This window comes from Ailuropoda melanoleuca, chromosome 2 (genome assembly GCF_002007445.2).
Source record: "Ailuropoda melanoleuca isolate Jingjing chromosome 2, ASM200744v2, whole genome shotgun sequence".
Lineage (NCBI taxonomy): Eukaryota > Metazoa > Chordata > Mammalia > Carnivora > Ursidae > Ailuropoda > Ailuropoda melanoleuca.
In genome coordinates, this window is record NC_048219.1 from 19,745,007 (window position 1) to 19,857,299 (window position 112,293).

Below are 112,293 nucleotides of genomic sequence, written 5' to 3' on the forward strand. Positions count from 1 at the left end.
ACCTCTGCCCCTCCCCCACTTGTGTGTCCCTGCTTTCTGCTTTCTCTCTGTCTCTCTCAAATAAATAAATCTTACGAAAAAAACAAAACAAAACACTGAATTCCTGACTTCCCCTTCCTCCCGTTCCCTGTTTCTCAGTAAATGATACCACAATCCACCAGGTGCTTAATGTGTACGTGTAGAGTCTTCCTGATTCTTCCCTTCCCCTAACTGCTATATGCAAATGCTCGCCAGCGCTTATCTGATGGACTTCCCAGAGACATCTCCAACCCAGCCATCCTTCCCCTCTGCTGCCTCGCCTGGGCCCAAGCAAGCCTGTCGTCTCTCATCTGGACTTAACTCCAGCCTCCAGTCTGGTCACAGAGAGGCCACAGCAAACCCCTAGTGGTGTCCCCTCCCACCTAGAATAAACTCCACGCTCCTTCCTGGGGCCCTGCATGATCCAGGTGCTACCCCTCTCCAGCCTCGTCTCCAGGCTCCTTCCCCAGCACCAGCCCAGAGGCTCTCTGATAGTTCTGCTCCCCAGCCATTGTCGCTGATTGTGCTGAGCAGGGATACAACATGTCAGAGAATACCCCTGGCCTCAGTAGAACTGGATACCTAGGAACTGTGGTGGAGAAAAGTAAAGCCTTTTCTGTAGGAGACCCAGGAAAGGAGTCAGGTGCTGGGATCAGTCCAGGGCTAGAGTGTCCAGAGAGGGTATGTCCTTGTGGCAGTGACTTTCTCCCTGGCCTCTGGGAAAAGGTAGGATGTCCCCAGCTGACCACAGAACTGTGTCATCTGGGCCTCCTGCCATTCTTGAGTGACTTCAGGGTCCCAAAATGGCCATCCAAAAAACGAGCAGAGGCCCCACTTGCCTGGAAAGTGAATGTACGGCAGCCCCGGGAAATCACCATCCCGTTTCCTCTCCTCGTTTGTCCGGGAGATTTGCAGCTGGGTCAGTCACTTTCCACCCCAGCACACCTGAAGGGTGATTCACTTTCCAGTCAGCAACTGGGCCACCCACGGCATGGATTCTCAGCAGGGGGCACGATCCAGCAAGGCCCCTCCTGCCCCAACCCCGTGCCAGTGGCCGCCAGGGCTGATGTCTGGGCCCCATTCCTTCCCCAGGGGCCTCTGACTCTGGGCTTCCCTCTCAGGGTCAGAGACCCATTTGGCCCACCCACTGCAGGTCTCCAGGGTCTCCAGGGAAGTTCCTTTTCCTACAAGAAGGAAGCTGTAAGCAGCTCTGGCTTGTTTGTGGAGCTCAGGAGCCTCTGCGAATGAAAATCTAATACTTCCTTGACTCAGGTACCTCCCCGCACATTTTCCAGCTTCTCTTTGATGAGGCAGGACTCCTTCCTAGGGAGAGTGTCCAGAACCTTGTGGTTCCACTTCACACGCTTGTTTCCTCCGAAACCTCGGCATTTTTACGTTTCAGGGCAGATAACCCTTTGTTCCGGGAGCTGCCCCACACGTTGTAGCTGTAGCGTAGTCAGCGACGTCCCTGGTGTCGCCCCGCTAGATGCCAGTGGCCACCCTCCCCTCCCCCCAGTGTGACAACCAAAAATGTCTCCAGATGTCGCCAGACGTCCCCTAGGGGGTAAAATGCCTCTTTCCTGCCCCTTCCCCCCACCGAGAGTCACTGAATGTTAGGAGTCACACATGGAAAAGTAGATGGGATTTCCTCCCCAGCCAAAGGATGCTTGCTCCACACGCTGGCTGGTATCCTCACTGTCCAGCCAGCTGTTCAAATTCAGTGTACTTCACAACCTTTCTATGAAATAGGTTACTTTTGTTCTCAGCACGTTTTGAAACTTTGCCTGTATTACTTCCTTTCTGACCTAATCTGTCGTTGCTGGCTTCAAGACCACAGAGGAAGGGGCACAGCCAGCTGTAGGCCCTCAGACATGACCCTGGAGAAGCCCCTTTGTCTCTTCCAGCCACCATTTCCTTGGTCTGGGCACCCTTGTGTCGCCTCCTGACCGGTCCGCCTGGCTCTCGTCTTGCTTTCTTCAGTAGGACCTCTGCATCAGGCCGTGTGACCCAGCTCAGCCGACCTCTCTGGGCCCCATCCTCCTTCCTCACCTGCACCTGTCCTGCAGCACCCTCACCCCCCACCCCCAACACCTGCAGCCTGCAGAGATACACGAGGCAGCCCACGCCTCTGGTCCTCTTTCTCTGCCTGGGGTTCTCCTTCTCCACTCTGACCTCCCGTAGCTATTTGTCTCACAAAACCTGACTGAGCGTCCCTTTTCTGGGTGCCACCCTCTCGCTTCCTCCGTACGTGCAGAGGGCACTTTCTACCTGGACCTTCCCTCCTGGCCCTCTAGACCTGCAGCCTCTCGAGGACAGAAGCTCCTTCTTCATCAGTTCTGTCTCCCCGGCCTGGGATGGCTGGCCAGCACTCTCCAGCGGACACGTTCTTTCTTGAGCTGCGCACTTCCCCACAACTGCTGTGCCCTCCGCCAGCACAGCACGTTTATCTTTTCCCTCCTCTTCCAGAAGGCAGGTTGCTTCAAGCACCCCTGTCCTCCCTCACGGTGGCTCCCTTTGCCTTTGCATTTGCAGTGCACTCACTCATTCAGACGAACATCTACCGAGCGGGCCTTCCCGCCAGGCACTGGGTCGAAGGGCTCTTCTGTCTACACAGAACGCTCCCAGGAACGATGACAATGTTCTACAAGCTGCCCCTTCCTGTCCAGAACGTGCATGTGGCCACTCGCGCTTCCTGAAACCTCAGAAGGTGGTCAGGAGCTTGGGAATCTGACCAGAGGGCCCGGGAAAGACTAAAGGGTCTAGTCCGTCCAGCCGTGGAAAACCCAGTGAACTAGCCTGCTCCCCAAAATAGCGAACCTCTCTATTAACAGGAATACTCGTGTCCACCAGACTAGCTGCATCAATCCAACATCACCCCTTTGCTTTTGGCAGAAATTAGATCAACTGAGAGCTCACTTACACCTGGTCTCATCCTAATCAGAAGCTCCAATTGTCATTCTCATGTCTCTGGTTAACACAAACGCAATATTGAATTTTAAAAAAAAAATCTTTCAGAAGCTCGTTGGTGTTTTCTTCCTTTTCTTTTGAAGACAAGATATTCTCCTCAGTTGTACTTTTTCAGACTTTTCAGCAGAATGATTGAGGTGGAGATTCCTCAGACTGGGGATGCCTAGCTGCTTGCTGGTCCCTTACAACTTTCTGCTTTGGGATCGACTCTGATGGCTTTTGGCCCCAAAGGTCAAGATCCACTCACAGATTTCACAAAGTAGGCAAGGAAAGTGCTTCTCTGCAGAACCCTGCCTCAGGTTCCAGGTTCCAGGCCTTGAGAGTCACCAAGTAATAAAGAATTCAAGAAAACGAGGTAATCAGCATGGCTGAAGGAACAGGGATACTAAGAGAGAACAATTCAGAGCCTGGTTATAGAAACACATGATCTGGCTTAATATATTCACCAAGGAGTCGGGGCTTTGGGGATGGCAAAGAGTTAAGAAGAAAGGTTTCAGGGTGTCCGACTCTTGATTTCAACTCAGGTCTTGATCTCAGGGTCTCGAGATCCAGCCCCGTGTCAGGCTCTGCACCGGCGTTGAGCCTGTTTGAGATTCTCTCTCTGTCTCTCCCTCTGCCCCTCCCTGCCCCGCTCTCCTGTGTGCCCACTCTCTCTCTCAACCTCAAAAAAAAAAAAAAAAAAAAAGGAAGAAGAAGGATTTCATTGCAGAGGACATAGGTGGGAGCTAGAAAAGAAACGCCCTGGTAGCTGGGGAAACATTCCCACTGAAAGGCTTCAGTTCTCAAATATAATTTGTATTCCCTTCTTTTCCTATTCTTGACTTTTCCCCCCTGTTCTCTGTAGATGGAGGCAGAACTGGAGCGTTTCCATAAGCAGAATGTGCAGCTGGAGCTGAACATCACGGAATTGTGGCAGAAACTAAGAGCCACCAGTCAGGAGATGCACAGAGAGAGACAGAAGGTGTGAGGATTTCGGAGTCTGGCAGATCTTGGCTTCAGGATCTGGCACCTGTCTGCAGCGGGCAGCTGGCTTCCAAGAGAAAGTGCCAGCCCATTGCTAAGATACGTTCCCATTTTAACTCACTCTCCACTTGCTCACAGCCCTGCCTGGTTTCATGCCCATGAAAATGTACGTGACCGCATCCATCCGAGACTGTGAGGACGTTGGGTAAAGTGCTCAAGGGGATGGGAAGCCAGTTTCCTAAGGATGCTCACGGCATGGGCTTGTCTGGCCTGGGAAGGAATGTGCTCAGGCCATTTGTAGGCAGCGCCAAAAGGTTTTGACTCGCACAACCTAAACAAAACAAAAACATGCTGAAGCTAAGAAAGCCTCAGAAATTGTTTAGGCCAGAGAAATTGGGTTAAGAATCGTCTCCCAGCTCCCATAGCCAAGTCGTACGCTCAGAGCCGGCACTGGGGACTAGGACTTCTGGTCCTGGGCCAGGACTTGGCTGCACCCCCACCCCCTAGCACAGGGCCCCCCATGTTTGTTGAATCGGATTGATTTTTCCATCCCCCACATAAAGCATTGACTCTGTACTAGGTCAGAGCAGAGCGCTCAGAGCCGCCAATGTGAACGACGCAGATCGTGCCCGGAACAGGTGGCTAGGTGACCTGTGGTGCATGCGTAGCAGTCGTAGGCAAGATGAAAGGTTATGATACGTGAACAAAGGGCTATGGGAGCAAAGAGAAAGGAGAGACCCTCCAGGTCAGGGGTATGGGAGGTTGGGTGTCAGAGAAAGCAGGATGGAAGAGCGAGCCTCGGGCCCAAGTATGCAGATGAAACCGATCTGCCCGATTTGGTCAAGTTTTTGCTACCCACTCACAGCGGCCATCCTGCCTGTCAGGAAAGACACCCTGGGTGAGCTCAGAAGGGGGACAGGGAAGTGCTGGCCCAGGGACCTGCAAGAGAGAAGTGACAGTATCCATCTTGGCTCAGAAAGGAATGGGGGGACCACTCACACTTCCTTTCATCTTTTAAGGCCTGTGGTCCTGAAAGGAATCTAGAGCCAATGAAGGAATCTTCTAGGTGGCCTTTTAAAGATGAAGCTATTTGGGCAGGTGCACACGGGTGTTAGTCCCTCTCTCTGCCTGTCGGCTGTGTGCCCAGCTAGGTCTCTGTGTCCACCGTGGGCCCCGGCAGCCAACCACGAGCCCCAGAGGAGGTGTCCCTCACCCTCCTGCTGCCATCTGCCTCCCCTGGAGAGCCCCTGGGGTGACAGAAGTACATGCCCACGGTTGCAGGACCGGAACTTGGAGGCGTTGGTCAAACGGTTTAAGACAGACCTTCACAACTGCGTGGCGTACATCCAGGAACCCCGGCTCCTGAAGGAGAAGGTCCGAGCTCTCTTTGAGAAGTACGTGCAGCGGGCAGACCTGGTGAGCCCTGCGCCCCTTTTCCCTGCACTCACCTGCTCTCCCGGGTCCCCGCCTCCCTCCCTGAGAAGCCCTTCTGCCCCATCAGGTAGAGATCGCGGGGCTGAACTCAGACCTGCAGCAGGAGGATGCCCGGCAGCGGGAGCACCTGGAGAGAAACCTGGCCGCTCTCAAGAAGAAGGTGGTCAGGGAGAGGGGGCTTCACCGCACTGACCACGTCCGCATCATGCAGGTACGGCCGGCTCCTCAAACGTCCAGGGGACCACAGCTTTCTCTACAGCCTTCTCTTTCACTCCTCTCCTCTGCCTTCCCTGAGCTTGACCTGGCCGAGGCCATGGCCCAGGGCCCCTCCAAGCTCTTCTAGGCGCTCCCTTGCTCACCCCTGCCCCGCCAGTGTCCATTCGTTTCTACCCCCACCCCTACTCCACAGGCACCCTTTCTTTATCCAAGGCGGTCCTGTGTCCGGCCTCCCGTCTCCTCGCCCCCTCTGACCCTCCATCCACATGATTTTGGTTAGTACTCCCGAGTCACTCTCTCTTTTCTGTGGTTTCCCACTCTTACTTCACCTTACTTTGTTTTGCTACTCTTCACGCTGCCACTTGAATCACGTGATCCCGCGGTGGCCAGCTCCCTCGGAACACACCCGTCTCCACCTGCCTCATCTGCCTTTCCTGGTGCCTCAGGTCCCTTCCCTTATCTCTCAGGTCCAGAGCCAACCCCACCCACAACCGTGTTGGCCCTACTCTGATTTACGGAGCTGCCCACGCCCACCTCCCAGGATCCTTCAGAGGCCTGTGCAGAAAGCGCTGACCCCATTACTGCCGCCTCCACTCGCACACGTTATCAGCACTGCCAGTCAGGACTCTGCTGCCAGATTTCTGTTCGAGTATCAGTATCGTCTGAGGCAATTAATGCGATTTAATATCAAAAGAGAACATCAGAATCACATTTCTAAGGCACATACCTTTTTATGTTTATATTTCTTTAATGCTATAATTATAATACCGGAATGGGGATGGGCTGCAGTTGGACTGAAACAAACCTGTTCCCAACTCAGCCAGTCCCTACCTTGGTAAGCAGAGCACACGGCGATTCAGGCCAGACCCAGGCGTGCCGGGGCTCGTGCGATCCTACAGCCAGCCCCTGCCTCAAAGCCGCCCGCCCTGTCAAACCACTGCCCTTCTCCTGGGCCACGAAAGCAGTCAGAAGCCCAGAGGGAGGAATGCAAACCACTGGTGGGACCCTTTAGGCACCTGCGGCTGAGACACATAGCCACGGCTAAGGGTCTCAGGGACCCCAGGCATGGAGAGCCTGCCAGCATTCTGGAATGCAGTGTGCTGGGCAGTGGGACCGGGGCGACTTCGGAAGCAGTTGGCAGCTGGTGACATTGCTAAGCTTTCGTCTGCACCCTGCCACCAGAGCACAGGCCTAAAGGGTCCTCTGGGGGTGGGGTCCCTCTCTCCACACCCAGCAGATTAGAGTAAAGCAAACGTCAGTCCTGGAAGAAGAAGGAAAAGGAAAGACCACAGGCTAGCCCGATAGCAGGAGGCCACTCAGGACAGGCATAGGTCTTCTTTTGCTCCCGGGGACCCCAAAGGGCACGTGCCCACTTCTGCTGGGCAGGGTGAGAGGGTGGAGGGAGCAAGGAGACACAAGCAGGGCTCTTGCCCAGCCCTGCCCCTCCCTGATGGCTGGCAGAGGGAGCTGTCAGCCAGGGGAAATCCCTGGAACAGTGCTTTCTCCAGCAGCTTTGTAAACCTGTGTGCTGTGGAACCCTGTGGATCTGTAGACGGTTCCCCCAAACAACTGCAGGGAGCCAGAGGGGGGCCAGGAGGCAGAGTTCTGGGACCCCACCCCTTAACCAGGGAGACTCCTTGCTTTACAGTAGGCTCTAGGCTCCGTGTCAGATTTTGTTTGGAAGAAAGGAAAGGAGGAGGGGAGGGAGAGGGAAGGAAAAGGAAGAAAAGAAAGGAAGCAAGAGAAAAAGGAAGAAAGGAAGAAACTTTTTCAAAGCCACTGTTTTCATTCGTAAAAATGGCTTCCTTCTTTGATCTTCAGCTGAAGGAGAGGGGCCAGGCCAGGACCAGGCGAGGTGTCAGGGCAGCAGAAACGAGAGTGGGCACCGTCGGTCTAAACTGGGTTATCCTGCCCCAGCCACTCTTACTAGGAGACCTGGCGGAAATCCCTTAGCTTCTCCAGGGGCCTCCTTCCCTATCCGTAAGATGGGGGGGAAGTACCCACCTCAGCAAGTTACGGCAGGGATTGAGTGAGATGACTAACAAAGCACGAGGCACTGGCTGGTAGGGAACAGGTGCTCCCAGATGCCCTCTCCCTTCCGGTCCTCCCACCTGAAGACCTCGAGAACCAAGGCAGGAGTCAGTGGGACAGCCTGGAAGGCATCCCAGCAAGGACCAGGGCTGCCTGGGGACTGGGGACATGGGAGGGGGGATGGCCCAGACTCCCCAGCAGGTGGCCAGGATCCCCCCACCCCCACTCCCGTGCCTTGCTCCGTGTGGGTAAGAACCTGCCTGTGCCAGGGCCAAGGCCCTGGCACTTCAGTCCAAAAAGGCAAGGGAGGCCAGGGCAGAACCCCAGAAAATGAGGTCACTGTCTCATTTATATGTTCAGACAGGAGCGCAGGGCCTCCGCACTCGCTCTCCAGCATGCTTGCAGATAGGAAGGTAAGAGTCGCTTTGAATACAAACAACTAGGACACACGTTTTATTCATTCAGGACACAATTTTGAGGGCTTCTTACAAGCCAGGCTCCATGCTGGGCCATGGAAGATTCCAAGATGAATGTGATAATATGCCTACCCTCAACAGTTCCTGCTAGGAAACGTAAACCAGATACAGACAATCCCTGCTCAGTACAGTCTCTCCAGTGCCGTGGGCCTGTCGGAGAGGCAGGCTTCCATGCAGGCAAGAGACACTCAAGCTGGGCCTTAAAGGGGAATAGAGGCGGTCAGGGAGCAAGTGGGGGGAAGAGCCATCCAGGCAGAGAGAGAGAACCCCTGAGAAGGGAAGAGTGAGGCCTCTGGGGTGTTTGGAGACCCAGGAGTCCACAGAACTTCCTTTATCACAGAACTCGGGGGGCAAGGAGAAAAAAGCCCACTGGAAAGTAAGTAGCTTAGAGTCACTTGTGAGAGCTTTCCGGGCCACACCAGGAAGCATAACGTTTCTCTTAGACGCAGGTGCCACCCAAGGTTGAAGCAGGTGTTCTCGGTTTTGAAACAATCACCTCGGTTGGCAGGTGGAGAGGCTGGTGGGGAAAGGCATGTGGCGGGAAACCCCTTGAGAAGATGGCTTGCCCATTAAGGGGACCAGAGAAGGCCTTGGAAGGGGCTAAGTTGTGACATTAAAAGACAATTCAGAGTAGAAATGATGAAACATCAGGTCAGATATGAGAGGAAGGTTGAAAGGAGCAGAGAGATGCCTCATTTGTGCAGTTAGGCAGATGGCGATCCCACCAACGGTGGTTCCAGAAAGACGCCACTCATGCAGGGCTTCCAAGGTCACGGAACAAGCACGGCCGTCTGCATTTTCCACGCTGCCAGGCACGGCCGTATTCTTAAAGGTGTCATCATAGGGAAGGCCAGTAGGCGGTGCTATAGGCATTCCCTTTCTTCTCCCTTCTGGGCGGAAGGCTCTGTCAGGGTCAGTTCCCACCTGTCCACCAAAGGCAGTCCTGGACTCAGCAAACCCGCTGCGTCCACATTTAAAGCTCACACAGCTACCCAAAGCCTATATGGTTGACCTCGGTGTGACCTCTGGACTCCTCAGAACACAGACCACGCCAGAAAGCACTCTTTAAGGAGCCAAACTTGTGCTTTTGGGGGACTTCCATGGCCGTGTTGGAATGGGGTGATGTCAAAGAGAGGTGGAAAGTGGAGCCTGGGAGGCACCCGTCCTAGACGTAGACACAACCAGATTCAAATCCCAGCTCTACCGCTATGAGCTGCCTTGGCCTCAGTTTGCTCATATGGAAATGAGTCTAATAATACCCTCTTATGTCATAAGGTTTCATGGGGCTTAAATGAGTAATTGTATGCAAAATGTTTGATGTGGTGCAGGGGCCCAATCAACGCTTGAACTTATGATTACTCTCATCGTAGTCATCGTCGTCAAGCATCAGTGCCTCAAATCCTGCTTGCTCCCCCTTGATTCCAGGTCTGAAACACTCTTTCCTGTCCCCCACCTCCCTAGGGAGCCTCTCTCACACTGGGCGAGCACCCCTCTTCAGACTCTCACGGCGTCTCTAGCACTGATCCAAGCTGGACCTCCCGTGTCCGCCACAATGACCAGTGCACAGTAGGCTTTCAGGAACTGGTTCTTAGGTGATTTTTATGCATGAGTGAGTGAATGAACGAATGAACAAATGAATGAACAGAACCAGGAACTGGCCCACATTAAGTCATGGATCTCAGTCACACTCTAACAGGGACTGGGTCACATCCTGGAGGCCCATTTAGGTGGCAGGCATCATGGAGGTGTCCAAAGCAGGCAGTGGGGTTAGAAACAGGCATTCATGCCGAAAAGTACCAGGACCCTGAAGCGCCAGTCATGGTAGCAGGGCTGTCGAGGGTGGAGGGGTGGGGAGACAATAGGGCAAGGGCTCCACCTGGGGCCCTTACGGTAGCAGAGGGGAGAGATGCTGAGAGCTGGTTACAAATCACAGCAGGAAGGGTGAACATGAGATCCAGTGCAGACACAAAATTGACAGGACTTAGTGACAAAATGGACGGAAATGACCAAGAAGGACGTCAAGCTAGAGCCGGAGAGGACTGGCCAGAGCGTACCTTCAATGGTCTCTGATCTTCATTCTGATTATTATCCTTTATCGAGTGAGGCAAGCAAAGGGAAGCTAAGTGACACCCATGAAGAGGGGGTGTGGAGAGAGCCCCTGTTCCTGCCGCCCTGCTGAGTCTCCTTTCTGTCTGGTCTCCCCTGCCCGACTTTTACCCCCTGGTTTGTAATTTCCTTGTTAGTAAGAATCTCATCTTCTTTATCCGCTGCATTAGTTACTCATTTGCTATCCATTCCACAAATATTTATTGAGCGCTTTTTACATGCAAGGCAGAGTCCAAGGTCTTAGAACCAAATACGTATTTAATCAAGCACGTATGATAGAAAAGTCAGCGTGGAGAGGTTCCGGGGGAGGAAACTGGCAGCAAGTTTTGCTGGAGAGCATCTGGAAAGGAAATGTGGGAGTTTCATCCCGAAGGCCTGGGTTGCTTAAAAGAGTAAAAGATCAGATGGAGAAATCTGCTGACTTTATAGAAAAAAAAGCACAAAGCCCAGCCTGAAAACAAGGGATCAGCAATAATTGGGCATTTTATCCAAGAGAAATTTTTTTAAATGAGGAATACTGAAATTAAGTCATGTACTGAAAATCTGAAAGTTTTTCTGATATGCTCAGATAGAGAGGCTCCGGAGGGAAAGAATCTGTTAGGGTGTCTCCAGTTCAGGCACCGCTCCCACTTGGGCTCTGCAGCATAACCCCCTAACAGAGAAGTGGTTGTCATGGCTCATGGACAATAGTGCGTGGGATCACCCTGTTCTCCGGGCTGACTCCATGCTTCCCACTATGGAGAGTGTCCCAAGTGGCGGTGGTCCCTGGCCCAGGTCTGTTTCATGTAGATTTGGCCTGCATTTGCTTTTTTTGGTACTCTGACCCTGAAGGGCTTTGCTGCCCACAGATGGTCTGGCCCTCAGGCTGGCGGCGGCATCTCTTAGGAGCTAGTTCAAAATGTAGACTCTTAGGACGAGCCCCAGGCCAGCTGAGTCAGAAGCCACATTTAACAGGATCTGAAGGTCCGAAGGTCTGAAGGACCTTTGCTCTGTCCCATGAGAAGCAGTGCCATGGACAAGCCAAGCACAGAATATGCTGAGAGCAAAGTAGCCAGTCCCTCTCTGGACCCATGGTGACAGGTGCACCTCCAAGGAGCCACTCTCAGTGCCCTCAGGCTGAGTGTGAAAAGGAAAGCAGACATTTGAGGTGTGGGAAGGGAAGAGAGAAGCGACTGCTTGGATCCAGGTGCAGCGCCCCCGCCACAGGGCCCCCAGCAGGCTCTTCATCCTCGCTCCTCTGTATGTGCCTCTCACTTTGTGTCCGGGGATATAGAACTGCTGTAAGTCCCCCCACACCAGCCATGTCCTATTTCTGTGTCTTTCCCTTGCTGTTCCAGTTGTGTGTGACCCCCTTTACCCTCTCCTTGGTAACTCCATGCAGCCTCAGCCCAGGGATCAGTTCCTAGGAATCCACCCTGGTCATTCAGGCAGGGTTAAGTGCCTTTCCTCTGTGCCCCGCCCCTCCATGACAGCAAGGTGGCCACCATGCTCAGCCACACCCAGATCCCCCACTAAACCCGAGGACTCTTCAAGAGCAGAGGCCAGATCTTACTTTCTATATACCTCAGGATCAGCACTGTGCCTGGTCCATAGTAAGTATTCAAAGAAATATTGGATGGGTGGGTGGGTGGATGGATGGATGAATATTTGTCAAACACAAACAAGGGAAGTGGATTGTCAATGGATATAGCAAATGTTCATTATTCGTATGTTTTGTATGCTCCTCTCTAAACAGTATGCTGCTGAGGGCAAAAACCATTTCTTATTTCTGTCTGTATCCCAGGGCCATAGCAGATACCACATAAATGTAGGTCCCACAAATGAATGCGGAAAAATGAATAAAGTATATAGCACAGTACTTAAGAGCTCAGAGCTCTGGAGCCAGACTGTCAGAGTCAGAATCCCGACTCTGCCACTTGCCATGTATGTAATTTGGGCAAGTTACATAACCTCTCTATGCCTCAGTTTCCTCTTCCATTAAATCGTGATTATAATAGAACTTCCCCCTAGGGTTATTATGATACTTCATTCAATCCATATAAAGTGCTTAGAAAAGCTTTGTTGTTGATGCTGGAAAGGGTCTGGATGGTTGGGAATGGCACACTCTGTCTGTATCTTATGTTGCCAGAGTCCACCCCGAGAGGTTGATCCGTGAGCTAGGATGAGGACTTGTATCCCAGTAGAGGAATCTGAGTCCAGGCCCAGCCCCGTCTGTTCCACACACCCTCAGCCCCAGGCCAGGGCAGGCCCTGTGCCCACTGATCACTCATCCACCCATACTCACTCTCTCTTCCTTCTTTTCTACAGGAAAATGTCTCCCTGATCAAGGAGATTAATGAGCTCCGCAGGGAGCTGAAGTTCACCCGCTCCCAAGTCTATGACCTTGAAGCAGCTCTGAAACTGACCAAGAAATTCCGACCACAAGATGTTCCAGAGACAGGTAATGTCACAGTGGCCAAGGGGGATGAGCACTGGGATCAAGGGACCAATGGTGGCCACAAGGAGGTCTCCCTTTGGCTTCCAAGGCTACCTTTCCCCAGAGTCCTTCTGCATCGGATCACATCTACCCCATGGCCTTACATCTGGTATCCAAAGGATCTGTGAGGCACTTGCCACATTCAAACATGTGCGGGACCAAAATCCTTGGGGTTAGCTATAGTTGTAGAATTCAGAATTTCCAACTTTAGAAAGAGCGTACTATATACTGCATATTACATAACATCCCTAGAGGAGTCCGAGGCAGGGCCCTGAAATCAAACACATTCGTATTTCTGTAGTGAAACATGAATATTCACGCTGAACTTCATAAATTTTAAAATGCTTTACATTTTTAGAGCTTTTGGCACTTTAGGATTGAGGATAAGGGATTGTGGACCTGTGCAATTAAAATAGGGACAAAAAGAAAGATTAGAAATATTCAAATGGAAAGGGGAAAGAATGACATTAGAAATATGAAATGAGTTAGTTGCTGCAGTTACAACCCCAAGTTGCTCTGATTTCTGACAGCCAAGGCAAAAGGAGAAACAGAGAAATATGACAGTTTACGTAGTCTCCATTTATGGCAAAAGGAAGGTTTGGAGGTTTTTTCCTGGAGAAACTAAACCTTTCCCTCGCACTAAATTTTGTAAGAAACTTAACACATGAATCCTTATGAAAGGGATGTTGAATAACACAGTGGACAGCGTTTAATTGTATGTCTTCAGACAACTAAAAAACATTCTTCGGGTATCCGTTTCTTATCTGGACAGTCGATAAAGACAAAGAGTATAAGGCATTTCCATGGAAAATTAAGTCAGTGTGGTTCGAATGTGCTGTTTTCTGGTGGTTTATGTTCAGGAATAGAGCTTAGAAACCTTGATGAATGAAAACCTGCCATGGCTGTGGACTGAGTCCTTCCAGTATCGGTCGTCTCGTGTACTATGGTCATGTAAGAGGTTATCACTGGGAGAAGGTGACTGAAGTATACGCAGGAACTCTCTGTACTATTTTTGTAATTTCTTGGGACTCTTAATCTACTACAAAATTATACATATAACTGTGTTGTCTCATCTACCCTTTTCGTTAGAGTCGAGAAGTTGAGACAAGAGTAAACTCTCTGATTAGTACCTGAAGTGACAATATTTGGTCTAAAGAATTGACATAACAGCACAGTATGTGTTACAAAGAGTGAGATACTTAACTTCTTGGAGATGAAGGGAAAGCGTAGATGTGCCTGTGAACAACTGCAAAGACTCTCTTTAGAAAATACTTCAAATATGCCCAGTGTCCCAGCAAATAATCAACTGAGACCTCCTCAGGATACTATATGATACAGCCAAGTTCTTCTTATTACTATTGTTGAAATTTTCAGACGTATACAAAAAATGAGAGAAAAGCCTAATGAATTCCCATGAATCCATTCCCCAGCTTCAACAAGTATCAGTTCCTATCACTCTTGCTTCATTGGTATCCACAGTCCCTAATTATCTCCTCTCCCCATCACCATGGATTATTTTGAAACAAACCCAACATCAGATCAGTTGTGTGATACAGACTTCATTTGTAACAGTTGAAGACAGGTATTACCAACTGTCTGCTTTGATCATGAGGAAGCGAAGTCTGACTTCTAATTTTGAACATGGGGCCGCCAAGACAAGTTAGCTCAAAATGCATTTCTTCAAGTTGTGTAAGATTGACCAGTTCAGTTGGTTTTTAGGAAGTCTTTATATGGGGGCGCCTGGGTGGTTCAGTCAGTTAAGTGTCTGACTCTTGATTTCAGCTCAGGTCATGATCTCACAGTCATGAGATAGAGCCCTGTGTTGGGCTCCATGCTCAGCAGGGAGTCTGCTTGAGATTTTCTCCCTCTGCCACTCCTCCCCCATAAAATAAATAAATAAATCTTTTTTAAAAAGAGAGTTCTTTATCTGAATGGGACAGGTTGCCATCCCCAAACCACTATTTTCGTTTGAGCAGCATTTATATTAAGTTTTCATTCACAGAACAATTAACTAACAGGTCTAATAGACACACCTGCATGTTTTTCAATTATTACACCATATAATTAGAACTTCTAAATAAAGATGGCTAATTAGAAACCTACTAAAATGGCATAAATAAACCATATGATCAAAGAAAACACAAAAGGAAGAGATACAAAATTTTGAAAGTGGAAAATGGATAGATATGTGGTAACTGACTTCATAGACTCGTAGGCCAAAAGTGGGGGACCTAGAAGAGACCTACTGTACATCACAGAACCTCCCCAGGGCTCAGGACTCAGCAGAAGCAGATACCTCGGGGAGTAGGGGTGAACGTGGGGCTAAAAACAAGGGAAAGTCTTTAAGAAGCTGTGAGATCTACCCAGTATCCAATACAATGGCTAAAAATAGAGGGATCAGGTCCATCATCATGAAAGTCCCAAAAACCAGAGAACAAAGGAAAAATTCTTCAAACTTCTAAAGAGGATAGGGGGAGGTTTCATGCAAAACATCCAAAATTCCAATTGCAGGACACAAAATCAACAGACAAAAATCAGTTGCATTTTTATACACTAATAATGAACAATCCAAAAACGAAATTAAGAAAACGATTGCATTTCTAATAACATCAAAAAGGACAGATACTCAGGAATAAACTTAACCAAGCTGGCAAAAGACTTGTACGTTGAAAACTACCAAACATTGCTGAAAAAAATTAAGGCCCCAATAAATGGAAAAACATCTTATGTTTGGAAGACTTAATATTGTTAAGATGTCAATACTACCCGAAGCAATCTACTAATAGTACAATCCCTGTCAGAATCTCCATTATTTTTTTTGCAGAAATAGAAAATCCATTCCAAAATTCGTGTGGAATCTCAAGGTGTCCCAAACAGCCACAACAATCTTGGAAAAGAAGAACAAAATTGGAGGTCTCACACTTCCTGATTTCGAAACTTACTGCAAAGCTACGGTAATCAAAACAGTGTGGCGCTGGCGTAAAGGCGGACATACAGACCAGTGGAACAGAGTAGAGAGCCCAGAAATAAACCTTCACATATATGGCCAAATGATTTGCAACGCAGGTGCCAAGACCACTCAGTGGGGGAAAGGACAATATTTTCAGCAAATGGTGCTGGGAAAACAGGATACCCACATGCAAAAGAATGAAGTTGGACCCTTACCTTACATCATATACAAAAATTAACTCAAAATAGACCAAGGACCTAAATCTCAGAGGTAAAACTATAAAACTCATAGAAAATCTTTATGACATTGGGATATGGCAATGATTTCTTAGATATGACATCAAAAGCGCAGGCAACAAAAGGAAAAAAAATAAACTGGACTACATCAAAATTTAAGACTTTCGTGTATCAAAGAACACTTTCAGCAAGAGTGAAAAAACAATCCATACAATGGGAGGAAAATATTTGCAAGCCGTATATCTGATAAACAACTGAGATCCAGAATCAATAAAAAAAAAAACTCCTACAACTCCACAACAACCAAAAAAAAATTTTTTTTGGTGAGCAAAAGACTTGCATAGACATTTATGCAAGGAAAACACACAAATGTCTAATAAGCACATGAAAAGATGCTCAATAGAAATCACCAGAAATATGCAGCTTTTGTTTTGGAAAGAGAGAAAATGTGCACACGTGTGCACAGACATGGAGGAGGAGGAGCAGAGGGACAGAGAGAATCTTAAGCGGGTTCCATGCCCAGCATGGAGTCCAACACAGGTCTTGATCTCATGACCCTGAGATTATGACCTGGAGCTAAAATCAAGTCAGATGCTTGACTGACTGAGCCACCCAGGCCCCCCAGAAATATGCAAATTGAGACCACAGTGAGATACTGCCTCATGCCCATGATGATCACTGTTCTCAAAAAACAAAAAAACACACACAAAAAATCAAAAAACCTGCAACTGTTGGTGAGGATACAGACAGGAGAAGGAAGAGAGGGAAGGAAGGAACAAGGAAGAAATGGAGTCAGATCACTATAGAATGAACTGGGATACTCTAAGCTACCGAGTGGGGGAAACCTACCTTACAGAGCGAGAGGTGAGATAAGTATCTGTCAGTCTTGGCTCTGGATGAAGGGAAGAAAAAACAAGAGAAAAGATCTCTCCTTGAGAACTCCTAACCAAAAGTCCACACTCAGGCAGGTTTAAGTCCAGAATTTACACTTAATTTGTGGCTCAACACAACCTTGGCTGAAGATTTAGTTTAACTGGTAGTGTCTCCAGGTTCCAAGCAGAAGCAAATGCAAATTTTCTATGGAAGACTACATTTTAAACCCAATTGTCAGAGAATTTCTATAGATAATGTTCTAAGGAACATGAACTCACAATCGAAAATCACTAAATACAGGAGGAAATAAATCACCATGAGTGAAAAACAACAAAAGTATCAAACTACAGAATAAAATCAACAAAGACCATGGATAGAATCATTAAAATAAGAATATTTCATATGTTTAAAGAAATAAAAGAGAAATTTGAAAATAAGACAAAAATAAGAGTTTCCCAAAATTGGCTAGGTAGAGCTGAAAAAAGAACCAAAAATACTCCTAGAAATGAAAACTATAGGTTGCAATTAGCCTCATTGGACAGACTGAAAATGGGTTAGAGGTATCTGGAAGGAGACTTCGTGAACTAAAAGAATGAAGAAACTACCCAGGCTGTAGCCTGGAGGGACAAAGGCGTAATAAAAGACAAAGAAGATGGGATGGGATAACCTAATCTTCGTCTAACTGAAGTCTGAGAAAGAGAGAATGAGGAGAGGAGACATTATGATAAAGAATAGTTGAAAGTGTTTCAGAATTGATGAAAGATGGCGATCGTCAGGTCCAGGAAGGCCGACAGATCTCAAGCTGGACAAATAAAAAGAGATCTATATCTAAACTGCAGAAAACCAAAGACAGAGATGTTAAAAGCAGCCAGAGAACAAATAGATTGCATATAAAGGAATAACAATTCAACGGATACCTGATTTCCCGAGAGCAACCGTATAGACCACATAGAAATTGCGAAATGGTGTCTTCAAAGTGCTAGGAGGTAATAACCGTCCCCTGGAGTTACGTAACTGGTGAAACACAAGAAAAAAAATTTTTTTACGAACAAACACTGAGAGAATTTGTCACCAACAAAACCTCATTAAAGGAACTTTTAAAGAATATATGTCAGGAAGAAAAATTACTCCAGAGGCAAGTCTGACAACTGTATAAAACAACACTAACAATGTCTAAATTGCGGATTAAAATACCAAGACAGAACTAAAACTGAGCATTTAACCAGGGGATCAAAGCTAAAGCATTCTAAGTCTTGCATTGTTTTGCAAGAAGGTAAATATACTGATTTACTTTAGACTCTAAGTTAAATATGCTTGTTAAACTTTTTAGGATAACTATTTAAAAAGAAAAGAGTGTATATACCTCCCAAACCAGTAAAGGGGAAAACCCCCTAAATTTTGAAAAGGCCAAAAAGAAAAGGAAAAAGTGACATCAACATAAAATGCAAATAAAACAGTAGAAATAAATGCAAATGTATTAGTAGTCACCTTCTTATTTCCCATCATTTAAAATCAGAACTCTGTCTCCCAAAGGAAGCTTGCAGGCAGGATGCAGAGAGGAGACTGCCTAGCTCTGGTAGACGGCAAGATCAGAGCAGTACACGAACCAAGAGGACACGGGGATATGAGGAACGAGGTGGGGACAGGGGCCGTGAGGAGAGCTCTGATGTGGCCCAGCCATGGAGGCAAAGGACAGGAGGGTTTACACACCACAGCACATGGAAGACGGTCCATCAAACAGGGGCTCTGTAAGACTGAACCAAACTCTGAGGTCATTATCAAAGGGATGAGAGAGAACTGGGGCAGTGAAGAGAAGAAAGAAGAAAAGCCCAGCCCATGCGCCCAAGATGTTCACAGACCAAGGAAGGAGACAGAGGAGGAAACAAGGGCCAAAGCCCCACATTGGGTGCACCAGACCATCTTCCATGTGAACGGGTCTCGGGAGGCAGAGCTGCAGCCCTGGGAACATTCATGGACAGCGTCACCCAGGCCAGGGATGTTTCAGGAGACAACTGCTTCTGGAGGCCAGCCACCAGCCAGCGGCTGTGTCAATCCTGAGCTGACTTACAGATCTGGAGAGTCTGATTCCCCATCCCTTGCTGTTAGGATACTCCTCACCCAGTACCTCCCAGTGCCCAATCTCTGAGGTCCATTGACCTCACCCGGTGATTGCAGAGCCTAGAGGACCTTAAAGCTACGATCTGCATCAAATCCTTCTAGCACCTGGTGAAGCACTGGGACAAAGAGAGGATGGTATGGTCAGTGACAGGACAGAATAAGGAAAATTCCATGTGCTGGAATATTTCCAGGCTCAGTCTAGTACATACCTCCAGGACTGTGGCCTCACAAACACAGGTTGGATCTCTCCAGGCAACAAGACAATAATTGAGTAAGTGTAAAGGCCAGGGCGGCAGGCACAAAGTTCAGTCCAAAGGCTATGCTGGTCACCAGGAAAGAGGAAGTAGCTAAGGGAGCAGGTGGAGAGGCGTACGAAAGTAGGCAGAGGCAAGTGACACAGGTGGATGGGCTTGTAGCCTTGGATGTACTGTACCTTGCCAAGGGTGCTGCTCTCCCCAGGGACAGGCCACAGCTTGACCGAAAGGACGGTTATCAGGGGCAACCAGTAGCAGCAGCAGGATGAAGTGTCAAGAGTCAAAAAAGAAGAAATACTAAAAGATCAAGAGCCTGGACATCGCCAAAAAGAAGAAGAGTTGAGGAGCAAAGACAAGAAGAGAAGGGTCTAGACTTCTCTTAGGAAGAGCGGGATGAGTCAAGCAGTCTGCATGCTGGCCCCATCTTCAGACCAATTAGAAGCCTAAGGCAAGGCTGGCCAGTGGGCGTAGCTGACAACTTGCTCCTTGCAGTACTCTCTCCCTTGGCTTCCAACATGGGTTCTTTTCTAGGGTTAACTTTTTTTTTTTTTAAGATTTATTTATTTATTTATTTGACAGAGAGAGACAGCCAGCAAGAGAGGGAACACAAGCAGGTGGAGTGTGAGAGGAAGAAGCAGGCTCCTAGAGGAGGAGCCTGATGTGGGGCCCGGTCCCACAACGCCGGGATCACGCCCTGAGCCGAAGGCAGACGCTTAACCGCTGTGCCACCCAGGCGCCGCTAGGGTTAACTTCTGATGTACAGGGAAGAGGTTGGCAGTGGGTAGGAGAGACACCGCTCTTCTGCTGAGAAAGCCTGACGGGGAGTTGGAGACCCAGACTGTGAGCGAAGTCGGTGTCAATGTCATTTGTGAAGAGCGGAGGAGAGGATGGATTTGGCAATAATTTCTTGGATGTGACATCAAAAACACGGGCCACAAAAGAAAAAATAGACTACATAAAAATGGAAAACTCACATGCATCAAAGGACGCAATCAACAGAGTAAAAGGGCAGCCTGTGGGATGGGAGAAGATATTTGCGAATCATATATGTGATAAGGAGTTAGCGTCCGGAATAGGAGACGAACTCCTGCAGCTCAGCAGTAACAACAAAACAACCAGACTGAAACATGGGCGAAGGACCTGAACAGACATTTCTCCAGAGAAGATACACAAATGGCCCACAAGCCCATGAGAAGATACTCAACATCACTCAGCATCAGGGAAATGAAATCAAAACCACGGTGAGGTACCGCCCCACATGCATTAGGACGGCCGCCCTCAAAGCGACGCGGCAGAGAAGTGCCGGCAAGGACCTGGAGAGTGGGATCTTAGCGCCCTGGTGGTGGGCACGTGAAACGGGGCGGCCACACGGCAGGGCAGTTTCTCAAACGTTGCAGGTAGAGTTATCATATGATCTAGAAACCACTTCTGGGTATATACCCAAAAGAACCGGAAGCAGGGTCTCAAAGAGATATTTGTACCCCCATGTTGATAGCAACATCATTCACAGTAGCCAAAGGCAGAGGCAACCCAACTACTATCACTGGATGAAGGAATAAATGAAACACGGTTTGTACATGCAATCGAATATTCTTCAGCCTTAAAGAGAAAGGATTTTGACACATGTCGCAACACAGATGAAACCTGAGGACATCATGCCAAGTGAAATAAGCCAGACGCACAAAAGGACAGGTACTGTGAGATTTTACTTATCTGACGTTCCCAGAGCAGCACGTTCTTAGAGACAGAAAGCCGAATGGTGGCGCGAGTGTTCTTGCAAGAGTTCTGGAGAATGATTGCATAGCAATGTAAATGCACTGAATGCGACTGAACTCTATACTGAAAAGTGGTAAGACGATGAATTTTATGTTATTTTTGACCATAATTTTCTTTAAAGAGTTGGGGTGAGGACAGGCCAATGCTCAGAAGCACAGCGGAGGCGGGGAATGAGAGTTCACTGACTACGGGCAGGAAGTTCGTCTAGGGCTAGAAACAGAGAATTTGAATCCCGTGTGTAGCACACAACAGGCCAGGTGTGAACGGAGACACTGGGTGGTTGGATAATCTCAGATTCAGGCTGTGGGGGCACACAGGGCAGGAGGACAAGGCATCTAGAATATCGAAGATGCTGTCAAGAAAATGGCAGAGGAAACCCACGTTGGGTCTAACTGGACAGAAAACGGAGTGAATCTAAAAGGAACCCATTTGGTAGGTAAAAAATGGAATTGTCCAGGAAGAAGAGATCTACAGTCAGTCAAAGAGCAGAAATCTTGAGCAGAAGGCAGTGAGAGAAGTGATACTGGAAGGGTGGGCCACCACAGTAGAGATTTAAAGGTGCGGGGTCCTCGGTCGGCTGAGGGAGGGAAGCCACAGAACGGGTGCCCACGTGGCATGGAGGCCAAGGACGTGAATGCTGAGAGTTCAGCCTGTGGGGCCAGGGAATGGGATGAGCCACGGACCCTCTCACATGGACACCGGCATTGCGTGGGATGATGGCAGCACCCGAGGCAGGAGGATAGAGTCAGGGGAAAGTCCTCAAGGGGCATGAGTGAATGGCCAGCCCAGGAGGCGTAGAGAGGGGTCTGCCTCCTGGAGCAGGGGTCTTACGTGAGGAGGAGGACTGGGGGGTCTGGAAGCCAACCTAGGTCAGCAGGAGACTGCCACCCTGCTTGGGGAGTGGGGGCAGGGGAATGAGCAGAGTCTGCTGGAGGGGCCTGGAGCAGGCAGACTGGGGGGCTCAGGAGACAGGCTTTCTCACTCCGGAGGGCCTCCTCATTCCTCCGTCTCTGCCAGACGGTGAAAGGGCCTGTGCTATCCCCAGCATCTGGGATTGAGTGTCTGTCCCTTAGCAGGTGCTCAATAAATCAGAGGACAGAAGGGAAGAAGAGGGATAAGCTGGTTTCAGAAAAGCTTTGCAGCAGTCCAGTAACGAGCCCACAGTAGTGCTGCTCTGTGCCTTCCAGTGTCTGGAGAGGACATGCCTGGCGTCACACCCACCATGAGACTGAATGAGCAAGAAGAAACCGGGAGAATCATCGAAATGCAACGCCTAGAAATCCAGCGCCTCAGAGACCAGATCCAAGAGCAAGAGCAAGTGCCGGGCTTCCACCCCCTCGCTGGAATTCGGCTTCCTTCCCTGGTCCAGTCCGAAGTGGACTTTGAGGTGCAGACCAACTGATCCCCTCTGGTGAGCCATCGGCAGGTGCCCCTGTGCCTCTGTCCCCAGCCGACCCCATGCTGTCCCTCCAGTCCCTGTGGCACTGGCCACTCCAACCTCTCTCTCCTGCCCTGGGGAACTTGGGACATGGGCAGAATAAAGATGTTTGCCCACAACCATGTCCAACTCTCTGTTTAGCCAGGGAGCCAGGGAGGGGGTAGGGAAAGAGGGGACTGTGAGGACTGGGGGGGCCCCAGCTTGTCCAAAGTCATCGCTGCTTGTCGCTGTCCAGGCACAGGGCTGCCTGTCACTGTGGAGACCACACAGTGGACTTGGTCCTGGCTTCCTGCTGCCCCTCTACTCTCTCTGGGCCTCTGGGGTACGGCTGCCTACACCCCATCACAGTGGCCAGCTCATCCCCCCTCAGACCAGTGTGTACCCAGCATGTCCGCTGCCTTCTAGGTGACCGGGTCCAGGGAGGAGGAAAAAATTCAGGTACCCTCTGTTTGATTCAACCACAGAGACAACCCATGACATCCTCATGCCCGGCGGGGGGGACAGGAACAGACTTCTTTCCGAACTAGCATGTTAGCTTTATCTTTGCAGAAGAAACTGTCTTGAAATAGGGTCAGGGAGGTCAGCAGAGCCAGATGCTGCAAGGTCTTGAAGGCACATTGCAGAGATGACACTGTCCAGAGGCCAGCACAAAGCCACCAAGAGTCCTCCCAGTGTGCCTCCCTGGGAGGCTCTTGCCACACTGGCTTCCTTTCAGTTCCTATAAAAGGTCAAGTTCTTCCCTGCCTCCGGGTCATTCCACATACTATTCTCTCTGCCTGAAACGCTCTTGTCCCACACCTCTCTCAGTGAACTTCATCCTTCTGATGGTAGTTGAAATGCCACTTCCTCAAACAGTCCCTGATCCCTCCCTCCATCATCTAGCTTCCACGCGCCGCATTGCTTTCCTTCATAGCCCTCACCATAACGTGTCCATTCGAAGGTGTGATGCTACCTCTCCCACTAGGCTCTTGGTTCCGTGGGTGCAAGGGCTGGGTCTGTTTTTAAAGTTCCCTGCGTGTCCAGGTGGAGCATTGATGGAGGGACCCCACATGAGGCTGGGGGCTGGCGGGGATGCTATGGCCAACATGAGTAAGAGGACAGCTTCCGGGCCCCAGATGGTGGCAGTGGAGGTGCAGAGCCGTGAATTCTTCTGCCTTTGGGACCGAGGGTTAGCCCAGCACAGGGAGAGGGAGAAAGACTCGCGAAGAAGGCATGCCCAGAGCAAACTGGGCTCTTCTGCGGGCCAGAAGGACCGTCACTGTGGCTAGGATGCAGCAACATTCCAAGGACAGAGTTTTCCACCTAAAAATGCCCTAGAATCAAGACCTCACATCTCACCTCCAAGACGGGCCACAGGTTACAGGTGAGGAAATCAAAACCAAGAAGGGTGAAATCGTTGTTGGCACAGGCTTGTCCTGGCAGGGTCAGGATTGTGTCAGAGCTGCCAGCGGCCTCCACATTCCAGCCCCTTTAAGCCTGCCCTGGAGAAGCCCCGAACTGAATCTGGGCCAGGTGGTGGAGGTGACAGGCGTGGGACGCCAGCAGAGTCTAGACCAGAAGGAGAGGGAGCTGACACCTCCCACACTAAGCTCCCCTACGCTGCTGGCTGGCTGGCTGGAGTCCAGAGGCTGGGAGAGAAGTGCAGGCAGAAGCTCACAGCCTGGCACTGGGGCCTGCAGGGGACAGGGTGTTTGCTCAGCTGCCCGACAGGGGGCGGCGGGGGGGCTGTTCTGGAGCCGAAAGTCCAGGCTTGCTGTTTTGTGCAGGTCTCCATCTCGCAATAACCAATGTTGTGGCCAGACTGGCCCTTGTGGTTCTTACCACGATTCCAAGGCGCCCTGCAGCAACCACTATCAGGGAACTTGGAAAGAAAGGTTTATCGCCTAGGGGAGCTGGAAATGACACCAGGGCCACACAGCAAGGTCAGGGGGAGGGAGGGAAGGAGAGAGGGAGGGAGAGAAAGCAATCTCACAGGCCAGGCCGGGGGTTCTGCCCTATTGGGGCTGAGTGTGGGGCTCTACGGTTTCCTGTTAAAATATAAGAGTGGGGGGGCGCCTGGGTGGCACAGCGGTTAAGCGTCTGCCTTCGGCTCAGGGCGTGATCCCGGCGTTATGGGATCGAGCCCCACGTCAGGCTCCTCTGCTGTGAGCCTGCTTCTTCCTCTCCCACTCCCCCTGCTTGTGTTCCCTCTCTCGCTGGCTGTCTCTATCTCTGTCGAATAAATAAATAAATAAAAATCTTTAAAAAAAATATGTAAGAGTGGGAATTTAAAGGGTAGGAAGTGGGGAGAGTGGCTCAACTGGTCAGTTACTGAAATCAGCCAAGATCTCTGAGACAGAAAAGCCTGGTGGCTGGCAATGTGTTCTTCGAGAGAGTTCTCTTTGAAGTCAGCAGACCGCTGAGGTCAGTCACTTGCATAACAAAAAGAAAAGTTACTGTCAGAGCTTAGCCACACCAGTTTACCTCTCCGTTTTCCCCTGGTGCTCCTACATCCAGCTGTGGGGTGGCATTGACTGAGTGGCTCCTGCATAGACCTCACTCTGCTTTGTCTATCCTGACTCCATGGGGAGCTTCTCACCCCACTGGTGAAGCTCCCCCTTCACAGGGCCCCTGCAGCCCGTTGACCCCCCCCCCCATTGACAGAGTGGGCCTGGCAGTCACCTCCTCAGCAGGACCCGCTGGTCACCCAAGTGGCTAGGCATTTGGCATGCATACTCTACTCTCCTTCTGGTTGCAGTCCATTGTTAAGCTCCGGGGACTCATTCATTCATGGCGTGACAGCAGTGCTCTGGGAGACCGCCCTCTCTCCGGGCCTCCGACAGCCCAGCCGTTGGCTCCCCTGCCCTTTAGAGTCTTGGCATCAGCTGTGCCCAGACAATGTGAGCTGCCCAGCGGAGCCTCTCCTGCCTTCCTGTTCTCCCGCACGGAAGACCCCGCCCCATGGGAAGCGTCTACCTTTCCGCTGCTTTTTCCACAAAGCATGACCAGCCGTTACCAAACAGCTGCTCCCAGGAAGTGCTTGAGGGGCCCTGGTGGGGCTGGGAATAGCTGTGTGTCCAGGTAGGACTCCCTTGCGATCATTGCTCTGGATTGGAGTGAGAGGTTGGAGAGAAGGATGTCAGGCCCAGGAGTGGGGCTCATTCTTCCTAAGCTCTGTGGGGGTAAGCTCCCCTAGACTGTTGCAAGTTCAAGGGCCTGCTTACGCTTTGAACGGAGCTGGCCAGGTGAGCAGAGACAAGGGACTAACCTGCTGCGCCAGGCAGCGGGAAGAACAAATATCCCCGATCGCCTACGATGACCAGTCATGGGCAAGGATTGGTATTCACGCTCATCAAGCGTGTGTCACGTGGTGGGACTCGGCAGGGTGGCAGGTGTAGACCAGGACTCACCAGGGGCCTCCTCTGTGTCCTGATGGAGTAAATGTATTACAACCAGGACTGTGAGAGTCTAGTTCTGAGCAGGAGAACTATGGAAGCCCTCCTTGAGCTCCAGGCAACAAAACCCAACTCCAGCCAGTTTCAGCTGAAAGGGAAAGCTTATCATGGGGCTGGGCAAGCTGGTGAGGGTGGGGGTGGTCTCAAGGCAGAGATACGACCAGCGCCTGGCTGAAGCCACCCCTCCCTCTCTCATCCTTGCCCCTCTCCGCAGACCGGTTCCCATGCCCAGTTCAGCTGGCAGAAGGTGCCTCGGTGTCTCATTATACCCATTCCAAAGCTGAAATGGAACATGCAGTCGGATTTTAAATTGCCAAAAGTATCTTTGGTCTTGCTTGAGGCTGGGGCTCGCCTCTAGCCGTATCCGGGGGGATGGGTCACAACACGTGACCCTGGTTGCTGGGGTTCATCCTGGGGTGAAGGCGGTCATTGTGAGCAGGGCAAACACTCCAAAAGATGTCTCTCTGAGGGAATTGTCACTCATGGAGCATGGGGGTTGGGGGGGACAGCTAGAGCTGCAAACTGCTTTACGCCTCTTGCCCTCCAGGAGGCAGGGACGGTACCTCTTTTGCTCATCACTGTGTCTCCAGCACCGGGCACAGCACCTGGTGGGAACAGAGAAAGGAAGCAGTAAATGTTTGCTGGAATTAATCAAGAATATAATTATATTATTTAATCACAAACACACACACTACTATTTAGGCTAAGTAATTAATCAAGAATATAATTATATTATTTAATCACACACACACACAACTATTTAGGCTAAGTACTGTTGTCCCCATTTTGCAAATGGAGAGCCTGAAACACACAGAGTGTAAGCAGTTTTTCTCTGGTTATACAGCTGGAGCTGGGGCTTGACACTTCAAGGTCAGTCTAGCCCCCAAACCAGCAGGCTTCCCACCGTTCATTCACCGCGCAGTCGCCGCGCGGTCGCCGCGCGGTCACCAAGCAGTCACAGTGCAGTCACCGTGCGGTTACCGCACAGTCACCGCGCGGTCACCAAGCGGCTATTACACACCAAGCCTACTGTAGGAGCTGGGGAGACACCAGGAATCAGATTCAAATCCCTTCCGTCATGAAGCGTACATTTTAGGGGAGTAGAGAGACAATATTCCAGACAGATGAGAAGACTATACAGCATGCTGACCAGTGATAATCGCTGCAGAGAAACATAAGAGAATAAAGGAAATAAAATAGGGCAGAGGGATAGGAAGTGTGGGGAAGGTTGTGATTTTAGAGTGGCAGGGAAGGCCTTCTCACTGAGAAGGTGGTGTTTGAGCACATACCTGATGGAAGGTGCAGGAGGTAGTCATATGGGAGAAAAGCACTCCAGGCAGAGGGAACAGCCCATGCAAAGGCTCTGAGCAAGAGCAAACTGGGATGAAATCGGAGAGGGCCTTAGAGATCCGGGAGGACTCTGGCTGTTTGCAGAAGGTGGGCCACTGGAGGCATGCGCACAGTAGTGATGTGACTTAGGACAGGGTCAGTCCAGCTACCAGGGTGACAGTAGCCTGTGGTGGGAATGTGGCAGGAGCAGGGAGACTGGGCCACGGGGCCTCTCTTTTGAGAGGTTGGCCTCTCAGAACTCCCACCATCCAAAGGCCATCTAATGGACCAGTTAGAATCCACATTTTGCACTCTGTGCCCACTGCCACATCCTACCCCTGGATTGCACTACTGCCCATCTGAGCTGCCCCCCCACCTTCGGCTTTGGGGACACTGTTCAAAAGCCCTGCAGGGCGCCTGCCTGTCCACTTGGACTCCAAAGTTATTTGATAAGACCCAGACAGAGAACAAAGACTCATGCAATCGGTGTTTCAGCTGAGGAACCTTCTAGGTTTTGTTACCACCACCCAAAACATTCTTTTCAAACTGCTCAGGGGAAAGGGAGAGAAAAATCTCATGAGTTCCCCTGCCCCAGCTCCATCCAGGACAGCTGGACCAGGGTCTGGCTGGGCTGACTTCTTGGAACCAGGAAGATAAAGAATTGCTAGAAACCAGCAAGTCAGCTGGAGGAGTACACAGCCTGGAGCCCCGGCCCGCCCCCTCGCCCCGCCTGCCCCAGGACAGGGGGTACCTTTATGAAGTTTCACAGACCGGCACACCCACATGATCCTCCCTGAGATCCAGCCCGCCCCACAGCAGTTGGCTTGCCCTCACTTTTCCTTGAGGGGAAGAATCATCTAGATCTGCACTGATCACTCCAAGCCATGGGCCACATGTGGCAATTGAACATTTGCAGCATAGCTAGACTGAGCTGACATGCACAGTATAAAAGACTGAAGCCACTTATTACTCATTTGTAATCATTCACTACATGGAAATCATAATCATAAATGATAATCATTCACTAACATGAAAATATTTGGGGGTTAAATAAAAATCGCCATATATTATTTTCACCTTTTTTAACCTTTTTAACGTGGCCACAGAAGATTTTATTTTATTTTTTTAAAGATTTTGTTTATTTATTTGAGATCGAGAGAGCGCGCACATGCAGGGGGAGTGGCAGAGGGAGAGGAAGAAGCAGGCTCCTCGCTGAGCAGAGAGGCTGACCCTCTGGGCTCGATCCCAGGACCCTGGGATCATGACCTGAGCCAAAGGCAGACACTTAACCGACTGAGCCACCCAGGCGCCCCTACGAGAAGATTTTAAATTACATCCGTGGCTCGCGTTATAATTCTACCTGATATCCTGCTCTCAAGTTACGACTGGCTCCCCCATCATCTCCACAGGATAAAGCTAAGAGAGGCACAGACAGGTCAAGCATGATTATTTTGTGAGCTGATAATGGGAAGAAAACTTTGACTCTGTTTTCCTTGTCTATTTCATGCCTATCAGAAGGAGAGAGAGCAAGGGGCATTGCAAGGGGCCCAGTGCAGGAAATGGGTGACAGCCTGCAACCACCTCCAAGCGGACCCCCTTCACGCACCCAAAGTGCAAGTGGTGGGTGCTGCCAGATTCCCCTATTCGAAGCTGAGCCCTGGCCACGTCCCTGGTACACTTCAGAATCCTCCAGGGGCACCTCAGAGAAGTCCAGATGCCTTGCCATGGCATGTGAGTCCCTGTGCGACCTGCCAAACTCGTCCTTCCAGCCTTATCTCACACGCTGCCTGCACCTATCACTTCACACATTCATTCATTTGACAAATATTCATTGTTACTTCCCACATGCCAGGCAAAAGTGCTGGCTGCTAAGGTCAGGTGGTTAGCAAAACAGACACTAAGACCCCCACGTCCTGGGGGATGATAAGTAAGTAAACAGAGGCGATTACAGCACATGCTTAAGAGCAGCTGTGGGGTAAGCACGGGGGCCATGAGTGCACTAGAGGCAACTAAACCAACCTGGAAGTTCGAGAGGGCTTCCTGGAGGAGGGGACATCCCAGTTGAAGAATTTGAGTTGGCCAGACTGAGGCTGGATGGTGGTAAATATGCCATGCAGGGGAACTCTGAGTTCAGAAACCAACCGGAGGGCAAAAGAGTGGACAGAGCATGCCAGCTGAACGGCTCGCCATCTGGCTGGAGGGCAGGGGCCAGTGGCGAATGACTGGCCTGGTGTAGACAGCAGGGGCTGTAGGAGCCCGGCAAAGGAGTATGGCATATACCCTGAAGTGTTTATTCTGCAAGAGTTTTAAGCAAGGGAGCTCCTGTTTCACACTGAAAAGCCTTTCCCCTCCTCCCGGTGAACTCAAGTCCCACCTCCCCCAGCAACAGCCACATCCAGGAGGCCAGCGGACTTGCTCAGGCACTTGGGCCTTTAAAGGAGACAGAGCACGGGGCTTGAAGGGGCTCTGATCCAGGGATGAGGAACTGGGCCTGGGTTTGGGGATCAGCAGGTGTTGGGATTTGCGACTGAGGCAGGATTTGAGTTTGGAGCTGGAATTTGGAGGCTGAATTCAGGAACAAGAGTCAAGGTTGTGGTCTAGGGTCTAATTCCAGAATCTGGAGCCTGGGGTTGGGGTGAGGAGTTGCAGCTGAGGGTTCAAGCCAGATTTGGGGTTGGGATTTGAAGCTGGGGCTGGAATTGGATTTGGAAGTGGGGCTGGGGGTTGGGGCTGAGATGTGGGGTAGAGGTTGCAGTCGGAGCTAGGAAATCTAGTTAGGGTTGGAAAGTGCAGCTGGGGCTGGGGTTAGGTTTGGGCTGAACTAAAGCTAAGCTGAGGGGCGCCTGGGTGGCTCAGTTGTTAAGCGTCTGCCTTCGGCTCAGGGCGTGATCCCGGCGTGATGAGACCGAGCCCCGCATCAGAGAGATGGAGCCCCGCATCAGGCTCCTCCGCTGGGAGCCTGCTTCTTGCTTCCTCCTCTCCCACTCCCCCTGCTGTGTTCCCTCTCTCTCTGGCTGTCTCTCTCTGTGTCAAATAAATATATAAAATGTTTTTAAAAAAATAAAAAATAAATCTAAGCTGGGCTCGGAGCCCAGGGATGCGTTAGGGTCCAGGGTCTGGGGCAGACAGACAACATTCCTCCTGCTGCCAGGTCTGAGAATTGTGTTCGAGCCCTAACAGCAGCGGGTAGAAGCCCCTCCCTTCCCAAGAATGCCTCAGCCCGGCAGAAGGAGCTGTGCCACGTCAGCCAATCCGCTCAAGGCCTGCCTTGGAAACACCTGTTGATCCCCCTCCCCCACGCCCACCCCCAGGGCTTACCTGGACGCAGGTTAGGCAGGTGAAGCGCCTCCCCGGAAACGGAGCTGGAGTGCCCCACCTGCCTGGCCTTGCCTGCTCTGATCGGATCCAGCACTTCCAAGCTTCTTGTGAGTGCCCCATGGTCCCCCGACCCCCACCGCCCCCACTTTCTCCCACTGGCTATGCCGGAGAACCTCCACCCCACCCCCAGCCTGGCCCCACTGTCCCAGCACACCTGTGCAAGCACTTTCGGACCAGTGAAGTCACAGCCCTGAGGAATGCTGGGATTGACTCCAGGTCCCCTCCTAAGGCCCCTCCCCCACCTCCCTTGGGGGCATCTGCACCTGCTCCGGCCTGTGTGCCAGGCTGCCCCCCAGTGTGCCAGGCTGCCCCGGCAGAGGGGTTGTGAAGGACAGGTGCATCAGGGGTATACCTGTGGAGGGCCACGGTCATCATATTCCTGGAACGACCCACCACCTGCATCCTATGTATAAAGCAGGAGTCCTATCCTGCATTGGAGGGGAGAACATTGTATTCTTTTATTCAAAATAGGGTTGCGTTCTTTGGGCATTCATGCAGGCTTAGAATTCCCATTGGAATTTTAAAGCGGAGACGTCAAATGACTCGCCCCCATCCTTCAAGATAAATGTTATTGTCCTCACTTTTCCAATAGGAAGACTGAGGCTCTAAGAGATGAACTCCTCTGGGGCTTCTCTGACCCTCGCCTAGGCCCCTCTTCCGACTCACCCACACTGGGCATTTATCACATATGTGCGCCTGCTGTCAGCCGGGGCTGCTTTATTTTGCCCAGTTTGAGTCATGTTGGCTGGCCCCTAGAGGAAGGTTAAATGTTAAACGAGTAACCACTGTCAGGTCCTTCGCCAGAGTCCCGTGGCTGGTAAGGACGGCAGCAGGGGCTCAAGGACAGAGCCCTCCTCCCTTTGCTCCACTTTAGAGAAATCGTGGAGGAGGAGGGCATGGGGGGCGTTGGTGAGAGGGAGAATGGAGAAAGGTAGGAGGAAGGAAGAGGGGCATGGGGGCGGCGATGAGGCAGGAGACGTGGGGATGGAAGCAGGGACTGTGTGGAGAGAGGTTTACAGGTGGCCTCCCTGGGACGTGCACTTCACAAGGAAGTAAGGAACAGGAGAGGAGGAGGAGGTCTGGGCTAAGATGACGAGCTTGGGTCGGGACGTGTTGCATCAGAGATGACTAGGGAACATGAAGGTGACAATTGGCCTGTGGGTCTGGAGCTTAGGAGGGAGACCCAGGTTTGGGGGAGAGAGGGATTGGGGCACCAGCAGCTGTGGATAGGAAGTCAGATGAGATGTTGGTGAAGGAGAGAGTTAGGGATTAGATCCTGACCCCCAGAGAAGGAGCCGCAGTCCCAAGGGAGAAGGTTCAGGGTCAGGCTACTGGTTCCAGAAGGGTTAAGTCATAAGCCCCCTCCCTCCCCACAACCCTCCCCCCAGGAGCCAGCGGTGACAGCTGAGGCCATGTGAGTCGGATCCTGAATGAGGCTTTATCTCTGCTCTTGGTCCCATCATCCACTGTGGCACCAACTCCTTCGGCGGCAGCCGGGATGGGACAGGCAACTGAGAGAGCCAGAGAGGTCAGGGGCTGGGCCAGGGGCTTCCCTGGAGGGGTAGGGGATGCGTTATGTGGGGGAACTCTCCTGGGGTCCTTGGAGAGGCATTCCCAAGTGACAGTGCTGGGGAGGGGGCCGTTGGGGGACACTGGGGAAGATTCCCAGGGATCCTCCCCAAGGCTCCCAGGAGAGACCATAAAGGGCGAGTGGGGCTGGGGAGGTAACAAGTGTGATCCCCCTGCAGGTGATGGTGACCACACCCTGGACTGGGAGAGGAACAGGACTCTGGGCCTCTAGCTGCCAAGCAGGTGGTGGGGGCTCTAGGCCATGACCCGCACCCTCTAGCCCCCGACACCGCCCTCTGCCCTGCCCCCCGCCATGTCTGAAGGAGAGGCTCCAGCCCCGCTGGGCCGGGGGCTGCCCCCAGACATGCTGGCAGAGCAGGTAGAGCTGTGGTGGTCCCAGCAGCCGCGGCGCTCGGCGCTCTGCTTCGCCGTGGCCGTGGTCCTCGTGGCAGGCTGTGGGGCGGGTGGCGTGGCACTGCTGTCCTCCACCAGCAGCCGCTCGGGCGAGTGGCGGCTGGCGACGGGCACCGTGCTCTGCCTGCTGGCGCTGCTGGTCCTGGTCAAGCAGCTGATGAGCTCGGCCGTGCAGGACATGAACTGCGTCCGCCAGCCCCACCACGTGGCCCTGCTGCGGAGCGGGGGAGGGGCCGACGCGCTCGTGGTGCTGCTCAGCGGCCTGGTGGTGCTGGTCACCGGCCTGACTCTGGCCGGGCTGGCTGCCGCCCCTGCCCCTGCCCGGCCACTGGCTGCCATGCTGTCCGTGGGCATCGGCCTGGCCGCCTCGGGCTCACTTTTGCTGCTGGGCTTGCTGCTATATCAGGTGGGCGTGAGTGGACACTGCCCCCCTCTCCATGCGGCCGCCCCCTCCACCCACAGTGGCCACGGCAGCATCTTCAGCGTCTCGGGACAGCTGTCGGCCGGCCAGCGTCACGAGACCACATCGAGCATCGCCAGCCTCATCTGACCAAGCCCGAGGTCCCCTTTCCGCCACCTGCCTCAGCAGCCACAGAGCTGTGCCAGGGTGGGAGCGTGTGTGAGTGGGAGTGTGCTTGCACGGACACGTGCAGGGGCAGTGTGTGTGAGTGTGTATGTCTCCCCGGGACCGTCCAACCCTCCGTGGGGTCGTGTGACCTGCGCTGAAGAGCCCACGTGTCCTCAGAACCAGGGCTTTGTGACTATGGAACTGTCCAAGTCTGCCTGTCTCTCTGTGGGGTCCCTGAAGATTCTTGGCCCCTATTCCCAACACCCCTCGAATCCGACCTGCCTCGTAACACCTGTCAGGGATTTCCCAGGAGTGACTGTGACCTGCCTAGGCCGGAGACCATCCCAGTGACTCTTCACTGAGGAGAGTAGCTGGTGACAAAGTGGGAAGAGCACGGGCTCCACGATGTGCCAGGACTGGACTGGAATCCCCAGTGTACCACTCACCAGCTGGGGGCCTGGGGCAAGTGACTTAATCTCTCTGAGCCTCAGTTTCCGGGGAGTCACAGTCCTGGTCATGGATATCGATCGTGAGGACCACATGCCATCATGTATGGAAGGAGCGGGCACGTGGCAGGTGTGCAATAAAAGTGATGGCCACTATCATCGTGATTGTCCCTCGCCATCTCACCTAGAGACCTTCCTTCCCCCTCCCCTCACCCTCCCCAACAACTGCTCCTTCTACAGGGAACTCTCAAGCTGACAAAAGGTGCCTGGTCCCCGGGGAGGCCTGTGGTTTCTCCTCATAGGTACCGTGGAGGCAAGAGGGGGTGCAGGGACGCTTCCCTTCGGGAAGGTGGTGGGTTTCTGGTCCAGGGCGGGCAGGGAGGAGTGTGGCCCGAGCCCTTCACATTTGCTCAAGGTAAAGCCTGGAGCACTGGGGTTTCACCAGCTGGTTTCCCTGGAGGCGACAGCTCCCTACCCCACCTCTAGCACCAGAACACCTTGGACCGTGTAGTTGCTGCAGTGGCTGGCCTGCCTCTGCACCCCACCGCCGCCCACCCCCCAGGCACGGGAGAGTTGTTGGAAACCCCCCTGGGCTGTAAGAGGCACTCCCTGCTTGGGGTCAGCCCTGGAAGGGACACCCTTCTATGGAGCAGAACTTCCTGGGTGGAAAGGATCCCCACCCCCACCCCCCACCCGCAGGAGAGCGCCAGGAGCGACATCAGTTTCATCACTCCTGCTTCTCCTGGTCAGATGCCCCACAGCCCCGCCAGGGCACCAAGAGACGCAGGGACACCAGACAGGCCTCCAGGGGGCGCTACGCGTAGAGCTACGAGGGCTCTGACGGGAGAAACCTGCTTTCAGGGGCCAAGATCTAGGGGCCCTCCTGAAGAAAACGCTGAGCTGATGGATGAGGGAAGGGTGCTGCCAGCCGAGGAGGGAGCCGGGTGAGCGGAAACCAGAGGCCATGCCCGGGAGCACCGGGACAGCAGAACCTCTGTCCGGGAACTACGGCATCTCAGACCCCACATATTCAACATCCGATCCCCTTCATCCTCAACCTGAGCCAAGTCCTCATCTCACCTGCAGGCTGTAGCCTTCACCAGCACCCAGGTTAGAAAGCTCGGCGTGGCCCCAGACAGCACCCTCACTCCCTATCCAGTGTCCAGTGACCACATCACCACCTGTGGACTCCCGCCCACGTGGGCGGGGGTGCTCAGCCCTCCAGGCTCGCTCCCGGCACCCTCCCCATCTCTGCCTGATTTGTGTGGCCTCCCCTCAGAGCTCCCTACTTTTGCTCTTTTCTCCTTCAGTTCATCTCCCTCCCAACCCCAACACACACACTTGAGCCACAGTGACTTTTAGGGGAGGTGATGGGGTTGGGGGAACATGATGGCCGGTTGACCCATGAGCTGGACCCAGGTGATGGGAGGCTCCTCACCCCTTCTCCCCCTTCTCCTGTCCTTGAAATGTGTGTCGCATTGCCTTTCCGGCTCCTAGAAACTGCCCCAAGGATACAGCCTTGAGACGGTGCCGTGGCGAGACCAGCTAGACGGCACATGACACTGAACCCAGTGAAGGCCTTGTAAGGCCTGACTGGCAGGTGCTGAGCTCTCTTGTCTTGTGGCCACCCCAAAAACAAAGCCTCATAAGTAGTTTCCCTTGCCCGTTACACCCGCCAGCCACCAATCCAGAGTGGCCCGTCTCCGTCTCTGGTCTCTTCCTGCCCTCCACGAACGAGGGCCAGTTTCAGAGCATACCCGGGAAGCTCCAGGTGGCAACCCAGTGCTGTCCTAAAACAGACTTACGTTCAAGTCCTTCCCCGATCCCTCACGGCACACAGACTAACGTGCAGCCTCCCTGATATGATTTGGCCTCCCTCGCAGTCAAAGCAGCCCATGAGCCAGCCACGCGGAGCTGTTGTGACCTCCCCACATTCTCTCACTTCTCCCAGGCTTTGTGTCGCTCTCCTCCTTGCCTTCATACCCTTCGAGACCTGCCCATTTTCTGTGCCTGGCCCCACCACCGCATCTGCAGTTCCTTCCCTGTGAGCCTATCTCCTCCGTCAGGATCGGGGTATTGCTCATCGGCATACCCCTCGTTCCCAAGGTGGGCCTGACACATAGTAGGGGCTTTACTGGATGGATGAAGGACTCAGCTTGGTCGGATGGCAATGTGTCTGCAAGGATCGGGGAGAGACCTCCCCAGAATAGGGACGGGTCAGGCACTTCGGCCACTGTCCACTATGGGCCCGGAATCTTTCTGCCTCCGAATTCTTACTCTTCCGGGGCTCCCGTTCTCAACGACCCCAGGACCGTCAGAGGACCACAGACTGCCTCTCCATCCTGTAATATGGGGAGAAGTCCTGTTTCTTTTCAGCTGAGACAGGGTTAGACTCTCTCATGATATTTCTTTTTAAAAAAACTAAAGGAAGGGTGCCTGGCTGGCTCAGTTAGTGGACCCTACGACTCTTGATCTTGGGGTTGTGAGTTTGAGCCCCATGTTGAGCCTAGAGATTACTTCAAAAAACCCAAACAAGGGACAGAAGATTTATTTGAGAAAAACAAACAAATAAAATGCTTCNGTTAGTGGACCCTACGACTCTTGATCTTGGGGTTGTGAGTTTGAGCCCCATGTTGAGCCTAGAGATTACTTCGAAAAACCCAAACAAGGGACAGAAGATTTATTTGAGAAAAACAAACAAATAAAATGCTTCAAAAAAACCAAAAACACCCAAAAAACAAAACACTAAAGGAAAACAGAAACTCAGGCCTAGAGAAAGGGGAGGGGATGGGTTCCACGGCACAAATGTCCAAATAAGCAGCCACTGCAGACAAGGCCTTTGTTGAGCTCTCCCGGGAAGGATGCCAGATGAAGAATATGGCCCTTGCCCCCGAGGGCCGTTCCAAAGGGCAGTGGGAGCAGCGCCTCCACACCCAGCTCTCACGTGGGTCAGGGCAGGCGCTGGGCGAGCTGCAGGCAGGGCCGAAACGCTTCCACCTCTGCGATGGCTGAAGCCGACATCCCGCAACCTCCCAGCTCCGGCTTGTTTGCTCAGAGCATCTCACTAAATCCCATCCCGGTCCACACTGCAAACAGCCATCCACGGGCCCCTCCTGTCTCCGTCTCCCTTCTGGGTAAGATTCCATGATCCACTCGTTGACACTCCTTGACAGAGGCCACACCTGCTCAGCCCCCTGCCCTTCGGTCCCACTGTCCCAGCAAATCCCCCTCCTTGGATGAATCGACCCGTCTGCCTCACGGTGAGCGGTTACCAGAGGAAATCCGCACGACCAGGCAGCCTGGTGTCACCGTGAATTCCTCATCGCCCATCTCAGCTGGTCTGCAGTTCCACTCATCGGTTACACTGTGCTTCCCTGGTCAGCTCCTGTTTCCACAGTGGCCCCCAAGTTCCCTCCACAACCTTCACACCCCAGCAACATCCCCCAGCAGCACCCCCAGGCTTGGCCTCCCTGTCACGAGAAAACGAGAGTCATGTCCACCTTTACTCCCCTCTGCAGAACGGCCTTGTCACCCCAGCTGAAGAATTTGGACTTTGTCCTCAGGACAATGAGGGAAGTACTCTGGCCAGAGTTGGATTTTGGACCGGCTGGCTGTGGGGTAGAGCCAGGAATTGGCTTTAGGAGAAAAAGAATCAGTCCCAGAAGTGCCATTTCCACGGGCCCCTGAGGGATGAGAAGCAGCTGGCCAAGCTAGAGAGATGGGGAAGAAGGACTATCCCAGAAAGAAGGAAGAGCAGAAGCAGGGTCCAGAGACCAGGGAACTTGGCTCCTTCAAGGAAACACAGAGGGTTTGTGTGGTGGCACCTGGAGATTCACTGGCAAGAGGCGGGGGGCGCAGCCGGGGAGGAGCCCGGGACCAGTCCTGGGCTTTGGAGGCTCCCTTGCAGGTGGCACCATTTCTTAAGGTGAAGAGGAAGCCAGTGAAGGATTTTCCGCAGAGGAACGGGCTGGTCAGAACTGTGCTTTAGGCCAATCATCGTGCCTGCAGCACAGAGAATTCACTGGGAGGGACAAAAATAGGGACAGGGGAACCCTTTGGTGGATGAATGCCATCTCCAGATGCGAGATGAGGGTGGCCCAGACAAAAGGGTGGCTGTGGGACAGAGTGAAACACAGCAGACCAGATGGACATTCGGAGGGCGGGACCAACCTGTCTTTGTGACCGAGGAGCTTTTTAAGGTGGGGGAGATGTGATGGGAGATAGAATGTTGACAGAACGAGAGGTTTAAGACAAAGGCAGAGAAGAGGCTGTTCTTAAAGGCCTTGAGTGGAGAGGCAGGGAGAGTGGCTCCAGGGCACACGACGAATGCAGACCAGGTAAGTTTGGCGCGGGAAGTGCAGGGAGGCTCCGGCCAACAGCTCTGCTCTCTGTGATGCGGAGGCCCCTCTAAGGGCGGCTGTGGAGGAGAGGGGAGTCGAGCCGAGGAAACAGCAAGATGGCCAGAAGCCTGGGGAGCCCGCAGGAGGCTGGAGACCAGGCACTAACAGAGGCAGGGACTGGGTCGACGCTGGGCTCTTCTCAACATCGCACAGAGGCCGAGATGCAGGCCTCGGGCGGAGCCCCACCTGGAATGTGTAATAGTGAGACGATGGGGCAGGGAAGGTGGACGGTAGCAAAAGGTTGACCCAATGGACCCTGAAATCCAAGCCGGTATTGGGTAAGAAGCAAAGCTAAGAAGGGACTGACGGAGGGACAGTGGCAGTAGGGGAGCTGGAGAGAGGCACTTGCCACAGGCTCCTCCTGGGCTCAATAGTCACATTCCAGGTTCTCAGCCGCGTCACCTGGGCACCCAGATACTGCAAGAACATGTTCCAGAAACCTATGATCTGTTCCAATCTGGGTGATCGGAGTGGTCATATCCGGTTACAGCCCACATGAGACCTCGGGCTTCTGGGGACACTCAGGTGTCTGGAGAAGCTTCCTCCAGGCCTCAAGGGACCAACACACGCCCCTCACGCTCAGCTTCGCGCACGCGGATGGGGGCGCCTTCTCAACTGTTCCCCGGGACCTGTGAGGCTCCTCTGGGCGTGGTCATGGAAGTCACCCCCGGGGCGTGGATCGGGGCAGACCACGTCTACCCTCACGCCTGCCCTCGCAAACCTGGAGCTGGTGCCCTGAAACTTCTCGGCTCCCATTCACTCAGGGGAGGGGGCCGCCAGCCCGGGCTGGGCGGGAGCAAGTCCAAGTGCCACGACATCCCCTCTCTAGATCTGTTTCGTCGGTGCTCTGGGGTGCGGTCGCGGCGCTGCCGCGGGGTGAAGCAGGCCAGTTGCTCTAGTAACTGGATTGTGCCTCAACTTCTCAGTCTATGAAATGGGGGTGCCGCCTGGCAGGGCAGTGGTTCTTCCTGTTATCATGCCCTACAGTATCACAGGTTCGAATTCAAGCCCTTTGCTGTCCTCCCCGGACTTTCTTTTCTTTTTTTTTTTCCCTTAAGATTTTATTTATGCGGCACCTGGGGGGGCTCAGTCAGTTAAGCGTCTGCCTTTGGTTCAGGTCATGATCCCAGGGTCCTGGGATCGAGCCCCGCATCGGGCTCCTTGCTCAACGGGAGGCCTTCTTCTCCTTCTCCCTCTGCCTGCCCCTCCCCCTGCTTGTGCTCTCTCTCTCTCTCAAATAAATAAAATCTTTTAAAAAAAAGATTTTTTTAATTAACTTATTTATTAGAGAGAAAGTGTGTATGTGTGTGTGCGCACACACGTGAACGGGGGGATAGGGGTAGGGGGAGCAGGAGGGGGAAGAATGTTCAGCACACTCAGCACTGAGCACGGAGCCTGGGTGGGGCTCAGTCTCACAACCCTGAGATCATGACCTGAGCCAAAATCAAAGAGTGGATGCCCAACCAACCGAGCTACCCAGGCACCCCAGATCTTCTGACCCGAGTCCTGGAAAACAGACACATGCAAATCTCCAGCCCAGAGTGACTGAGGAAGAAGGAGGCTTGGCAAAGTTCCCATTTGGGATGAAGATTGCCCACCTGCTGTGGGGAGCTAGCCCTGAGGGTGCTGATAGGGGTAGGGCTAACACTTGCTGTATTCTACAGGACAGGGTACAGAGGGCTGGGGGCAGAGGCAGGCTGGGGCCAGGGCCTGAAGCCAGAGGAGGGAGGACAGAGAGAGGTCTGACTGAGTCCCAGGCCCCCACGGTTCTAGCACCCCTGGGCCTTTGAACCCACGGACCCAAATCCTGCTCCCTCTTTGTGCACGGGGCCAAGCGTGCTGAGCACAGTGGACCCCACTGCTCTGAGGAATCCAGGAAAGCCTCTCAGGACAGGGTCCAAGGTTCCTACAACCCGAGGGGCCTGCTCAGCCAGGCGTAACACCCACAGCAGATCCCAGGAGGAAGCTGGCCCTGCTGGCCCTTGCTGGGTGCTGGGCTCAGGAAAAACAAGACTTTACCTTCCCTGGGTCCCTCCGAGGTTCTGACTCAGGTCCCGAAGAATATGTGACAACGGGGACAGCTGAGGTGCTCTCCGGCCCAGAGCGCCGCAGGACAGCCCGTCCAGGTAGCCACTGAGGGAGCATAAGGGCAGGGAACAGGCCCAGCTGTGTTTCCAGCAGCTCTTCCCTTGTTCAGGATGCACCCTCAGCCCCTGAATTCTGCTACCCAAGGTCCTTCTCAAGGTCTTGGACTGGGACAGCCTATGCTGCTATCTTAGACACAGGGACTTTCCAGGCCTGCAAGGGGTCAGACTGTCTCTGGATGCAGGAACAACAGCTGAGGTTGGGGACACGTGCCCTGGGCTCCCGGCCATGTCCTCCTCTACTGACAAGTCCTTAGATGTCAGTGTCCGCCTAATAGGTCCCCTGTACCTCCCCAACTCCACCCGGGCCCCTGACCTCATTCACTCCTGGGTCTCAATGACCCCATTGCAGACTAGTCCCAAACCCACACCTGCAGGCCAGACTTCTCCCAGGTGAATCCAGCTGTCCCCGGGCAGCCCCCCTGGAAATTGCACATCAAACATTGAATCCTTGTTCCCTGAAAGTCAGCCCCTCCCCAGGGGGCCCAGCCACCCAACCAGAAACCAAGGTGACGTCGTTGCCTCCTTCCTACTCCCCACATCCGTCAGCAGCAAGCCCGCCAACTCCGCCTCCCTTGTGTCTCTGGAACCTCTCTGTTCCCGGCCACACCTTCGGCAGGTTCTTATCACCTCCCCCTGCGTCTCCCTTCTGATGCATTGGCACAGCATCCGAATGACTTTTCCATCATGATGACATCACTCCCTGACCAAAGAAGTCCACAGATGAGCCCCAGCTGCTCTCATCCTGAAATGCAAGCTATCTTGGCACCAAAGCCCTAGCTGATCTGGTCCACCCTTCAGTTCATCACTGCCCAGGGGACCCCTTGACCCTACACGCAGCCCTCCTTGCCCTGCCTTTTTCTCAAGCTCCTCCATGTGTCTGATCTGCCCTCACCTTCCTTCTGTGCCGACCCTTCCCTCAAAGGCTAGCCCGGCATCCAAGGGCATATGCAGGGCGGCCACCTGGTTCATGATGACTTCCCCTTGTCTGGGAATGACCTGGAACAAATAGGCAGGCACGCAAAATCACATTTGCACCAGAGGAGCCTGCCGCCACTCATAGCTGGTTGGACTAGCATGGATCCTTGACCCAAACTGCGCTGATAAAATTCTGTCACCTGAGTACTTGGAACTTGAAATCAGGAACTCGGGGTCCCAGGCATGGAGTCTCATTAATGCCCACAAGTGACAGGGGAGTCTGTTCTTGTCCTTAGGCTGCTGGAGCCACCTGCTTCCTGCTCTCCTGAGTCAGCTGTCCCTTTAATTCTCTTCCCATTGCTTGCAACCAAAAGCAGCTTAACTTTCTCCCTTCTTAAAACTGCCTCCTGGGGCACCTAGATGGCTCAGTGGTCTTCTGCTCAGGTCGTGATCCCAGCGTCCTGGGATCAAGCCCCGCATCAGACTCCCTGCTCGGCAGGGAGCCTGCTTCTCCCTCTCCCCCTGCTGGTGTTCCCTCTCTCGAGGTCTCTGTCAAATAAATGAATATAATCATTAAAAAAAAAAAAAAACTGCCTCCCTTGCTTGGATTCTTTGGTTTTTTGGTGTTGAGTCATATAAGTTCCTTATACATTTTGGATATGTTGGATACAAACCCTGTATCGGCTGTCATTTGCAAATCTCTTCTCCCACTCAGCAGGTTGTCTTTTGGTTTCACAGAAGACACAAACAGACATTTCTCCAAAGCAGACACACAGATGGCAACAGACACATGAAAAGATGCCCCACATCACTCACCATCAGGGAAATGCAAATCCAAGCCCCAGTGCCTTATCACCTCCCACCTGTCAGAATGGCTCAAATCAACAATACAAAAGGATACGGAGGATGGGAAAAAGGGGAAGCCCTGTGCACTGTTGCTGGGAGTGCAAACTGGTGCAGCCACTCTGGGAAACAGTATGGAGGTTCCCGANACATCACTCACCATCAGGGAAATGCAAATCCAAGCCCCAGTGCCTTATCACCTCCCACCTGTCAGAATGGCTCAAATCAACAATACAAAAGGATACGGAGGATGGGAAAAGGGGGAAGCCCTGTGCACTGTTGCTGGGAGTGCAAACTGGTGCAGCCACTCTGGGAAACAGTATGGAGGTTCCCGAAAAAATTTAACTAGCCTATGACCCAGCATTCACACCACCGGGTATTTACCCAAAGAATTCAAAAGGATACATACACCCTGTGTTCGCTGCGGCATTAGCGACAGTGGCCAAATTACAGAAGCAGCCCAAGTGTCCACCAACAGAAGAGTGCGTAGAGAAGCGCGCACACACACACACACACACACACACACACACACACTGGAATATTATTCAGCCTACTATTCAGCGGTACAAAAGAACGAAATCTTGCCTTTGCAACGACAAGGATAGAGCTAGAGAGCATAGCGCTCAGCAAAATCCGTCGTCAGAGAAAGACACGTAGCACATGATTTCACTCATACATGGTATTTAAGAAACAAATGAACAAAGGGGGGAAAAAGAGAAACCAAAAAACAACCCTTAACTACAGAGAACAAACTAACGGTTACCAGAGGGGACGGGGTGGGGGGCAGGGGGATGGGTGAAAGAGGGGACACACACACACACACATCCCACCCAAAACTGCCTCCCTTGCCCCAATCTCCCCACCAGCAAAGATGAGCCAGCCCTCCCCCTCTTCATCAGTTCTTGATAAAGTCTCCCACATTCAACTCCCTCCCTCACCTTTCACCTCCACACTCCTCAGCCTGCAGGAGTGAAACAACTTGACAAATATTTATTTAGCACCTGCTGTGCACAAGAATGAGGACACAGGATGAGGCAAGGCCTGTGGCTTCAGAGTTCACAGTCTCGCCATGGGGACAGGCATGGTATGCGGGACAAACACAGATGACAACCCACCGTGGCCAGAGAAGGGCAGAGGGACTCAGAGCGGCGCACAGTGAGAGCGAGGACTCGTGGGAGGCGGCCTGGAGGACGGGATGCTCGAGCAGCATCTCCCAGCTCGGAGGGACAAGGAACACTTCCACGCGCACATCCCAGTTCAGGAAAATAAAAATCAGTGACTCCTTTTTAATTTCATTTAAAATGAAAATCGATTTATTACTACCCGTGAAAAATGTCAGATAACCATTCAGATTATTCACTTCATTGAAAAAATTTCAGTAAAAAACTTGGCACACCGGTTTCCACCAGCTAAAGTGTTACCATCCCGCCACACCAGAAATGCTGGCAGGTAGGCGGGCCAGAGGGGCTCTACTGGCCAGGGATTTTCATCACTGCCATAGAGGATTTTTTTTTTAAGATGTATTTATTTGTTTGAGAGACAGAGAAAGACAGAGAGAGTGTGTGTGCAAGCTGGGGGAGGGGCAGACGGAGAGAGCGAATCCTCAGCGGGGAGCCTGATGCAAGGCTCCATCCCAGGACCCTGAGATCATGACCTGAGCCAAAATCAAGAGTCAGCCACTCAACCAAGTGAGCCCCCCGGGGTGCCCTCTGTCCTAGAGGATTCGAGAGAACAGAAGGCCAGTGTACCCGGGAGAGAGTGTGCGCAAAGATGGCATGGAGAAACACCATGTGGGAGAAGAGGAATAACAAATAATCCATTTGGTAGGAAGTGAAGTTGGGAAAGGCAAGAAAAGGAACCAAGGGGCTGAAAGAGGCCTTATTTCCTTAGGCTAGCCCTTGGGAGTTGTCCTGAGAACAGCAGGGAGCCATTGAGGGTTACTGAGCAAGAGAAGATCTGTCACTTTAGTAGCTCCATGTCAGGGAAGGGAGGGTTGCTCTACCCCTGGTTAGCCCTGAAGCCCCAGATGCCTCTCTCTCTGAGGCTCCTGGCCCCCATGTAGGGTCCACTATCTTTAAGTTGTCAGGTATGCGGGGNAAAAAAAAAAAAACTGCCTCCCTTGCTTGGATTCTTTGGTTTTTTGGTGTTGAGTCATATAAGTTCCTTATACATTTTGGATATGTTGGATACAAACCCTGTATCGGCTGTCATTTGCAAATCTCTTCTCCCACTCAGCAGGTTGTCTTTTGGTTTCACAGAAGACACAAACAGACATTTCTCCAAAGCAGACACACAGATGGCAACAGACACATGAAAAGATGCCCCACATCACTCACCATCAGGGAAATGCAAATCCAAGCCCCAGTGCCTTATCACCTCCCACCTGTCAGAATGGCTCAAATCAACAATACAAAAGGATACGGAGGATGGGAAAAAGGGGAAGCCCTGTGCACTGTTGCTGGGAGTGCAAACTGGTGCAGCCACTCTGGGAAACAGTATGGAGGTTCCCGAAAAAATTTAACTAGCCTATGACCCAGCATTCANGAGAGAGGGAACACAAGCAGGGGGAGTGGGAGAGGAAGAAGCAGGCTCATAGCAGAGGAGCCTGACGTGGGGCTCGATCCCGTAACGCCGGGATCACGCCCTGAGCCGAAGGCAGACGCTTAACCGCTGTACCACCCAGGCGCCCCGACATCTCAGTTTTAAAAACCTCGACTCACATAATTTTATGTGACTTACTAACGTGCAAGCCACGTGACACAGGTGCCAACACCACCTCCGCCCCAGCACTGGTGGGCCCGCTGTCCCAGGCAGAGGGAAGAGAGGCACAGAGGCGGCCCCCATCCCCCAGGGACACCGGGCTGGAGAACACGGCCCCTTCCACAAAGCAGAACCAGTGTCATCATTCAATCAGGGGCCACTCTGGAGTTTCATAAATAACATTTATTGGCCGCATTCGCCAGTCTCACCCACATCCACGGCAGCTGCACGGCAAAGGAGCACTGCCTGATGAGAGAACTTGGACCCAACCCCGGATGTGAGTTATAGGACCCGAGAAAATGGTGGCTATCACAGACTCCTTCTGACTTGACGGCTTTCAGTAAAGACCTTGATTATGACTGACATTTTCATTGATGTTCTCGGCAGTGGCTGAAGATTCGAACTTCAAACCCAAAACAAGTGGCTGGAAAGCAAAGAGAAAGGCAGTTACTCAGAACTGTGCCCCATGCTGAGCCCACGCCGCCCTGGCAGGACCTGGCAGGGAGCCTCCATGGGGTGGAAGATGGGGGACCCCCACAGCGGAGGGGGACGCCATCTGAGTCCCTGAGGAGCCCAGGCAGGAAAGCGTACAAGGATGCGATGCCAGGGTGTGTCGTAGCTGACTCACTTCCAGCCATGGGTCCTTGGATGAGGCACTCGGCCCCCAGAGCCCATGCTCCCCCTCGGAGCGGGAAGGACGGTCCCCGCCTTGCGCAGCTGTGAAAGGGATCCGATGTGAGGAAGCTGTGGCACGCCCCATTGAGAAGGCCAGTGTGACGGTCACAGCTCCTCAAGGGTCCCGGCTGGGAAGGTCCCGAGCTCACCTCCCCTCCCGAGGCCTTCACAGTTCTAGCAAACCTCTGCCAGGCCAGCCCGCGGCAGCCAGCAGGTTCTCCTGAGACGAGCTGGTTGTGGAGTCTGGGGGATCTCACAGGGCATCCCGTGGACACCGCAGCCCGACAAGACAGCTCTCCTGAACATCTAGCGGCCACCTGGGCCTCAGCCCGAAGAGCCTGGCTCTGAGGCAAACGCCTCCTACGCGATCATTAGCACTTCCTTTTGGCCTCCCTGACCAGCTACCTCACGCACCATCTGCACCCGAGCTTCTTTCTTTACTCTTCCCAGAGTGGGCCCGGGGGGGGGGGAGGGGGGGGGGGGGGGGGGGGGGGGGGGGGGGGGTCCAAAGATAGGGGCTCAGAAGGAAAAGTTGTCCCTGCTCCCCTCGGCCCCCAGCCCGCCACCCCCGGGCTGAATGTAATTGTCCTCAATGAAGCCATCGTCATCCTCTTCGCCCACCTCCGGGAAGACCCCCTTCCCCGTCCTGGACAGCGGGTGGTGCTGGTAGCTGGCTCGGTATTTGCGGCAAAGGTGGCATTTGGCAGCCAGCGCGATGAGGAGAGAGACGACCACCGCCCCCAGCACAACCCCTACCAGCACGGGCCATGCCCGAGCCCCAGTGCCCGGTCCAGGGGACATGGCTGATGCCGTTGGGAGCTCTGAGGGACTCACGATGGCTGCAGAGAAAGCAACAGCATTATGGATGGGGGCCCCAGGTGGGTTCCCTGGGGAAACTGAAAGGGTCCTTCCCCAACCCTCCTCCCTCCTCGGCGTCCTTCCCACTCACTCACTCTGGTTTGCCTCAGTCATGGAGGGGCCTGAAGACACCGCTGAGCTGCGGCTTCTGCCGAAAGAGCTTGAACTCCAAGGAAACCCCCAGATGCCAGGCAGCCCTGGAGGCCAGAGCCCTAGAACATATACACACGGGTGGGTGTCCGGGGAGCACGGGTGCACATTCCCGGGCAGACTCGCAGCCACGTTAGGGCACCGCACAAACTCTGGACACTGGACAATTGACCATCATCAGTTGTGCAAAACAGAGAAATGAGCTGAGTACCTGGGAAGTGGCTATTTGTAAGGGCACACTGTGGGGTCCAGCTCTGCAAGCCCCTGAACAAATCAGTGTAGGAACTTACTCAACACTATGTCTGACTCACGTACCAGGCAATGTGCTCACAGAACCCCACAATGTGGGTGTAAACATTATCCCCTCTCTGAGCCCCAGAAGGGTGAACTAACTCAGCCGCAGTACCAGTACTTGAACCCAGGTCTCTGAAACCAGGGCCCAGAGCCCAGTCTGCTACACTGCTTGGCTGACTGAGCGTGGGAAGGGGCAGAGGCGGTTCTGGCCCCCAGGGGCTGGACAACAGCAATTGCTTAGAGCTAATGAACCAAAGCAGAGACCACACGTGGGGGAGAGTGCCAGGCCCTACCCAGGCAGGGGCCACTCCTTGTCAGTCAGGAGCTCCCGCTACCCCACCTCGACCCTCAGCTCTTCAGGCATATCCCTTGTCCACTGATCTCCGTCTGCCCCCAAAGGGAGGCAGTATTCAGGGAGTAGCCAAACACAGATCTCCTGGATCAGGAAATTATCTGGATAAGAACCACTAGGGCTAAGGAGGAGCAAGAGGGGGAGCAGCTGAATTAAGGGAGTATCTGGAGGATACGCTTGGGAATGCCAGTAGGAGAAGCACCTGATGAGAGGACTGTCTGGGGAGCAACACCTGGATCTGACGAGTAGCCAGAGGAAGAGCACCTAGGTTCGGGAAGTACCTGTCCGAGGAACAGCTGGGGCTGCAGATTATCTGCAGGTGGAGCCCCTGAATCCGAGGAGTACCAGGCGAGGAAAGCACCTAGGAGAGAAGCATCTAGTTTAGGGGAGTACCTCCCATATTCTTTAATACTGATATCTTCATGAACCCCTCCCTCCTCTCCTCCAACCTGTCACCAAGCCCCATCCGTTCTTCCTGGAACTAAATACCTCCGGAATGGCTCTGCCCCTCCCCTGCACCCCACTGCCACTGCCCCGGTCCAAGCCACCCTCATCTTATTCCTCGACTCCTACATGACCTCCTAATCCATCTTTCTGCACCTCCAGTCCATTCCCCAGGGTGATGGGCCTAAAGCCCATCTGACCCCATTACTCCCTCACCCTTAAAAATTCTTCCAGGGCTCCCCAGGCCCTCAGGGCCTCACGTAGATTCCTCCACGTGTTCTTCCAGGCCCCACAACCCAGCACATGGGCCTCGGGCCAAACTAGTCCTCTTGTCCACAGTTCCCTCCCCCATGCTACACACACACACACCTCTCAGCTCACCCTCCCTCTTGTTTCCCAGCCACCCCCTCCTCAGTATTTTGAGTTCCCCATCCGTCCAGGCCAAATCAGACCACACCTGCCTACGAGGCTGTCCCAGGACCCCCTTGGATGACCCCTTCCCTGGCCTACACCGTCAACTACCCAGCAGAAGTGGCCTTTACTAGATGGCAGCGCCTGGGGCCAAGGACTGGGCTAGCTACGCGTGCCCTGGTGTGGGCAGACAGCTCGGCGCTCAGCTGCTCAGGGCGGGTGGGGGAGCTGGAGAGTGAAGGGGGGCGTCAGAAAGGAGAGCTCGCTCACTCATTCACTCGCTGGGGCTCTACTCTGGGCCCCACACTAGGCACTGGGTCCTCAGAAAACAAGATTGTCAATGGAAATGAACTGTATTCAAATTGACCTAAGATTTTACTCCTCCTCCTTTCCTGCCCGCTCCGTGCCTGGGAATTCTTCTCAAGGACACACACCCCACAGGCTGTCACCCTACCCCCACGGGTCACATCTCTTCCATCGACAAACACACATCCTCTGATCTCACACACACACACCCCACCCTGATTTGGGGCTCCTCTGAAAGCTCCCGGGAGCCCTCAGGGATCTGTGGGATCCCCCTCCCAGGCCCCCCAATGTCTTCCCCTCTGCTCCCCACCTGTAGGAACTGTGCACAGTCCAAGGAAGCTTCCGGCCGGGGCGGGCCGGACCCGGGCAGGTGGGTGGGCCGGAGCCGCCCCTTGACTCACCTGCGACGCAGCGGGCAGGCGGGGCCTCGTCCGCAGGTGAGGGCGGGGCCCGGGCCGCAGGCAACGCCTCCAATCGGGAGGACTAATTACACTTGTCGCCCAGCTTCGGCCGCGAACCTCTGGCGCAGGCCCCACCCCCACCCCCAGCGCCGTGGGGGAAGTCGGGGGAGGGGGTGCGCGGCTGGGATCCGGAGAGGGGTCCCGCAGGCCCTAGAAGGGGCAGGCAGACACCTCGGCAGACAACCGCTCAGGCTGACGGCCCTGATAAGCCAGTGAATCTGCCATGACAGGTCCGAAGTCGAGAGTCGAAGCAGGAGTGGGGAGGCGGCGGGCCGGAACTGATGGGGGGGGGGGTTCTTCCCGGGCAAAGCCACAGGGACCAAGGACACTCAAAATTGCCTGCAAACATGTGTGCGAGCCGACGCGGGAGGGGGGGCGGTCAATGGGGAGTGTGTCTGTGCCCTTGGGGGGTTATTGTGTGCCTAGGTGTCTACCAGGATAGAAGCTTCTAGCCTTCATCTGGATCTCAAGGATCCTGGGAGCCCACAGAGCTGAGCTCTGAACTTTTCCCTATTACCTTACTCCTCATCCCCAGGCCTAGTGCCTCCTCGTCCTTTAACACCCAGAGTCACCTTCCCAGAGCATTTGGTACCCCCTGACCAGCCCCGCCTTCCCCCGGCAAGCCCCACCTTCTCGCCCAGAGCACCCTTTGTGCGGCCTCCCACCTTCCCGCCTGAGCTTTCACAGTGGGGCCATGTTCTGACAGCGGGGTTCCCGGCCCCTGACACAGGCCAGGTTCTCAGTAAATATTGAAAGGAGGAAATGTTATGAACCAAGCCATGCAGGCACAAGAATTCACAGAGAGCCACAGGGCACAGCCAGAGCACAGGCTGCCCCCAGGGCTTGTCAGTGGGGCCCAGGTAGAACCAAGCAGAGGTGGGTTCATGCAGGACCTTGAATATCTTAGCATGGAGTTGTACTCCTACCGCCAATGGTCCCTTCCGAACTCTCCTGTCTTGTCCATCACCTGCGTGGCACACAGCAACAGAAACACCAGACTGTTCTCCATTCCTAGGACCGACCATGCTTTCCCCTCCCAGGCTTCCTGTGTGCTCTTTCCTGGGACCCCAACCCTTCCCTCCAGCCCCTCCCCCAACGTGTCCATCTCCCACCTGGCTGATTATTCCTCCCAGGCCAATTCATCACTCAGGCCCCAGCTCCAGTGCCTCTTTATCTAGACCAGCCCTCCCTGACATGCCCTTGTCTGGGTCCCTCCTCCCCTCCTCTGTGCCCCCGCAGACCCTGGCCCTTCTCCCGGCTAGCCCTGACCACACAGTAGTGTGATTTTCTCTTCATTTGGCACAGTCCCCTATGAGCCAGTAAACTCTGGGGGAAGGGTCTGTGTCTGTCTTGGCCCTCTCCACATCTAGTATCTAACACGGCAGTGATAAATGCTTCCGGAATGAATGACAGGAAAGTGAATAGTAGCCCCGATGGGGCAGTGGGGAGCCAAGGAAGGTTTGGGGTCTTGCTTTGATTTTGAATCAAGGACATCATCATAGGATTCAAAAGCTATTCATTGAACACCTCCCACTCCCCACCTGGGACCTACCAGTCCCAGGAGCTGTGCCGGTTCTTTTTTTAATTGAGGTATTCATATAACATAACCTGATTCACATAAAAAATTCACTATTTTAGCCATTTTCAGGGCACAGTTCAGTGGCATTTAGTACATTCGGAACATTGTGCAAACATCCCTCTATCTAGCCTAAAACACTCCCCTCACACCAGAAGGGTACCCCAATCCGTTAAGTATTCACTCCCCATTTCCTCATCCCTCCAGCCTCCAGCATCCACTAATCTGCTTTCTGTCTCTGTGGATTTGCCTCTTGTGGGCATTTCATAGAGATCGCATCATATTTGTGCCAGATTTTTAATGAACGACTTCATTTCAACCTCATAACTATGCTGAGATAGATGTTAATTATCTCTTTAACAAGATGATGAAAATAAGGCCCTGAGAAGGTAATTTGAGTGAAGTCCCACAGAAGAAAACGAGTAGAAGTCTGCACATCCATCAGTCAGTCATGTATTCAGTGAATATTTATTGAACACCCATTCCAGGGCCATAACCAGCCCATAGAGCACGCCTTGCAAAACAGCAGAAGGCAACCTGCTGGATGCCCCCAGTGCCTGGAGAGCAGAGAACAGGCTGGATGTCAGCACCTGCCCCTCAGCCAGGAGCTCTGATGCAGTGAACATCCCTTACAACCTTCCATGGCAGCCCTGGCAACCATGGGGTAAGCTCAGCGCTAGCACTGGGGACAGAGTTCCCACCACCACACAGCCTTCATTCTGGCTGGGAAGGCAGACCACACACAAGTAAAGATATAGATAAGATTAGTTCAGATAATAGCGCTATGAAACGTAAAACAGCGTCCTGTGATAGGGAGTTGTAGAGGGGCTGTTACTCTAGTCAGATAGTCAAAAAAAGAGGGGACTCGTGGAGAGGGAAAGTTTGAGCTGAGATCTGACTAGAAGTAGGATAGCAATCATGCCAATGTCTGGGGGAAGAGTCTTCCAGAAAGAGGGAATGGCCAGAACAAAGACCAGGAGAGGGGAGCGCGGCTGGCTTATCCGAGCAACAGAAAGGAGGCCAGCTGGAGGGAGCACAGTCAGTGGGGGAAGGGGGAAGGGAAGGGGCTGTGTGAGGGGCCTGGGAGGCCATCTCACATGGGGCCCTATCCTTCCCTCCCTTGGTAAGAGGAAAGAACCAGGGAGCCCAGTTGGGAGGCCGTGGCTCTCATCCACGAGAGAGGCAATATGGCCTCAGAGTAGTCAGGTGGGAATGGGGAGAAATGCTCAGACTCTGATGTATTCTGACAGTAAAGCCAACATGATTTTCTGACTAGACGTGGGGCTTGAGAAAACAAAAAAAAGGAACCAAGAATCAGTCCAGAGTTTTGAGTGAGCAGCCAGTAGGATGCAGTTGTCATTTACTGAAATGAGAAGACTCTAAAAGGGGCAGATTTGGGAGGGCAGTCAGGACCTCGCTGTGGACATGTTAGCTGTGGGACCCCCACGGGACATCCAGGTAGCATCCTAAGTGCGCAGTTCCATAAACTAGCCTGAATGCAGCGGGAAGGGAAGAGCTAGGCATGTAAGTTTGAGAACCAGCAAAATGTGGACGAGTTTTAAAGCCAGTCATCGCGATGAGATTCACTGAAGGAAATGTGGAAAGAGAAGAGGGCTGAGCCTTGGCGCTTCCTGGGAGCAGAGGTCGGGGAGGGGAGGAGAAGCAGGAAAGGGGTCTAGGAGTGGCCAGCGCGGTAGGAGGCAGACACACCAGAGAGGGGGGTCCGGGAGGCCAGAGAAGCAAGAGTGTCAAGGGCGAGGGCCTGGTGAGTGAAGGCAGATGCTGCTGATAGGTCAGCTAAGCTACGGACTGAGACTGGCCTTTGAAACCAGCCACGTGGAGGTCACTGGCGGCCTTGACAAGAGCAGTTTCACAGTGTGGTGGGGACGAATGCCCGATGACGGGGCATGACGTGTGATGCATGGACAATGCACGAGCGTGGGAGCAGAGGCAGTGAAGGCAACTCCATCAGGGAATTTTGCTGTAAAAGGAGCAGAAAAGTGGGGCAGGCTCTGGAGAAAGGTGTGGGATCCAGGGAGGATTTTTCTAAGGCTAGGAGCTTCTAGACCATCTGTGTCTGCTGATAGGAATAATCCAGGAGAGAGAGGAAATTGATGACACAGAAAGAGAGAATGGACAATGGGAGTGTGAGTCCTTAAGGCGTCAAGGGGCGTGGGGTCCAGTGCACAAGTGGAGGGCTGGCATTGGACAGGGGCAGGGAGACTCCCTCTGACGAAAGTGGAGCGTACGGGTGAAATGTTGGGAGCCTTAGGGAGTTTTCTTCTGATGGCTTCTGTTTTTCCAGAGAAACAGGAAGCAGTGTCATCAGCTCATGGTGAAGAGTGGGGGAGGGGGTGTTGGTACTCCCTCCTCCACTAGATTCTAGAAGATGTGGCTTCTTCATCCTGGGGTTTGGGAGAGAGAATGGTCTGGCCAGGATTGGGGATTTGCCTGGCAAATCTGATAAAGCCAGAGAGGGGCAAGGGAGCCGAGCTGTGGCCAAGGGAATGGTTGCCATGCTGGCCCATGCAATCTGGGTGGGGTAGAGAGGAAGTGAGGACCAGGTGCAGGACATGTGAGGGGCCCTGAAAGAGTGGTTAGGATGGACGGATTTTAGGAGCCATTGCTGGTTGTACCAGAGAGTAGGTTGAAAAACTAGGAGGTGGTCAGCAGATGGTGGCATATGGAAATAGAGGTTACCCAGGGGACACAGTTCTCCATACAGACACGCCCTAGGATATGAACCATGATGTGGTCCTGAGACGGGCGTCTACAGATGGATGATGGTCTTACTATGCCCTAAAGCATGTTAACTCCACCCGCTAATCAGAGGACTAAAGAAAATAGGCTCATTGTTCTATTAGTAAATGGAAGAGACAGGATTCGAACCCAGATTTTCTGACTCTAAGTCCAGCACCTTTCCAGGTATATCCCAACTAGATCCCTCTTCCGTGAGTAAAACTTACCATCAAGGGGTTCGATTCCTCACAATCATTTGCAGGGACAGACCGCAGTCACTTCAAAGATTTGATTGCATCTCCCAAAGGAAGCCGAGGGTGCTGCCACAGGAAGAACAGGAAATGGATGCTGAGCAAGGACAGAACAAGGTGTCCTGCTCCCCACCTTGCACCCGCCCCTTCTCCATCTGACCCAGCCCCTCCCGGGGGCAGTCCCGGGGGTCTTAGCCTTGGGGCGGTAGCCTTTTGAGAAGCTGGAATGCTTGTGAACACAGCCACAGATGCTCGCAGGTCTGCGTGGAGTAGCTGCCCAATAAAAACATATCAGATGGGTGCATCCTGGGGCTCCAGGGGGTTCGCCTGCTCTTTCCAGGGGAAGAGCTGGAGCTAACCCTTCGCACTCTGTATCAGGAAGCCCCGTGCTGATGGCCCCTTGAACTAGGTAGAGGACCCCGGCTTCTTGCAGGCCGCAGGACGCTGGCTGCCTGCTTCCAGCCCTCCGTCACGGGCGGCCTCCCAGAGGTGGAGTCAGCACTTCCTTCGGACCACCGGACATTCTTCCTCCTCCATTCAACCCCCACGGTCCCTGGAGGCTGGCCTGCCCACTCCTGGTCTGTCAGCGCTGACCTCCTGGACGTGCCCCAGCGTTCGGAGCACCCCGAAGCAGCCCCTGTGGGGAGTGGGCTTGAAGCTCAGTGAAACAAGGCCTCTGACCGGGTCATCACCAAGAAACTGCACTCTACTGACGTAGTTCGAAGGATATAACCCTGTGGAGCCTCCCAGACCCAGACCTGAGACTAGGGAAACACTGGAGATGGAAGCTTCCAGGGTTTCCTCCCTTCCTCCAGGAGGACAAACCTGTCCAGCACCACAGGATGCCACGGAGCTCTGAAGGAAGGGCTTACCAAGCTTCTTCCAGCCCCAGCCACACCACCCTGAAACTCCAGTGTAATTGCCTCAAATGGTTGCCACATCAGTCCGACATCCGGGGTCATGGGACAACTTCTTCCCAAGCTGCCAGCTCCATCTTGCCACGTTGGATATATAATTAGAGATCACGTGTGCCCAGTGTAATGAGGTAACGGTCTGTAGCCCCCCATGATCAGTTATCTGGGGAGTAAGTGGATCCAGGAGGACAGAGCTCAGCAGACCTGGCAGGGGAGGACTCCACCCTCTCCTGAGGGATGGCATGCCCAGGCACGTGGCCAAGGGGGCAGACCAGCTGGACAGAGCGGCCCCATCATGGCGCCCCCACCCAGGCCTGCCTCCCCAGTTCCCATGCACTGGACGCGATCATCTCTCCCACATTCTCGCTTTCTCATGGGGCTCTGGTGGGAAAGGGGAAAGGAGGAAAGTTGGTGCCCACCTGTGAGTCCCTGGGAGTGTTGGGGCTGTTCCCGTGTGGAAATCCTCTGGTGGCAGGTGCCACTTATGGCTGAAAGGAGCCCTCGCCCTGGTATTGTTTTACTAGCATCCCGTCCTCAGGGTGGCACCGAGGAAGGAGCTGGCAAAGCACCAGTGTGCCTCCAGGGAAAAAGTGTCTCAAGGAAAGAGTAGGAGTTGGGGCCCTGCCTTCGGACACTTCCGTGTCATCGCTATGTCACCAGCAGTGGATCATGGGAGCTCATGGACTGGTACTGTCGTTACCTCTTCTCCTCAGACAATATTTGAAGTGAGATGGAACACGTGGGAAGCACCCCCTTCATTCGCCCAGGCTGTGGATTCTGCCAGACGTGTGGCCGTGGCCTCTGGTGGCAGCTTTTGCTCATCAAATGTGCTTTGTATTCTAAGGAGGCCTGCTATTGTTTGAGGCAGAAGGACAATGAGTCATTTGTGTTGTGTGCTGTTGGTTCTAGGATTTCAGAGTGCCGGGAGTGAGGCAAGGTCCTGGGGGACCTTTAAGGCCGACACCCTGAAAAGTCCTGCCTGCCCATCTCCGTTGGGCCCCCACGCGATCGTAACCCAGCACAGCACAGAACTCATTTTTCCAGAGGAAAACCTCTAATACTTTCAGAGTTCATGCAGGTCGGCTTCCTTAAATCGTGTGTAAGAGTTTGGGGGATGACATGTGCCAACGGTAGCAGCCTCCCAGAGACAGCGGGCAGAGACTGGAAGCTGCTTGCAATCCAGTAGGACGGTCTAGCCCGCCTGGTTCACAGTGAAGCTCTCTGGCTGTGGAGCAGATCGTCTGGGGTCAGAGCTGAGCTCCAGCACTCGGCTGACTGTAAGAAGCATGCGTGTCCTCACCTGTAAAACGTGGAAAATAATAATGAAACGTACCTCAAAGGCAGAGAGCCTTCAAGAAGCCATCAGCACCCCTTCCCCACACCTGTAAATGTTCAGTAACTGTTAGTCGTGATGATGGAGGTTTGTTCAAGTAAGGCTCCTGCTTGTGCCACTGGGTCATTTTCATTCCGACCAAGGTCAATAAACACCTGTTATGTTTGAAGTAAGTCCTGAGCTTTGAACTCTCAGAACCCTCTGTGGGGTGTTCATTCCGGCTTCTGGCCTCATAGGGTTTCTTGGGGGCCAAATGGCCTTTGTCAAGCAGTTTGCATGAAAGGGACTTCATTCAAAGCCTTGTGAGATTAACTGGGGCTTCCTTTAAATAAGGGCTTGTTTTCAGAAGCTTTTCTTTCTCCAAGAAGGGGAAAAAATACAATGGATTCCAAGTAATCTGCAGTCCTCATCACAGCTTGTCACAAACACCTGGCACATCTTCTCAGCCCAGGGTGAAAACACACACACTCACTGGCTCACACCAGGCCCACAGCCTCAGCCTGATGTTCTAGACACATCTGCTGACAGACTTCCTCTCAAATATAGTTATTTCCTGGAAGAATAGCAAAAACTGGTTTTGAATCGACAGGCTGGCTTTAGTTGCTGCCTAATTCCAGTGAAGGGACTCTTGTTACCAACAGCTGACCCAAAAAATCTTAAAAGAATTACTTTCTTTTTTTTTTTCTTCTTTGCTTATCAACATGAAGAATGATTTATTGGTAAAGTCGATTTGAGGCAAAGAGGGGACTTAGGAATTGGGTGAACGTGTCCCTTATTTCAACCAAAAGAAAACTATATCAATTGCGTAGGCAACATTTTACTTGGTTTTGCAAAAAGCAATTGTGTCCAAGAGGAGAGAGAGAGAAAGAAAGCACTTGTGGGATATATAAAGACACCAGCATTTGGGCTTTGCGCATAACAAAGAAATATCTTAAATACTTTTCAAAATATTCTAGGAGCCAATACACAAGGGCATGCTTTAGGAAAAGACAGGAATGTAATGGGGAGGGGCGTATTGGGACCACCCATCTCCTTACGTCAGTGAGGAAAACAAAGCAGCATTCAACTTCACATACTGACTTCACACAGTTTGTATATAACAGCTTGACTGAAATCCACGAAGCAAAGCAAAGATGGAACTCTCACTCGGTTTATTTTGAAAAATAATTGCATGGGCACCCAGGTAATCCACCCTTGTCTGGCAGGTTTCCTTGGGAGGAGTCTCTGTGACTTAGCAGAGGAATGATCTGACACGTTCCTATGGCCTTGATGTCAGTTTTGAGGGGCGACTTGGAGAGACTTGTGTCCCTCACCCTCTGTCGACCCAGCCCTAAATTTTGCCAGTAGTTTTTTGTGCATAATTTGTTTAACGGTTTCACCCAGATGGGTCTCAATTCCACCACCATTTCCGTAAGAAGACTGGGGACTTGTTTACATAAAAAACGAAGTCGAATTCATGGGCATTGTCAAAGGAAACTGTAGCATGTTTCCACACGTAGGTACGTGCAATCTAAAACCCTCAGGGCAGTTTACGAAGGCACGTGGAACACCACGGAAGACCACGGAAGGGGCGTAAATCAGGGTGTGGTCTGAGTGACCTGTTAGGGGAGGGGAGGCTGGTGAGCCTTGGAGAGTTGGCTATTCTGTCCCCCTTGAATATGAGGGTCACCTGGACAACAGGGGGCCCAACCCATAGGAGTGACCATGGGAAATGGGCCCTTACTTTCCTAAACTAAGAGTCAAGAAAATAATGCCTTGATTGGTTAGCGGCTGAGCACTTCCTCCAGAGTGACTTCAGACCACAGCCAGACCTCACACACCTGAGTTGGCTCATGTATGGTGGAATGCTTTTTGGCTTTTCCCAAATCAAGGAAATAAAGAATTGGGACTCCCTTTACGTACATGCATTTTATTTTATTCTCAAATGTGGGTCAGAGATCAGAAAATAGAAAAGGTAGACAGTGACAGTTCTCAATCCCAGCCCTCTGCTCCCAACGGCCTTTTTCCTCTCACCCCTAGGACTTCCTTTAATGAATTTCTGGTGTGTCTTTCCAGGTCCTCTATGCAAATACGAGCACTATGAATATATGTACATACTTTCTCCTTTCGTACCCAAAAGCCAACATACTGCACTCGCTGTTCTGCATCTTATTTTTTTCACTAATTAGTGTGTCTTGGAGAGCCTTATATAGACTTGGAGACTTTCTTCAACCATTTTTACAGCCGCAGAATATTTCATCATATGGCTACCTCCACATTTATTTGACCAGTTCCGTGTTGAACAGCACTTGGGTTTTTCCCAATCTTCTGCCATTGCATATAGTGCTGCAAGGGTAAGTTCCCAAGAATGTGAGTCGGAGAGTCAATGTAGCCGTGGTTTTGACAGATATTCCCAAATGGCCCTCTGTGGGAGCTATACCAACATGTATTATATGCAAGCATACCTATTTCCCCACAGTCTCATCAAGACTGTGTTTCTGCCAAGTTGATGGATGAAATGGTACTCAGGAAGAGTTTTACTTTGAATTATTCTTCTATAAGTAAGAACAAGCACATTTTCATATTTTAAAGGATCATTTGTATTTACTTTCCCATAAACTGTTCATAATCATGGAATTGTGTTTAACATATTATCTTTTTATAGTCCTTGCCCATTTATCTGTTGGATTTCATGTATTTTTATTGATTTCTAATCTCTAATATGAGTTACAAATTTTTTTAAGATTATTTCAGAGAGAGAGAGAGCATGCGCCATGAGTGGGGGGGAGGGGTAGAGAGAAAGGGAGACAAGCAGACTCCCTGTTGAATGGGGAGCCCAAACTGGGGCTCAAACCCACAACCCTGAGATCATGATCCGAGCTGAAACCAAGAGTCAGACACTTGACCAGCTAAGCCACCAGACACCCTGAGTTACAAATATTTTTGGCATTTGTCTCTTATTTTGGCCTTTCAGGTTTTTCTCACATACACTAAATTTGATTAACCTTTTCTTTTAAAGTTTGTGGATTTTGAGGCCTAGTTAGAAAGGCTACCCAATCCAAAGTTAGAAGGGAATTCACCCACATTTTCTTCTAGTTCTTTTGTGGGCTTGATTTTTAATGTTTAAATCTTAGGCTCATTTGGAGTTTATCTTTCTTTCTTTTTTTTTTTTTAAGATTTTATTTATTTATTTGCAAGAGAGAGAGCACCAGTGGTGGGGAGGAGCAGAGAGAAAGGGAGAGGGAGAAGCAGGCTTCCCACTGAGCAGGGAGACTGACACAGAGCTCAATCCCAGAACCCTGGGATCATGACCTGAGGTGAAGGCAGACACTTAACCAACTGAGCCACCCAGACACCCCTGGCATTCATCTCGATATATTATATATAGATCCAACTTCATTTTTTACAGACAGCTGCCATTTGTTGTGACACCATTTATTAAAAAGACCAACTTTTCCTACTGATTTGAAATACCACTTTTCATCTATGCTAAGTTCCTGTATGCATTTGGGTCTGTTTCTGGATTTTTTCTTCCATTGGTCTATGTGTGGGCCAGTTCCATGTTGTTTTAATTATGGAGACTTTATATGTAATATGTTCTCTGTTCTGGTAAATATTGCCGTGAAGTAAACCATCCCCAAACTTAGTCATTTCAAATAAAATTCTGTATCTCCTTGTCTCGGAAAGTCAGGAATTCAAGAAAGTCTTGGCTGGGTGGTTTTGGCTCATTGGGTTTTCAGGCAGTAACTACGACTGGAAAAATGTTGGAGGGATAGAGCTGGAGCAGCTGGGGGCTGGCCCGCCATCTCTTCGTCATCACGTAGCTTCAAGGTTTCTTTATATGGTCTCTCTACATGAGCTAGTTTGGGCTTCCTCACAGCATGGCTGCTTCAGAGAGGTGGGACTGTTACATGGCCCCTCAGAGTGATGGTGTAGGTGCTTCCAGGAACCAGAAGCTGTCTAGCCTTTCTCACCCACGCAGCATCACATCCTCTGCATTTGTTTGCAAATGACCCAATGCCCTCCAAAGCCAAGGAGAGGAAACATGACCCCGCCTCCGAGTGGGGCAAATGTCAAGGTTGCATTGCAAGAAAGACGTGGAATGGGAAATACTGTTGTGGCGAATTTGGGAGATACCATCTGATAGGGCTGGAACACCCTTCATCGATCTTCTATTTCAGAGTTTTCCTGACTATTCTTACCAGGAGAAGTCTGTCAAGTAACCTTTTCAGAAATCTGATACTTGAGGTGAACTCAGAATCATGTGTTAACCTTTTATCATTTTCATAAAGTACATTTAGCTCTAATGATGGTCAAGCTCTCACTATCAGATGTGATCCGTTTCTGAAAAAGGTGCTTTAAAACAAAATCAAAGAATTGGGGTGAAGGTTGGGTTTGGCAAGGGAGACTGTGGTTCTAAGATAAAAAGCACTGCCCTTGACCCATGAAGTAATGGATTAAAATTGGAGACATCCTACAAACTGATGTTTAGCTTAATATAAATACAAATAGTTAAATATAGAAATACGTATGCACCCGTTGGCATAAACACATGTATTTCCTTGCTCTGTCTGCTGGGAGGGCCTAGGAGCAATACCCCAGCAGCAATGAACATACCTGGCACCAGCTTCTGGTTTCTAGTGCCGTTCTCAAATTAAAGAAGGCACAGTTCCTCAGAAATGGCTGATTCTAGGATGAGACCAGGGAATATACAAGATGAACCTGGATCATCTTGTTTGTGCCCAGAAGTAAGGAAGTGCTGAAGCAGAAACAAACAGCAGCAGCAACAACACCCTACGTTGGTGGGGATGTGACTAAGGAAGAGAGGAGCCAGCTGAAAGATCTCCCAACGACCGAAGATAGAACAACTCAAGCATTAAAATACAGTAGTATCGGATTGTAACCCAAAGCATGAAAGAAATACCCACGAGTCCAGAGTGATATAAATAAATGCTTAACTAGATAAATAAGTGGAGGAGAAGAGAGACCTATCTCCCTTTCAGAAGAATTCTGAGTAATTTCTGTGACGTTTCAAGGAGGGGGAGCATAAGTCCCCCCTCCTTCAGTGTGGGCTATGCATAGGGACTTCAGAGGGGACAGTGCAGAAAGGCAGGAAAAGAATAGTGACGTTACAGTGGAAAAACCCGAAAAATACCACCGCAGCTAGGGTGATCAGGATATCAACAGCGATTAAACACCTAGATGGTATGTAGCTGTGATATGATGGATGAGAATAGCACTTTACCTCTATGGTCTTGTTCCCCAAAACCTGTAACCCCAGCCTAATCATGAGAAAAACATCTATAGACAAATTCCTACAAAGGAACGTGCTACAAAATACTTGATCAGTACACCTCAAAACTGTCAAGGTCATCAAAAACAGGAAGTTGGAGAAACTGTCATGCCAGAAAAATTGACAGGCCAAGAAGAGGCTAAGGAAACATGGAGACTAAGTGTAATGTGATGTGATATCGTGGATGGGATCCTGTATAGAGGTGGTCAGTGGGGGGAGGGGAGGTCAATCATGTCTCTCCAGTCAAAATGGAAAAGACAGCTTCTGTTGTCATTTTTCTCAGACTGAGTCATTACTAGCACATGCAGGAAAGAAAGTCCCACAATCAGGGTTGTGCATTGATATGGCCAAATCAGATCCTATGGTTCTGCAGCTGTCATTCTGGAACCTAGACCCCCGCCGCAAAAGAAACATCATTCCAAAGGAACCTCAATATGGGTCAGACATCACTACATGTGTCACTAAGTCATACACTGAGCCTCTAACAGGAGCGCCAGTAAAACATGGGCTTGCCCAAAAGCTTGAGTTGGTTCCCATTGTTTGAACAAATGCCCTGAAGCTTCACGTCTTCGGATTTCTGCCTTGAAAGGATCTCTGCTGCCTTGTAGGCTCAACATCTGAAGCATGAGCTCTGTCCTTCTTGTGGTCGCATCCTCGGCACGTGGCACAGGGTCTGACACACAGGAGGGGCTCGGAAAACATCTGCACGCGGGCACGGGTTCCTGGGAAGCTGTAGGCCTGTCCCCATCTTGGTTTCATTAAACTGTTCCTAGAGAAGGACTATGCTGTCTATGATCTGAATGTTTTTGTCCCCCAGAATTCATGTGGAAATCCTCATGCCCAATGTGATGTTAGGAGGCAGGGCTTTGGAGGTGATTGGGTCATGGGGGCAGAGCCCTCATGAATGAGATTAATACCTTTATTTTAAAAAGGTCTGAGGGGCGCCTGGGTGGCTCAGTCAGTTAAACGTCTGCCTTCAGCTCGGGTCATGATCCCTGGGGCCCTGGAATCGAGCTTAGTGGGAAGACTGTTTCTCCTTCTCCTTCTGCCCTGCCCCCTGCTCGTGCTCTCTCTCTCTCTCTCTCTCTGTCTCTTGCTCTCGCTCTCACGCTCTCTTTCAAATAAATAAATAAATTTTAAAAAAGGTCCGAGACAGCTCTCTTTCTGCTTCTGCCCGGTAAGGGCCTGTGACCTGGAAGAGAGCCCTCACCTTGACAGTGCTGGCACCTGCCCTCCCAACTTCCAGCCTCCTGAATGGTGAGAAATAAATGTTTATAAGTCACCCGGTCAGTGGTATTTTGTTACGGCAGCCCGAAAAGACCAAGACAGACCACTGTCCAAAAGAGGCAGCCCCAAACCTAGATCAGCTATGAAAAATACACGATGATTTTCAGTGTCACTTGAGATGACCCCATTACACGAACCCAGTGGGTCTTGATAGTTCCAAAAACACAGGTCCTTTTTTCAGTCGCTACAGGCAATGGTATAGTTCATTTCGTTACCCACTCCTTTTTGGTCCAACTATGACTTCTTACCAGTAACACTCCAATTATAGGTCCCTAAAATGTGGCATTTGGAAATGAAAAGTGGCATGTAGACTAGATTAAAATCTCAGTCTCAGTGGCATTAGAATCTCTACTTCAGCATTCCACTAGGAAGCCTGACTGCCCGGAGACCCTGGTAGCCCCGGTCGCACAGTGCCATACACGCCCCCAGGCCGACAGCTGGAATTCCCACTATTTCGCAGGAAGGCGGCTTTCTTCGCAGTGAATTATCGGCCTTGTGTGGAGTTGGTCATGCTGCTATTCCTGTTCTTGAAAAACGTTATCTTTGGTTGAGCTCTGTTGTTATGAACTTCGTTTGGGGGTTCCAGGATTGCCTTACAATGTGTAGAGCTGCGTATTTGCACGAACATTCTTTTGAGCCTCTGACTTTCCAGTGACTGAGACTCTCAGATACGCGTTACGGTTTTAAGTATTCCTATTGCCAACAGCAGATCCGTGCACAGCCCACTCAGAATGTGTTTGTGGGATTTCACTGGTGGCGCGCTGTTTGTAAACCCATGCTGTGTCTATGACTTGCCACAGTGCTCCCTTGAGCAGCACATACACTGAATTACTTGCCACAAAATCTCCAGGCACATAAAAATACACTTTTATACTTACAGGCCATTGTTGTGTCATCCAAGTCTCCGTGCACCAACTCTGTGGGATTCCCACCGTATTTATCGACAGATCATTACTGCTGGGTGTGTTTCCCAGCGGAAAGAGCAGGGAGGGCAGATGGGCCTCGAGTCTTGGCACGTGCCACAGTGTCATAGGCTCAGACTTCTCCATTCAGAGCAAACGTTTGTGCTAGTATCTGTGTCGTTTTCCAGAAGAGCAGATGTTGCCCAAGTGTTCTCCACACGTTTGCAAAATGACATCAGGCCCACCAGGCTTTCCCAGAACCGAGGGAGGCGTTCTACAAAAGTCAACGGTGCCTGACAACCCTGCCAGACAAACCGCCCCGGCATTCCCCAGTGCCTCTCTCATGCCAGATTCAAAGACCCTGGCACCACGACGGGCTGAAGACTAAGGCGTCAACCACCTCACTCCCACAGGACACTTGTCCAGAGAAAGCTCTTCCCAGCCTCACACCTAGGAACGGGGTGTCTGTGGGTCTATGGGGGGGGGGGGAATCTTCCCTGACCCTTTGCCCTGCCACACCAGCAGTCCAAGTCTCTCCTGAGACTTTTCAGGGATTTTTCAGAAGAGCCCCAGGCCGGAAACAGCAAAATCAGGCTACAGGGGTCCTGCCTCCCCAGGACAGTGAATTGGAGCCTGGTGGAAAGTCAAGCCTTCACCCAGGAATAGACTCTGGGAAGATGTCCCAGCCCCAGAGGGAGGGTTTGGACTCCCAAACAAAGTCGCCTAAGCTGGCACCAGGTCTCACCCCCACCCCAACGACTCCATTCCGTGCCAGAGGGGCCACAGATCTCGCCAGAAGCCCCAGCCATCTGATGGCGCCAAGACCTCTCCCTCTGCTCCCTGGAAGGACAGACTCCTTTGGGTGTTCCAAATCTGCAGGTCATGTTCTGTTCTGAGAACTGCCAAAGGTGGCACCAGACGGAGCAGCGGTGCCAGGGCAGTGACAGATGAGAGGGCACAGCAGGGGCAAGAGCCACGGGGCTTTGGAGGCTTTTCCAAGGGGCTGGGGCTGCCCCCATGTTGTTGTCAGCCCTCGAGAGCAAGTACAGCCAGGGACAGGCACGGGTTTGCAGCAAAAGTAATGACATCGGGGCGCCTGGGTGGCTCAGTCAGTTAAGCGTCCGACTCTTAGGGCCAGCTCAGGTCATGGCGTCAGGGTCGTGAGATGGAGCACCCCCCAGCACTGCTCAGTGGGGAGTCTGCCTGACATTCTCTCTCTCCCTCTGCCCCTCCCCCCACTCACACGCTCTCCCTCTCTCTCTCTCTCTCTCTAAAATAAATAAATAAATCGTAAAAAAAATCGACATCAGGCAGACAGTGAGCTGCTGCCTCTGGTAGCAGGTTAAGCTAAGGACGGTAAATGCAGGAGGCTCACTCCTCGCACATTCCTTGGTCTGCTGAACGGGTGCCCTTGAAGAGCCACTAAGTCAGAAGTTCGAGTCCCAGCCTTGCCACAACCCCAAAGTGCCCTCAAACACTACAGGCCTCACTTTTTCCAGCTGGAAAATGAGAAAGCTATACGAAGGGAAGCAAAATATACCACCTTGAAATAGATCTCCCTGGCATATTGATTATTTTAAGCTGGTTATTTTTAAGAAACAGTAGACACAGGGGAAGTCCTGAAAACTCCGTGGAAGTGACCCTTTTGCACTGATAAGGAAAATCTCCATTTATAAGGGTGTCTCTCCCCCTTGTTGTACCAGGAAGAAGCGAACGACTCAATTTCTAGAAACTCTTATTGACTAGGGCAAAAACTTAAATCTGCACAACAATCTTACCCGCGTTGAGTGTGCTTTTCCTGGTAGCCTCCCAGAACCGACTCCCCAGCCCCCGCATCCACTTTTGTCTGAAGCTGAAGACCGTATTTAAAGTGATGGCTTTGGCCATTTCGGGGAGTCACTCAGTTTTCCTGGGTCTCTCTTACAGGGATGGACAAATTTTCCCTTCTTCCCTTTAAGGTTCTTTAGCTGGTCTGATAATTAAATTGACATAAGCCAGATTAACAGGGGAAAGACAAATTTAATTACATATGTATGGGAGCCCTATAAAATATGAGACCCAAAGAACAGCCAGGTGGCTGAAGCTTATAACATCCTGAGCGAAGGCAAGGGAGGGCTGTGAAGGGGAGGTGGGTCATTGGCAGGAAGGCAGAAGAGATGTTTTTTATTTATTTTAAAGATTTTATTTATTTGACAGAGAGAGAGGCAGCAAGAGAGGGAACACAAGCAGAGGGAGTGGGAGAGGAAGAAGCAGGCTCCCAGTGGAGGAGCCTGATGTGGGGCTCAATCCCAGAATGCTGGGATCACGCCATGAGCTAAAGGCAGACACTTAACGACTGCACCACCCAGGCGCCACAGAAGAGATGTTTCAAAAACAAAGATTGTCCCATTATGTGCGTGCACAGCGAAGGAAACCATCAACAAAATGAAAAGGCAAAGTACAGAATGGGAAAAGATGTTTGCAAATAATATATCCGATACTATATCCAAAATACGTAAAGAACTTAAACAACTCAACACACACACATACACACACACACACACAAATCTAATTAAAAAATGGGAAGAGGACCTGGATAGACATTTTCCCAAAGAAGACATACAGATTGCCAACAGACACCTGAAAAGATGTTCCCCATCGCTCATCACCAGGGAAATGCAAATCAAACCCACAATGAGATAACACCTCACACCTGTCAGAAGGGCTAAAAGAGAAAGAAAGGAAGGAAAGAAAAAAAAAACACAAGTGTTGGCGAGGATATAGAGAAAAAGGAACCCTTGTTAACTGTCGGTAGGGAGCAAACTGGGGCAGCTGCTGTGGAAAACAGGACAGAGGACGCATGGGATTCAGCAGTTCTCCTCCTGGGTATTTCCCACCCCACCAAAGAAACGAAAACACTAACTTGAAAAGATATATACACCCCTGTTTTTACTGCAGCGTTATTTACAACAGCCAAGACATGGAAACAACCTCAGTGTTCACTGATACATGAATGGATAAGGAAAATGCGGATAAAACGGCATTTTACTCAGCCATAAAACACAAATATGAGATCTTGCCATTTGCAACAGCATGGATGGACCCAGAGGGCATTATGCTAAGTGAATCAAGTCAGACAAAAACAAACCCCAAATGGTTTCACTTACAAGTGGAATCTAAAAAACGAAACAACAAACAAAAATCAGACTCAAATGCAGAGAAAGAACTGGTGGTTGCCCGATAGATAGATAGATAGACAGACAGACAGATAAATAGATAAAGGGGATTAGGAGGTACAAACTTCCGGTTATAAAATGAAAAAGTCACAGAGATGAAAAGTCCAGCCTAAGGCATAGAGCAATAATATTATAACAATAATCGGTGACAGTCTGCACATCTCGCGGGGAGCACTGAGTATAGAATTGTTGGGTCATTATGCTGTACATCTGAAACTAACATAACACTGTTACTAATTATAACTCAATTAAAAAAAAAGGTTGGCCTGTTATGCAGTTAAGTTCTTAAGTAAGAAGGAGTCTGCTAATAGCTCTCTTCCTGGTACAGGCACCCTTTCCAATATAAATTTAGACAGTTGAAAGGGAGGTAAAGAGCTTTTCCTGAATCTGCTGGGTTTTGAATATTTTTAGCTCAAAATAATCTTCATGCCAAAGAGGCATATTGAGGAAGACTTGCTCCGAACCCCTTCACTCCTATGTCTACGGGAGATACACATGCTATTAAACTTTCGTTTTTCTCCTGTTAATCTGTCTCTTATCAATTATTAGGCCAGCCAAAGAACCTGGAAGGGAAAACTCGTCCACGCCTACATACGCAAGATAGAATCAAAGTTCTTCTGTGCCCTGAGTGTGAGTTCTTGTGTTCCTTTGTCCACTTGTTACGCACATGAACTGCTCTCTAGGACGCATGTAACTGTGTCCTGGGACACATACATAAGGAATTACATGGGCCATATTGTGTGTATGTGCTGGGGGGAGGGGAGACCCCAGAACAATACCCTCCCCCATCCCTCCTCAATAGGCGGAAGCCACTGGCTTCCTCCCTTTCCTGCCTCCTGCCTCCTGCCTGCTGGCAAGACTGAGGACCAAAGGGAGAAGAGGAGATGGGAAAACTGGTCACATAGTCCCTAGGTCTGTCCTTACATCTCTCCCCCACCTCAAGTGACCCCATTCCAGGGCCTTCCAGGCCACAACCATCCCCAGCCTTGTGGGAGCTGGACTGGGGGGGGGGCGGTGAGCAGAAGCAGGGTAAGTCCTCCCCACCCCTTCACTGCTACCCCTCCCACCCACGCCACCTCATTTCCTCTTCCTCCCCAGCACCAACACGCACTAATCAGTACAGGCCCAGCAGCCAGACCCAGACTAACTGACCGGAGGCCTAGCTTGTCCTGGCTGACCTGGTCAGCCTCCAGAGTATGGTCTGGCTGGGGCCCCCTTTGCTGCTCCCCATCCTCTTTCTGGCTTCTCATGTTGGTAAGTCTCCCCCCAAGCCACTCCCACCTCCAGCCCCCAAAGCCTTGATTCTCCCCTAAGAAGACTTACTATCACTGCCGTCGCCTTTATGTATGCCCCCATCTGCTAGAAAGTGGGATCAAGGCCTCCAAAACCCAGGCAGGCACTAGAAACCACTGCAGCCTGGCACTGGGAGTAGAGCTGCATGGACTGTGTTGGGTTTTAGGATCAGTAAAGCACAGCAGGGCCTATGGGGGCCCTGAAGTTTTCAGTGGGTGCTCGTACGGTCAGTGTGTTGGATTCATTTAATTAATCATTTGACAAATATTTGTCTAGCCCCGACAATATTCTAGGAGCTGTACTATGGGTCACTGGTTGAAAGGCAGACAGCCTCCAGATCTATGTAACAGATTCTATGATGCTGACCTCCTATGGCTGTTACGGGGTTTAAAGGAGGTAACTTACGCAGAGTGCCCGGTGCCCAGTTGTTGTGTAAGCGGGAGCTGATTCCTTCAGTGATGGCCGGAGAGGATTAGAATGCAAAGGCTACTTTTGAGTGGTAGTTGGGGACACAGGACACAGGGAGAAGGATAAAAGGCACAAGTAGCTTCAGAGGAGCGCGGAGAAGGAGTCGGCTACTCTGCCTGAGGATAGTAGATGACAGGGAGTCCGGAAAGACCTCGCGTAGAGCGGTGGTCTTCATTCCAGGCAGCCAGAACAGTAGAGGCAAGTCTCCGAGGTGAGGACGTGCATGGGAGAGAAGGTTCCTGCAGGGAATTCAGCAAGAGAGGCAAAGTGTGGGCAGCGAGGGGCCCAAGAGCATGCTCTGTGTCCTGAGGGCAATGGGGAGCCATGGGGGGTTGCAGACCAGAGAGTCACAAGGTCTCAGATGGTCACTCGGGAGGATGAGTTGGGACAGGAGGGGTGTAGCGGTTGGAATGGTCCAGGTGAGTAAAGGTGAGGTCTAAACAAGAGTGGGCCTGGAGATGGGCGTGCAGGCTAGAGGCTCTGAGGAAGTCGAAACCGTGGAATCTTGTGGCTGATGGCGGCAGCCAGCAACATCCTTAGAGGTATGGAGCTTGGAGTCAGACAACCTGGCTCTGCCAGTTACTAATTGTATCTCTGAGGTTTCATTCGCTGGCTGTAAAACCAGAGTAATAACGCCCACCACCCAGGATAGCTGGGATGATAAATGAGAGAACATGCATAACGGGCCTGGCATGTAACTGACCTCCAATAAACACTAATTATCATGACAGTCGGAGCACGAGAGGACTCCGAAGTTTGTGTCTCAGGTGGTCAGTGCCGTGGGTTGAGTCAGGGAGCATCAGAGAGAAGCAGGATTGGGGAAAGCTGATAGAAATGCAGGCCCAAGCTGAGAGACTGTCCTGGGGTTGTCGACTCAGAGATGAGAGTTAAAGCCAGGGGAGTAGGTGAGCTTGCTCCAGGAAGCCTGTAGAATAATTATTATTGCCCTCCTCTGTAAATGGAAAGACATCAACTTCACTGAGGGGTGGGAAGATCCACTGGAAAACAGGTGCTCGGGCATATGGTGGGCGGTCAGCAAATGCTAACTTCAATTTGCTCATGGTAGGCTTTCAAAGAATATTCGTTGATGAGGTAAGTGACATTTAAGTTCATGAATTACGTGCCAGTTAACCGGCAGGGAGAGAAAGTAGGGGTTCCCCTCCTTTCTGCTCGGTAACCACCTGGCTGCAGAAGCCAGCCTCTCCCTAAAACCCCTGGACGGCAAGCCTGTCTAGATTTCTGGAGTGGCAGGGAGGGCTTTCTCGAAGAGGATTTTGTTCTCCAAGGCTCCCCTGGAGAGCGGCTCCCCTTTGCAAAGCGGTCTGAGACAGGTGGGGACTCAAGGGGACTGGCAAGGTATTAAACAGGGAGGAAACGGAGACAGGGACCATACATCATTCTTTCCGAGGCTATAAAGGGAAGCCATCTGGCGGGAGAAGGGGGGCGCCAGGAGGCCAGAGAGGGGGCTTTGTTTTTGTTTTTAGGACGAAGAGACTTGGGGGGAGATGGCCAGCGCGCGGCCGGGATAAGAGACAGGAAGGGAGGGGAGGGAAACGCCTGGCAGAGAGCGCGGGGCGGGCTGGGGAACCGTGGAACCGAGGACTGGCGTCCGGCTCCAGGCGCCGCGGTGGACCTGACGCTGCTGGCCGACCTGCGGCTCGCCGAGCCTCAGCGCTTCTTCCTGACCTGCGTGTCCGGGGAGGCCGGGCCGGGCCCGGGCGCCGAGGCCTGGGGGCCCCCGCTGCTGCTGGAGAAGGACGACCGCATCGTGCGCACGCCGCGGCCCGGGCAGCCCCCCCACCTGCTGCGCAACGGCTCGCACCGCGTCACGCTGCGCGGCTTCTCGCAGCCCTCCGACCTCGTGGGCGTCTTCTCGTGCGTGGGCGGCGCGGGCGCGGGGCGCACGCGAGTCCTCTACGTGCACAACAGCCCGGGAGGTGAGTCCGGGTCGCCGGGCAGAGACGGGAGGGGAGCCGCTGTCCTTGACCTCTGACCCCACCCTCCATTCCTCCCCCCCCAACCCCCACCCCCGTAGCTCACCTGCTCCCGGACAAGGTCACACACACGGTGAACAGAGGCGACACAGCCGTGCTGGTGGCACGTGTGCGCAAGGAGAAGCAGACCGATGTGATCTGGAAGAGCAACGGTGAGAGGGGCGTCCGAACGGGTTGGGCAGGTCGACACACAGGTCGCATAGGTCCGCCACCTCAACAAACAGCTCCCTGGCCTCGGCCTCCCCTGCTCTGGCCGCCCACACAGCCTTCACTCTGATACACCTGTTACCCTGCCCGCTGCAGCCGGCTCTGTCTTGAATAAGGTCCATGGGAAGCACCTGCTTCCATCCCTTCTCGGAATCTGCGCTGTCCTCCTACGGCACCCGGAAGACCAGCAGCCGTGCGGTCCTTCCCTGTTACCCCTAAGTCAGCTCTGTGTTAAACCCTCACCTTTGGCTCTCCCCTGGGAGTTATCAGGTGCTGTCATATAGGCCCCTGGCAGGGAGCAGCAGCCCCCATGGGGAAGAAGAGAACTGTTACCTCGGCCCAGGCTCTATCAGACCCTCTGGCCACTCCATGGGAGGGAGCCTTTATTCTGTGTGGCCCCAGAAAGCCCTGCCTCAGCCTTCAGACCCACAGCCCTTTGGCTGCTTTTGCATCCCTGGGCTTTTGAGGGAGGAGGACCCTTCCCTCTCCTGAGCACCAGGCCCTCTGAAGTGATGAGAGGTGTGGAGAGTCACATAGACCTGGGCTCCCCACAGTCCAATCCTGGGCAAAGAGGCAAAAAGGGGTTGTACAGTGATAGGGACCCTACTATTTGGGTCTGCAGGTCCTGGCGGAAGAGGCTTCTGGGAGAAGTCCCCACGTACATAACCCCTGAACCGTGCCCAGAAGGAGGCCTGGGAATTAGCCACACAAAGGAGGAGGAAAGGACATTCCAAGGATGAGGATTGGCTAAGAGCAAAGACAGGAAGTGCTGAAATACCATGGTGTTTCTAGAAGAGAAACCAGCATTTCCAGAGCTCAGGAATGTTAGGAATCAGGCAGGGTGTGTAGGGGCATGGGACCAGAGGGCCAAGCAGGGGCCAGACTGCAGAACGATGTGCTAAGGCGTGGGAGACTGGAGGGGTCCAAGCAGGGGAGCTGCAGAGGCCTCTGTTGGGGAAAATCCCACCGGCTGCTGAGTGGAGGATGGACGGGGAAAAGGGGGGACAGAGGCAGAGGAGACCGCCTGAAAAGCTATAGGAGGCCAGGGCCGTGGTGGTGGCCGTGAGCATCGTGGAAGGAGCTGGCCTGCTCTAGGAGATGAGGGGGACCTGGAGACTTACTGAGTGTTGGTGGGGCATGGAGCAGAGGGTGCCTCCCAGCTTTCCGCCTTGGGGCAGACCTGGCTGGTGCCCTGCCCCAGTTCTGGCCACTGTATAGGGCGCGCACTGATGTGACCTGGGCACCAGCTCTCACCTGGTGCTGAGGCCCCGACCCGTTTCTGCCCCCAGGGTCGTACTTCTCTACGCTGGACCGGCATGAGGCCCAGGACGGGCGCTTCCTGATGCAGCTCCCAAACGTGCAGCCGCCAGCCAGCGGCGTCTACAGTGCCACCTACCTGGAAACCAGCCCCCTAGGCAGTGCCTTCTTCCGGCTCATCGTGCGGGGTTAGGAGCAGAGGGCGGAGCTGGCGGGTGGGATGGGGGGCTGGGAGCCCTGCGGGCACTTCCTGTGGGTCCCCAGGGCTGCCCTAGCGCTCAGCAGCAGTGGTCGGTGGGTGAGGGTCAGCTGCTGAAAGCACATTCCTCCAGGCTGCGGGGCAGGGCGCTGGGGACCAGACTGCACCAAGGAATGCCCAGGGTGCCTGCATGGAGGTGTCTGCCATGACCAGGACGGCGAGTGTGTGTGTCCCCCTGGATTCACGGGCACCCGCTGCGAGCAAGGTAAGGAGGACAGGGAGCTAGGAGCTAGGCAGGAGAGGCTGCCTGGCTGGGGGAAGACTCTTGGACCAAGAGGATGGAGCTTGGTGAGTAGTGAGAATGCCAGGTGGGTCCCGGACCCTGAGGCCCACACACTGTGTTTCTAGCCTGCAGAGAGGGCCGTTTTGGACAGCGCTGCCAGGAGCAGTGCCTGGGCACATCGGGCTGCCGAGGTCTCACCTTCTGCCTCCCGGACCCCTACGGCTGTTCTTGTGGATCTGGCTGGAGAGGAAGCCAGTGCCAGGAAGGTATGGACTGACCTGCCCTCCGCAGTCCCTGACCCAGACAGCCGGCCACAAGATGGACCCTCCGCTTGGGCCCTGATGTACACGCCGGGCCCTCCACAGTCCCTGCTCACCCAGCCTGTCATTACCCGGGCCCCAGCTGTGCCCTCGCTGCCCCTGACCTGTGTCCCTCTAACCACAACCCCTCTGTTCCCAGCCTGTGCCCCTGGCCACTTTGGGGCGGACTGCCGTCTCCAGTGCCAGTGTCGGAACGGTGGTACTTGTGACCGCTTCAGCGGCTGCGTCTGTCCCTCCGGCTGGCATGGAATGCACTGTGAGAAGTCAGGTACAAGGGTCTTTGAGATCCCTCAAAATAAGTCAGCCTTCACCAGGCACATCTCTCCTTGGCTCCAAGTCCTGTGCTCGGGGAGCTCCGGGTTCAGGGGGTGTTCTCACCGCCCAGCCCACATCACCCATGCAGGGCTGGGCAGCAGCCCAGAGTGGGTAGGAGCCCAGAGGAGACCCCTGGCCAGTCTGAGAGGTTCAGGCAGGGCTTCGGGGAAAGTGGCAAGATCTGAGGTGGGGTATAAAGGATGAGCACGAGATGGCTGGGGAAAGAGCATGGGCAAAGGCCCAGGGGTTGAGGACTCAGCATCGGGTATCAGGAGAGTGGAGTAAGGGGAGGCTGGGGGAGTGGTCAGAAGAGTCAAACCTCAGGGACTTGGAACAGCAGGCCAGCAGGTGTGCTGGGGGCAGGAGGGAATTGTTGAAGATGCAGAAGGCAGTCAGATTTGTGTTTGAAAGAGGGTGCATGCAGCTGGACGGAGAGTTGGAGGCAGGAGACCCAGAGGGTCTGTAACAGCCCAGAAACGAGCGAGGCCTGAACCAGTGTTGGTCTGTAAAGCCAGGGAGGGGTCTGCTTTGGCCAAGAGAGGACATCGCGTTGGGGGCACAGGAGGTAGACCCCAGAGGTGGGGTATGGGAGCCCTGTGGGACTCTGCTGCGTTCAGGCTCGAGCGACTGCACAGATGGAGGCACCTCCACTGAGATGCACGACACGGGACGAGGGGCGCCTTGTGGTCAGCGTCTGCCCCGTGGGGCTCCAGGATGCGTCCTCTCTCTCCCTAGACCGGATCCCGCAGATCCTGGATGTGGCCTCAGAACTGGAGTTCAACTTAGAGACTACGCCCCGGATCAACTGTGCGGCCGCGGGGAACCCGTTCCCAGTGCGGGGCAGCATGGAGCTGCGGAAGCCCGATGGCACGGTCCTCCTGGTCAGCCCCCACCCTAACCCCTCCCCCACTCCCACCGGCCTCACAGTTGGTCCCTAAGACCCCGAGCCCTCAGGGCTTTCCATAGGCTCTACCCACTGGCCTGACTGCGGCTCAAATGGAGTCAGGCTGATGGTTGAGAAACCACCACGGGTCCTCTATCCCCTCATCAGTCCCCATATCGGCCACGTGGGTGCCCATTCTCTATGGTCCGTCCCCTTTCCCTGTCTCTCTCAGTCTACCAAGGCCATTGTGGAGCCGGACAGGACCACAGCTGAGTTCGAGGTGCCCCGCTTGGCTCTTGGGGACAGTGGGCTCTGGGAGTGCCGCGTGTCCACGTCTGGTGGCCAAGACAGCCGACGTTTCAGGGTCAATGTCAAAGGTCAGTGATGTCCTGGAGCCATGGAGGATGGACAGTGGGCTGAGTGGTGCTCAGTGGACTGATGCCGCTCAGACTGGGCATTGTAGCAGGAATGGCAAGGGCACCGAAACTCCCAGCCCAGCACCGAGCAGCTTGTCATCAGCCTGAGGTCTGGGCTGGCCCATGTCAGGGCAGAAGCATAGCTGCGTCCTGTCTGGAAAGGACATCCCATGCCTTAGAAGCGGCATACCCTCTGGCCCTGCCCAGCCTCCTGCCTGGCCATGGCAGCCCTCTCCACATCCCCACAGCCCCTACCCACAGTGTGCCTTTAATGCCTCTGGGGTGCTCCTGCCTGCTCTATCACCCCCCCAGGGCTCTCAGTGCCAGGACAGGGGAGCACGTGGGGCACCTAAGCTCAGAGGGTGGCCGCTGCCCGGAGAAGCTGCACGGGGTTTCCCAGGGGAGTAGGGAGGGGGCTGCCCGTGCCCAGGATGGCCCAGAGCAGGGCATGGCCAGGTCGCTTCACCTGCACCAGCGCCGTAAGTAAGCCCTAGCTCCTCTTGCCCTCTGCTCCTGACAGCCCACCTCCCCCCACAGACGCCCAGACCTCTCCCCTCTTCCTCTTTCTCTTCCTCCCCACTTGCTCTCCTCCCCTCCCACAGCCTCCTAGCTGCCCCATGAGCAGGACCAGGACCAATCCATGTGGCCCGGGCTCCACCTCCAGCCTGTCTCTTCTCTCCAGGCTTCCGATCCCAGGCAATTTGGGTTCAAATCCTCACCACAAATTCCAGGCTCCAGAGCCTTAAGCAAGCTGCTTAGCCCCTAGCAGCTTATTCCTCTCTGCGTAGGCGGGATATCCGTGCTCACCAGGGAGGGTTGTGTGAAACAAGTCAGACGGTGCATTTAATGCGCGGAAGTTGCTGTGAGGTTAGATGATGTATTTAAGCCCCGAACGCGGGGCCTGATGCAGGGTATGCGCTCCATGTATGTTGACGTTTATTGTTACCATTATTTTTTTGAAAAATTTAATATATTTATTCAAGAGAGAGGAAACGAGTGAGCAAGCAGGGGGAGGGGCCAAGGGAGAAAGACAAGCCGACTCTGCACTGAGCACAGAGCCCAAGTGGGGCTCAGTCCCAGGACTCTGAGGTCATGACCTGAGCCGAAATCAAGGAGCCCCCCAGGCGCCCCTATTGTTACTATTATTAAAGTGCTTCTCCCAAGGTTTTGGCTGTTCTCTGGCAACTCCCAGCTATGATCTGCAGTCTAGACCATCCCCCTGATCTCCAGACCCATTTGGTGGGACCTCCAGAAGTGGGGGTCTGGTTCTAAAGTCAGTGTGGAAGGGTGGACCCACTTTATAGCTGGCCACCCCCTGCACAGCTAAGCCCCGCTCTAAGCCCTAGGCACCCAGGGCTCCAGGGCTCCAAACCCAACCCTGCTCTCACCCCCTCATGACACGCTGGCACCACCACTCCTCCCATCCCCCCAGCTTGCAACCCTGCATCCTCCTCCCAGCCTCCTGCTCTCCCTTGCTTCCGGCCACCCATTCATCCATCCACCCATTCTTCTTAGAACAAGCAGTCTGATAAGTGTTTGGGAGAGGCAAGGGAAACAGTCACAGCGCGGATGTGATAACCTGGCAAGGAAAGCTCAGGCCGGAGTAGGCGCCGTGAGCGTGGAGTGAGGAAGCCAGGCAGGAACAAAAAGCTGTTGAGGGTAGAGCTGGCTGATTCTAGGTGGCCTGGCCAAACACCTCATTCAAACCCTGCTTATACCCCCTGCCGGCTGCCTGGCCATCGGCCAGGTAAACGTCTGCGAGCCTCAGAACACGGGGAAGAGCCCTGTCCGGAAGGTAGCAGTTGGAGGTAGACACCGTATGTGTGAAGCAGCCCGGGTACAGCAGGTGTTTCATCACCGGCTATCTTTATTCCCCCCCAACGAAGACAGTGACAAATGATGGGGGGAGGGCGAGAGCAGGCTGAGACCAGGCTCTCTCCCTGCCTGGGGTCTCAGCCCCCTCTGTGTGCCCCACCCTGCGTGTCCAGAGTGCCCTCCCCCAAATCCAGCTAGCCACGGCAGACATCACTGAGCGTCTTTGGGGATTCTCTCCTGTCTTCACTGCCAGATCCTTGTGCCCCGAGCTGCCTGGGGGGCTGGACGCTGGCCCTTCTGGTCATCAGTTGGGTTTGGTCATTTCCCAGCCCGGAGGGGCCCCAGTTCCAAACCAAGACCCAGAGATATCTTTGCTGGCCAGAGCAGAGTCCTCTGATTTTTCTGAGGACTGGGCAGGCTGTCTGGACCCTGCCTTACCTTGGGTCTCCTGGCAGTGCCCCCAGTGCCCCTGACTGCCCCTCGGCTCCTGGCCAAGCAGAGCCGCCAGCTCGTGGTCTCCCCGCTGGTCTCCTTCTCTGGGGACGGACCCATTGCCTCTGTCCGCCTGCACTACCGGCCCCAGGAGGGCGACCTGGCCTGGTCCGCCATTGTGGGTGAGCCCTGGTGGGGGCGGGGGACAGCTGGGGGCGGGAGGGGGGCTGGGCAGGACAGGGGTATTGGGTAATAATGAGGGGAAAGGGCAGAATGAAAGGGGGGAGGACGGCAGCTTCTCCGGAGGTGGGGGCTGAATAATGTGTGCTGCCCCCAGTGGACCCCAGTGAGAATGTGACTTTAATGAACCTGAGGCCGAAGACAGGATACAGTGTCCGCGTCCAGCTGAGCCGGCCCGGCGAAGGAGGGGAGGGGGTCTGGGGGCCTCCCACCCTCATGACCACAGACTGTCCTGGTGAGAGGCGAGAGTCACCCCTTCGTGTCGCCCCAGGGGTTACCGTCCTATGCCCTCAGGGGTTGTCCTGTCTTGTCCCCACACCAGGGGCCCTTGCCTTTCCCACTGGAGGTTGTCCCACCCTGTCCCCTGGGGATCACTGTCCTGTCTAGCCCCAAGGACCAACTGAACAGTTCTGACTCCTGACCTCCGGTCCCAGAGCCCTTGTTACAGCCGTGGCTGGAGGGCTGGCACGTGGAGGGCCCTGACCGGTTGCGAGTGAGCTGGTCCTTACCCTCGGTGCCGGGGCCAATGGTGGGCGATGGTTTCCTGCTGCGCCTATGGGATGGGACACGGGGACAGGAGCGGCGGGAGAACGTGTCGTCCCCCCAGGCCCGCACCGCCCTCCTGACCGGACTCACGCCTGGCACCCACTACCAGCTGGACGTGCGGCTTTACCACTGTGCACTCCTGGGCCCCGCCTCGCCCCCTGCGCGTGTGCTTCTGCCCCCCAGCGGTAAGCTGTGCCCGGAAAGGGGCTTGTGGGGTCAGGATGAGGGGAGGACATGGGACACAGGAAACACAAAAGGACATGGGAGGTTACCGGAGAGAACACAGGACGCGTGGAAAACGTGGGCATTAAGGGCAAAGTAGGATGTCAGACAGACATGACCGCATGGAGGACACGAGACGGGCTATATTGGAGGCCAGGGGGAGGTAGGTCCCCAGGAGCATACAGGACAGGGAAGAGGTGGGGAAGCCAGGGTTCATGTGGAGATCAAGGGTCATGGGGAGGATGTGGTGCACCAGGAGGACATGGGATTTGGGGGAACACAGGGCACAAGGGGCATGGGGAGGACCTAGCATGCTGGGAGGACCTGGGCCACCAGGAAGACCTGGCACATAAGGAGAACAAGGGGACGCAGAAGCTTGGGGGTGAAGGGAGCTGTACAGAGTGGAATTCAACCCAGAAGGGAAAGGAGGAAGCTGGTGGGGTGGCTCCCGTTCTGGGGTCCGCTGAGCAGGGAACACGGCTAGAGTGGATCTGACCCCAGAGCCACATACCCTGCTCCCGTGTGAGCCCTGCCTTCCCACCCCTGTCTCCCTAGGGCCCCCAGCCCCTCGACACCTCCGTGCCCAGGCCCTCTCAGACTCTGAGATCCAGCTGACCTGGCAGCGCCCGGAAGCTTCGGCTGGACCTATATCCAAGTACATCGTGGAGGTGCAGGTGGCTGGGGGCTCGGGAGACCCGCTGTGGATGGACGTGGACAGGCCCGAGGAGACAAGCACCATTGTCCATGGCCTTAATGCTAGTACACGTTACCTCTTCCGTGTGCGGGCCAGTATCCAGGGTCCTGGCGATTGGAGCAGCGTGGTGGAGGAGTCCACCCTGGGCAACGGTGAGAGAGCAGGGCCCCGGGGGCTCCGGGTCCCGGGGTAGGTCTCCCTGCCCTCTCCTTCCACTCGATCTCCAGCTTTGGAGCTAGGACATCGGAGGCCCTTCCCAACAAGTCACCCCAGTCCTGATCCTGGGCACCCTGACCCTTCCCTGCTTCCATTGTCCTAATGCTGGGAAAATCCTGTCACTCCAGTGACCCATCGGCCTTCGGCCTGACACCCCTGGTCCCTCCTGGTACTCGGATCTCTGACCTCTGCCTCCCCCTTGATCCGCCCCCCTTCTTGTGTGCAGGGCTGCAGAGTGAGGGCCCGGTCCAAGAGGTCCAGGCAGCTGAGGAGGGCCTGGATCGGCAGCTGATCCTGGCCGTGGTGGGCTCCGTGTCTGCCACGTGCCTCACCATCCTGGCTGCCCTGCTAACGCTGGTGTGCATCCGCAGAAGCTGCCTGCGCCACAGACGCACCTTCACCTACCAGTCAGGATCGGTCAGTGCCTGTGCGTGTGCGAGTGTGTGTGCGTGCACGTGCGCGTCTGTCGCGGGCGTAGGACTTCGCTCAGCAGTGCTCAGGGGTGCAAGATACAATTTTCTTTATTTTTCTAGAACTGAACTCAGTTCATAAGTCAGTTTATGTAAATATTGGTGAAATAGTTAATATTCCCAGTTGAAGATAACTCTGTATGTCCATATCTCACCACGGTTAATTCAGGATTCTCCCGCTTCTCCCTGGAGGTGCCGTAAGCCTAAGTAGCATGGTGATGACACGGGAGTGGGGGCAGGAGCACGCCTGGGCATCATGCTGCCCTCTGTCCTGGCAGACGCTCCCGGACTTGGGAGCCAGCACATATCTGGGGCTGATGCCCTCAGCCCTCTGTGGCGTCCTGCCCACGGGCCATTGGAACTGTGAGTTCCTCGTCCCGGCCTCATCTCTGCAAAGGCCAGGGCCTCCTCTGGGAGACTTAAGAGCCAGGAGGCGCTCCCTGTACCCTACGGAGGGCAGCGTGTTCTGTGGCCCCCACACCCTTCGTCGCAACCCCTGTTACGGCTGTTTCCACCATTCCAGAGTTGTGCTAGACCGTGGTTCACCTGTCGCTGCAGGGGGCAAAGGAAGTACCGCCTCCACTCTCCCTGGCCTCGCTCTAAACCTGCCCGAGCTCTCGGTAGTCAGTCAGTGGTTTGAGCCCCTCCAGCCGGCAGGCCCACGCGGCAGGCCCACGCTTGGGTGCGGGCAGGGCAGGCCCCTCTCCCAGCACCCAGCCTCTCCTCTTGTCACCACCTCCCACCTCTCTCTCCCACCTGCCCGTCCTGCCTCCTGTGAGATCTTCCCCAGCGCCGTCCCTGATGGTCCAGACTCTGTCCTTGGCCCTCCACACCTGGGCCCTTGATAGTTACAGCCAAGCTTTGGCATTTCAAAAAAACAAAAATAACAACAACAAAAAAAACAAAAAAACCCTCTTCTCTCTCAAGGGCTGATCCTTGTAATAGAAAGCCTAGTGTCCACGGCTATTGTCTCTGCCATGCCTTAGTAAAAAGTCCCTTCAGAGATTCAATTGGCTTCTTTGTTCCAGCTGCTCCCTCTGAGGTCAGTGGGCACAGAAAGCTGCCACTGCTGAGGTGGGGGCAGGGTAACGGAGACAATGTTGAGGGAGGGAGGTGGGAGAGCAGCCTTGAACAGATGCATAATCCTCATATCTGCCCAGACATACCCTCCCTCGTGTGCCCCCACGAAGGTGTGCGTGTGTGCCACGCAGGAGTGCGCGTATGAGTCCACTGTGGGCACGCCCGTGTGTGTCCGCATGTGTCCCTGTGCTTGGGCCCCTCCCTGAGCACATGTGTGTGCGTGCACCTGCGTACAGTGCCCTCGGCTGTGCGTGTTTCCTCTGACTTCTTGTGCCCTGTGTCCTTAGCCGCTCACCTAGGGAGCCACCCCCCCAGGTCTGTGTTAACCCTCTTCCAGTTCTCCTGTTGGCTGCGCCCTGGGTCCTGTCCAGCTGTTTCCTTTTCCTGCCACCGGCCCTGCCCAGGTGGCCCAGCTCCTACACAGTTGGGGGAGTGGGTGTTCCTCTTTGTGGTGGTCTTTCTATCTTCAGCTCCTGGGTGGTTTCAGAGCTAGAGATGGAGGCCAAGTGGGTAGACAGTCTTCTGCTGCTGTGGAGAAAACCCCTCCACTGATTCCCGGAAGCTTGGGGCTTCGCATTTGACAGGTGCTCAGTAAATGTGCCCTAGCCCACGGCCTGAGGCTGGAATCCTCTCCAGGGTGTCCCTGATGACCATGACACCTGGTCGTGACATCGGCACAGTAATGGGAAACTTGGTACTTACCATCACAGTTCAATCCAGTTCTTTCCTGTTTGAAATGTTGGAGATATCCTCTAGCCATTGATTCATGTCTTGGTGGCTTCTAGCTGCCTTACCCACTCCTTGTTCCAGAGCCCCACATACCTGATGCCTGCTGCGGCCTCACATCTCTCTTCTTGGACATCTGTCCACCCAGTGGCCCGCCGATGGCTTCATCTCCTATGGAGATTCTGTCTCTGTGTGTTCTCTGTCTCCATGTCTGCTCCTAGCTGACCACTAGAGTGCCCTCTGCGGGGGTCTCTGTCCATTTGTCTAACTATTCTTTGATGCCTCTCTGTGCCTCTTGCTGGCCCCGTGTCTGCTGCACGGACTGTCTGCCCACTTGTCCCATTCTGTGAAGGGCGAAGAAACCATCCTGCAGTTCAGCTCAGGCACCTTGACACTAACCCGGCGGCCGAAACCACAGCCCGAGCCCCTGAGTTATCCAGTGCTGGAGTGGGAAGACATCACCTTTGAGGACCTCATCGGGGAGGGGAACTTCGGCCAGGTCATCCGGGCCATGATCAAGAAGGATGGGCTCAAGATGAACGCGGCCATCAAGATGCTGAAAGGTCCCCTGGGAGAGACCCTTGACCCCAGGCCCAGCCCCCTCTCCTTTGTCTCCCAGATCCCAGGCCCTACCTGGGTCCCTCCAGAACTGACCCCAGCCCTCAGTAGCTATGCCTTTTCTCCAGAACTATTTCTGACTAAAGTGATATTGGATTCTTTACACAGAGTATGCCTCAGAAAATGACCATCGTGACTTTGCGGGAGAACTGGAAGTTCTCTGCAAATTGGGGCATCACCCCAATATCATCAACCTCTTGGGGGCTTGTGAGAATCGAGGTAAGCCCCCAGCTCCTCACCTGCCCCTTCTTCCCAGGCCCCATCCCCTGCTCACAGCAGCAGCTTGCCAGAGCTTCAGGCTCCCTTCTCCTACCCTCCTACCCTTGGGGGCCGCGGCTAGCAGTGGGCTGCCAGCTTGGGAACCGCCACCCTGTCCCCGGCTCCTTCCCTCCCAGGTTACCTGTATATCGCCATTGAGTACGCCCCCTACGGGAACCTGCTAGACTTTCTGCGGAAGAGCCGGGTCCTGGAGACGGACCCAGCTTTCGCCCGAGAGCATGGCACCGCCTCCACCCTCAGCTCCCGCCAGCTGCTGCGATTTGCCAGTGACGCCGCCAACGGCATGCAGTACCTGAGCGAGAAGCAGGTGTGTGTGAGTGTGCGGGGGAGGGGTGCCGCCGCCCCAGGCCCCCCCCCCCCCCCCCGCAGCAGACCGCCAGCGGATGTGGGGTCGGGGAGACAGAGGCGGACAAGACCCCGAGCTGCGGGCCTGGGCGAGCGCCGAGAACACAAGACCAGAAGCAGGTCTGGGGGAGCTGTTGTGTGAAGCGTCTGCGGGACGTCTCAGTGGAGATGCTGAGTTGGTGGTCGGAGATACCAGCCTAGAACTCAGGAGAAGGGTCAAGGCCAGAGACATTCTGGGAGCCGTCACCCCACAAATGGTGGAGAGTCTCATGACAAGGGAGTGGACCCTGTGAGGGGGCCAGTGAGGGGATGGGTGGAGAGACCCACCAGGACGGGGTGGAGGGAGGGGCAGGGAACGGAGGCCTGAGCCCAAGTCTGAGGACACCCTGCTTGAATGGAAGGAAGGAGGGGACAGTAGCACGAGCATGAGACCTAGGAAAGACATTTTAAAGTTAGTGAAGTTTTGCGTGTCTTTGAGGCAGAGGAGTAGGGGTCAGTGTAGAGGGGTTGATGGAGAGGGGTTTCTGAGGAAGGTGGAGGGTCTTGTGGGGAGGACTTGGGACTCAAGGGAAAGGTCACTTCGGGCAAGAGGAGGCCTTCCCCACTTTCACCAAGGAGGGGAGAGGAAAGGGGAAAGGGAGCAAGTGAAGAAAGGAGGATGCGGTGTGGTCATCAGGGACAGGCCCACCCTTGTCCCAGGAAGAGGGATGCAGCCTGAGTTTGGCCATGGCCAGGTCCCAGGAAGGAAGGGACAGCCAGCAGCATGACTTTGCTGAGGCAGGAGTCGCTGATCCAGGATAAGGTCTGGCTGGCTGGGAAGAAGGGAAAGGGGCTGTTATGGGGGGAGGGTACCCACAAAGACCAGCTGTGAGGTCAGGTCCCTCACGGGCCCAAGAGTTTTGGGCTTGCTCACCCCCAGTCTTTCCTGACCTCTGACCACGCTTACAGTTCATCCACAGGGATCTGGCTGCCCGCAATGTGCTGGTCGGAGAGAACCTGGCCTCCAAGATCGCCGACTTTGGCCTCTCTCGGGGGGAGGAGGTTTATGTGAAGAAGACAATGGTAAGCCTCAGTTTCCCCACTCCAGTTCCACACCTGCCCCCCAGAACCCCTGACACAGGCCCCTCAGCCTCAGCCAACCCCTCAAACCCGTTGTCTCCCAGGGGCGTCTCCCCGTGCGCTGGATGGCCATTGAGTCTCTGAACTACAGCGTGTATACCACCAAGAGTGATGTGTGAGTGTGGGGCTCAGAGGCGCTGGAGGGATTGGTCCCCCAAAGATGCGAGACATAAGCGAGACACACCCTAGGCACGCCTCGGGCAGTATAAGCACGATTTGGGCATTCCCAGGTGTGTTCCAGGCATGGCACAGGTATGATGCTAGTGTGTCTTGGGTACACCTTGGCGATGCCCAGCATCTTAGTGGGAAGGCGGGGGGCTAGCTGGAAGGAGGCGTTGTCTTAGAAGGTGTTTCAGTGGTAAGATTGGGGTGGGGGACTTTAGAGCTGTGTTTGTCTAACACTGGGAGATACACTGGACAGCTTCGGGAATGTGGGTGGATGATGCCGGGGTGAATGGGGACACCACTCAAGGAACGTTCTCGCCTTCGTCTCTGAAGGGCGGGGTCATCCCCACCTGAGAACCTAACCAGAGCATGACCGCCAAGACCCCCTCGTTATGCTCCTCACTCCCAGGCGACCACACTGGCCCCCCTTCTGCTCCTCTTTCCAGGGAACCCGGCCTGCCTGGCCCTCCAGCTCTGGCTCTGCCCATTGGCCCCCACTGTCCACCACAGCGACCACCCCTCTGACCGCCACTCAGCTACTTCCTGCTTCTGCCCCCAGACCCCCTAGATGCCCTCCCCCCACTAGAGCTTCCGTCCTGGTCTCACCTGCATAGAGGTTGCTACAGTATAAGAGGCAGTTAAGAGCAAGGGCCCTGGAATCGCATTGCCAGGACTTGAGTCCAGTTCTACCACTTACAAGCTGTGTGACCTTGGGCGAGCCAGCTAATCTGCCAGTACGTCAGTATCTCCATCTGTAGAATGGGCATAACAATAGCACCTATATCATAAGGCTGGTGCAAGGGTTAAATGCATGAACATATACATTAGATGATCAGTGCGTGTCCCAGAGCCCAGTCATTAAAATGTTAGCCGTGCTGATGTTGAGCCTGGGAGCAGCTATGAAGGAATTTCAGTGGATCTAATAATCTGTGAACTGAGTCTAATAATCAGTGGAACAGAGCCAGCTGCTGGCCAAGGCAGACACCTGCAAAGTAGACCCACTCAGGAGCTGGGAGGGGCTGCACCTGGGGCAGGTAGACACTAAACTGCTGGCCCCAGGGCCTAGAGGGGAGCTAAGTACGTCCTTCTCATTGCAGTTGGTCCTTTGGGGTCCTCCTCTGGGAGATCGTGAGCCTTGGTGAGTTCCAAACTCCCAGACCCCAGCCCTCTCCTTCTCCCCCACCCCCCATTCCGGGGCTGAGAGAGTGCCATCCCCTCCTGCAGGGGGCACACCTTACTGTGGCATGACCTGTGCCGAGCTCTATGAGAAGCTGCCTCAGGGCTACCGCATGGAACAGCCTCGTAACTGTGACGATGAAGTGTGAGTGTCCTCAGCCTGCAGCCCTGGGACCCCTCACCCCAGTCGACCCTGACCCCTCCTCTCAGCAATGCCCCATCCGCAGGTACGAGCTGATGCGTCAGTGCTGGCGGGATCGTCCATACGAGCGACCCCCCTTTGCCCAGATTGCGCTCCAGCTGGGCCGGATGCTGGAAGCCAGGAAGGTGAGGAGCCTGGGGGTGACGGGGACTAGGGCTCAGCAGGCTCCAGGGGTGCCACTGTCATCTGGGCCACCTCTCCTTACCGGGCACAGAGCCAGAGTGACAACGCATGAACGGTCAGCTAACCAAATGGATGGATGGGTGAATGAATGATATAGTAAGTGAATGAATGAATAGAGTTAGTGGATAGATGATGTAACAAACATAAGAATAAACACATAACTAAATAACTGAATCTAATAACCAGGTGAATAAATGAATTATGAGGTAAATATGAAGGAAGAAAGAGATCAGAATGAGCAAATGCATAAAGAGTTCTTCATATGAATTAATGACTAAGTAGCTGTAGGAATTAATAAACTGTCGTAAGAATGAAGGAATGATCAGGGGCGCCTGGCTGGCCCCGTTGGTGGAGCATGCGACTCTTGATCTCGGGGTGATGTGTTCGAGTCCCACGTTGGGTATAGAGATTACTTAAAAATAAAGTCTTTAAACCAACAAGAATGGATGAATGCTCAGATAACCACATAAATGGATAAGTGATAAAGAATAGCTTTATGAATAGATGAATAAATGAATGAATGCATGAGCAAACAATTCATTTGATGGATACATAAAAAAACCTAAGATGAACGGATAAAGATGTGGCGTATACAGTTGACCCTTGAACAATGGATGGGTTAGGGGCACCGATCCCCTAGGTAGTCAAAAACCCGCATAAAACTTTTGACTCCCCCCAGACTTATTTACTAATAGCCTATTGTTGACTGGAAGCCATACCGCTAACATAAACAGTCAACTAACATATATTTTGCATATGTATTATATACCGTGTTCTTACACGAAAATAAGCTAGAGAAAAAAACCATGTTGCTAAGAAGATCATAAGGAAGAGAAAATATATTTATACCACTGTACAGCATTTATTGAAAAACGTCTGGTGTAAGCGGACCCATACAGTCCAATCCAGGTTGTTCGGGGTCAGTGTGTGTGATGGAATATCACGCAGCCATCAAAAAGAACGGAATCTTGTCGTTCACAGCAGCACGGGCTCATCTAGACGGTGCTCTGCTAGGTCAGTGAGATACGTCAGAGAAAGACAAATACATTTGATCTCACTTACATTGGAATCTAAAAAACAAAATAAATGAACAAACAGAAACTCAGAGAACAAATTGGTGGCTGTGGAGCCCCCACCCTGGGGCAAAATCAGTGATGGTTAAAAGGCACAAGAGGCACAGACTTCCAGTTACGCACACAACGAGTCCCAGGGATGAAGGCACAGGGTAAGGGATGTTGTCACGGATACCGTCCTTGGTGTGGTGACAGATGGTGACTGTCGAGTCGCTGTGTCGTACGCCTGAAACTAATATATGTCAATGAAAATGCTTTAGAAGAAGAAAAAACCCCTCGTAACAGTGTGACAAGGGGCTCTCACCTGAGCCCCCGGCTGTGGTCCGTGCTGGCTGCCGAGGGCCACCCTGGCCACGGGGCCATCTTGAGTCTAACTCAGTGTCTCCTCGGGGAGCGCTACCACATTGGAAGCCGGGGAGCTCCAGGCCAGAGTCGCCCCCACCCCTGGCCCGCACTAAAGCCTGTTCTGCCCCCCAGGCCTATGTGAACATGTCGCTGTTTGAGAACTTCACTTACGCGGGCATCGACACTACCGCCGAGGAGGCCTGAGCCGCTGTCAAGCCCGAGCCCGGCTCTGCTGGTCAGAGCGACTCCACTGTCCAACCTGCGACTTCTGATCCCCGCAGCCTCTCACCTCAGCTGCCTCGAGGAATTTTTTTATTTTTTTAACTTAAGAAAAGAGGGGATCCGGGCCCCTGAGTGGCTCCATCGGTTGAGCGTCCAACTCTTGGTTTCGGCTCTGGTCGTGATCTCAGGGTCCTGGGATTGAGCCCCACATCGGGCTCCATGCTCAGCTCAGAGCCTGCTTCTCCCTCTCCCTCTGCTCCTTCCCCCACCCCTCTCTCTCTCTCTCTCTCTCTCTCTCTCTCTCTCGCTTGCTCTCTCTTTCTCTCAAATAAATGAATATATAAAATCTTCCTCTGCAGTTGCTCCCATGCCTTCAGCAGCTGCTCTTAGAGTGAGTGACTCTTCCCATTTCTCCTTCTGGTTCGGCTGCTCGACGTGTGTATCCTCTTCTGCGCTCCCCACACTCAAGCCCCCCTCAGCTCCTCCACCCAAGCCAGCACCCACTCCCCATTCGTCTACTCCCCACTCCTGGCTTTATCATCCGAAAAAAATAAATGCTATGAGACACTCCATCCAATGGCTTCCTTTCACTGCTGGCCAATCCCAAGGAAAAGTTGAACCGAAGAGAAACTGGGCTTTCCAAGAAAAACGCTGTCCCCAGTGACACAGTCGTAGGCCCAAGCCCGCTGTCAGGGTCGCCTGTCCATGCTGGGGTATGTTCTGGAAGACCCATTTTACACAGACCACCACCAACCTCTCTGTTCTAGGAGAAGTCCAGTTTCCCCCGGTCTCCTTCCTGCTCTCCAATGCCCGTCACCAGCATCTCTCCCTACATCCCTGGGTAACTGCCAGGCCAGGGGTCTGCTCTGTCCAAACAGTCCATGCCAGGATCAGCAATAGCTCAATCTCAGCTCAGACTGACACCTCAGCACCAGACCGATTCCGGCCTGTCTGGAGCTCCCACTTCTTACGTCTCTAGGTGGCCTTCCCTAGCTTGGTAGCCACCTTCCTGGCCGGCCTGTGGGCCCCCAAGGAGGAAGGCAGAGATCACTCCTGACTCCAGCCAGCCACAGCAGAGTCCTTTCCCTTCCTCAGGATCTATCTCATAGGGTTCTGGGAGGCACTCCTGTCCTGAAAGCTAGTCCCATATCAGTGCCTCAGGCTGTGTGACTGTCCTCAGATTTCTCTCCGACCAGTCCTTAAGAAACAAGGCTTGTCTTGCTTCACGCATTTTTGCAGTGAATCAGATGAAATCAAAGAAGGTATAACACAGCATGGCGTTATAGATTCTGGAATCACATGGACCCATGTCCAAGTTTCTGTTATCACTTCCTGTGTGACATTGGTCAAGTCACTTAACCTCTCTAAGCTTCAGTGTTCTCCCCTGAAGAATGGGGTGAGTAATAGCTACCTCACTGTTGTCAGCACTAAATGAGATCCCACAGGCATAGGCTGCATTGGGCTTGGTACACAGTGCGTGCTCAGTAAGTGTTAGCTGATATTATATACAGATGCAAGGAGTTTGGAAGGGGTGGTGATTACCAGAATCGGTATTCCAAAGGGACTTGAATGGATGGAGTGTGGGGCTGAATTTAAGAAGAAACAAACTGGAGTAATTAGGCTATGCAGGACAGGGGAGGTAGGATTTGCTAGAATGAAATTTCAGATCGACTACAGGGATATTTGAAGGTCCAGGATGTGGAGATTAAAAGGTTGTCCTGGGGTGGGGGGGCGGGCACCTGGGTGGCTCAGTCAGTTAAGTGTCCAACTCTTGATTTCAGCTCAGGTTATGATCTCAGGGTCATGAGATCGAGCCCTGCAGGGGGCTCCGCACTCAGCGTGGAGTCCGCTTGAGATCTTCTCCCTCTGCCCCTCCCCCTACTCTCTCTCTCTCTCTCTCTCTCTCTCTCAAAAATAAATAAACTTTTTAAAAAGTTGTCCTTGGGGGCACCTGGCTGGCTCAGTCAGTTGAACATGCAACTGTTGATCTCGGGGCCATGAGTTCAAGCCCCATGTTGGGCAAGAAGCCTACTTAAACAAAACAAAAAACAAAAGTAGTCCTTGATGGAGACCAATATATAAACAAAGTGCCTCTGTGGGGTGACGTGTGTAAACACTGAAATACAGCATTATAAACATAGCATGTTGTAGATCCAGGGAGGGGGCCTGGGAAACACAGAGCAGGTAGAGTCAGGAACACTTTTCCAGAGAAAGTGACATCTTAATTTAGTCCATGAAGAAGGATCCTGGCAGAGGAAACAGCACCTGTGGCGTGTGGTACGCTCAGGAGCTGCAAAGAGTTCTGCGTAGCTGGAGCAAAAGGAGACTCTGGTCTGTGTGGGTCATGAGTCCAGAGAGGTAACAGGGGACCAGACATGGTGGGGCCTTTGAGGCAGCATTAAGGAGATGGGTCTTTATCCTAAGGGCAGAGAGCTGCCAGGGGAGAGCTGAATGCAAGGGTGTGCCACGGTCAGATCTGCCTCTTTTAACAGTGTGAAGAATGGATTATAGAAGAGCAAGAGGGAAGGGGAAGAGTATGCCTATAAATGTAGATATCTTAGAGGAAAAGGACACATTCCTAGAAAGGAAAGAACTACTGAAGCTGGCTAAAGCAAACATAGGCCATCTGAATAGACTGGTAACAAGGGAAGAGATTAAATTAGTAATTTAAAAACTACCCACAAAGAAAAACTGAGGTCCAGATGGCTTCACTGGTGAATTCTACCATTTAAAGAAGAAACGATACTTATTTTTCACAGACTGTCCCCTCAAGATAGGAAAGAATAGTTCTTGATTCAATCTGTAAAGCCAGTATCATTGCCTTGCTACTTAGAGCACAGACATCACAAGAAAACCTCAGACCAATATAGCTTATGAATGTGGACATGAAATTTCTCAAGAAAATACAGTTGACTCGTGAACAACATGGGTTTGAACGACATGGGATCCACTTATATGCAGATTTTTTTTCAAGAATTTACAGTACTCTAAGTGTATTTTTTCTTCGTTATGGTTTTCTATTTTCTTTTCTCTAGCTTAGTTTACTGTAAGACTACTGTATATAACATAAATAGTCTATGAAACGTGTGTTAATCAACTGTTAGCAGCAAAATTTCTGGCCAACAATAGGTGATTGATAGTTGAGTTTTTGGTGAGCCAAAAGTTATGTGCAGATTTCTGACTGTGTGGGAGGTTGGTGCCCCTGATCCCATATTGTTCAAAGATCAACTGTACTGGCAAACAGAATCCAGCAACGTATGAAAAGGATTATATGCCATAAACAAGCAGGATTTATCCCAGGAATGCAAGGTTGGTTTAAGATTCAAAAACCAATTAATGTAATACAGCAATAGCATACAAAATACAAGCTACACGATCATCTCAATACAGAAAAAGCAACTGGCAAAATCCAACACCCTTTCATGAGTAAAAAACAAAGAAGCTAGGAATCAAAGGAAACTTCATCAACCCGGTATAGAGCATGTAAAAAAAAACCCCACAGCTAACAACCTATTTAACAGTGGAAGCCTGAATGTTTCCCCCTAAAATCAGCAACACAACCAGGGTATCTGCTCTCCCCACTTCTATTCAGTATTATACTGGAAGTTCAAGCCAGGGCACCTGGGCAAGAAAAGGAAAGAAACAGCATCCAGACTATAAAGGAAGAAGTAAAACGATCTCTATTTGCAGATAACGTGATTGTATATATTGGAAATCCAAAGGAATCCACTAAAACCTGTGAGAACTAATAAATGGGTTCAGCAAGTTTGCAGGACACAAGAACAGACAAAACACAGTTTTCTTCTATAGACTTGCAATGGGTAATCCAAAAATGAAAAGAAGAAAACAGCTCCACTTACGATAGCATTTAAAAAAGTAAAATACAGGGACACCAGGGAGGTCAGTCGGTTAGAGGTCTAGCTCTTGTTTTCAGCTCAGGTCATGAACTCAGGGTCATGGGATCAAGCCCCAGGCCGAGCTCTGCACTCAGCACAGAGTCTGCTTGTCCCTCTCCCTCTGCTCTTCTCTCTCGCTTGCTTGCTCTCTCTCATAAATAAAGCTTTTAAAAACAAAACAAAAACATACCATTTGTAAAATAAATGAATAAATAAATACTTTGGAATAAATTTAGCAAAGAGTGCAAAACTTGTACACCATTGAAAGAAATGAAAGCAAAATTAAATAAATGGACAAGGCTCTCATATTCATGATTTGGAAAACTTCGTATCAAATCCATCCACAAACTCAATGAAATCCGCATCAGAATCTCAGCCGGCTTCTTAGTAGAAATTGACAAGCCAGTTCTAAAATCCATATAGAATTGCAAAGGACCCAGAATAGCCAAAACAATCTTGAAAAAGAATAACAAAGTTGCAGGACTCACACTTCTGAATTTCGAAACTAACTAATACCAAATAAATGAATAGAATAGAATCAACAGTCCAGAAATAAACCCATGTGTCTAAGGTCAACTGATTTTTAACAAAGACACCAGGAGCATTCAATGGGGAAAGAATGGTCTTCAACAAATGATGCTGGAACAACTGAACAGCCACATGCAAAAGAATGAAGTTGGACTGCTACCCAAACACTCTATGGATCAAAGGCCTAAACGTAAGAGCCAAAACTACAAAGCCCTTAAAAGAAGACATAAGAGTAAATCTTCATGACCTCAGATTTGTTCATGGACTTTACGGACAACGAAAGGACAAGTAACAAAATAAAAAATCGATAAATTAGACATTATCAGAATAGAAAACTTGTACATCCAAGGACACTATCAAGAAGGTGAAAAGAAAACCTACAGAATGGGGGAAATGTTTGCAAATCATGTGTCTGCTCAGGGACTTGTGTCTAGAATATATTAAGAAGACTTATAACTCAGTAATAAAGAGACAACCCAATTTTTAAACAAGCAAAGGATTCAAATAGCTAGTTCTCCAAAGATCTACAAACAGCCAATAAGCACATGAAAAGATGTTTGACATGTTTAATCATCCAGGAAATGCAAATCAAAACCACAAGGAGATACAAATTCACACCCACTAGGATGGCTATAATCAACAAGTCAGATAATAACAAATGTTGGCAAGGAGAAATCAGAACCCTCATACGCTACTGGTGGGAGTGTAAAATTGGGTAACCTCTTCAGAAAATAATCTGGCAGTTCGTCGATTAAACGTTAAGTTCCCATAAGGGTTTCCATAAGACCCAACAGTTCCATTCCTAGGTATCTACCCAAGAGAAATCAAAACATATGTCCACACAAAAACTTGTACGCAAATGTTTAAAGAAATGTTATTCATAATGCCAAAACGTGGAAAGAACTCAAATGTCCATCAGATGATGAACGGATAAACAAAATGTGGTCTGTCCACACAATGGAATATTATTCTGCCATTAAAAGGGAACAAAGTACTGATCTGTGCTACGGCATGCGTGGACATTGGGAACACCATGATAAGCGAAAGAAGCTAGTCACAAAAGATCACCTAGTGTATTTGCTTGTGTTTCATTTATATGCAATGTCCAGAATAGGCAAATTTATAGAGATAGACAGTAGATTGCAAGTCTGTAGAAGAAAACTGTGTTTTGTGTGTCGATCTTGTGTCCTGCAGCCTTGCTGAACTCAGTTACTAGTTCTCAGTGGTTGCTTAGGGCTGGGAGGAAGATGGGGGGATAGGAGGGCAAGAGCTCAAAGTTTCAGATTTCTTTCTGAGGCAATAAAAAAGGTCTAAAATTGAATATGTCTGCACATATCTGTGAATACTAAATTCACCTTTTAAGTGGGTGGCTTGCGTGGCATGTGAATTGTATCTCCATGAAAGTGTTAGAGAAAGAATGTGTGAACGCGGGGAGATAAGCCCCAGTCCTGGGCTAAGAGCAGGCCCCAAGGGCCCCCAAGGGCGCCCTCCCCCAACAGAAGATGCCCACATTTCCACTCTGGCCTCCTAGTAGCCAGAGCCCCGCTGTAGACAAGGCAGCAGACCACAGGTCCAGAGCACCTCGATCCGTGGCCTCAGCTGTCCCACACCTGTCTAGCTTCAATCCTCACTGCTTCCCCCTATGTCTATATTCTATTGCCCAGGGGACAGCCTGGGGTGGGCAGGCAGAGAGTAAGAGACAAGCCCAGCCCATTTGTTTCCAGAGAAATGGCGGGAAAGGGAAAGAGGAAAGGCCAAGGCACACCTCTCCAAGCCCCATTAGGCCGGTGGCCGGGAACGGCGACCCCGAGCATGTTTATCCAAGGGGCCTCACTCAGCCCGTCCTGGCCACAAAAACGGAACTCCCGCCAGTCAGCCCTGAGTCATTCCCTCTCGGCCCCCCAAGGAAGGGGTGATTTCCTGCCTGGCCCTCGGGCCGGCTCAGGCTCCTCCCACGGGCTAGGCATCCTCTTATCTCACCCCAGGCCCTCTCCCAGGGCGGCAGGCCAGCCAGTGTGTCTGACCGTCGTGGGCTGGTCCCCCTGTTTCCTCCTCAGGAAACATGGATTCGGGGGTCAAAGACAGCCCAGCAGCTGAGTAAGAGCAGCTCAGGGGCCGGGCTGTCCCACGGAGGATGGAGGACCGAGGCCTGACCCAATCGGGTTCCCCGCAGCTCTCTCGCTGGGGGTCACTGCTGGACGCGTACTGGTGGTCCTTTTCCCATTTACTTGAAGTAAGCCTCTCTTGACGCCTGTCTCGACTCAGCCTCCTACTGTGGGAGAGACTCACAGCAGCCCCTTGCCGGGCGCCTACCGTTAAGCGAATAAAACGGATGAAACGGAGCGAGGTGTCTATGTAACGGTTAAAAGAACAAGCTTTGGAATCAAACAGACCTGAATTCAAATCTCAGCTGTGCCCCTTAACAGTGACTTTGGACAACTCATTTAATTCATCTCAGCCTGCATTTTCGCTTGCCTAAAGGAAGGACAGGGAACCTGAGAGAGTCACTGAGGGAAGAAATGAGACGGGGCATTAGCATCATGCATCGTGCTGGCAAGTAGCCGGTGTCGTTGGCGGTAGCTATGACGATGGCAGGACAGGGGTCGGGGAGGATGAGGCAGGCCCACTCCCACCCAACTTTTACCCAGGAAGAGGGAGTTAGGATGACAGTTCCCCTCTGGCAGGGTTCTCGGCTTACCTAGCTCAGGCGGAGGCTAGCATAGCTGTTTACATATAAAAGTACCCAAAAGAGGCACAAAATTCTAGGGGGAGTTCTGAGAGGAAGGAAAGATTGTGTGTATGCAACCCAAATGTCCTCAGGGCAGCCCTTTGGGACCACCTTTTCCATTTATATCCCATTAGAACAGCTCAGTCCCTTTTCCACATCCTCGGGAAGTCCACGCCCTCCTCTGTTCCTCTGGCCCCGCCCTCCCATGGTTCACACCGTAAGGATCACCTCTCAACCTGAGTTCTGTGGCTGCCGTCCTCTCTCCACTCCACAGGTATCACTCTTCTTCTCCCTTGGTTCCGAAAACACCATGGATGAAGGTTGAGCGTCAAGGACACTGTCACTGAGTGTGTGGGGGAAGGTGTTCTGGGGCGGCTGGGCATCCACAGAGTAGCCCGTAAACTTCAGCCTGGGCATGAGGCATCACTGTGCTGAAACTTTCCTCCCACAGTCCTTCTACCGGATTTCTCACTGGTGAGGCTTTCTTCTCTTCGGGTTGCCTAGTAAGTCTTTCACTTACTAGCCCTCCTCCTTTTTCTCTGGAGCTACCACAGTATAATCCCAAATTCCCACCAGCTTCGCACTCCGCAAATTTAGCTCTCCCACTCCGTCTTACCAAGGCCATGCCCAAAGGCTCGCCAAGTGTTTCGTGATCCCAAAAGAGCTACAAGGCCTCTGGAAGGAATGTAAAATTGCCTCTCTCTTTTTTAGTTAACCTTTCTGCTCTGTTACAGATGGTTGGGGGATAAGAAAAGTTGGAGTCTGGTCTTGAATCACAAAGGAAGTTCCAACAGACTGAGAGGTTGGGGGGTCCTGTGCCTGGAGAAGCAAGGGACCAGAGCTCTGTGGCAGAAAGGGGGTTGGGTTTGGGAGCAGTGAAGGGAGCATCTGGGGAAGGGATTCCAGGAAGGGGAAGATGAAAGGCATTAGGCCCTTGTGTTCCAGCATCGAGAGATGAGTCTTGGCCCAAAGGATCCATGGAGTCATGAAAGGATTTTAAGCAGGGAAAGAATAACAGCAAATTTGAGCTTCAGAAAAAGCACTGAGTGAGGAGATTAGACCGTTCGTCAACTATTGGAATAGCAAACTTAAAACAACCTTGACAAAGGTGTGGGGAAAATACAGTGCTCTGACATCCTGCTAGAACTATCGAACAAGTGGAACCATCCTTTTGGAGAGGGTTTGGCAATGCTGGGGAAGTAAGTGATGGGGAGATGGAGAATCCAGGGGCCTAGAGTTGCCTATCCCCGACTATGTGACTGGTGTTGGAAATCTGGGGAAATGGGGAGACAGGCACGGGCTCACAAGAGCCACTTCTCTTCCCAGCTCACTGTTCAGCGACATCATTTTAGCAGCTTGAAAGTGGCCATGGCAGCATATTTGCACCAAAAAAACTGCAAATGCTACAAAACAGGGCTCCCTCCTGCCCCCAGAGAGTAGTTTAACAGTAGACTTACTGCCTGAGCCAAGCCTCATCCAGTAACCCCTTAAATTCTCTCAGCAACAGCTCCACAGAAATCAAATACAGGCTTTTCTATTTCTTGTATCCCAACAGAAAAGCCTAGGGCTGCTGACCTACGCTGGACCTTGAGGGGCCTACTGGACTCTTTGGCCAAAGAATGGGCATTACCTAAGTGGTCTCCTTTCCCCTAGGCCTCTTCTAGCCCCCTTGATATTCTAAAGAAGCAAAGGACTGGGGAAGTCACCTCTTCCCAGCTGTGTGGAAACAGAAAAACGAGGAAATGACAGGGACAGGTAGCTGGACCTCCTTTCACACAGAGCCCCCATCTCAACTCTCGACAGACAAAGCCCCTTGTCTTGCGGGTTCAGCATCCTTCACCACTATTACGAAGTCACAGACTGGGTGAGGCTTGGCTGCAGGACTGGAGGGAAAATGAAGATTTGAGGATAACCTTCAGGTTCCAGGCTTAGATGCACAAAAACCCAGGGTGAAATGCAGAACATCGGTAGAGAAAAATCCGAAAGGGTGTATGGGAGTTAGTGATAGTTGCATTTGGGACTTGGTGCATTTAGGCGAAGTGCCCGTGGAAAAACAAATAGAGACACCCAAAACGTAACTGAGAATTTGAAGTTCAAGAGAGTGGTACAGTCTTGGGGGTTACAGGTCTATAGATGGAACTGAAGCCATGAGATCACTCGGGGTGGGGGGGGTTGATAAAGGGCAAAGCAAGAACACCTGGGGAACAACAACATTTAAGAGAAAGAGTAAAGAAAGAAAGAAACTGGGAGGGAACGTTCCAGGGGGTAGGAGGAAACCAGGAGAATGTGATACTTTGTAGAAGCCAAGGAAGGAGGAGAATATCAAATGTTGCGGAAAGGTTGAGCATGATAACGGTTGAGATGAGAGACACAATGAGGTTATTGTGGCTGGTTGAGAGTGAGGACAGCGGTAGGAGAAGAGATTTAAGTAAGCAGGAAGCATCACGCAGGACCTTGTACCCCCAGGCAGGACCTTGTTTGCCACGAGAAGGTATTTGGATGTTACTCTAAGGAAATCGTTAGCGGGTTTTAAGCAGGGGAGGGAAGAATTCTGATTTGCATTTTAAAGAGCTCGCTCTCCCGTGAAGGACTGCGCGGCGGGCTGCCCTGGAAAGAGTTAAGGCAGGTAGGAAGCTGCTGCTTGGACTAGGACGGTGGGAGGTGGTAAATAGTGTTCACGTTCAGGGTACGTTTTGAAAGAATATCGAATAGGACTTATTAACGAATTGAATGTAGGGTAAGAGAAAGATAGGAATCAAGGAGTACTGAGGTTTCGGTTTTGATCACTTGAGTAGACCATGGTACCATTTACAGGGGTGGGTAACACTAGAGGAAAAAGAAACAAAATCACAAGCTTCTGGGTGGGAACCAGAATGAAGAGTTTTACTTTGGCCATCTTAAGCCTAAGGTGCCCATTAGACGTGCAAGTGGCGATGCCAAGCAGGCCAGTGGCGACCCAGATCCGGAGTCCCGGGGAAGCCGCAGCTGGAGATACTGATTTCGAAGTCCTCAGCGTACACAGAGCATCAAAGCATTGGGAGTGTGTGAACAGGAAAGAAGTGTTTCCCTTCTCACTTGCCCTGGAGGTTGGGTGGCTGTGACAGGGGGCTGTGGGAGGCATCCAAAGTCATCCCCACTGGACAGAGGAAGCTGGTCCTTGTAACCTGAGAGCTGGTCAGGAACCAGGACAAGCCTGGCCTCAGGGACTTCTTGCAGAGTACTAGTGCCAGAGAAACTAAGACCTCACAGGAAGGCAGAAGGGTTTCCATTTACTCCCCGCCAACCTGCCCCTCCAACCTGTAAGTAACATTAATTCAGGAGAAGGAGAAAAGGTTGATACACACTTAGCCTCTAGAGCCAGCAATGGTAGCCCCAGCTGAGGCTGGAGAGGCTCCATGTAGGAGCTCATGGCACGTGTACTCCTCTCCATTCCTGCAGGAGTCAGAGCTTCTGGGGCGCCTGGGTGGCGTCTGCCCTCAGCTTAGGTCATGATCCCAGTGTTCTGGGTTCGAGCCCCACATCCTGCTCAGCGGGAAGCCTGCTTCTCCCTCTCCCACTTCCCCTGCTTGGTGTTCCCTCTCTCGCTGCCTGTCAAATAAATAAATAAAATCTTTAAAAAAAAAAAAAGAGAGCTTCTGAGAGGCGGCGTAAAAGCCACCCACCGCTACAGTGCTCCCAGGAGGTAGCCTGGCCTTCAGACAAGGCATCCTACCTACTCTTTCGCTGCTAATGTGAAGATGAGAATGGCTGAGCCACTGAGGCCAGCGCTTCTCAAACTCAAATGCGTGTTCCAGTCATCTGGGGATTTGCTCAAGGGCAGATTCTGTTTTAATAGGCCTGGGGTGGGGCCTAGGAGTCTGCATTTTAAAAAGATTTTATTTATTTATTTAACAGAGAGAGAGAGAGAGAGAGAGAGGGTGCACAAGTAGGCAGAGGGAGAGGGAGAGGCAGGGTCCCCGCTGAGCAGAGAGCCCTACAATGCGGGGTTCGATCCCAGAACCCCAGGATCATGACCTGAGCCGAAGGCAGACGCTTAACTGACCGAGCCCCCCAGGCGCCCCAGAGTCTGCCTTTCTAAGAAGCACCCCGGTAATGCTGCTGCTGCTGGTCTGCAGGCCATACTTGGAGTAGCAAAGGACAAGAGGCAGCTCCAGAGACTCCCCTCCAGGGAGGGTGCACATCCGGTTCCAGGGAGAACGCGTCTGCGCACCGAGTTACAGAAGCCATTCAAGTGGCAATAGGCACCGTGCTGTTACGGCTGCGGGGCGGTCATTTCTCGGTGGGGTACGCCTTCCTGCAGCATGGCACAGCTGTCCAGCGCTTGGCTCTGAAGCCTGACCCCCTGAACTTTACCTCTCGGTAGGTCTGGAATCTTAGGGCAGCTCTTCTAACTTCCTGCATCTCAGTTTCCTCATGTCTGTAGTGGAAATACTGCTACTGTGAGGATGAGCTGAGTTAATAGATACAAAGTCCTTAGTAAGTGCTCAGTAAATGTCGCTGTTCTTGTTGATAACACACTCTTCTGTGATAGTTGACATAGACACACACGGAGGCTCAGTCTCCTGGTTCATGGCCAAAAATGTAACCCCCATCTCTCTCCGACCAAAAGGCCTGTGTCTTCTCTTTCAAATTCCTCCTACCCTCCTGCCCACTCCCACTCCCCCTCCCCTGGCCCCTGGCCCCTGGCCCCAGTGTGGTCTGGATGGGCCCCACAGGGGCAGGGACAGGGACAGGACGTGGGGCTGTATCTGACAGGAACCTGAGGGGCTGGCCTGGGAGGGGATTGGGGCCCGGCTTCCTGAGGGGAGGATGGGCTAAGCCAGGCACACAGTGCCGGAGAAGATGCCCTCCTGGGCCCTCTTGGTGGTCACCTCCTGCCTCCTCCTGGCCCCCCAAAACCTGGCACAAGCCACCAGCCAAGGTGAGGTGTGTGGAGGGTGGAGATCACCTATACCCAGGAAGAGGGAGCCCTGGGAGGGGTGCAAGGTAGGAGGCTCCCGTCAGCCCCTTACTCTTGCCCATAAACATGCCTGGGAGCACCCAGAGCTCAACTCACCAGCTGTTCCTCAGATGCCTCCTTTCTGGCCTCGGATTCAGAGCCCCTGAACTGTTTCTCTCGAACGTTTGAGGACCTCACTTGCTTCTGGGATGAGGAAGAGGCAGCACCCAATGGAACATACCAGCTGCTGTATGCGTACCCAGGGTATGTGCTGGGCTGTGCCACACTCCCCCGTGTCTGGCCCGTCCTCACCTCAGCTGAGCCCAGCTCCTGTAGCTTCCCTGCTTTGGCCCTGTCCGCGGACCACTGCAAGTACGTGCCCTCGGTAGCCACTTAATGAACAGATGAGCTTTGGATATCCCCAGCGCCAGCCCCTGCATAATCCCTAATCCCACCTACCCCAGCCACTAGTAGAAAAGCGGCAGTAATGGAAATGGAAGTTGGGCTTGGGCCCGGACCTGGGTTCTCAGGGCCTGTCATGGTGGCTGTGTCGGTGGAACAGGCTTCTCCCACGCCCACAGGGAGAAGCCCCGTGCCTGCCCCCTGAGTCTCAAGAGCGTGCCCCCCTTTGGGACCCGATATGTGTGTCAGTTTCCAGCCCAGGACGAAGTTCGCCTCTTCTTTCCACTGCACCTCTGGGTGAAGAACGTGTTTCTGAACCAGACTCTGACCCAGCGAGTGCTCTTTGTGGATAGCGTGGGTAAGGGCCATCCTTCTGTCACCCTGGCCCCTCTATTTGCTGCCCTCGGTCCAGCCCCCAGGATCAGACCGGCCTGTGCTCTTTTAGGGCAGCGTGGATGCCGTCCATTCCCTGACCACCAAGGCACCTCAAGACCCCCTTATTCTTCGCATCCAGAGTTGGATTTCATTTCACACCAGAGACAACCTTGCCCCCCCATCATTAACCTATTCATTGACTCATTCAACAGTTACAGAATACCCGCTATGTGCCAGGCACTGTGCTAGGCGACAAGGGTACCGAGATGAAGAGACCCCTGCTCTTGAGAGCACTGAGTCTAACAAAGCCGCGGTGAGGTCACTGTTCTAATGAGGAAAGGAGACTAGGATATGGAGCCTCCTTTGCCCTGGCCTCCAAGAGAGCAATGGCCTGTGACCTTCTAGAATCCAGGGGCTGCCCCCAACCCAGCTGCAGCTCCCCTCTCTACAGTCCATGGTTTGAACCACAGGCTGTGGCACTCAGAGAGCTCTGGTGTACCCTGTCTTGCCCTCAGGCTTGCCAGCTCCCCCAGATATCATTAAGGCTTCGGGCGGGAGCCAGCCAGGGGAACTTCAGATCAGCTGGGAGACCCCAGCTCCCGAAATCAGTGATTTCCTGAGGCACGAACTTCGCTATGGCCCCAAGGATCCCAGGAATTCCATTGGTCCCACAGTCATGCAGCTGCTGCCCACAGAAACCTGCTGTCCAGTTCTGCAGAGACTAAACCCAGTCCCAGCTCTGCACCAGCCTCCATGTGCTCAGCCCATGATGCCCCAACAGGATGGACCAGAGCAGACCTCCCCAACTAGAGAAGTATCCTGGCCTTCTTCTGCCCCACCTCCTATCTCCTACCCCAAATTTTGCCCCAAGAAAGGACAGGCCATACTTTGGGGATTCCAAACAGGGTTGGTCCTTCGGGAGTTAGTATGGGCTTGGGAGCCATGTCCATTTAGGGATCTCCCAGTTTGGGTCATTCACACCAACAAAATTGAGTGTTTCAGGCCTTTGAGTTAGTGGGGATTTCCCTAAAAAGCTCTGAACACCACCTAAAACCCAATGACCTGGCCCCTAGTCTGTGTGCATATCTATCCAGTGAGGAACTGGGCATCTCCCCGCAGGTATGCTATGGGGCTTCAAATATAAGAGCTGGAGGCTGTCTTGGTTGAGGCAGATCTAGATTCTGAGGCTGTGGTTCTTCTCCCAAGGCTTCATCTCTAACAGTGAGGAGTGGAAGCTGCCTCATCTCAGGGCTCCAGCCTGGTAAATCCTACAGGCTCCAGCTGCGCAGCCAACCCGATGGGGTCTCCCTCCTTGGCTCCTGGGGATCCTGGTCCCTCCCTGCAACTGTGGACCTGCCTGGAGATGCAGGTGAGTCAACGAAAGAGTGGGAAGATGGGGAGGAGATAGAAAAGATCTCTGGAGAGGTCTGGACTGGATATGGAAGCTCTGAGAACCATGGTCCTTCCTGATAACCTTGAACTTGCCACTGGACAGACAGAGTGAACTATATTCAGGGAGAGAACAAAGAATGGGGTAAATATTCCAACTTATGTGTGTAAAGATAATCTGGATACCCTATAGAGTGGGCATGTGTTGACCCTCATGGGACTTCGTTCTGTTAATTCAGTGGAAATTGGACTGCAGTGCTTTACCTTGAACCTGAAGAACGTTACCTGTCAGTGGCAGCAACAGGACCACGCTAGCTCCCAAGGCTTCTTCTACCACAGCAAGGCACGCTGCTGCCCCAGAGACAGGTGAGAGCTGAACTGCTGATTGAGCTAGATGTCCTGGGAGAGAGACAGGGTCATGCAGAAAGGGAGAGATTGTTCTCGATCTCCCTCACATCCCTTCCTTGTCCCAAAACCAACTGGTCTCCATTTTCTCATCCTCCAATAGTTATTTTACCTTCTCAAATTCTTTCCATCCCCATTGCAATGCCTTGGTTTAGTCCAGATTTACTCGTATCACCTGGACCACTGCAACAACCTACATTCTCATTCACCTGCCATTTATCCCCTGTGCTGCTGACAGGATGACCTTTGTTAAACTCAAACGTTGAATGGCCTTCCCCTACTCAAATACGTACTGCACCTCTCCACATTCAAATACAATCAAAACTTTGCCTTCAAGAATTACCACCAAGCACCTCACTGATCTGTCACTCTCCACATATCCAGTCTAAAACCAAGTCTTGGGTTGTTTTTTTTTTTCTTCAAATTTTTATTTAAATTCTGGATAGTTAACATACGGTGTAATATTGGTTTCGGGAGTGGAATTTAGTGATCCATCACTTACATATAACATCCAGTGCTCATCATAACAAGCGCCCTCCTTAATCCCCATCATCAACCTCAGTTTGTTCTCTGTTATTAAGAGTCTCTTTTGGTTTGCTTCCCTCTCTTTTCTTTCCTTCCCATATGTTTATGTTTCATTTCTTAAATTCCACATATGAGTGAAATCACATGGTATTTGTTTCGTTTAGCATAATACACTGTAGCTCCAACCACATCGTTGCAAATGGCAAGATTTCATTCTTTTTGATGGCTGAGTAGTATTCCATGTATATATGGAATATATACATACATACACACACCACATCTTCTTTATCCATTCATCAGTCAATGGACTTTTGGGCTTTTTCCATAGTTTGACTATTGTTGGTAATGCTGCTATGAACATTGGGGTGCAGTACCCCTTCAAATGTGTATTTTTGCATCCTTCGGGTAAATACCTAGTAGTGCAGTTGCTGGGTTGTAGGAAAGTTCCATTTTTAACTTTTTGAGGAATGTCCATACTGTTTTTCAGAGTGACTGCACCAGTTTCCATTCCCACCAACAGTGTAAGGGATTCCCCTTTGTCCGCGTCTTCGCCAACACCTGTCATTTCTTGTGTTGTTAATTTTAGCCGTTCTGACCAGTGTGAGGTGGTATCTCAGTGTGGTTTTGATTTGTATTTCCCTGATGATGAGTGATGTTGACATCTTTTCATGTGCCTGTTAGCCATCTGTATGTCTTTTTTGGAGAAGGGTCTGTTCATGTCTTCTATCCATTTCTTGACTGGCTTATTTGTTTTTTGTTAAGTTTGATAAATTCTTTGTAGATTTTGGATACTAGCCCTTTATCTGATAAGACATTTGCAAATATCTTCTCCCATTCTGAAGGTTGCCTTTTAGTTTTGTTGACTGTTTCCTTTGTTGTGCAGAAGCTTTTTATCTTAATGAAGTCCCAGTAGTTCATTTTTGCTTTTGTTTCCCTTGCCTCCGGTTATGTGTCTAGTAAGGAGCTGGTGTGGCCGAGGTCAAAGAGGTTGCTGCCTATATTCTCCTCTAAGATCTTGATTGTTTCCTGTCTCACATTTAGGTCTTTCAAACATTTTGAATTTATTTTTGTCTATGGTGTAAGAAAGTTACCAAGTCTTGTTGATCTTACCTATTAAATACCTCTAGAATCTGTCCACTTTTGTTCATCACCGCCATCGCCCTAGTACGAGCCATCATGATGTCTCACTTGGACTACTGAAGAGACTTATTAACTGATCACCTCTTAAATCCTCCAAATCGTTCTCCATATAGGAGCCTGAGTGACCTTTTAAAGTGCAAAAATGAACATGACGCTATCTGCTTAAAAGTCTTCCCTAGCTTCCCACTGATCTTGGGATTAAAAGAAGAAGGAGGAGAACCCTATTGTGTGACCTTACAGAGTATTAACAGACTCAGTCCCTGAACGCCTTCAGCTTTGTCTTACACTAGGCTGCCTTTTCCTCTCTATGACTCTTTGGTCCCCTTCTATCTTCCATATTCTCTCCTGCCTCTGGGTTTTTGTGCATGCCGTCTACCCAGCCCTCCTGTCTTAACCTTCAGATCTCAACTCAAATGTCACCTCTTCAGGGAACCCTCCCCTGATCTTCCTCATCAGGTCCAATAGTACTATTATACATACATTTACCTCTCCTTCTTAAGGAGTTCATAGTTACAATTTTACATTTATACTTTATGTGGTTATTTGACTAATATCATTCTGTCTCAGAACTCCAGTTGAGAGGGGCTGATCTTGACTATACATGATCCCTAAGGGCAAAGTCAATGTCTCCTCTTACTCACTAATGTATTCTCACCTACCGCAGTGCCTGGCACTTAGCAGTTACTCAGTAAAAAATGGCTAAATTAATGAATAATGAAAAAACCACCATTAACAATTTTCATGTGCTCTTCCAGTTTTTCTATGCACTTCTACGTGTCTATACACAACATTTCATTTTCAATATGAATTGGATCACATTATATATATGGTTTGCCAACTTCCTTTTTTTACTTAAAAATGTATCTTGGAGCCCATCACAAAAATGTAACTGATTCTTTTTAATAACTGCACAGATTTCCATGGTCTAGAGGTGCTATGAATGGATTAAAGGGGAGCAAAACTGACGTCATCATTTCTTCCACCAAACCTGCTTCTCCTCCTGTTGTCCTCCATCCTGCCATCAACCCAGTTTTCCAGGCCTGACATGGTGATTTCCTCCACTTCTGCCTTTTCCCCACCCTCCAGGTCCAATCAGAAACAGTCTTATCATCTCCACCTCTTCAGTATCCCTTGAATCCATCCCTTTCTCTCCACCTCCATAGCCACCACCCTGTTTCTGGTCCTCATCACTTCATACATGGAGACCATGAAAGTGTCCTATTGGATTTCCCTGTTTCTAGTCTGTCCTCACAAATTCTTTCTTGTAAATTGCAGTTACAGTGATCTTCCCAAAGTACAATGCTAATTATGACAAGTTTCTGTTTAAAATCCTTAAATGTCTCCATGATTACTACAAGATTAAGTTCAAGTTTCTCAGAAAGGCCATAAGACCCTCCATGATCTTAGTCTGCCTTCTCCCATTTACCACTCACCACCAGGCCCTCTAAGCTAAGAGCGTTCTGGACCACTTAGAATTTTCCCCAAAGCACCGTATCCTTATCTGTGCACAAGCATGTGCCTGGGATGCCTGTTTGTCCCCTTTGCCTATCCTATTTATAGTCCAAGACTCGGTCTAAGCGCTGCCTTGTCCAGGAAGTATTCTCTGACCCTCCCCGTCTGGGTTAGATTATCCTCCTTAATACCCCCCAAACCAGCCAGTGCACACCACAGAAAAATGCCAGCTGTCTGTTTTTCTGCCTCTCCCACTGGAATGAGAGCTCCATGTTTATTCCGCTATGTATTCATAGTGCCTAGCATGGTACCTAGCACATGGTATCAATTACTTGTTGAATAAAGAAGTAAACACATAAATACATAAGTAAATAATTTTAGTAAGAGCTAGCCATTTAGGGATTATAATCAAGAAGGAGACATGATTCATTTGTTCAATAAACAATTATTGAGGGTGACTATGTTCCAGGCATTGGGGCTAGAGTGACAAAAGTGAAAAGTTTCCACATTGTTGGGACTTCCATTTAAGTTGGAGGGGGGAAGGAGGGGTGACAAAGAAGTGAAGAGACCCATATAACCTGTTATATGGTTATATGGGAGAGACTAAGTGGGAGGATGGGGGCAGTGGGTGCTCATTTAGACCGTGTGGTCAGAGAAGTCCTCACCTGGAGGCCTAAATGGCAAAAAAAGAACGAGTGACATGGAGAACTAGAGTCAGAGCGGTCGAGGGCAAGGCGAAGTGCGGAGGCAGAACATGGGGCATATTTGTAGCACAGTGAGAAGGCCCATGTGGATAAGGGTGGCAAACTGGTGTAAGAACTGTAGGAGATGAGAATGGCCAGGTAGGGAGGAACTAAACCATACCGAGTCCTGTGGGCCCTGGCATGGAGTTGGGGTTTCATTCAAGAGGGGACAGGGAGTTACTGATGGATTTCAAGCAGAAAAGTGACATGTGGTGACCTTCCTCTCAGAAGAGTATATCTCTCTGTGAAATGACGAAGAAGCAAAGTTAGAAGCAGAGTCACCAGTTAAAAGTTTGCCTTAATCCAGGCCGGAGACAGAGGTGGTTCATCGGATGTGGCAGCGGGAAAGATTCAAAGTGGACAGATTTGTGATCTCCTCTGGACATTTTCAGATCCACGTTTTGGAAGCAAATTCTGATGGCCACGTGGAGAAGAAACTCCATAAGGGAGTGGTGAAAATTAAGGCAGATAAGCCAGTGGGGAGGCTGTTATAATCATCTAATATTAGAATATCATGGAGAGGTGACTAACAGGCCTGCTGTATGAGATTAAAAACATGAGGACCTTTCCACCAGAAAGATGAAGCCTCTTTGAAACAATCCTGTGAAGTAAGGATTTTTAACCCATATTACAGATGAGGAAATGGGAGCAGAGATCAATCATTTATGAATTGTATACCAATAAGCCAAGACCTGAGCTCTGGAGCCCAGGCTGTTTTCATGAATCATCTAGCTCTTCCCTTGAAAGGAAGAGGCTGGACACCAAAGTCAGCTTCAGAAAACAAAACATCATGGCGGGAAGAGAAAGAGAAAGCCTTGGAAGCCCATCCAAGGGAGGCGTTCGATTATAATCCCTACAGGCCAAATCCCCTGTGGGATGGGAATTATCAAGGTTAGTCTCGGAGGCAGGCCTGATTCAATAACTCTACTGGGGATGATTCTTAGGGACCCCATCTGGGAGAGGTGTGAAGAGGAGAAAAATCCGGGATTACAGCCCTCCCAGTTCTCCCGCTGCCACTTCAAGTCACGAAACGACAGTGTTATTCATATCCTTGTGGAGGTGACCACAGCCCAGGGTGCTGTTCACAGCTACCTGGGCTCCCCTTTCTGGATCCACCAGGCTGGTAAGAACTTTCTTCCCTTCTCCTCCCACCTACTTCTTGCCCCTACCGCCCCTGACCCCATGCCCAGGATCACCAGCTCTGGCACTTCTGACCCACGGCCCTGGTGGCATGATGTCTCATGCACAGAAGGGCTCAGGTCAGTCCCTGCTGGCATCCCTGTAGTGCTCATCCCCACTCCAAACTTGCACTGGAGGGAGGTCTCCAGTGGGCAGCTGGAATTGGAATGGCAACACCCATCATCCTGGGGAGCCCAAGAGACCTGCTATCAGCTCCGATACACAGGAGAAGGCCATCAAGACTGGAAGGTACGATCGAGGATAAAATGCCCACAGATCTCAGTACACAGGGTATTCCCAAGTTTCATCAGGTCTGGTATCAAGAGTGAAGGTGTCCATGTATCTGTGTCTGGGTTTGTATATCTGTGTCGATCTGATTCAACTCGTGTCTGAATCTTTCTTGGGCATTTGATACTGTTCACTACTCTATTTAAAATTCCCTCCTTCCTTTGCCTTTGGGGTATCAGTCTCCTGACTCTCATACTACTTCTCTGGCTGAACCTTCTCCCTTTTTCCTGGCTCTTCCTTTTCCACCCTTCCTTCATATGCTGTGCTTCCTGTGGTCGCATTCTAGACTCTTTTCTTTTCTCTTAGAGTTTTAATGACTACGCATTAACCAGCCCAAACTTATCATGCCAACACCCATATGGAAAGGAACTTCTATGCCCTAGGTGGATTACCTAAACTTCGTAAGTCTCAGTTTTGTCATTGGCGAAATGGAGATAACAATATTTATCTTCCAGGGCTGTAGTAAAAAATTAAATATATAAATATCCAGCATACTGCATGGCAGATAGAAGTTACTCAATATACATTAGTTAAGTATTACTTTCTCTACTTTTATTCTCATTAACCATATGTATATACAACCTCGTACCAGACAGCTCTGCCTAAAAGCCGCCAGGGGCATTTCAGACCCAATATATCCAAAACTAAACTCATCCTCCTCCCCAAGTTTATTTTACCTTTTTATTGGGTTACGTTACATTCAGTAAAACACATAGATCTTAAATATACAATTGATCAATGTGTACATGTATACACTCATTTAACCATTACCCAGATCAAGATATAGGCTATTTCTAGCACCTCAGAAGTTGCTCAAGCCCCTTAGTCACACACACCCCAAGGTAACCACTCTTCTGACATCACCACGGATAAGCTTTGACTGTTGTTGGAAACCTGATAAAATAGAACCATATGGTATTTTGTCCTCAAACGGACTTCTCTGCTCGCTGACAGTGACTCTACCATGTACCCTGTTATCCAGGCCTGGAATCACCCATAACTCTTCTTCCTTTTCCCGTGTCCCTTCCCTCCATCCATCAGCACGGAAGTTGAGTTTATTGTACTAACAGTCCTCAAGTCCCTACTACCACTGCCCCTAGCTCATCTTTGACCACCCGGCCTGCGCCTCCATGCCTTTAACACACTGAATTACTCTGTAAGCCCCAGCCAGGCAGCTCGGGCAGCATGACATGCGTCCTCATGCTCCCATTCCGCCTTACGTATATCACCATTACAGTGCTAATTACTGGTAATTATTTACCGGTTTGCACGTCTTCCTCATGAGACTTGTGAGAAACCATGTTCCTTTATCCTTTTCCCCAGTGCCTAGCCCAGGGGCATATCACCAGCAGGTAGTGAATGTTTGCTACGTGATGGCTAGTCTCCCCGCTTGTCCGCACGACGCTTGTTCCCTCTGCTTGGAATCTGTCCTTGTACCCTCAGCACCTAGCATCCGCTGCTGGATGCGTGTTACTTGTGAACAGTCTGTGCGGCCCTGAATAGCTGAATGTGCCCGGTGTTTCCGTCGCCTGACCTGGACCCTGGGGAGCCCTTCTGGCGGGATGTCCGTGTGACCTGGTCAGTCTGCCCTTGTCTATGCATTTGTGTCAGGATGAGTAGTCGGTTCTCTGTGCGGATGAGGTCTGCGTGCCAGCGTGTGTGTGCATCGGGAAGGCGAGGCTCCCTGTCGGGGTGCTCTGTCTTGCAAGTTTTCGCCGGGATCATGTATTCTGTCAGGGAGGCTCTTTGGGGGGGATCCCCGCAGATTCAAAGCGGTAGGCCTTCGGCCAGAAGGACGCCAGGCTGTCGAGGCCCCGACCGACGCGGGCGCAGCGCCGCCGGGAGCCTGCCCACCGGCTCGCTCCCCTTCCGCGCAGGTGCTGGAGCCGCCTCTCGGGGCCCAGGGAGAGACCCTGGAGCTGCGCCCGCGCTCCCGCTACCGCTTACAGCTGCGCGCCAGGCTCCACGGCCCCACCTACCAAGGCCCCTGGAGCGCCTGGTCCGACCCAGTGCGGGTGGAGACCACCTCGGACACGGGTGAGGGCCCGGCGGGGGGCAAGGCGCTCTGCGGCTGCGCGGGTGGGAGGGGGCGCCGGCGCAGCGAGGGGCGGGCGCTGAGGGGCGCTGAGGGGCGGGGTCTGGCGGGCCTGGGGGCGGGGCTCCGGCCCAGGGCGCAGAGGTCTGACTGAATTCGTCCCCTAGCCTGGATCTCCTTGGTGACCGCTCTGCTCGTGGCGCTGGGCCTCAGCGCCCTCCTGGGCCTGCTGCTGCTGAGATGGCAGTTCCCCGCGCGCTACAGGTACCGCCCCGGTCACTCGGGAGACGGGTGGGGCCGGAGGCGTCTAAACAAGCCTCCCAGGGCTCCTCTATGACGCCCGCGCTCCCGAGGACCGAGGGCCGCACGTCCACACCTGTGGCTTCAGCCCTTCCTGCACTCTCCCCTGGGAGTCGCACTCTTGCTTACCCTCTAACAGGCCCGCTATACCGGACCCCTCGAGCAGCCTCGCCTCCCGGCTGCTCATCTCAGTAACGGGCTGCTGGACGCGCCGCCCAAACTGGAACACCGGGCGCCTCCCCCCACCCTTTATCCAGTCTGGCCTGGTCTGCTCCTTCCACCTCGTAATGTCGCTCAAACAATGGTCCCCTTTTGCAGCCCTACAAACACGACCGGGCTCGCTGAAACAAAGCCTCTTCACCCTCCAATCTGGCCCCACACAGCCACCCAAATAATCTTTCTAAAACGCGCACGTGCACTTGTCACTCCTCTCCTTAAGTCTCATTCCTAGGCTCCGAGGATAGAGTCCAGACTCTGGAACGACAGGCAAGGCTCTGTAGCATCTGCCCCCCCACCCCCCGCCAGCCTTTCCACCCCCTCCCACCCTGTGCATCAGCTTTGCCAATCTGTTGCTGATTTCCTCCACAAGTCCGGTGGTTTTACTTCTCAGTGCCTTTGTATGCGCTGTCCCCTCTGCCAGGGATCTCCTCCCTGCATGACTAACACGCCTTCATCTTTAAATAACTTTCTCCACCAACTCCTAGAAACCTTTCCTAAACCCTCCCTATGGGTTACTCCCTTTGTGCCCCAGTACAGACCTCTACGACAGTACCAGTAGCATTTCACGGTATTTATTTCTTTGTAAGTCTTCCCTATTCCTTATTTGGTCATCTTTAAATCCTCAGCACAGTGCCTGCCAAATGGCATACCCTTAAATAAATGTAATTAATGACTTGTTTATGTGGGAAGACTAAGGCTGAAAAGAAATGTCATTGGAAGTTATAAACATGAGGATAGAAAAGTAAAACAAAACAAACAAACACGAGGATAGAATCCATACCACCTCAGTCCTTCCTCTGGTAACATCTCTTAGTTCTTGAGGACTTGGAAGGTGACTCCTCCAGGCAGCCTCTCTAGGTGACCCTAGACTAGGTTAGATGTCTGTCCCCTATGCTCCCATCTCTCCTTGAACATGTTTTTCTTCGAATTTTTAATTCACTCATCTGTATGAGCAGACCGGATTGTAGCCTCTATGCAGGTAATCAGATCCAACCGAGAAGTTGGGGGAGAAGAGGAAGGAGATGCTGCTGAACCAGGCAAACTCAGTTCCCTGTCCCCACTTTGCCAGATAAGTCTCACTCCTCCCCTGGAGAGATATAAGTGAGGTCACAAAAGAAGCCTGAAATGTTGTTCAACTAAAGTCTATCCATGTGGAAATATGAGCCTCAAGAATTGCAGGGTCCCCCAACTTACCTTAGTCCACACTCGTCCCAGAGAGACCACCTTCCCCAGTAACTTAGTAATAAGCCCTCTGGTTCTCTTCATTCACCCAGTCAACTAATTTCTTGAGGACCTACTATAAGCCAGACAGTGTTCTATCCCCTGGAGATAGAGGACTGAGCAAACAGACAAACTCTTTGTTCTCATGGAGTTTATATTCTAGTGGACTGAGACAGACAAACATAAATATATGTGATAACATAATGTGTATACAATAAGTCAAGTGCTATGAAGAAAAATAAAGCTGAGCAGGAAACAGGGACAGGAAAGGGAGGTGGTACTATTTTAGAGATGGCATTCGGGGAAGGCTTCTCTCTCAGGATGACATTGGAGCAGAGACCTAAATGAAATGAGGGAACAAATCAAGAGGCACAGAGAATAGCAAGTACCAAGGCCCTGAGGCAGGGATATTTGAGGACATAAAAACCCTTTTTTGAACCCCCCCTTCCCTCCTTTTCACCTATGCCCCTCTACCTTATCTTATTGCCTTGACTACACTCTTACTTCTCCAAGCCTTACTGCCTAACCTCAGCCTCAACTCCCTGCCACCTCAGTGTTCTCTTCCTCCCTCCCAGTTCACTCCTGTGACTCTCAGTCTCCTCTTCCTTCTCCCCAAGGAGCCTGAAGCATGCCCTGTGGCCCTCACTTCCAGACCTGCACCGGGTCCTAGGCCAGTACCTTAGGGATACGGCAGCACTCAGTCCAGTAAGTACATTCCCTTCTCCACTCCCCAGCACCAGCCCTGCCTGAAGTTGGATCCTTGCCCGATTGCACACTTTTCCAAGGCCCTTACCCACCAGCATGCCATTCCTGGGCCCTACGCCCAGCTAACCCTCCTTCCTGCACCGTCCAAGTCCTCCTCCCCACTGCGCCTGCTCTAAGACAGATTCCTTTCCCCCCATCTCTCCCAGCCTAAGGCTGCAGTCTCAGATGCCTTTGAGGATGTGGAACCCAGCCCCCTTGAAATTCTACCCAAGTCCTCAGAGAAGATCTCCGTGGCCCTGTGTTCCTCCCAGTCCCAGATGGACTACCGAGGATTGCCCCCTTCTTGCCTGGGGACCGTGCCCCTGTGTGTGTGCCCACCCATGGCTGAGTCGGGGTCCTACTGCACCACCCACATCGCCAACCATTCCTACTTACCTCTGAGCTGTTGGCAGGCCCCTCTCTCCCCATACCCTGGACAGATCCAAACCCGCCAGACTTCTTTTCCCAACCTCCCTACCCACCCCAGCCCCACAACACAAACATCTCAGACCTCACGTCCATCCCCCTCTGTCTGTCCTCATAGTTGGGCTCCCCGACACTGACAGCGTTTGGTACTGCTGCAGACAAAAAGCCAGGACCCTCCCTCCTCACGCCAGGTTCATTTGACTAAGCTCTTCTAACTCACCTGCTCTCTCTCTCCTCCCTACTGCTCCGTGCTCCCTCTCTCCTCCCTACTGCTCCGTGCTCCCTCTCTCCTCCCTACTGCTCCGTGCTCCCTCTCTCCTCCCTACTGCTCCGTGCTCCCTCTCTCCTCCCTACTGCTCCGTGCTCCCTCTCTCCTCCCTACTGCTCCGTGCTCCCTCTCTCCTCCCTACTGCTCCGTGCTCCCTCTCTCCTCCCTACTGCTCCGTGCTCCCTCTCTCCTCCCTACTGCTCCGTGCTCCCTCTCTCCTCCCTACTGCTCCGTGCTCCCTCTCTCCTCCCTACTGCTCCGTGCTCCCTCTCTCCTCCCTACTGCTCCGTGCTCCCTCTCTCCTCCCTACTGCTCCGTGCTCCCTCTCTCCTCCCTACTGCTCCGTGCTCCCTCTCTCCTCCCTACTGCTCCGTGCTCCCTCTCTCCTCCCTACTGCTCCGTGCTCCCTCTCTCCTCCCTACTGCTCCGTGCTCCCTCTCTCCTCCCTACTGCTCCGTGCTCCCTCTCTCCTCCCTACTGCTCCGTGCTTTCTCTCTCCTCCCTACTGCTCCGTGCTTTCTCTCTCCTCCCTACTGCTCCACTCCTTGAAAAGACGTCTCCACATCCCCGCTTCCCATTTGCTCTTCAGTCTACTTCAGTTAGTTCCCCTACTTTGCTAAGAAAACCACTCAGGCAGAATTCACGTCAAACCTTGTGATCGCAAGGTCCCGTAGGATCCAGTCAATCCTCAATTTATTTGACCTCTCTGTGGCATCTGTCATGGTGACTACTCACTTCTCCTTTAAATTCTCTCCTACCTCGGCTTCCATAGTACCACCATCTCTCCTGGCTCTGAGTATTATGAGTAGTTAGAAGCATAAAGTCTATCGTCAGAGCTGGGTTTATATTGCTCTCTTACCCACTTGCTAGCTGTGTGACCTTGGGCACATATCTTAAAAGTCTTTGTGCCTTGATTTTCTCATCTATAAAACAGAGATAATGCCAGAACCTCACAGAGTTGTGGAGAGGATAAGTGAGCTAGTCTAAGTAGAGCACAGTGCCTAGGACATAGTATGTTTGTATCTGAACTGTTTTAATTATTCCTTCCTGTTCTGTTATCCTGGCATCTCTCCCATCCCTTAATTATTGTAGTTCCTCAGGAGTCCATTGCCTTTCCTGTAAGCTGACTGTTGCAAAGTTCTTATCTCCAGCCCTGACACCTACCACACTTGTGCTCTTTATGCAAGAACCTTTTACATGTCTGTCTCCTACTACTAGGTTGTGAGCTCCTTGAGGGCCAGGGCCGTGATTTATGTCTTTGTCCCCCAGCACCTAGAGCAGAGCTTGGTGCATAATAGTAGGCCTTCAATAAA

The 112,293-nt window shown here is 52.2% G+C and overlaps 5 protein-coding genes across 10 annotated transcripts in view; 4 read left to right on the plus strand and 1 right to left on the minus strand.

Moving 5' to 3' along the window:
• Window positions 1–22,441, plus strand: part of CFAP57 (cilia and flagella associated protein 57) — a 74,430-nt gene extending 51,989 nt beyond the window's left edge. The window contains exons 18-23 of the mRNA XM_034654382.1: window positions 1,172–1,218; window positions 3,830–3,946; window positions 5,230–5,364; window positions 5,450–5,593; window positions 12,519–12,651; window positions 22,082–22,441. Coding sequence (XP_034510273.1) covers window positions 1,172–1,218; window positions 3,830–3,946; window positions 5,230–5,364; window positions 5,450–5,593; window positions 12,519–12,651; window positions 22,082–22,296 — 791 coding nt within the window. The 3' untranslated portion in view covers window positions 22,297–22,441. The remainder of the gene's footprint in view (window positions 1–1,171; window positions 1,219–3,829; window positions 3,947–5,229; window positions 5,365–5,449; window positions 5,594–12,518; window positions 12,652–22,081) is intronic.
• A 7,952-nt stretch (window positions 22,442–30,393) lies between these two features.
• TMEM125 (transmembrane protein 125) lies at window positions 30,394–33,092 on the plus strand. Its single transcript, XM_019806307.2, has 3 exons — window positions 30,394–30,520; window positions 31,862–32,001; window positions 32,222–33,092. The coding sequence occupies exon 3, from the start codon at window positions 32,356–32,358 to the stop codon at window positions 33,004–33,006; it is 651 nt and encodes a 216-aa protein (XP_019661866.1). The 5' UTR covers window positions 30,394–30,520; window positions 31,862–32,001; window positions 32,222–32,355; the 3' UTR covers window positions 33,007–33,092.
• A 10,006-nt stretch (window positions 33,093–43,098) lies between these two features.
• On the minus strand, window positions 43,099–48,746 carry C2H1orf210 (chromosome 2 C1orf210 homolog). Its single transcript, XM_034650650.1, has 5 exons — window positions 48,427–48,746; window positions 47,146–47,225; window positions 46,164–46,280; window positions 45,700–46,049; window positions 43,099–43,867 (listed from the first exon to the last, which is right to left on the minus strand). The coding sequence occupies exons 3-4, from the start codon at window positions 46,180–46,182 to the stop codon at window positions 45,730–45,732; spliced, it is 339 nt and encodes a 112-aa protein (XP_034506541.1). The 5' UTR covers window positions 46,183–46,280; window positions 47,146–47,225; window positions 48,427–48,746; the 3' UTR covers window positions 43,099–43,867; window positions 45,700–45,729.
• Window positions 48,747–67,073: 18,327 nt separating this feature from the next.
• Window positions 67,074–85,984, plus strand: TIE1 (tyrosine kinase with immunoglobulin like and EGF like domains 1). 3 transcript variants are annotated; one of them, XM_034650661.1, is made up of 23 exons: window positions 67,074–67,229; window positions 69,356–69,673; window positions 69,772–69,882; window positions 71,227–71,382; window positions 71,527–71,658; window positions 71,802–71,942; window positions 72,136–72,264; window positions 73,047–73,192; window positions 73,427–73,571; window positions 75,881–76,039; window positions 76,195–76,332; window positions 76,532–76,828; window positions 77,421–77,711; window positions 78,002–78,192; window positions 80,404–80,614; window positions 80,778–80,888; window positions 81,065–81,255; window positions 82,242–82,355; window positions 82,457–82,527; window positions 83,675–83,715; window positions 83,802–83,898; window positions 83,981–84,080; window positions 85,689–85,984. In XM_034650661.1, the coding sequence occupies exons 1-23, from the start codon at window positions 67,172–67,174 to the stop codon at window positions 85,758–85,760; spliced, it is 3,420 nt and encodes a 1,139-aa protein (XP_034506552.1). In that variant the 5' UTR covers window positions 67,074–67,171; the 3' UTR covers window positions 85,761–85,984. The 3 variants fall into 3 exon arrangements, with proteins under 3 accessions (XP_034506552.1, XP_034506559.1, XP_034506566.1); XM_034650668.1 differs by lacking the exons at window positions 67,074–67,229; window positions 69,356–69,673; window positions 69,772–69,882 and adding an exon at window positions 70,500–70,778; XM_034650675.1 differs by lacking the exons at window positions 67,074–67,229; window positions 69,356–69,673; window positions 69,772–69,882 and adding an exon at window positions 70,802–71,067.
• Window positions 85,985–97,720: 11,736 nt separating this feature from the next.
• On the plus strand, window positions 97,721–111,025 carry MPL (MPL proto-oncogene, thrombopoietin receptor). Of its 4 annotated transcripts, none has more exons than XM_034650684.1 (13): window positions 97,721–97,851; window positions 98,001–98,133; window positions 98,451–98,629; window positions 99,162–99,460; window positions 99,853–100,015; window positions 100,142–100,180; window positions 100,275–100,401; window positions 105,245–105,423; window positions 105,586–105,728; window positions 107,645–107,804; window positions 107,970–108,066; window positions 110,160–110,247; window positions 110,454–111,025. In XM_034650684.1, the coding sequence occupies exons 1-13, from the start codon at window positions 97,773–97,775 to the stop codon at window positions 110,847–110,849; spliced, it is 2,082 nt and encodes a 693-aa protein (XP_034506575.1). In that variant the 5' UTR covers window positions 97,721–97,772; the 3' UTR covers window positions 110,850–111,025. The 4 variants fall into 4 exon arrangements, with proteins under 4 accessions (XP_034506575.1, XP_034506598.1, XP_034506591.1 ...); XM_034650707.1 differs by having other exon boundaries at window positions 99,321–99,460; XM_034650692.1 differs by having other exon boundaries at window positions 97,744–97,851; window positions 98,028–98,133.
• The last annotated feature ends 1,268 nt before the right edge of the window (window positions 111,026–112,293 follow it).

Bases quoted from the DNA above. Each gene is read 5' to 3' on its own strand.
- TIE1 (XM_034650661.1), top strand. From the start codon at position 67,172: ATGGTCTGGCTGGGGCCCCCTTTGCTGCTCCCCATCCTCTTTCTGGCT. The intron at 69,883-71,226 runs GTGAGAGGGGCG...TTCTGCCCCCAG, and splicing joins TGTGATCTGGAAGAGCAACG to GGTCGTACTTCTCTACGCTG. The intron at 82,528-83,674 runs GTGAGTGTGGGG...TTCTCATTGCAG, and splicing joins TATACCACCAAGAGTGATGT to TTGGTCCTTTGGGGTCCTCC.
- TMEM125 (XM_019806307.2), top strand. From the start codon at position 32,356: ATGTCTGAAGGAGAGGCTCCAGCCCCGCTGGGCCGGGGGCTGCCCCCA.
- MPL (XM_034650684.1), top strand. From the start codon at position 97,773: ATGCCCTCCTGGGCCCTCTTGGTGGTCACCTCCTGCCTCCTCCTGGCC. The intron at 98,134-98,450 runs GTATGTGCTGGG...CCACGCCCACAG, and splicing joins CTGCTGTATGCGTACCCAGG to GGAGAAGCCCCGTGCCTGCC. The intron at 100,402-105,244 runs GTGAGAGCTGAA...GATGATTCTTAG, and splicing joins CGCTGCTGCCCCAGAGACAG to GGACCCCATCTGGGAGAGGT.